Raw genomic sequence first — 144,179 nt, 5'->3', positions numbered from 1 at the left:
GTACTTATTTGTAACCAGTGAAGTTTCTTGAGGCACCACTATCAATGAGCCAAATTCCCATTGAGTCCGAAGGAGCGGAGGTAGATAGAGCAGCTGGTAGATAATATTCAGCCTGCTTATTGTCAATAAGTGTTAAATTCATACCTGGAATTTCTAGCCTTCTTGAATGGTTGCCCTCTTCCTTGATTTCCAGCATTCCTTTTACCTTTGCTATTGAATTTTCCATTCCTTCGATTACCATGAGAGGGATTTTGATTATCGTCACGGTGAGAGTCCTTTCTATCGAGGCATTCACTTGCATAGTGACCTGCTTTATTGCAAATGAAACATCGTCCTTTTCTTCCACCCTTAGATCCAGCCTTTCTTTTCAATTTAGAGCCAGAATTATTTCTTTTCTTAGCATGAGAAGAAAAAGCAGTAGGAGGACCTTTAGGCAAGGGAATTTCTTGCTCTTCTAACCTTGTTTCTTCTTGAATGCATCTAGCCATTAATTCCTCGAAACCAGGAATTACATTATTGTTCAGAAGAGTAGTCATGAACACATACCATTCGGATGGTAATCCTCCAAGAGTTGTGAGTGCTATTTCTCTGTCACTAATAGTCTCCCCAATAGATAGGAGATCGTTCTTGATCTCGGTGATTCTTAAGAAGTATGCTTGCATACTCTCATCTTTACCCTTCTTGATTTCCCTCAGATTATTTCTAAGAAACAAAACTTGATTTGCATCATTAACTTTAAATAAACTCACCAGTCTATCGTAGATTTCCTTGGAGGTGTCTAGATCAGAGATGTAGGCCACCAAGCGCTTGTCGATAGAGTCCCGAATGATCTTCTTCGCTTTAATTTCTCCGTTCTTCCATTTGTTCCTAGTAGCAGGAGGTGCATTTGATGGAGGCTCAACAATATTGCCTCTCACATGATCCAACACTCCTTGATCCTCAAGGGTTAGATCGATAGACATCTTCCATCCGTGATAGTCAGCTTTCTCACGGAGCTTGTCTTCGGCAAGAAAGAGTGTTGAGGACCCCATCATTATTTTAGGATAGCTTTGCCAATCTTCTCTTCGGTGATTGCTCTTGCTCTTGCTTGGGCTTTGTCTTCACCTCAGCTCTGATACCATGTTAAGTTATGGTATGTTCTATGCTTATAACAGTTTACTTCTTTTTCTTATTATATTCCACAGATTAGCAATCACATGTACATAAAGTAAAGTGCAGATAGAACATTAAATGATCGACAGAAAACAAACCAAGACAAGAGACACAAGATGTGGCGGCTAGCCAGGGACAAACCCCACAATGCGTGGGGAAACCCTTTGATCAAATCTTCTTTTATCTTCAATAATTCAGCAAAGAGAAATAGTACAATAAATCTGATTTATATCAGCAGTAGCAAACCGTAGATCAGCAGCATCAGCATTAGCAGCTTCATCATCAAACTAGGGCAGACGATATCTCACAAACCGACCGTTGGATCGGCTTAATTCCACCACCAAAAGTTGCGGCTTCCAGAGGAGGTTCAGATGAACCTACAGCGCAGTTTAGATGAGGAGATCTTCTAGTCCACGCAGGTCAATCTTTACTTCTGCAATTGCAGCTTCAGTTTCGGAAGTTTCCAGCTTCAAACTAGGGCAGTCGATATCTTACAAACCGTCCATCGAATTGACTTCATTCCACCACCAAAAGTTGTGGCTTCCAGAGGAGGTTCAAATAAACCTACAGCGCAGTTCAGATGAGGAGATCTTCTAGTCCATGCTGGTCAATCTTTACTTCTGCAGTTGCAGCTTCAGTTTCGACAGCTTCCGACTTCACATGTGTGAGAGAGAGACCATTTTCTGCGCAGTAGAGAAGAGACTCATTTCTGCGCAGTAGAGAGAGAGATATGTGATGAGATGAGTGAGTCAAATGAGGAAAAGTCCTCTTATATTTATACACAACTTTGGTGTTTGAATAGATGCGACTGTTGGGCTTCTAAGCCTACATGAGTTGTAGGTCGGCTTGATAATAATTCCATAATCAAAATAAATTCATATCTCCATGAATACTTATCGGAATCGGATGATCTTTATATCAATCCTACACCTCTCAACGAGAGGAATCTAATAAAAATATTATCAACCATGAATAAGATGACCCACATGAAGTTTTGCCCTAGTTGCCAATTTTAACACCTCTCGATCGGTGAGGTACTTAACGACGGGGACTCGACCAGTTGAGCTAACCCCTGGGGCTAGCTCAACCCTACAGAAAGTGGTAAAGTTATTCATAAAAAATAAAAATATGCAATAGTACAATTTGAGTTTAATGGTTAAAAATATGTGTTTACTTTTTGGAGGATATATGTTCAAAATCAGCTGGGTAAAGTCTGTATTTGTCCTATTGTGATGAGACTTGATGAGAGATATGCGAATAAGATGTGTTTCCAGAATGTATCAACTTGTGACTAACTCTTGCCAAGACACAAGTTCCTCGTAATATTAATCTACAAACTTGGAGCCAACACTTACCAAGTCACAAGTTTTTAAGAGGACTAAAATGCAAGGGTATGGACCTTTTTGTGTTACCCAATTACATTTCAATATTGGGTTCCTATAATATTGATCTACAATCTTGAAGCCAGTTTTTACCAAGTCACAAGTTCCTAAGAGCACCGAAATGCAAGGGTATAGAATTTTTTGTGTTAGCAAGATTTTGATAAAAATCCTGCAAAAATTTTGGAAAACCTAGATTACAGTTGTCGAGCTTCAGGATTTTGGATTTTGGGTGCCCCAGAATTTTTTATAGTGCTAAATCTATTTCCACCATAAAAAAATATTCAAAAACTCTTATAATTATGCTAAATCCATTTCCACCATAAAAAAAAAAAATGATTCAAAAACTGAAATTAAAACTGAAATTAAAAAAAATGAGCTAACAAATTCCATCAATTGCATTTCCATACGGGAGCCTTCCATTCCCAAGGCTTTCATTTCAATACGGAGCCTTCCATTCCCACGGTTTAATAAGCCTCGGGATGCCTGATGTCCAGCTATTAAAAAAATAGCATATATGCAACAAATATATACAGAAAATCAAAATTTCCAAATGGAAAAATGATCGACCTTTACTCTACCCCTGCACTTACCTCAGATGGGCATTCCAACTGCTCATTAGCTTCGGATTCCGTCGAAATAATCGTGCAAATCCCACTACAATCAAAGCTTTTCCTATGTTCTTTAACTAAAAAATGGCTTATTGCAAATTTATCTGAGTAACAATGCAATTTATCTTTGAAGAGAGTCCAGTGCGAACCCAGAGTAACCAGGCTACTCTCTGTAAATTTTAATGGTTAGGGCAACTAATCTGGCTGTCAAACAGAATAATAACATCAAAATACTATATAAATTATCAACTACTCACTAAAATAACATAGGGTTAACGGGCATAAATTTATAGGGGCATCAATAAGCTGATCAGGTTAAAATTTATTAACGGTATCAGTAAGCTAATCCGGCTAAAATTTATTTAAGCGCAGAGATTTCAGCCGATACATACATACATTACTGCTACTTCTCAGAGCAGGCTTTAAGATCACATTCTGCCACTTTATGCCATGAGGTGAGGGACTTATCTTCAGTATCTGTCGAGTACAAGCACAAGCTGGAGACCTGGAATTCCGTGTTGCGGATAAGGTCATCGAATTTAGCCTGCGCCTTAACCTTGGCCTTCTCCTTCTCGTCGTCAGGCAAATCCCCATACACAAGACTCATATGCGGCATGTAAGACTCGAGAGGGTTTGCGGATAAGCCGAAACAACTCTTGGCCAGCAGATTCGCCTGCATAACCTAGACAATACAGCAACAGAAGACACAATAAGTCGGGGATTCGAACATGTGGTCGTGTAGTGAGGTGTGGGGATTCGAACCTAGTACCTCCGGTGTTGGCTGGACAAGAATATAAACGCACTGGTAGAAGTGGGTGCCGCGGGCCACTTGGTTAAGGCGGCAAGTGTAAGGTGCCACGGCCCTGCATGCGGCTTCCAGATTTGCACAGGCCTGGGACTTTGTCAGCCTCTGGACGCCTACTACGGTCACATGGGGTTCAAACGAGGGCCCTCCGAATTCGCTCCTGAGCTCATTCATCAGCTTAACAAATTCCGCTCTGCGCTCAGGCGGCGGCATTGCCCACACAGAGTACATCCCCACCTCTTCCGTCATGCCTGTAACTCACTCGCTACCTCAATCCAGATGCCACGCCATTATCACAGATTGATGGTAATCTTTGTAATGTCGAATATTCATTTTGGTGCTAATATTCCTAGCGTGAGATTTCAGCTCCAAAATACGCTCTAGCAACCCATGGAGCACGTGAGCATCCTCAAACGTTTGGACTTGGGCTAAAAAAAATTATATTTTAAGGAAAACAAAATCGCTTCAAGGAAACATTGTTGCAAAATATCTATATTTTGATGAAGACAAGGATGCTTCTAGGAAGTAGAGAGGTAGGAGGGTGACCATAACTTTAAGAGTAAGACTTTATTGGATCTCTGAAGCGGACTATTGGCTTGTCCACAACGGACTCAGAAGGTTGGCATATTAATGGAAGAATGGAAACTTTTCATCAAAAGAGATCGATCTCAATGGAATAAGATTAAATAATTATAGATCTCAATGGAGTAAGATTAAATAATTATAGGAATTTTCTTGTTTGGAATTGAGCTAGAAAGATCACAACTAGATTAGTCTATGAAGCATAGTTCATTCACAAATCATATCAGTTGACAAATGTTGGTATAAATTCATCTTGAAATGGTATATCCTAAATAAGTTAAGATGTTTCATGTGGCTAATCCTTCACAATAAAATATTGACCAAAGAAAACCTCCAAAAAAGAGGTTTTTAGGGCCTTTGCGGTTGTGTCCTTTGCAAACAGCACGAAGAGAAAACTGATAATCTTCTAATAAATTGTATAGTTGCATAGGAAATTTGGTCTTTTGTTCTACAAATCTTATACATCAAAGAAGATTTGAAGTGGATCTCCTTTGCAGAAACACTTTACATATGGGCGAGGGAAATGTAATCAACTTTGTACCCTACCTATATTTATCGCCTGGGAATATGGTTGCTAAGAAATAACACTATCTTCATAGATGATCAGTTATGTATTCCGCTCAGGTCTCAAAGATCATCTCCCATTTCAGGGAATATCTTCCTCTCCAGAAAAGAAAATTTCATAGAAGAGCACATTATCCTTCCATTCAACGGGACTTTCCACTGGGCTTCTTTGATGGAGCAACTCAAGAGAAGGTTTGTGGAGACTGTTTTAGAATTGGCCTTGGCTCGGGAACAAATACCAAAGCATAATTGGTTGTTGTTTGGGCACTCATGACACTTGCCAAATTAAAAAACATAAAACATACCCTCATTCTTGGTGATTCAAAATGTGTTATTGATTGGTTGTAAGGAGAGGCTCACCTTGAGGTTTTAAATCTAGCAATGTGGTAACAATGAATTGAGGATCTAAAAGCTCATTTCCAAGATATTAGGTTCCAGCACATATACAAAGAATTCAACAATACCACAAACATACTTCCTAAAAGAGCTTTAGAGTTAGACCTTGGTACAATTATATATGTACACTGGATTGGCAACCAGGTTCAAGGCTTTCACTCTATTCCTATAACACATATGAACTAATTCTTAGTGCCTTGACTCTAGGTCAAATCTAGCAATTTCAACAAATCAGAAGCAAAGCTTTAAGGCCCAACATGGGATCAACCTAAACCAGAGCAGTGTAATTAGTTTTTCTGTAACAGTAGTCTTATTGTTTTTAGCGGGACTCCATTTTCTGTTATTCCAGACCTCACAGGTATAACAGCTCTGGTTTTATTTGAGACCTGTAGATGAAACTTTGTCGTTTTTTCCGAACAACTGAAATGTTCAGCCTTGAACTGTAGCACTGATAGTAATTTCAATCAAAATCTGCAAATATTGTCAACAATCTGTACTTTTTTTTTTCAAAGAACTGACAAAAATGTAATATTTTACAATGAAAAAAAAAACCTTTATGAGTAAGAGCTTAAATTGTAATCATTGATCGATGAGTGGAGGTAGTTTTAATGATGAAATTAAGAGATATTGAGTTTCTTCCATTATGTAGTTTTAGGGTTAATGAGTTTTTTTTTAAGTCGATTTTTTTAAAATCTTAGAATATAATTTAAAATTGCTTCTGATTGTTTAAGAATTTATTTTTTTAAATGTAAAAAAATAAGTTAATGATCCAAGACCTATAAACATTTTATATGTGTAAAAATGTTTTTCTCTACTAATTATTAGTAAATTATTTCAATTGTTGTAATGTTTTTCTTTTGAATAATAATGATGAGTCAAATCACATTCATGGATAGTAGTCATGGTCGTCTTAAATAATAATGATAAGTCAACCCACATTCATGGATAGTATTGATGGTTGTCCTCAAACAAATAAAAAGACGAGGATAAATAGAGGCTTTCACGTTAAATTCACTTGTGTTATAAACTAGATTTCTTTTATGATGTGTATGGCCATTATTTGGAAAAATTAAAGACATAGATGTCATGTGTGATGTTACAATAGATCCACTCGCCCATCAAAAAGGGATACATTGAGAAACGTCTGGTGATGTATATAATGATCATACAACAAAATTGTATGCATAAAAATGCATATCAATGTTTTATGTCTATGTACACATCTCACACACACTAGAAGTGATGCCTCTTATACACATGTAACATACCACTGTAAGATACCGTTAATATAATGTCCTCTCTATATTCAAAATCATTTATCCTAACCAATAGTTTTATATGGTTATGTGATCTAAGTTTCTCAAAATAAAATTGGGATAGTTTAAAAAATGTTTTCACTAGAAAAAATAGGGCATAGGCACAAGCCCTTCATCTATAGCGTGCACAAAAGTACATTAATGTTCTAATTAGAGGGAGCACAATTATGTCAATTTATAAGATATTTATTTAGAATAATAAGGGTTGAAATGATGATAAGAATGAAATTTATGAGAAACTTCAGAAATTAAAGAGATATTTCTTTAAAAAAACACATTATTATTAATTTAAGATTTTACATTGAAAAAAATCAAACAACTTTCGAAACGAAGAAAAATGAATGTTGAAGTGAATAAGGGTAGTTACATTATTCAAACATCAATTGAGGAGGTTTTCGTTGATATTCAGGACATATTTACTTAGACCTAAACAATAATCTAACCAAGCAAAAGTTCTAAAAAATGTTTAATAATTTGAACATTGTTAAAATAACAACAAACTCTCTTATGTAATGAGATGGAACTCCGCAGGTCTGGTTCACTACAGGTAGGGTTTCCCTAATCGCCTTAACCCTCAGCAGTGAGCTTCCATGTTGATTCTTAGTGCACAGGCCAATCTATGAGTAATTATTGTCGAGATCCAGTTGAAGTTCGTTATCATTGTCGTTTGAGTGTTGTTCTTGCATCGTTGTCGTCGCCTCTAGCTCATTGTGCGGCTATGTTTTGTTGGGTCGATGATGCAGGGGCATGGTTATGTTTCATGTTGTTGCAAGGGTAAGCTGAGAAGGCTTTTGTCACTTAGGCTTCCACCTACTGTGGGTGAAGTCTTTGTTGGCCTTGTCTGACATGGTGTGGATTATGTCACCACTAGTGGTGTGTCCTTGCTCTAGGCACCCTCATATTACAATTGATTGGCTCTCTGTCGTTGCTTGTGGAAAACCTTTGAGGGATATCAAGCGGGTGTTGTGTTTGTTGTGCAGTTCAATGCATGCACAATGAGTGCCCCAAACAAATTCGTGAAGAAGGCAGAATCAATCCCTTGTTTGGACCTGAGGTTTTCCTCCTCAACAAAAAAGAATGTGGCAAATTTGAAGGAAAAAAATTATTGGGAAAATTTATTGGCCTATGGATAACTTATGAAGCCATTAAAGATGGGTTTATGTAAATTGGGCAAATCATGAACCCACAAGCCTTTTCTATTATGGAAATGGATATTACACATTTCTTTTTGAAAACCAGGAAGATAAAGACTAGATTTTTAAGTCGGATCCTTATTTCATGGGTACGAGAGGTTTGTTTCTCTCTCATTGGTCTTTGGAATTTCATCTAATTGAACCTGTGTTAATCAGATTTCCATTTATCCATCTTCTTTGTTGGGGTGAATGAATTTTTAAGGCTATAGGAGATAAACTGGGTCGAATTATTACTAGTGACATGGAAAATGAGAGAATTTTTTTGTGTGCTAGAATTTGTGTTGAAATGGGTTTATCAAAAGGCCTCCCTAAGGCAATTCGACTAAATTTGGATTGTTGATCTCACCTCCAGGCTTTGGATTATGAACATGTTCCTTTCAAGTGTAATATGTGTCATGAGTATGGACACTTTGCAAAAATTTGTCCAAAAGCTTCAGTTTCTCGACATTAGGGGAATTGAGGCGTAAAATGGGCCTCCTAAGGAAAATAATAAAGTAATAGTAAAAATAATAAGATAAGAGTTATGAGTTTTAAAAGAAAATAAAGAAAACTAATTTTTTTCGACGTATTTCGACTTATCTCCTTGTAGATTTACTCGAATTTCAAGTGTGTGCACTCGTTGGATGTGAAATTAGATTTCACATCCAACAAGTATCTACTCTGCATACTTTTGAGTAGATCCACATCGAGAAAAATTAAAAATACATGAAAAAACGTGGATCTACTCAAAAGTATGCAAAGTGGGTACTCTTGGAGGTGAAATCTAATTTTGCATCCAACGAGTGTACACACTTGAAGTTTAAGTAAACATACAAGGAGATAAGCCAAAAATATGATGAAAAAAGTATTTTTCCTCTTTTCCCTCCAAAATATTATCCGTTGGGGATGACATCATCATCTTGAATCCTATTGGTTCTTTTAAAGTTGATTTTGTTGGTACATTTTTCATTTTGAGGCCCATTTTTTACCTCAAAATCCCCAAATGAGTTCTCCAAATCCATCACCTCCTCCTAACGAAGCGCAAGGAGAAAATACACAAGGATTCATTTTAGTTAAAAGGAAACATAAGAAGCAACAAACATGTAAGGTTGAATCTCAACATCAATCCCTTTCTAACAATAGTTTTGAAGTCTGGAATCTTTCTGAGTCAGAAGATGAGAATATTGAGGTATAAGTAGATCAACTAGTATTAGATTAGGTCTCTTCAAAGAATACTCTTGCTCCAAAGATCCCTCCTAATTCAAAAGATGAATAAGGCCCAGATCATGACTCTCCAAAGAAAACTTTTACGGTGGGAAAGTTTTCTCCAAAGGTTCCTTCTACATTGAAAGATCAAGAAGTCAGTAAGGTGGCTCAGAAGAAGTTTAAACCCTCCACGTCTTCCCCTTCCTATTCAGATGTGCTTGAAAATCAACATTCTTCCCCACTTTTAACAAGAAGCAATAAATATCACAATAGAAATAAGTCTAGTCATATGGTCTATCTTGCCTCCCATGAGTCCAGTGGTGGGTTGTCTTCTAACAATTTATATAAATTATTTGTTTATGCATTTTCTTGTGCAAGCAATTTCTTAAAATGTATTGTTGTTCTCATGAGGCATTAGGAATAAACATTCAAAGATTTAGTTTTGGACCTTTTCCCCCCTTGTTCTTATTGGGAGGAGGTTGGTTTTTAGCCTTTTTAGAATTTTGTGAGGCAAAAGCAATGCAACTCCCGATGTTATTGTCGCATCCAAGGGCGGATTTTCAATATAATATATATACTCATTTTTGTAAAAACAATGTTTAATAATTAAAGTATCAAGTATATAATATTTGGAAGAAGAAATGTATACTAATGCGCTTCAACATAAATAGAGAGATAATAACACTGGTACATTACAAATATATTATATTCAATAAAAAGACTGGATTTAGTATCTCCTTAGAGCAATATAGTTCTCATTTAAAGGCTCGCATACTTGAAGCATTTTAAATGTGGCACAATAGGAAATATCAACTACAAGAGAGAGGACATTGATTCTATATAGTATAAAAGTAATTTCAAGTCAGTAATATTATTGCATCCAACTTTATCATACACACATGTACCAATATAATTGTGCATAAACAAGAAATACATTTCAATGAATGGAAAGGAGGGTCACATGTAGAATGCAAAATGGTAAATCCATGGGCAAAAGTGCAATAGATCAACCATCTTGTGTATTCCATAATTATAAACTCCCACCATATCCTATGAACAATGTCTAATTTCATACATGTAATTAAATTTAGGGTAGAAATAAGTATATTTACTTGGGAAAAACACATATTAAAAGATTATACTAAATTCATTTGTGCATTAGCCACATCGATTTACTATTATAAAGTTTTATTGTTACCAAAACCACAAAATTGAATGATTGTAAATAGTCAACAATTCCATGATACAATCATAACTATGCTCATTCTTCAACAATTGGAAAGTAACAAAATAATCTCCTATACCTTGATGTTAATAGATGTTTTTGTTGCTATATAAAAGAGGCATAGAAGAAGACCCTCTAAATGTTGAGTTTTTGATTCACTATGATTTTAGTAATTGGTCTTGCAAGAAGGGTATTGGTTAAGAAAACTCCAAGCTATATAGATATGGTGCTCCAGTGCAATTATAAGGAGTTAGAAGTCTTAAATGGATTAGGGGAAAGGGTTTTAATATCGAGCTATCTCACTAAAAGCTAGCTTTTGTGTGAGAAATTAGTCCTTTATCATTGTGAGAAAACAAAGTATAGTGAAAACTTTTGAATTGTTGGAATCTAAGACACCTTGTTATTTAGAAGCTCTTAGCTTATCAATACTTATTAAAATTCCAATTTATCAACGATGGAAAACTCAAAAAAATATCCATATAGATCAAAATACATGTTTAGTGCCACAACAAAAACATGGAAAGTAAGGTTGATGCTTTCCATGGCATACACATTAAATATTGCCCTGAATACAACCATAGATTAAATTAATGCACAAAAGTGAAAATGAAAAAGGAAATTGAAAGGAAATTTAACATGATTAAGCTTACATGTATAAGAGTGTGTCTTAGATAAGAGACACTCTTATACACATGGACCTTCAATGTTTTACACATAATAATATTGACGATTGATTGTGAGAAATATATGGAAGAAGGATACACATGCATGAGAAGGGAAAAGTGTGTATGACCATGGTCCTTTGCCACTAGATTGTCTGCAAATGTGGGATAGATGGGTGTCAGGGTTGGAATCTCTTTTCCTCCTAACTTAGTGGATGGTGACCTAGGGTTTAGCCTTAATGAAAATTATATTTATTTGGATCCACCCAAACACTTTAAGGCCTAAGAAAAATGTAAAAAACAAAAGAAATTTCTTCCTCCCCACACCATTTTGGGAAGGGGAGTTGTGTTTATAAATAGATACCCCCCAATTCTCTATACTACATTAATATCCAAGTAAAGATGCAAACTCTCTCTCTCTCTCTCTCTCTCTCTCTCTCTCTCTCTATATATATATATATATATATATATCTGTGTGTGTGTGTGTGTGTTGAAGAAAAGTGTAACTAGGTTCAGTCTCCATAATGACTTGTAATTATGACGATGTAAATGATGTAATAAAAGAGAATAAATTTATTTCTGTGTGTCTTGCTACATGGGTTTCATGAGCAAGAAGTGTCACAGGTCAAAAGACTTCTTCTTGATGTCTTTAGGATTTATTAATATGTCAAAGAGTCAAGTCATGTATGAAGTAGCTCTTCATGAGCCTATGTAAAATGTATTCAAGCCTAAAGCAGCCCTCCAAGACCAAGCTCAAGCCTCCATTAGCAAGCACAAATAATTATGCAAGCAAAATAATAAAGAGATCATCATGTCGGCCTCAAAAATTGAATTAAATGAATAAAGGAATGTCATGTCGGCTTATATAAAAGACATGTCGGTTCACTTGTAAAAGTCAGCTCAAAATAGGAGGCACAAACCACTATAAATACCCCGTCAAGGTATCCACAAATCTCAAGATCAGAACTCGCATCTTCCTCTCTGAAATTTCGTATGGATATAGGAGCAAAGATCTGCATCAAAGGAGGACCTGCACCCTCAGATGGATATAAGGTGCAGACAGAAAAGACCTCAACTATCTCTAAGTCTCGGTGGTGATTACAATGAGTAATCACAGAAACTCACATTCTTTTCTAAGGTATTCATATGGATATAATATTTGCATTACAGGAGGACATACCTCTGCACTTCGAATGACATAGTAGGTTACAGTCTTGATGACAATGAATCCCTCGCATATATATATCTCTCTATAGTCTCTACATAATAAGAAGGAGCAATAACTATTACAGTCTCGACATAATGGGAAGAAGCTGGAACCATTACAGTCTCGGTATAAATAGGATGGTAAGGATCTCAGTGCAAGGAAAAGCATTATCACAGGCTTAGTGGACCTATTTCCTAGTAGTATATGATGGAAAAGGGCTCAAAACCCTCACTATCTATGTGCAGTCTTGGCCTGACTGTCTCGGCATAAGGAGGATCACAATGATCCCACTGTTGCACTCACAGTCTTAGCATACTTGTCATGAAGTACACTCTCGACATGCTCACAGTCAACATGATGATGATCTCAGCAAGAGTACAGTGATGATCCAAGTACAGATGGAGATATGGTGCAAGAGTCATCATGATGATTGTCATAATGAAGACATAGAATCAAGGTCACAGTGAAGATCTCAATGAAGACAAGATACCTCGTTGACATGATGAAGAAGAAGTAATGAAGATATCAATGATGCAGTAGTGATGACCTCAATGGTGCAGCAGTGATGATGATCTCAACAGTGACATAGAAGAGAGTCGATGTCTTGGTCTTGGAGTGGCATAATGGGTCAAGGGTCATGGTCTTGGTATTCGTCAATTGGAATCTCTATAAGAAGAATTTTGTGCGGGTTTTCCTCTCCAAGAGGGAGAGGTTTTGGCCCTAGAAGAATGCCAAACATCTTGTGTTCTTGTCTCTTTGTTTTTGGTAGCAATTTGATGAAGTAAACACACACACTAATAATGACAAGAAGATAAAGCTAAGATAAAATTGTAAAAAAACTTCACAAATTGTTGTCATGATAAGAAGAATCTCAATTATTCGTTATGCCCTAGATTCTTTAACATGGTATCAGAGGGAAGGTTTAGATGTCAAAGGAAGGGCATAAAAGAGACATTCAAGGATCAAATTTCTAGCAGAGCCTCAAAGCAAGCTGAAGGATATTAAAGAATCATCTTGATTAAACCCTAGATCAAAGGATCAGTTTACAACAACAATATAATAACAAGGTTTGTTGTCTATGCAATCAAGGAGACAATCAACAACAACAAGATCTTTTTGTCTCCACAATCATCATCAAAAGACCACCAAGACTCTCATCAAGATGTCCACAAAGAAATCGAAGACTACATCATCTTGAAGAAGGTCGAAGTCCAAGAAGCAGTCTACAACAACAAGGGTTTTGGAGATCAATAGTCTGAAGATGAAGCATTCAGAACTCTGGTTCATGGCAACAGTTTTGATGCCTCCCACAGTTTTGGTCAATGACATATTAAAGTTGCATACTACAAGATTTGTCATCTCAAATCATTAATGTTGCATACTACAAGTTTAGAGCAATTCAGTCATAAGGATCAGATATACAAGTCAATTAACTTGAAGGCTTGAAGACAAGCTTCAACAAGGATCTTATCTGGAGGAAGCATCAATGTATCTACCTCAATAACAACCAACATGATCAAGGTGAAGACTTCATCTTTACAATAAAGTAAGTGTCTTCTCATTCTATAATCAAGTTTGGTTCTATGACTTCATAATTGCAAGGAGATCTACAGGTTGGATGGGTCATCAAAGGTCCTTGCATGGAATAAGGAGGATGGTCATAATCCTCATAGAATAAGAGAAGTCAGTGAACTGGTCTCCTTTGAATTCATAAGAGGGAACTCTTAAGGTCCTCTCATTCCTATGTAGCAAGAAAGGAGAAATAAAAGAGATATATGAAATGCCATAAATGCAGTAAAGAAGGTCATATCACTTAAACTCGATTGAAGGTATCAAAGAATGAAGAAATATCTTCATGAGACCTCAATTGGGAGATCTGGAAGAGATGATAAGAATATAATCATCACTAACTAATAAGAAAGAAAAGAAAGGGAAGTTTGGTCCTCAAACAAGACATAATAGTATAGCTAAGATTCAATGCTATGGGGATATTATGGAAAGAAGCTCATATCGCCAGAAGGATGGAGGAAGCTAAAGAAAAGGGCCAAGGAAAGAGGGAGTAACAGACCTCTACTATGAGTGAGATGGTGTCCCTCATAAAAAGGGTCCTATAATAAGTCCTTGCAGATATGACCATGATAATAAGGTGCATCGTGACATCATGAATGCATTAGAACAAGAGTTCATGATATCACCATGGGAATCATGAAGGGCGTAATTCGTGGCAGTCTAACATGAAGGATGTAGCTCGTGGGAACCTCATTGGACATTAAAGGAAAGGAAGAAGTCATCCAGGACAAAGGAAACATTTTCCAGATAGGGATATGCAAGATCCTGAAGATTCTCTTATGGAAACCTCAATAGAGGATTCACTGATCTAGAGAGGTAGCAAGTGTTTCATCAGGAAATCTAACTTATGGAATTCATGAGATGATGACATGAGAAATGAAGCAGTTCAAGGGATTGAAGATATTTTCAATCAAGAAAGTTGTTGGAAGAAGCCTAGATGACCTAAAGGTAAAATGAGGTATGTATGCTTGTGTTTAATATTGTAATATCATGTCATATGGTTGCAGGTAACATGGATAAAGCATGATCAAGAGAAAAAGGGTCTCCTCCACTGAAAGGATGCAGGAAGGCATAAGTTGCACTAGATGAAATCAACATAATATGTCCTATGAGGTAGTTGACTACAATTAAATAAACTTCGATTGAAAACTCCCAGGAATGGAAGGTGTGAGGATGAAAGATATCGTGAAATATGCAACCACGATGAAGGCAATCAACATCCAAAGGATCTGGAAGATTTGACTAGGAAATCTCCTAGAAAAATATGAAGACTCTGATGGAAGTCTGAAAAGATGAAGACCCTTGACAACATATATCTTTGGGAGATGTGTCAACATGTATGCAGGGCGTTGATACCTACAAGGAGATGTCATTGGAAAAGGCCATCACCAAAAAGGTAATATGTGATTTGCTTTTAGTTTCTGACCTCTTGGATAAAGTTTGGGTATGTGCAGGGTCAAGGTAAGGAGAGTTGTGAAGGATGTCACAACTATGTACCTTGTGATCTAGAGCAATCATTGTTGAAGGAAAAGTGATAATAGATGGCCCTATGAAGGAAGAGCTAGATGTAAAGCCAAGGAGGATACTTTCTGGGAAAGAAGGAATGCCATAATGAAGGAAAGTGATGGATGGTTGAACCCTACATACGAAGAAATTGATGACATCGAGGTCTTGGATCATCAGTCAACTAGAAGACCCTATAAAGTACTGATGATAGAGTCCATGTTTAAGAGGGAGCTCTGGGAGGTTCCTATGAGTAAAGGAACTCGAGTAAGTTTCTGAGTGAAGAGAAACTTGGAACTCATCCCTGGTTAAGAGGGAGAGTTAGACACGACATTCTTGTCTTCAGTTTGGAAGAAAGAATGGAGGATTGTGTAATCATCTAGCATACAACACTCTTTGAGGATGTGGTAGGGCATCCAAGATAAGAGTGGGCAAGAGGACTGATATTCTTGAGGGCTGGGAACCCAAGATGAGAATAGTCCTAGTAGGGCATACTCGAAGAACACCCAGGTGGGTATGACCCTAAGAGAGATAATGATGAGCGTGTCTATTAGTCTTTGGTCTCGCCAACATTGTGTGCTCTGATCTAAGTGAAAGATAGATCTATTAGTCAAGGCCTTTCTAAATGAAAACAATGTTGGTTGAAATGGTGCTATAACAGATGGATTGCAAATTCGATTCTTCTTATGAGAAATTCTTTAGATTGAGAATGACCAAGTACCATTATGAATACCTCCCTAGTTAAGAGGGAGTGTTGAAGAAAAGGGTAAATAGGTTCGGTCTTCATAATGACTTGTAATTATGACTGATGTAAATGATGTAATAAAAGAGAATAATTTTACTTTTGTATGTCTTGCTCCATGGGTTTCATGAGCAAGAAGTGTCATAGGTCCAAAGACTTCTTCTTGATGTCTTTAGGATTTATTAATATGTCAAAGAGTCAATTCATGTATGAAGGAGCTCTTCATGAGCCTATGTAAAATGTATTTAAGGCTAAAGTAGCCCTCCAAGGCCAAGCTCAAGCCTCCATTAGAAAGCACAAAGAAGTCTACAAGGAAAATGATAAATAGATCATCATGCCAGCCTCAAAAATTGAATTAAATGAATAAAGGAATGTCATGTTGACTTATATAAAAGGCATGTCGGTTCACTTGTAAAAGTTGGCTCAAAATAGGAGCCACAAACCACTATAAATACCCCGTCAAGGTATCTGCAGATCTCAAGATCAGAACTCACATCTTCCTCTCTGAAATTTTGTATGGATATAGGAGCATAGATCCGCATCAAAGGAGGACCTGCACCCTTGGATGGATATAAGGTGCAGACAGAAAAGACCTTGGCTATCTCTAAGTCTCGGTGGTGATTACAATGAGTAATCACAAAAACTCGCATTCTTTTCTAAGGTATTTGGATGGGTATAAGATCCGCATTACAAGAGGACATACCTCTGCACTTCGGATGGCACAGTAAGTTGCAGTCTTGATGACAATGAAGCCCTTGCATATATATATATATATATATATATATATATATAGTCTTGGCATAATAAGAAGGAGCAATAACTATTACCCTCTCGACATAATGGGAAGAATTTTGAACCGTTACGGGCTTAGCATAAATAGGATGGTAAGGATCTCAGTGCAAGGAAAAACATTGTCATAGTCTTGGTGGACCTATCTCCTAGTAGTCTATGTATATTTATATGATGGAAAAGGGCTTGAAACCCTCACTATCTATGTGCAGTCTCGGCCTCACTCTCTTGGCATAAGGAGGATCACAATGATCCCACTATTGCACTCACAGTCTCGACAAACTTGTCATGAAGTACACTCTCGGCATGCTCACAGTCAACATGATGATGATCTCAGTAAGAGTACAATGATGATCCAAGTACAGATGGAGATATGGTGCAATAATAATCATGATGATTGTCATAATGAAGACATAGAATCAAGGTCACAGTGAAGATCTCAATGAAGACAAGAGACATCGTTGACATGATGAATAAGCAGTAATGAAGATCTCAGTGATGCAGTAGTGATGGTCCCAATGGTGCAACAGTGATGATGATCTTAGCAGTGATAGAGAAGAGAATTGGTGTCTTGGTCTTGGAGTGGCATAATGGGTCAAGGGTCATGGTATTGATATTCGTCAATTGGAATCTCTATAAGAAGAATTTTGTGTGGGTTTTCCTCTCTAAGAGGGAGAGCTTTTGGCCCTGGTAGAATGCCAAACATCTTGTGTTCTTGTCTCTTTGTTTTTGGTAGCAATTTGATGAAGTAAACACACACGCTAATAATGACAAGAAGATCAAGCTAAGATAAAATTGTAAAAACACTTCACAAATTGTTATCATGATAACAAGAATCTCAATTATTCTCTATGCCCTAGATTCTTCAACAATATATATATATATATATATATAGAGAGAGAGAGAGAGAGAGAGAGAGAGAGAGAGAGAGAAAGGTCTTGAACTCTCCCTTATGCAAAAGTAGAATTATAAAATTGGTTATCATAAATGACATGACATATGTTATATTTAATACACATTATTTTTTTATTACTTGAAAATATCACTTATCAAAATTGATGACAAACCTCCTTCTCTCTAGATCGATGCTCTTGAAAATCACGAGAGATATTTCAATCTCTCCCTCTTTATTGGCTATAGTATTTGTGTTCATAGTTGTGATCGAAGGTTTAACCCTCTGTTCTGTAATTGTCCGCACTCAATTACATAGTGTTAAAGTTGTTCTCATTAACACTAAGATTATGCACGTGAACCCCAAATTTTATATCCTCAAGCACCAGGGATAAACAAATTTATGCCATGTGACCATATGCTTATGACCTCTTTGATATCTCCCTTGAAAACCCTTTATTTCCCAATCCTTCGGTATAACAAACCTCACAATATGATAGGAATTTTAATAACAAGTGATGTTGGGGAGTTCTATCTTTGGAAAGGGACAAATTCGATAGAGTATATTGAACCAAGTTGTATTGGGATATCGAAATGACATGTGTCACCAATATTGAATGGATGGGTTCAATATTAGTAACAACAGTTGATGGAAAAAGTATATTTCTGATTTACTAATCGACTAGGCTTGGGATGTTAGGTTCTAAAAATGATTTGTATTATAACAGTGGTTTCCTTTGATAGAGCTACTTCTGATATGCAATCATTGCCACTGTGAATTGTGCCTCAATGGGTGGATCCCGTGCAACCATTAACGTTGTAAGTTGGTTTGAAACCAATATTGTTCCCTATAATGTGGTTTGTCTTCTTCCAAATAAAATACCAAAGGTTGAAATGTCCATGTAATCACGCAACAATAATGCTTTAAATTCCCCAAACACAGAGAAATGTAATTCCAATATTAAGAAGAGAGATGAATATAAAGTATACAACATTGGATGCACAATCATCCTCTTGGTCTTCATAGACCTTTCCAATCTACTCTCTCACACACTCTCACACCTATGCAAAAACTATCCAATTTTCTTAATTACATAAGAAAATACTTTCGTATCAATTTTAACAACTCGAAGCTAATAATATTACTCATTTAACTAAGCTATCCTATTACATAGCAACTAAATGACACTCGTCACAACCTCCTAACCATATATATACCTTCTAGATATTACAACTTATAGAAAAAATTAAACATTACAAATTAAATGAGATTTAAGGAAACCGACTTCCTTTAGTAAAGTTATTGGCCTAAGAAGGTCAATCATGGGTTTGGTTGGGATATGCTCTTGCATCAGACTCCTGAAGAATAAATTAATTGTTCATAAGATTTTTAACACTTGTGCTATACTTGGAGATTTGTGTTGTTATCATCCAAGCGACATTTTTTGTTTGTTGATTCTTCCACTTAAATAAATAATAAAAATACTCCTTACCTCTAGTTCTCTTTTCTATCCTTTGATATAACATTGCTTCCACCTCTTTTTGAACTGATTTTAGCAGTTGCTTATTTCATCCAATGTTTTGATTTTCATCATTAACAAGTTCATCTGTTGAAATACTTCATGCCTCCTTGAAGGGATACAATTCTGCAACATTGAACATTGGAGAAATCCCAATGTTACTTGGGATTTTTAATCCATAAGCCTTAGACAAAAAAAATTCTTAAAACAAATTTTACATAGGACAATCTTCTTAAATTTCAATTTATTATATGTCCCTTTAGGAAAAAAAATCCTTTCTAAGATGTGTCATAACTAAGTCACCAAATTCAAAGTCCAGATGTTTTCTTCTCATATCCACTATCTATTTGTAATTACTTTTGTTCTCTTGCAATTGTGACTTTTTCTTGCAACTCATGCATGTTTGTTGCAAAACCTTCACCATCCACACTCCTTAATTCATGCTTTTGTAAATTTCTTAATTCATAAATCCCTCTGGATGCATTCCATACAATATTTGAAATGGACACATCCTTGTAATTATAATAGTTGAATCATTATATGAAAAATCTACTTGAGCAAGTACTTGATCCCATTGCTTGGGGTTCTCACTTAGCAAACTTCTCAAAATATTCCCTAAGATTATGTTTACCAGCTTTGTTTTCCCATCAGTTTGCAGGTGGTATGTTGAACTAAAATTCAAGTTAGTTCCTAGTTTCTTCCACAAAATTCTCCAAAAATGGCCTACAAATCTTATATCTCTACCAGAATTATACTTCTAGGCAATTCATGACATCTCACAATTTCTTTAAAGAATAAATTTGCAATATTGTTTGCATCACTAGTTTTTATACAAGCTGTGAAATGTGTCATTTTGAAAATATATCAGCAACATAGATTGAATCATTACACCTTTGTGTTTGAGGAAACCCCAACACAAAATCCATAATTATAGGGTCCCATGGTTTGCTTGGAATTGGCAATGGATGATACAAGCTTTCATTTTGACTCCTTCCTTTAGCATGGTGACGTACTCTGCACCTTTCAACAAACCTTTTCAAAGCAACTTGCATACCTTGCCAAAAATAAAAAGCATCTAGTTGAGTAAAAAAAGTATATTATCCAAAATGTCTTAATAGTCTTTCACTATGCTTTTCCTTTATCATATTTTCTCTCATTGAACATTTTGGTATGTAGAGTTCACTATTCTTGAACAACAATCCCTTTGTATCATATAATTCAACCATTGAGTTTTATTTATGCTAATTGGATTTTCACAAGCTACATATGCATCTTTAAAATCTACATCATCTTTATAGATGCCATTTAACTCATTAATTCCCAGAATATTAACTTGGAATTCATGTAGAATTAAATTAATTCTACTCAATGCATCAACTATGATGTACCATTTATGTGTTTAATAACAAATGTGAAATTTTGCGAAAATTCTACCCACTTAGCATGTCTTTGGTTCAACGTTGCTTGTCTGTTGATGAATTGTAAAGCATGATTGTCAATAAACAAAATAAACTCCTTGAGAACAAGATAATGTCACCATTTTAATGCTTGAACAATGGCATAGAACTCCTTATCATAAGAATAATATTTTTATTTTACTTCATTCAACTTTTCACTAAAATAGAAAATTTATCTTCTTTCCTGGCTTAACATAGCTTCAATTTCAACTCCACATGCATCTGTCTCAAATTAGAAAATTTTAGTAAAATTTGGAAATGCTCAGACATGTTTTGTAATATTTTACTTCAACAATTTAAAATTTCTACCAGTTGTCATTGTTAACTTAAATGGTTGTTTGCTTTCTTGAATTGTCTCTACAATAGGAGCATAAATGCTACTAAAGTTTTTAATAAATTTCCTATAAAACTTGCTAAGTCATGAAAGATTCTTCCCTCAAAAACATTCCTTGAAACATGCAAATTTATGATTGTTTTAACTTTTTCCTGATCCATCCCTAAACCATCTTTGGAAATCACAAATCCGAAGTATACCAATTCCTTTTTCATAAAACTACATTTCTTCTAATTAATTAATACTTTCTCTTTGCAAGGCATTCAAGACTAACTTGAAATGTCTCAAGTGTTCCTCCCATGTTTGACTATATATCGGGATATCATCTAGATAGACTATACCAAAATTTCCAGTATATTCTTTCAAAACCTCGTTCATTGGTCTCATGAAAGTGCTAAGGCCATTCATGAGAGCAATAGGCATCACCAACCATTCATACAATCCATGGTTTGTTTTTAAAGTTATTTTCCATTCATCTCCCTCTCTAATTCTAGCATGATGATATCCACTATTTAAATCAATCTTGGAGAAATACTTGGCATCGCTCAAAATGTCTACTAAATCATCAATACAGGGAAGTAGAAATTTGTACCTACTTGTAATTTTAATGATGGTTATGGAATCAATACACATTTTCCGTCTCCCATCTTTCTTTGGGCTGAGCACTGTAGGAACAACACATGGACTCAAACTCTCTGTGATGAGACCCTTATCCAACAACTCTTGCACTTGCTTTTTTACTTCCTCACTCTCTTATGGAGTCATCTTGTATGTTGTTATGAAAGCAACTAACAGAAAAGATAGATCAACGACTTAAAAATTATCCTCTTCAAGGGGGAAACCTCCTTTACATTATTGTTATAGTGGCTACAACCACCCTCCAAAATTTTTTCCTTAGCTTCATTTTGGAGCCTCCCTACCAACCATCCTTAGCAGCATGTCTTACATTGTCAAGTACATAGGATTCAGCTAATTTTCAGTGTCTCGCCAGCCTGTGCATGTCAGTTTGATTCACTCCCTTCACAGGCTGCCATCCCGAACCTAGGTTATTTGCTGGCTGGGCAGCTCCCCCAGAAAATTGAGCAATTCTAGAGGGGAACCAACCTTCCCTCCAAAAATTACACAAATCTGTTGGGTTGCCGGCTGACCTCCAGAATTGCGCAGAACAGTCAGACAGGCTTCCCACAGAAAACTGCACAATCTGGCCTGGAACTGGGCCTCAGCCCAGAAATTGTGCAATTCTGGGAGGCAGTCACCTACTAACCCCAGAAATTATGCAATCCCTCAGGGACAGCCAGCCAATCTTAGCCCAGAAACTATGCAAATCCCTCTCCCAGGCTTGCAGGCTGTTGGATGTGCCTTCAGGTTGACTAGTGCCCTCCGGGACCCAACAAACCTGATTTGCATTCATGGGTTGCTTTTCCTGAAATAGCAGAAAACAACATGCAAAAAACATTCCTAGATTTTAGGGATCTATTTTTAGCAGTTGGAGGTTACATGCAAAGATCGTTTTAGAAACTTCCCTCCAAGTGTCTCTTTTTCCAAGATTTGTGGCATGCCCGTTATGAGCCACAAACTTATTTATTCAACGCTGTAGAGCTCATTCTTCACATCAATCTTGGAGGTCTGACATCCCGCATTGCATCTAGGAATCATCGACACGTTCAGCTCAACTTTTTCTAGGTAAGTCTGCTTTACGTGTCTTGTGCAACATTTCTATCACTTTTTGTGTTTTGGCTTGTGTGAGTGATGTCTGCTTGATTTCAATGAACACTTGTTGTCATTTGCATGCAAGTTAGCCTATACAAGCACCATTTCATTTTTCATTTAGATCTCACTGTTTTCACATGCATGACAATGTTTTTGCAGCGTCGGTTGCCGTTGCGACAAATCGTTTCACACGCATGCATGTTTTTCCGAATCTTGCATTCGATGTTTGCATGCATCATCATTCACTCTTACTTACATTCAGTTTCGTCATGCATTCAAAGCTTCACAAGTTTTCAGTCGCTCGTCAGTGGGTTTAGGCAACCTTGGCCTGGGCCTTGCCTTGCTCGGACAACATTGCACATTTCTGAGAGGGAAGGCTCTGCCTTCCTCCTAGAAAATGTGCAAAATTGGCCAGACACTGTCCTCCAGGCCTGATCTGCACAATTCTGAGAGGTAGTGCTCTGTTGGCCCAGAAAATTGCAGAATTCCAGCAGCCAACCAACCTCCCAATAGTCCGAACTATCTTTTGCGTAGTTCGGACAGTCAGTCTCTCGGCCTCTCGTTGAATATTGTGCAATCCTTATTGTCAGTCTCTCGGCCTCCCGGTGAATATTGTGCAATCCTTACTGTCATTCTCCCAGGTCTGTTGCATGTCAGTCCTCAAGTTTGCTTTGGTTTTCAACTGATAGATTTCTTGCCATGAATTTCAACATGTATCCAGGTGTTGCAGGTGTCCATCCATCTCTTAGTAGTTCAGGTTCAATGGCCTCCAAGAGAGCAGGGTCAAAGGACACCATCGGAAGCACAATTGGAGATGCAGTTGAGCAAGTGTCTATGAGTTTGCCAATTTACGAAGACACCAAGTTGCTCGTAGACAAAGACATCAAGTTGAAATCGTAGGACATCAATGATACATTCTCAAGCACATTTGGGAAAGATCCGGAAGATCGCAAGGTCTATGTGAATATTCACAAGTATGGCTTGTGCCAGATTGCATGTAGGTATCCTGCGTTTCCATGCGTGGACATGATACATTGGATCATCTTGCACACTAATCCTGAGATGATGATGTTAAGAACTGTCAGTGATACAGAGATTGCTACCTTCAGGGCGAAGGACTTTCAGCAGATGTACCACTTTCCATAGTCAGTGATAACAATGGAAACACCCTTCAGTAAACCCAACAACACTGCAAACCCCAGAGATATCTTGAATAGCTGCGTGAAAGAGCCAGCCAAGTTCAGGATGACACCCAACTAGGTTTACAAGATGAAGATACCACGGAAGGCATATTAGTACTTGGTCATCTTTGCATGCCGCTTGTACAACCAAGACAGCACAGAGACCTTCTCGCAGAGTTGGGTGATCGCGTTGGACCAACTGGACAGTGAAGGCAGACCATGCAATTGGTCTGACATGTTGGCTCACAGGTTGAAGGAACAAGTAACAAAAGCTCGACAACCACCCAAAGGTCAGCAAGTAGAGATATACATGTTCGCATACATTCTGGATGCAATATGTGCCCGTCAGCAGTTCCTAGGCTTGAGTTGGGCATGGACATCAACGGAAACCTCTGTACACACTTACTGTAGATTGTTTTCTAAATGCAGCTTCCGCGAAGTCATCACACAGTTGTCAGACCATTTTGTCACCCCAGTGTACAAGATGATATTTGAGCAGGATCCACCTTGCATGTCGCAGGCAGCAATGGAGGCATTGATCGACATAGCAGATTGGTATGCCTCACCTCTTGGCACCTTCATACGGATGTACAACACGGAGAAGCCTCCGCATGTTTTACCAAAGTTTGCCATGGACAAGCTCATCATGCAAGAAGTGTCGTACCACATCTCGACAGGACTATCAGCTAGACTACATCGGAAGAAGAAGGCACCCTAGCCCGCTCTTCCTTTGCATATCGGGCGTACGAGATATAGAATCTCAAGCATGCTGATGTCGAGATGGAAGAGTTCAAAAGATATACTTTTGGCACTAGAAGTTTCAATCTATAAGACCTGCATTTCTTTGTAAAGGACCACTGTGTGAGAGTGAAATTTCCTTGGATCCACGGGGCGTCACATTGGCTGAGGAGGACCCACAGAGATATTGTCACAGCTTCTCCAAGTTCAATGAACCAGTTGACATAGTTGTGGAATAGTTAGCGAAACAACGCGAAGAAACATCTAGGAGAGCACCATCATCAATAGCAATAGAGGGTAACATACCTGCATGTGACAAAGGCAAGAGAAACGTTGTTGTCAACAGAGAGGTAGAACAAAGCTGCAAGTTCAAAGCAGACCCACTTGAGGAGAAAACAGCTTTGGAGATAGAGGTGAAAAGGTGACAATGAGACAAGGAGGAACACGCAAAGGCAGTGAGAGAAATAGAGGATGGAGGAAATAGTGAATGATTTGCAAGAGTTGAAGTAGTAACTCCGGGAAGAGCAAGAGATGCACAGACAGGAGAAGGAATCACAACGTAGATAGACACAACAGGAGGTGCAACATGCACAAATTGATGGAAATGCGCCCATACAGGTTGTAGACTCATTCGAACAGCTGGCCCAAAGCAGACAGGGTGAGCAGTCGTAGGATTGGGACTTCACTCAAGAGATTGAACAAATACTTGAGCAGATGGATACAGAGATGGAGTAGCCAAAGTCAGAACAAGATATTGACCTCATGCCTTACAACCAAGAGGTCAACCCACTGACTTCACCAGATCCGGAAGCAGAGCAAGTCTTGAGTGATCAAGGAGATACTGAGATCCTTGAAGACAATCCGAAAGCAGAGATGCACAACATATCATTCGACGAGTCGCAACATAGAGTTGTGCAATCACGCAGAGTGACTACTTCGGATGTCCACACATCTCCTGCTCAGTTTGGAGTACAAGTGATCATATTTGACGTGTGCAAGCATCTAGAAGCATTGGCCGATGCTACCAGAGCATATGCTGAAGCCACCAGCTCGAGTGTTTGCTTCTTGATAGCAGAGAACGAGAGAATGGCTAAGGAGTTACAAACGACCAAGCAGGGAGGAGAATAGGTTACAACATCCGCCAGAGCAGAGTTGAAGAGAGAAATACTGAATGAGGTATCGTCTCTCGAGACAGTCATGTGAATGTTGTATTCCATATTTTTCATTATGCATAAGTCAGTTGTCCATCTCAACGGTTGGCAGCAGCGCTGTGCTAGAAGAGCACGCATCTTGTCAGATTTGCACACTGCCATCGACTACATGCAAACATGGACAATGAGATACAAGGGACCCCCATTACACTTTCCCAAGTTGATGAAGCCCAAGGAGGTAGAGTCGAAGGCACACATCCAGAGTCAGATCCGGAACTATGAAAAACTCCCACAACTCATCACCATTTTGTAGGCTTCACATGCACGGGTGTTCAGAAGCATGGATGTTTTTGTGCGTGCGCATGCGATCCCATCCTTTGGGACACTCACCGAGGCAAAGACAAAGAATCAAGTTCGACTGGAGCTAGACATGTACTTTGACGAGTTGATACACATAGAAACAAGCGCAAACTTGGCTATCAACGTAGACACTATACATCAATATGTCGCTAGTCCAGCCGCACTCAAGATAATGATGCGCATGTTACCAGACGAATTGGATAGAGGAGCCAAATTAGTGTAGCCAGATGCAACAGAGGCAAGAGTTCGTTTCTAGAAAGATGTCACCACAGAGTAAACGGACACCTCACGGACTACCAAGCTTGGCATCAGTTCGCCATTGTCAATCATCATGAGGATGTCGAAGAGTTGGTCTTCCCACAATTGTCTGAGTCTTAGTGATGTCTTTCATGGCTTGCTCAAGCCTATTTTGTCTCACATGGGTACATGTGCAGATTCTATGTAACATCCTGCAAAGTGGAAGTCCAAGTGTCGATATTTGAATGTAACAATCATGTAGTAGTTGAAGAGTCATGAGGGTAGGTGAAGAGTCAAAAGGGGAATGCCAAGGGTCACCCTACCTTTTGTTATTTATAGAACCTCATAACTCATTGTAGAGGCTTTTGGGCAACCAAGCTTCTGATAGGAGTATATTAGAGAAAGCTTGGAGTGTACTGTAACGAGCCTTGACTTCTCCATAGTGCGTAGCTAGTACATCTCTTTAGAGGAGCAGGCGTCAGTGAATGTAATGTTTCATTATCAAGACTAGTGGTTGGTCATGGTTGTATTGTATGATTGGAACTTTCACTTCTTAATATAATAGAGCCAACACTTTTCATGCATATGTTGTTATTGTATTTAAGTTATCTTGGTTAGTCTAATGATATATGTAGTTTTTTGATTACGCATGTATGTATAGACTCTTTTTCTATATGTATGTATGAATCTTACTGAGATGTGTTGTTGGTTTAACTATCACTTTGGATTGTTGGTTCACCTGCCTTCCAGTTTGTGATGCATCTTTGCTCGTGTGTTCCCTTCCAAGATGCGTGTTTCCACAGGTTTCCAAGGGGTGCACTCACCCCACCTTCCGTGTGTTAGGACCATTCATGCACCTTCCTTGGCTTGTTGCACATATCACACCCTTTCTACCAACAAGGACATCCTACTTACCTCTGCGCGCAACCACGGTCAAGGCGATACCATACGACCCACTGTTGGGACTCCTACACCAAATGGTCTGAGGTCTAGTTGGGACTTCTTACCGGGGAGATCCCCTGACATGTTGGTGGGTCCAACACCGTCAACATTTATGGCACTAGAAGGAAGGCCAGATGATACGCTATGTCCTCTCATCCTGTTTGAATTTTTGCACATCTTTCATGGATACTATCAAATTCATCCCTCCGAGATGTTTTTCACATGCTAAACCTCTTAACATCACAAGGGAGTTTTTTTTTTATCCCTTGGCGTAATTCATGTATGATGGTGAAGGTGAGGTAGCCTGGCCTGAGTACTTAGAAGACTTCTATGCATTCCTTGAGGATGCAGACGAGTTCTATGTAGAAGAGGTCAATGAGCTACTTTCACACACACTTCACGAATCCCTGAAACGATGGTGCAATACTCTGCCACCCGACAACGTGCACTCACTTGACCAGTTTTATGATCTCATTGAAGCTACTTTCCATCATTTTGATCCAGAACCTCTTGACAAAAAACTGTTAAAACAACGGAGCTCCACAAGAATTGCCTATGAATTTTTGGGATCACTTCCAAGTATTGCAATTTGAAGCTCCGAAAAGTCAGATGAAATTCCAGTATCTCATTGACAGATTTGAATATTGCCTTACCAAATATGTGAATCCCAAGAATAAGTTGAAGTTCAAACCCCGCTCAACATACTTCGGTGATGAAGCTGTGCATTCGCAGACGAACCGGTCATTGTCACAAGTGACCATCCACCATCCTCTCATCAAAGAACCCCACCACCGCAGAGTGATGTTGGAGAACATGCACACACGTCCATTCAACTATCACATCCTCCCAACATCACTTCTCTCAATTTTTGCGCAGATTTGGTTGCGAAGCCCATGGGTTGTCACATGCATGTCTTACCTCAACCTTCGTCTTCGTGTTCTGTTGATCCTCCGGATTGCACTGTCTTGTGTTCTTCCATTCCAGACTCTACACCTGTTGTGAACGAGGATCAAGCTATCGACGGAGTTGGTGTCACACAACCAACTTGTGTTGTCATTCATGAAGAGTATGACTCGAAGCCTGAACATCAACCCACAACGAAGGATGACTCCCTTCTGACCACGCCTCCTCTATTTTTCCCCGACATCTTTGGTGATTTTGTCATCCCTGATTTCGCATTTGTATCTCCGTCTATGGATGCACCCATTGTTGATCATTCATAGAACACACCGGATGTCAGTTCATCATCCGACAATGGAGAGGACAAATCATTGTTTTAAAATCCACTTGATTTTTCATCTACCTTTTCCGGAAACGCAGCAGGTGAATGTTTTCGCTTCTCATCTACCCGTCTATTTGATTCATCAAATCATGAGGATGTCGATGAAATCATTGATTTTGTTGATCGTAGTTGTCGTGATCTATTTACCCCTGTATTCAATCACGATGATGATTCTATCGCAGTTGATTTTTCAAAGCCACCTGTTTATGATGATCTATCTGTCGATGAAGTCGAAACCCCGCAGACTGTCGAGGCACTTCAGCCCGAGCTGATGGTTATGTCAGGCCCTCACTATCCTGAGGTTGGTTTCACTTTCGATCAGGAAATTGTTGAAATACCTAAGGCTCCTCATCACTCATCTGTATGCATTGAAGATCAATCTCACACACAAATTATACTTCCTCCACTCGAACTACACGATCCCATCGCTCATGCATTGGAGGAATCTTACACAACAAGAACACGTGCGTGACGCAAGTTGTCTTTGTTTCTTTTGTTCACTTGCATGTCACAATCAAGAGTATGTGTATTCTTAACATTTGCACGCAGTGTCGCACACCACCATGGCAAGTCCACGAATTGCATGTCATGCAATTGCACTCACTTATGTTCTATGGACGCATTTAAACTCAGAGTGTGTTTGTCTTCATTGCTATATCTTTCATGTTTGTTGGTTCGTACGACTATGATGTTCACGAACCATGCCTTCACCCACATGGGTCTACAAACGCACTCGTGGCTGCATTGGAAGTATCACTTTATGTGAGGAGGCCCATGCACCATTAGCTTAGGAGTAGTAGTGTTTTCTTTTGGTTTATTTGGTTGCATGCATGTTTACCTCTTACTTTGCATGTTTGTTTATTTCCCTACTTGTTTGCTTACTCACTTTTCTTACGAATTTACTTCTTATTTTGCTTTGTGTTGTTATTTGTTTTCTTGATTACGTTCGTAGGTTAGTTTCGCATGAAACCATGTGCGACTCTTGAAACAAGATGGATAAAGTATAAGAGGACTTGTGCAGCTATCAATACTTGGTTATATGTCATCCTGACTCTGTATAAAGAACTTGTTGTCCTCAGTCCATGATACATCAATGGAAATATATATTTTGTTCGAAGTGAACCTCGGTGAAACACAACGGTTGCGCGCTAACTAGTATCGCCTACTCTAGTGGATTGTTTTGGGTTAATCCTTGTCAGCTCAGTCAAGTAGAGTAAGGTGAGGGGGAAAACATTAACAAGCAGATCAGAGGTATATACAAAATACTTCTCTAAAGGAACAACCTCTTCTTCTCTCAATAATTCTGGATCCCTCTTCCACCTCCAAAATGAATAAGTGCTATGCATAGTTAAAATGAAAATGAAAATATGAAAATATGGAAAATTTCGAAAAAAGAGTAAGACGAAAGTAGAGAAAGGCTTCCTATGCAAAGAGGTGATGCAAGTAACTCCGCCAAGGTACTGACCAAGCTTGCTGGTAGCGAAGCGATGCTTTTGTTCCTACGTGACTCTGCCAGGGTACTATCCAGGCTTGCTGGCAACAGAGCAACACCAAAGATGAAAAATTAAACTATGACTATCATATGGATTGTGCACCAATATACCCCTCATCCCAATCGAGATAACTATGTTGGCTTGGGTTGGAATGTGTGTCGACCGATCAAGAGCATGGCATATGCTACATCTTACAATCAAGCAAGTGTGGAAACCAAGACAAACAAAGAACCGAACAATACTTCTGGAGGTGTTAGACTTGCTTTTCACGAACAAGGTCCATCCAGAGAGCTAGAGTTCTACCAGCGTGTCTCCAAGTGTTGTAGTGGCTACAAAAACCCTCCAAAATTTTTACCTTAGTTTTGTTTCGAAGCCTCCCTACCAACCATCCTTAGCAACATGTTTTGCATTGTCAAGTACATAGGATTCAACTGATTTTCAGTGGCTCGCCAACATGTGCATGTCAGTTTGCTTCACTCCCTTCATAGGCCGCCATCCTGGACCTAGGTTATTTGTTGGTTGAGCAGATCCCCTATAAAATTGCCCAATTCTAAAGGGGAACTAGCCTTCCCTCTAGAAATTGCGTAAATATGTTGGGCTACCTGCTGACCTCTAGAATTGCGCAGAATAGTCAGACATGATTCCCATAGAAAATTGCGCAATCTGGCCTGGCATTGGGCCTCAGCCCAGAATTTGCGCAATTCTAGGAGATAGTCACCTGCTGACCCCATAAATTGCACAATCCCTCAGGGGCAGCCAGCCTAGCTCAACCCAGAAACTGTGCAAATCCCTCTACCAGGACACAACAAACCTGATTTTCATGCATGGGCTGCTTTTCCAAAAATAACAAAAAGCAACATGCAAAAAGCATCACTAGATTTTAGGGATCTATTTTTAGCAACTGGAGGTTACATGCAAATATCGTTTTAGATACTACCCTCCAAGTGTCACTTTTTTCTAGATTTGTGGCATGCGCGTCATGAGCCTCAAACTTATTTATTCAATGCTGCAAAGCTCATTCTTCACATCGATCTTGGGGCTTTGACATCCCATATCGCATCTAGGAGTCGTCGGCATGTTCAACTCAGCCTTTTCCGGGTAAGTCCACTTTACATGTCTTGTGCAACATTTCTGTCGCTTTTTGTGTTTTGGCTTGTGTAAGTGTTGTCTTCTTGATTTCAATGAACGCTTGATGTCCTTTGCATGTCTGTTAGCTTGTACAAGCACCGTTTCAGTTTTCGTTTGCATCTCATTGTTGTCGCATGCATGACACTATTTTTGCACCGACTGTCGCTGTTGCGGTAACCCGTTTCACAGGCATGCATGTTTTCCCGTTTTTTGAATCTTGCATTCGCTATTTGCATGCATGATCATTCACTCTTGTTTACATTTAGTTTCGCCATACATTCAAAGCTTCACATGTTTTCAGTCGGTGGGTCTAGGCAACCTTAGCCCAAGCCTTGCCTTGCCCAGACAACATTGCACATTTCTGAGAGGGAAGGCTTTGCCTTCCTCCCAGAAAATGTGCAAAACTGATCAGACACTCTCCTCCAGGCCTGATCTACGAAATTCCGAGAGCCAACGCTCTGTTGGCCCAAAAAATTGCTCAATGCAGTCTGTTAGCCTCCTACTGCAGCAGGTATTCATTTTTCATGATTGACATTTTTACATGCCAAATATGTCATACTTGGCAAGCTGCAATGTTCCATATTTCCACAATAAGCAATGAAAGTGTGCTGGTCCAAATGCCACTGCTGTATTCCATTTGTGATGAGTTTTTCAGTTAAGGGAAGGCCAAACAGCTAATCTTGGTCTCCCCAGATTTCAATTTCCTGTTATAGAATATAGAGAATGTATCTGTCCAAACAGCTAAATCTTGGCAGAGTTGTAGATAAGTAGAGAATCAAAGGGACCCAACTGTTTAATCTGGGCCCTGGCAGAAATAAGTGTAGATTTAGATAGGAAAAATTGAAAAAAGAAAAATTGTAAAGCTGGGTCTGCAAGTCTAAATGCACCCACCCATAAAAAAAGAAAAAATGTTAGAAAAGTAGGCTGGATAGGTAGCTGTGTGGTTGCAGAATGATAATTTGTGATCAGTTTTGTGGTACAAAGTATTTTATCTTTTCAGATCACAGTACAGGCAATTTTATGCAAAAGGGCTCAAAGGTGAACATCACTAACTCCCCTTTCTTCTAAATTCCCCAAAGCCACTTACTAACTTCCCAAAGAGGTCAAGATTTGCTTGCCTCTTAGTCTCATCATACTCCATATCAGTTGCCTTGGTGAAGATCTGCTTCACTCAAGGAACTCAGTTCTCTACAAGTTCTTTTTCCCAAATTTAGCCTAAGGTCCCTGACCTTAGCGCTTGCTGGTCACCTTCATATTAACTACTAACAATATTATATAAATCCCTATCAGTTTTCCCATTTCCCTATTAAACTATGCATATAAATCTCCCCTGTGTAAATATTCCCTCCCTGGCAATATAGCCATATTTTTATAAGTCCGGGAAAAAATGGTCCATCTGGGGCTGTTTTTAGCCCATCCGAGTCATAGCAGGGATTAATCTGACACCTGGTCAGACTAATAACCTCTTCCTTAACTCTAAAAACCCTCAAAAACCCACTTTTTATCCCTTTACCCCAAGTTTTGGGCATAAATTGCTAACCCGCACTCAAAAAACCCATAAACCCGCCATTTCCTAAGTCTAAACCCACCGCGCGCTATATTTAAATGGGAATATTCCCGCGAATATCCCCGCCCACTAACCCGCCGCCGCCTCGCGTCTACCGCCAACCGTTGGATCTTCCGCCCCGCAGATCGACGGTGGGCGGGCCGTCCCATCTCCAAAACGCCCGAGCTTTAGCGTCCGGGAGATGGGCGGTATTGCCACCGTACCTCCCGCCACGCGTCAAGCGTTGGGCCATGGCGGAGCCCTCTCCCCCGAAACCGCCTTTGTCCATAAGCGGTGCGCCCAAAACCGGAAACCGCCCCTGCCTGCGTCACCCGCCTGCCCAGTGACGTCACCCCCCTGCCCAGTCACTATGTCGAGTCACCTGCCTGCGTGGCCTCCTGCCACGTCACTGCCACGTATCCCTGCCACCGTACCTGCCACATCACCATCCGTACATGATGACGTCATCCTGCCACGTCGTCTTGCTGACGTCATGCTGACATCACCCGCCGTACAATGTCACATCATGCTGACGTCATCAGCACCTTTTTGGCGCGAAGGGCGAAAAGTCGCACTTCGGAGCCCCGTAATCCGATTCTGAGCAATCGCTCATCGCTAGATTTTTTGGGCCTGAATGGGGAATCTTCAGGGAATCTTTTCACTCTGCGGCCCCCAGTAAGCCCGAAAGGCGCCGAATGACCCATTTTTCCTTGCGAAGCTTGCCGGAAGGAGGAGAAAACAGTTTCGAAAGAAACAGAGGCCGAACAACGACCATTTATTTATGAATAAGACCCACAGCACCTCAGAACAACATCAATTTATTGCCAAAGGGTATCAGAGGAAGAAGGAGAGCCAAAGAGTATCAGTCGAAGATTTTTAAAGGGCTCGAAGCACTTAAACATTGATGAGCCCCACAGAAAGTCAAATCAAGAGGAGTAAGCCCATCCTAGCTCTCAAATCACAGTCAGAGGCATTTAAAACCGCCGAGCAGCAAGGGTGCAAAGACCAATGCACAGTTATGACAGATGAAGAGCACAGAGCCACCAGGACAGATATTAACTCATTTTGATACAACTGCCCCCAGCAAAGCTCAAAGATATTTTCTGGCATTTATTTCTAGATAGGATTAGGTTAAAGTAATCAATTTTCTGTCAGACCTGTTAGGTCGGCTATAATAGATAATTTTGGATAAATCTTCCCTATATATACCACCCTCTGTATTGTTTAAAGGGTCGGTTGGTTGATAGTTTTTCAGTGGAGACTCGCACTGTATACCTGATATGTTTTCTGTAATCAAAGACTGCTGAAAAGCTTGGAGGAAAGACTGTCTGCTCTGTGTTCAATGGTTTCAAGGAGTGAATTTGGAATTCATGTGCTGCAACATGACTCAATAAGTTTTCCTATCTCTGTTTTTTCCATTGATATACCGTCTAAATAGCAGAAAGGAAGAATAGTCTAGAATTGGTTTAACTGCCCTCTATGCTCATTTTCTGATGTTTATTTATGTTTTCCTCTGGATCAGTCATGAATATGAATTCCCTTTGGCTCATATTTCCCCTAATCCATCCATCTTTTACAGTTGTCTAGGAATTCTTAACTGCTCCTAGATAGAGCTCATTCACTTTCCCCCTTTAAGCATAGTGAGAGATTCTTTGTTGCCTCTCATTCCTCATCCCTCATTCCATCCTTTTAAGCTTTAAGTGTTGTTTCATGAGCAACTACCTTGCTCCTTATTTCTCTTGTGACCAAGAAAACGCACCAGCAGTCCGACTCCTTGACTCCACGCCCAATGGTTTGAAACTTCCAGACTATGCCTTGCCTCTCTGTCTGAAAACATCAATTTTCCCACCAAAAAACAAAACAAAAAACCCTCTGAACTCGAGACCTAGCCTAAAATCCTTTTTAAAAAACAAAGCTAAATCTAAAAGAGAGAGCCCTCTCTGATTGCAGGTTGGCTAGAACCTGCAGTCCAAAGTTGGTCTGTGGTTACCTCGGCCGTATCCTTTTCCGGAGCTTTAAGGACAACCTGAGTGATAACATAATGGCGACTCCACTGGGGACCTTCCTCAGATAATTTCACAAAGTGTCACAAAGAAAGTTGGAAAGCTCCACTGGGAGGAACCAAACCTTCACAACCATTTTTCAAGTCTAGTTCTGATCTTTGATGGTGGACAGAGATCAGGCACTCAAAGTTAATATATCCACCTGGCGACTCCACATCATCCTCATAATAAAGACTCCACTGGAGAAATGAACCCAAAAGAAATTTATGAGCAGATCAGGCTTTTGACCTGGATTATTATCCAAGAGGTCATGTTCTTTCTCCTCCATAAAATTTTGCTGTACATATTGTTTGAACTTGACTTTTATGTTTTTCCCGTAGAAAATGTTGAAGAAAGCCCTCCTTGCACATTAGAACAACAACCTCTAAATGCTGTTGATGCTCACCTTATAGTCAAGGGGGACACTACTGTCAAATCAAATCATCCTATCCCTGTTCACACCGAACCCAATCATTTAGCCCCTGTACACAATCCCCTGCCTCGTAAGGTTCCTGATAGATATAAGCCACTCATTTTGCCTCCTGTGCTTAATGCTTTGCCCAAAAATCATCCCATGTATCTCCCAAGATTTGATGGAGAGAATGGAGTCACTGCCCAAAAGCATATCCAGGCTTTTGATGATTATTTAAACATTTTTGAAGTAGAAGATGAGGATGTTAGTCTTAGGCTGTTTGCCCTTTCTTTGCAAAGTGAAGTTAGGACTTGGTTTAAAGCAATGCCTGAGGCAAGCATCTCAAATCTCTAGCAGTTATTCAAACTCTTCCTTGATAGATGGATGATCAAAGTCAATTTCCTCGCACTCATAGAAGAATATAATCAATTAAAAAGGATTCCAAATGAATCTGTTCAGCAATTTTCTGACCGATTCAATCAAGTTTATCATTCTATACCATTGAATATAAGACCTCCCCCTGATTTGGCCCTATTACATTATCCAGCAGCATTTGATCCAGAAATAGAATTCCATCTGAGAGAAAGGGGCCCCTCTACTATTCAACAGATGCAGAACATGGCAGTAGATGTAGAGGTTAATTTGAAAGTTAGGGAGGAGAAGCTGAAAGCAGAAAAAGGGGATGGACTTGATATCTTTGTAAAGAAAGCAGAGGAATTAAAGCAGATGTGCACAACAGAAGTTGAACGTTTAGAGCACCGGAACAGGTCTGTTTTGCGAAAGGAAAGTAATGATATACATGCGCAAACCTGCCACAAAACAGATGACATATTCATACCGCCATACATAATGGAGCAGTCTGTTGATATAATGTATGAACATAATAGCTTCTCTTCCTTCAACTGTCTGCCCAAATATGATCGGTATGATGATGACTGTGAGCCTAACGACCAAATCAGCCTTACAGAGGAGTCAGACATTATTCTGGCATAAAGCTCAGTTCAGGTTCAGCTGCCTGAACCCAATGATCGGAATGCCCATCTCAGCCATGAAGAAAAGGAAGAAAGCGCAGAATGTGTTGATTTCAGCGAAGGAGCTTTACCATTTTGTTTCAAGTCTTTTCAGTTTATTAGGGGAAAATATCATGCTGTTAATAATCATGTGTCGCCATGATCTGGTACTGATCAGCTAGAGGAAAGTCCAGGCCCTGATCCTAAAGTATTAACACTAGATTTGCAGCCCCAAAGTGCCAGTGAATGTCAGATTGAGGACGACTCAGAAATGGCAGCATGTGACCAGATAATCCAACTGGATTCCCTGCCATCGGGTTTGCAGCCATCTCAGATATTTGAAGAAGAAAAGGAATAGTCAGCACAAATTTGTCAAGTGCCATCTGAGCCAGCTTTCAAAGAATTACAGGTACCATCCCATGTTTTGCAGAATTCATCTGATGGTAAACTGCTTGATGAGGTAAAACAATGCTCTTTTCCGCTAATAGGCTGCGAACCACGGTATCAAGTGGTTGATGATCCCTCAATTCTAAAGCATGATAGCTCTCCCAAACTTTTGTACAGTTCTTTAGTTCAGTTCAGCAATAATGTATATATGCTACAGGACCCGTTTGTACAGTTTCTTGTTTCAGCAAAGAAGGTCAGCAGCTTCCTGATCTTCTCAAAAATTAATAAAGCCATATCAGATTGCAAGATCTCCATTTCAGGTAACAGCAAGCACAAGCAGCAGGGGCCATTCATATTTATAATGCTCAAGTGGCTGCATTGGCTGTTTCATTTCACCTAATGACAAAGTAAGTATGGTTAGGGTAGGTAGGTAGGATTAATAAGGCAATCGGCCAAGCAAATTTTGCAGAATACAGCAGCAATTGAAAACAAGGCAGTCTGACCTGCTGTTCTTGGCCTTTCACAAGGAAAAGCCATCCCCATGTGCAGCCACTGTTAGCCTCCTGCTACAGCAGGTATTCATTTTTCATGATTGACATTTTTACATGCCAAATATGTCATACTTGGCAAGCTGCAGTGTTCCATATTTCCACAATAAGCAATGAAATTGTGCTGGTCCAAATGCCACTGCTGTATTCCATTTGTGATGAGTTTTTCAGTTAAGGGAAGGCCAAACAGCTAAATCTTGGTCTCCGCAGATTTCAATTTCCTGTTATAGAATATAGAGAATGTATCTGTCCAAACAACTAAATCTTGGCAGATTTGTAGATAAGTAGAGAATCAAAGGGACCCAACTGTTTAATCTTGGCCCTGGCAGAAATAAGTGTAGATTTAGATAGGAAAAATTGAAAAAAGAAAAATTGTAAAGCTGGGTCTGCAAGTCTAAATGCACCCACCCATAAAAAAGGAAAAAATGTTAGAAAAGTAGGCTGGGTAGGTAGCTGTGTGGTTGTAGAATGATAATTTGTGATCAGTTTTGTGGTACAAAGTATTTTATCTTTTCAGATCACAGTACAGGCAATTTTATGCAAAAGGGCTCAAAGGTGAACATCACTAACTCCCCTTTCTTCTAAATTCCCCAAAGCCACTTACTAACTTCCCAAAGAGGTCAAGATTTGCTTGCCTCTTAGTCTCATCATACTCCATATTAGTTACCTTGGTGAAGATCTGCTTCACTCAAGGAACTCAGTTCTCTACAAGTTCTTTGTCCCAAATTTAGCCTAAGGTCCCTGACCTTAGCGCTTGCTGGTCACCTTCATATTAACTACTAACAGTATTATATAAATCCCTATCAGTTTTTCCATTTCCCTATTAAACTATGCATATAAAACTCCCCTATGTAAATATTCCCTCCCTGGCAATATAGCCATATTTTTATAAGTCCGGGAAAAAATGGTCCATCTAGGGTTGTTTTTAGCCCATCCGAGTCATAGCAGGGATTAATCTGACACCTGGTTAGACTAATAACCTCTTCCTTAACTCTAAAAACCCTCAAAAACCCACTTTTTATCCCTTTACCCCAAGTTTTGGGCATAAATTGCAAACCCGCACTCAAAAAACCCATAAACCCGCCATTTCCTAAGTCTAAACCCACCGCGCGCTATATTTAAAAGGGAATATTCCCGCGAATATCCTCGCCCACTAACCCGCCGCCGCCTCGCGTCTACCGCCAACCGTTGGATCTTCCGCCCTGTAGATCGACGGCGGGCGGGCCGTCCCATCTCCAAAACGCCCGAGCTTTAGCGTCCGGGAGATGGGCGGTATTGCCGCCGTACCTCCCGCCACGGGTCAAGCGTTGGGCCGTGGCGGAGCCCTCTCCCCCTAAACCGCCTTTGTCCATAAGCGGTGCGCCCAAAATCGGAAACCACCCCTGCTTGTGTCACCCGCCTGCCCAGTGACGTCACCCTCCTGCCCAGTCACTATGTCGAGTCACCTGCCTGCGTGGCCTCCTGCCACGTCACTGCCACGTATCCTTGCCACCGTACCTACCACGTCACCATCCGTACATGATGACGTCATCCCGCCACGTCGTCCTACTGACGTCATGCTGACGTCACCCGCCGTACAATGTCACATCATGCTGATGTCATCAGCACCTTTTTGGCACGAAGCGTGAAAAGTCGCACTTCGGAGCCACGTCGCCTAGCGCAAATCGCTCATCGCTAGATTTTTTGGGCCTGAATGGGGAATCTTCAGGGAATCTTTTCATTCTGCGGCCCCCAGCAAGCCCGAAAGGCGCCGAATGACCCATTTTTCCTCGCGAAGCTTGCCGGAAGGAGCAGAAAACAGTTTCGAAAGAAACAGAGGCCGAACAGCGGCCATTTATTTGTGAATAAGACCCACAACACCTCAGAACAACATCAATTTATTGCCAAAGGGTATCAGAGGAAGAAGGAGAGCCAAAGAGTATCAGTCGAAGATTTCTAAAGGGCTCGAAGCACTTAAACATTGATGAGCCCCACAGAAAGTCAAATCAAGAGGAGTAAGCCCATCCTAGCTCTCAAATCACAGTCAGAGGCATTTAAAACCGCCGAACAGCAAGGGTGCAAAGACCAATGCACAATTATGACAGATGAAGAGCACAGAGCCACCAGGACAGATATTAACTCATTTTGATACAGCTGCCCCCAGCAAAGCTCAAAGATATTTTCTGGGATTTATTTCTAGATAGGATTAGGTTAAAGTAATCAATTTTCTGTCAGACCTGTTAGGTCGGTTGTAATAGATAATTTTGTATAAATCTTCCCTATATATACCACCCTCTGTATTGTTTAAAGGGTCGGTTGGTTGATAGTTTTTCAGTGGAGTCTCGTACTGTATACCTGATATGTTTTCTGTAATCAAAGACTGCTGAAAAGCTTGGAGGAAAGACTGTCTGCTCTGTGTTCAATGGTTTCAAGAAGTGAATTTGGAATTCATGTGCTGCAACATGACTCAATAAGTTTTCCTATCTCTGTTTTTTCCATTGATATACCGTCTAAATAGCAGAAAGAAAGAATAGTCTAGAATTGGTTTAACTGCCCTCTATGCTCATTTTCTGCTGTTTCTTTATGTTTTCCTCTGGATCAGTCATGAATACGAATTCCCTTCAGCTCATATTTCCCCTAATCCATCCATCTTTGACAGTTGTCTAGGAAATCTTAACTACTCCTAGATAGAGCTCATTCACTTTCCCGCTTTAAGCATAGTGAGAGATTCTTTGTTGCCTCTCATTCCTTATCCCTCATTCCATCCTTTTAAGCTTTAAGTGTTGTTTCATGAGTAGCTACCTTGCTCCTTATTTCTCTTGTGACCAAGAAAATGCACCAGCAGTCCGACTCCTTGACTCCACGCCCAATGATTTGAAACTTCCAGACTATGCCTTTCCTCTCTGTCTGAAAACATCAATTTTCCCACCAAAAAACAAAACAAAAAACCCTCTGAACTCGAGACCTAGCCTAAAATCCTTTTTAAAAAACAAAGCTAAATCTAAAAGAGAGAGCCCTCTCTGATTGCAGGTTGGCTAGAACCTGCAGTCCAAAGTTGGTCTGTGGTTACCTCGGCCGTATCCTTTTCCGGAGCTTTAAGGACAACCTGAGTGATAACATAATGGCGACTCCACTGGGGATCTTCCTCAGATAATTTCACAAAGTGTCACAAAGAAAGTTGGAAAGCTCCACTGGGAGGAACCAAACCTTCACAACCATTTTTCAAGTCTAGTTCTGATCTTTGATGGTGGACAAAGATCAGGCACTCAAAGTTAATATATCCACCTGGCGACTCCACATCATCCTCATAATAAAGACTCCACTAGAGAAATGAACCCAAAAGAAATTTATGAGCAGATCAGGCTTTTGACCTGGATTATTATCCAAGAGGTCATGTTCTTTCTCCTCCATAAAATTTTGTTGTACATATTGTTTGAACTTGACTTTTATGTTTTTCTCACAGAAAATGTTGAAGAAAGCCCTCCTTGCACATTAGAACAACAGCCTCTAAATGCTGCTGATTCTCACCTTATAGTCAAGGGGGACACTACTGTCAAATCAAATCATCCTATCCCTGTTCACACCGAACCCAATCATTTAGCCCCTGTACACAATCCCCTACCTCGTAAGGTTCCTGATAGATATATGCCACTCATTTTGCCTCCTGTGCTTAATCCTTTGCCCAAAAATCATCCCATGTATCTCCCAAGATTTGATGGAGAGGATGGAGTTACTGCCCAAAAGCATATCCAGGCTTTTGATGATTATTTAAACATTTTTGAAGTAGAAGATGAGGATGTTAGTCTTAGGCTGTTTGCCCTTTCTTTGCAAAGTGAAGTTAGGACTTGGTTTAAAGCATTGCCTGAGGCAAGCATCTCAAATCTCCAGCAGTTATTCAAACTCTTCCTTGATAGATGGATGATCAAAGTCAATTTCCTCGCGCTCATAGAAGAATATAATCAGTTAAAAAGGATTCCAAATGAATTTGTTCAGCAATTTTCTGACCGATTCAATCAAGTTTATCATTCTATACCATTGAATATAAGACCTCCCCCTGATTTGGCCCTATTACATTATCCAGCAACATTTGATCCAGAAATAGAATTCCATCTGAGAGAAAGGGGCCCCTCTACTATTCAACAGATGCAGAACATGGCAGTAGATGTAGAGGTTAATCTGAAAGTTAGGGAGGAGAAGCTGAAAGCAGAAAAAGGGGATGGACTTGATATCTTTGTAAAGAAAGCAGAGGAATTAAAGCAGATGTGCACAACAGAAGTTGAACGTTTAGAGCACCGGAACAGGTCTGTTTTGCGAAAGGAAAGTAATGATATACATGCGCAAACCTGCCACAAAACAGATGACATATTCATACCGCCATACATAATGGAGCAGTCTGTTGATATAATGTATGAACATAACAGCTTCTCTTCCTTCAACTGTCTGCCCAAATATGATCGGTATGATGATGACTGTGAGCCTAACAACCAAATCAGCCTTACAGAGGAGTCAGACATTATTCTGGCATAAAGCTCAGTTCAGGTTCAGCTGCCTGAACCTAATGATCGCAATGCCCATCTCAGCCATGAAGAAAAGGAAGAAAGCGGAGAATGTGTTGATTTCAGCGAAGGAGCTTTACCATTTTGTTTCAAGTCTTTTCAATTTATTAGGGGAAAATATCATGCCGTTAATAATCATGTGTCGCCATGTTCTGGTACTGATAAGCTAGAGGAAAGTCCAGGCCCTGCTCCTAAAGTATTAACACTAGATTTGCAGCCCCAAAGTGCCAGTGAATGTCAGATTGAGGACGACTCAGAAATGGCAGCATGTGACCAGATAATCCAACTGGATTCCTTGCCATCGGGTTTGCATCCATCTCAGATATTTGAAGAAGAAAAGGAACAGTCAACACAAATTTGTCAAGTGCCATCTGAGCCAGCTTTCAAAGAATTACAGATACCATCCCATGTTTTGCAGAATTCATCTGATGGTAAACTGCGTGATGAGGTAAAACACTGCTCTTCTCCGCTAATAGGCTGCGAACCACTGTATCAAGTGGTTGATGATCCCTCAATTCTAAAGCATGATAGCTCTCCCAAACTTTTGTACAGTTCTTTAGTTCAGTCCAACAATAATGTATATATGCTACAGGACTCGTTTGTACATTTTCTTGTTTCAGCAAAGAAGGTCAGCAGCTTCCTGATCTTCTCAAAAATTAATAAAGCCATATCAGATTGCAAGATCTCCATTTCAGGTAACAGCAAGCACAAGCAGCAGGGGCCATTCATATTTATAATGCTCAAGTGGCTGCATTGGCTGTTTCATTTCACCTAACGACAAAGTAAGTACTGGTTAGGGTAGGTAGGTAGGATTAATAAGGCAATCGGCCAAGCAAATTTTGCAGAATACAGCAGCAATTGAAAACAAGGCAGTCTGACCTGCTGTTCTTGGCCTTTCACAAGGAAAAGTCATCCCCATGTGCAGCCACTGTTAGCCTCCTGCTGCAGCAGGTATTCATTTTTCATGATTGACATTTTTACATGCCAAATATGTCATACTTGGCAAGCTGCAGTGTTCCATATTTCCACAATAAGCAATGAAAGTGTGCTGGTCCAAATGCCACTGCTGTATTCCATTTGTGATGAGTTTTTCAATTAAGGGAAGGCAAAACAGCTAAATCTTGGTCTCCCCAGATTTCAATTTCCTGTTATAGAATATAGAGAATGTATCTGTCCAAACAGCTAAATCTTGGCAGATTTGTAGATAAGTAGAGAATCAAAGGGACCCAACTGTTTAATCTGGGCCCTGGCAGAAATAAGTGTAGATTTAGATAGGAAAAATTGAAAAAAGAAAAATTGTAAAGCTGGGTCTGCAAGTCTAAATGCACCCACCCATAAAAAAAGAAAAAATGTTAGAAAAGTAGGCTGGGTAGGTAGCTGTGTGGTTGCAGAATGATAATTTGTGATCTGTTTTGTGGTACAAAGTATTTATCTTTTCAGATCACAGTACAGGCAATTTTATGCAAAAGGGCTCAAAGATGAACATCACTAACTCCCCTTTTTCTAAATTCCCCAAAGCCACTTACTAACTTCCCAAAGAGGTCAAGATTTGCTTGCCTCTTAGTCTCATCATACTCCATATTAGTTACCTTGGTGAAGATCTGCTTCACTCAAGGAACTCAGTTCTCTACAAGTTCTTTGTCCCAAATTTAGCCTAAGGTCCCTAACCTTAGCGCTTGCTGGTCACCTTCATATTAACTACTAACAATATTATATAAATCCCTATCAGTTTTCCCATTTCCCTATTAAACTATGCATATAAAACTCCCCTGTGTAAATATTCCCTCCCTGGCAATATAGCCATATTTTTATAAGTCCGGGAAAAAATGGTCCATCTAGGGTTGTTTTTAGCCCATCCGAGTCATAGCAGGGATTAATCTGACACCTGGTCAGACTAATAACCTCTTCCTTAACTCTAAAATCCCTCAAAAACCCACTTTTTATCCCTTTACCCCAAGTTTTGGGCATAAATTGCTAACCCGCACTCAAAAAACCCATAAACCCGCCATTTCCTAAGTCTAAACCCACCGCGCGCTATATTTAAATGGGAATATTCCCGCGAATATCCCCGCCCACTAACCCGCCGCCGCCTCGCGTCTACCGCCAACCGTTGGATCTTCCGCCCCGCAGATCGAAGGTGGGCGGGCCGTCCCATCTCCAAAATGCCCGAGCTTTAGTGTCCGGGAGATGGGCGGTATTTCCGCTGTACCTCCCGCCACGCGTCAAGCGTTGGGCCGTGGTGGAGCCCTCTCCCCCTAAACCGCCTTTGTCCATAAGCAGTGTGCCCAAAACCGGAAATCGCCCTTGCCTGCGTCACCCGCCTGCCCAGTGACGTCACCCTCCTTCCCAGTCACTATGTCGAGTCACCTGCCTGCGTGGCCTCCTGCCACATCACTGCCACGTATCCCTGCCACCGTACCTACCATGTCACCATCCGTACATGATGACGTCATCCCGCCACGTCGTCCTGCTGACGTCACTCGCCGTACAATGTCACATCATGCTGACGTCATCAGCACCTTTTTGGCGCAAAGGGCGAAAAGTCGCACTTCGGAGCCAAGTCGCCTATCGCTAGATTTTTTGGGCCTGAATGGGGAATCTTCAGGGAATCTTTTCATTCTACGGCCCCCAGCAAGCCCGAAAGGCGCCGAATGACCCATTTTTCCTCGCGAAGCTTGCCGGAAGGAGCAGAAAACAGTTTCGAAAGAAACAGAGGCCGAACAACGGCCATTTATTTGTGAATAAGACCCACAGCACCTCAGAACAGCATCAATTTATTGCCAAAGGGTATCAGAGGAAGAAGGAGAGCCAAAGAGTATCAGTCGAAGATTTTTAAAGGGCTCGAAGCACTTAAACATTGATGAGCCCCCCAGAAAGTCAAATCAAGAGGAGTAAGCCCATCCTAGCTCTCAAATCACAGTCAGAGGCATTTAAAACCGCCGAACAGCAAGGGTGCAAAGACCAATGCACAGTTATGACAGATGAAGAGCACAGAGCCACCAGGACAGATATTAACTCATTTTGATACAGCTGCCCCCAGCAAAGCTCAAAGATATTTTCTGGCATTTATTTCTAGATAGGATTAGGTTAAAGTAATCAATTTTCTGTCAGACCTGTTAGGTCGGCTGTAATAGATAATTTTGGATAAATCTTCCCTATATATACCACCCTCTGTATTGTTTAAAGGGTCGGTTGGTTGATAGTTTTTCAGTGGAGACTCGCACTGTATACCTGATATGTTTTCTGTAATAAAAGACTGCTGAAAAGCTTGGAGGAAAGACTGTCTACTCTGTGTTCAATGGTTTCAAGAAGTGAATTTGGAATTCATGTGCTGCAACATGACTCAATAAGTTTTCATATCTCTGTTTTTTCCATTGATATACCGTCTAAATAGCAGAAAGAAAGAATAGTTTAGAATTGGTTTAACTGCCGTCTATGCTCATTTTCTGTTGTTTCTTTATGTTTTCCTCTGGATCAGTCATGAATATGAATTCCCTTCAGCTCATATTTCCCCTAATCCATCCATCTTTGACAGTTGTCTAGGAATTCTTATCTGATCCTAGATAGAGCTCATTCACTTTCCCCCTTTAAGCATAGTGAGAGATTCTTTGTTGCCTCTCATTCCTTATCCCTCATTCCATCCTTTTAAGCTTTAATTGTTGTTTCATGAGCAGCTACCTTGCTCCTTATTTCTCTTGTGACCAAGAAAACGCACCAGCAGTCCGACTCCTTGACTCCACACCCAATGGTTTGAAACTTCCAGACTATGCCTTGCCTCTCTGTCTGAAAACATCAATTTTCCCACCAAAAAACCCTCTGAACTCGAGACCTAGCCTAAAATCCTTTTTAAAAAACAAAGCTAAATCTAAAAGAGAGAGCCCTCTCTGATTGCAGGTTGGCTAGAACCTGCAGTCCAAAGTTGGTCTGTGGTTACCTCGGCCGTATCCTTTTCCGGAGCTTTAAGGACAACTTGAGTGATAACATAATGGCGACTCCACTGGGGACCTTCCTCAGATAATTTCACAAAGTGTCACAAAGAAAGTTGGAAAGCTCCACTGGGAGGAACCAAACTTTCACAACCATTTTTCAAGTCTAGTTCTAATCTTTGATGGTGGACAAAGATCAGGCACTCAAAGTTAATATATCCACCTGGCGCCTCCACATCATCCTCATAATAAAGACTCCACTGGAGAAATGAACCGAAAAGAAATTTATGAGCAGATCAGGCTTTTGACCTGGATTATTATCCAAGAGGTCATGTTCTTTCTCCTCCATAAAATTTTGCTGTACATATTGTTTGAACTTGACTTTTATGTTTTTCCCGTAGAAAATGTTGAAGAAATCCCTCCTTGCACATTAGAACAATAGCCTCTAAATGCTGTTGATGCTCACCTTATAGTCAAGGGGGACACTTCTGTCAAATCAAATCATCCTATCCCTGTTCACACCGGACCCAATCATTTAGCCCTTGTACACAATCCCCTGCCTCGTAAGGTTCCTGATAGATATAAGCCACTCATTTTGCCTCCTGTGCTTAATCCTTTGCCCAAAAATCATCCCATGTATCTCCCAAGATTTGATGGAGAGAATGGAGTTACTGCCCAAAAGCATATACAGGCTTTTGATGATTATTTAAACATTTTTGAAGTAGAAGATGAGGATGTTAGTCTTAGGCTGTTTGCCCTTTCTTTGCAAAGTGAAGTTAGGACTTGGTTTAAAGCATTGCCTGAGGCAAGCATCTCAAATCTCCAGCAGTTATTCAAACTCTTCCTTGATAGATGGATGATCAAAGTCAATTTCCTCGCGCTCATAGAAGAATATAATCAGTTAAAAAGGATTCCAAATGAATCTGTTCAGCAATTTTCTGACCGATTCAATCAAGTTTATCATTCCATACCATTGAATATAAGACCTCCCCCTGATTTGGCCCTATTACATTATCCAACAACATTTGATCCAGAAATAGAATTCCATCTGAGAGAAAGGGGCCCCTCTACTATGCAACAGATGCAGAACATGGCAGTAGATGTAGAGGTTAATCTGAAAGTTAGGGAGGAGAAGCTGAAAGCAGAAAAAGGGGATGGACTTGATATCTTTGTAAAGAAAGCAGAGGAATTAAAGCAGATGTGCACAACAGAAGTAAAAAACGTTTAGAGCACCGGAACAGGTCTGTTTTGTGAAAGGAAAGTAATGATATACATGCGCAAACCTGCCACAAAACAGATGACATATTCATACCGCCATACATAATGGAGCAGTCTGTTGATATAATGTATGAATATAACAACTTCTCTTCCTTCAACTGTCTGCCCAAATATGATCGGTATGATGATGACTGTGAGCCTAACGACCAAATCAGCCTTACAGAGGAGTCATACATTATTCTGGCAGAAAGCTCAGTTCAGGTTCAGCTGCCTGAACCCAATGATCGGAATGCCCATCTCAGCCATGAAGAAAAGGAAGAAAGCGCAGAATGTGTTGATTTCAGCGAAGGAGCTTTACCATTTTGTTTCAAGTCTTTTCAGTTTATTAGGGGAAAATATCATGCCGTTAATAATCATGTGTCGCCATGTTCTAGTACTGATCAGCTAGAGGAAAGTGCAGGCCCTGCTCCTAAAGTATTAACACTAGATTTGCAGCCCCAAAGTGGCAGTGAATGTTAGATTGAGGACGACTCGGAAATGGCAGCATGTGACCAGATAATCCAACTGGATTCCCTGCCATCGAGTTTGTAGCCATCTCAGATATTTGAAGAAGAAAAGGAACAGTCAACACAAATTTGTCAAGTGCCATCTGAGCCAGCTTTCAAAGAATTACAGGTACCATCCCATGTTTTGCAGAATTCATCTGATGGTAAACTACGTGATGAGGTAAAACACTGCTCTTCTCCGCTAATAGGCTGCGAACCACGGTATCAAGTGGTTGATGATCCCTCAATTCTAAAGCATGATAGCTCTCCCAAACTTTTGTACAGTTCTTTAGTTCAGTCCAGCAATAATGTATATATGCTACAGGACCCATTTGTACAGTTTCTTGTTTCAACAAAGAATGTCAGCAGCTTCCTGATCTTCTCAAAAATTAATAAAGCCATATTAGATTGCAAGATCTCCATTTCAGGTAACAGCAAGCACAAGCAGCAGGGGCCATTCATATTTATAATGCTCAAGTGGCTGCATTGGCTGTTTCATTTCACCTAACGGCAAAGTAAGTTCAATAATTCTGGATCCCTCTTCCGCCTCCAAAATGAATAAGTGCTATGCATAGTTAAAATGAAAATGAAAATATGAAAATATGGAAAATTTCGAAAAATGAGTAAGACGAAAGTAGAGAAAGGCTTCCTATGCAAAGAGGTGATGCAAGTAACTTCGCCAAGGTACTGACCAGGCTTGCTGGTAGCAGAGCGATGCTTGTGTTCCTACGTGACTCCGCCACGGTACTATCCAGGCTTGCTGGCAACAGAGCAACACCAAAGATGAAAAATTAAACTATGACTATCATATGGTTCGTGCACCAATATACCCCTCATCCCAATCGAGACAACTATGTTGGCTTGGGTTGGAATGTGTGCCGACCGATCAAGAGCATGGCATATGCTACATCTTACAATCAAGCAAGTGTGGAAACCAAGACAAACAAAGAACCGAACAATACTTCTGGAGGTGTTAGACTTGCTTTTCACGAACAAGGTCCATCCAGAGAGCTAGAGTTCTACCAGCGTATCTCCAAGTGTTGTAGTGGCTACAAAAACCCTCTAAAATTTTCACCTTAGTTTTGTTTCGAAGCCTCCCTACCAACCATCCTTAGCAACATGTTTTGCATTGTCAAGTACATAGGATTCAACTGATTTTTAGTGGCTCGCCAGCATGTGCATGTCAGTTTGCTTCACTCCCTTCATAGGCCGCCATCCTGGACCTAGGTTATTTGTTGGTTGAGCAGATCTCCTATAAAATTGCCCAATTCTAGAGGGGAACTAGCCTTCCCTCTAGAAATTGCGTAAATATGTTGGGCTACCTGCTGACCTCTAGAATTGCGCAGAATAGTCAGACATGATTCCCACAGAAAATTGCGCAATCTGGCCTGGCATTGGGCCTCAGCCCAGAATTTGCGCAATTCTAGGAGATAGTCACCTGCTGATCCCATAAATTGCGCAATCCCTCAGGGGCAGCCAGCCTAGCTCAACCCAGAAACTGTGCAAATCCCTCTACCGGGACACAACAAACCTGATTTTCATGCATGGGCTGCTTTTCCCAAAATAACAAAAAGCAACATGCAAAAAGCATCACTAGATTTTAGGGATCTATTTTTAGCAACTGGAGGTTACATGCAAAGATCATTTTAGATACTACCCTCCAAGTGTCACTTTTTTCTAGATTTGTGGCATGCGCGTCATGAGCCTCAAACTTATTTATTCAATGCTGCAAAGCTCTTTCTTCACATCGATCTTGGGGCTTTGACATCCCATATCGCATCTAGGAGTCGTCGGCATGTTCAACTCAGCCTTTTCCGGGTAAGTCCACTTTACATGTCTTGTGCAACATTTTTGTCGCTTTTTTTTGTTTTGGCTTGTGTAAGTGTTGTCTTCTTGATTTCAATGAACGCTTGATGTCCTTTGCATGTCTGTTAGCTTGTACAAGCACCGTTTCAGTTTTCGTTTGCATCTCATTGCTGTCGCATGCATGACACTGTTTTTGCACCGCCTGTCGCTGTTGCGGTAACCCGTTTCACGGGCATGCATGTTTTCCCGTTTTCTGAATCTTGCATTCGCTATTTGCATGCATGATCATTCACTCTTGTTTACATTTAGTTTCACCATGCATTCAAAGCTTCACATGTTTTCAGTCGGTGGGTCTAGGCAACCTTAGCCCAAGCCTTGCCTTGCCCAGACAACATTGCACATTTCTGAGAGGGAAGGCTTTGCCTTCCTCCCAAAAAATGTGCAAAACTGACCAGACACTCTCCTCCAGGCCTGATCTATGAAATTCTGAGAGCCAACGCTCTGTTGGCCCAAAAAATTGCGCAATGCAGTCCCTGGCCCTGCGTGACTTGCTGATTGAAATTATGAATTGCATAATCTCAGCCCCCAACAGGTCATCTTGGATTACGTATTGCATAATTCCAGCAGCCAACCAGCCTCCCGACAATCCGGGATATCTTTTGTGCAGTTCCAATAGTCAGTCTCATGGCCTCCCGGTGAAAATTGCGCAAACCTTACTGTCAGTCTCCCGGGTATGTTTCATTTTAGTCCTCAAGTTTGCTTTGGTTTTCAACTGATAGATTGCTTGCCATGAATGTCAACATGTCTCCAAGTATTGCAGGTGTTCATCCATCTCTTAGCAGTTCAGGATCAATGGCCTCTAAGAGAGAAGGGTCAAAGGACACCATCGGAAGCGCAACTGGAGATGTAGTTGAGCAAATGTCTATGAGTTTGCCAATTTACGAAGACACCAAGTTTCTCGTAGACAAAGACATCAAGTTGAAATGGTAGGAAATCAATGATACATTCTCAGGCACATTTGGGGAAGATATGGAAGACCGCAGGGTCTATGTGAATATTCACAAGTCTGGCTTGTGCTGGATTGCATGCGGGTATCTCACGTTTCCATATGCAGACATGATACATTGGATCGTCTCGCACACTGGTCCTAAGACGATGGTGTTAAGTAGTTTCAACAAGATAAAGATTGCTACCTTTAGGGCAAAGGACTTTCAATAGATGTACCACTCTCCGCAGCCGGTGATAACAATGGAAACACCCTTCACTAGACCCAACAACACTGCATGCTCCAGAGATATCTTGAAGAGCTGGGTGAAAGAGCCAACCAAGTTCAGGATAACACTCAACTAGGGTTACAAGATGAAAATACTGTGAAAGGCATATCAGTACTTGGTCATCTTTGCATGCCGCTTGTATGGCATAGATAACACAGACACCTTCCCGCAGAGTTGGGTGATTGCGTTGGACAAACTGGCCAGTGAAGGCAGACCATGCAATTGGTCTGACATGTTGGCTCATAGGCTGAAGGAACATGTAACAAAAGGTTGGAAACTACCCAAAGGATAGAAAGTAGAGATATACATGTCTGCATACGTTCTAGATGAATTCTGTGCCCATTAGCATGTTGAAATATGGCAACAAGAATATTCCAATTTAATTTGTCCTTGAACTAAATTGTGAATTAAAATTGAATTTAGTCTTAACAGCTACTTGAAAATAATTAATTAATTTATTTTAAATTAATTAGTTGGAGAAATTCAATTTAGAAGTCTTTCTGAAGTCATTCAAGAGTTATCCCTTAAATTAAGGAGATAAGATTGAGTTGTCTTTGAGTTGTAACTAGTTAACTCAGTTTACTGAGTTAAGTCTAATTAAATTAGTTCCAAACTATTTGAGGAACTAATAGTGAGTTAACAGTCAGTTGATGCATTAGTGCACTCAACTAGTGCTACTCCAGTTAACTGAATATTCCCTCATCAGAAACTCATGCATGTCTATTATGAGAAAGACCCAGTTGAGATTAATGTTCAAGGACAGTGTACTATCAGTTGCATGGGGGGTTGGCTTATCGGGGGGGGCTTGCTCGTTCAACAAACATTCCCCCCGAGAATAACTACGCTACAGGGCCGTGTTTTGTAGCCGAAAAACACCCGCCCACTAAACTAATAGTCTAGTCACGAGAAGACGAAAAAGAAAAAGAATAAGAACCGGAGCTCTTGAACCAATAGCTAGTTGGTAGAATCACTGGGAACGCGCAGACTTGAACTACGAGACTCAATCTTAATGAGTTTAAGGGACTCAATTTGACTGAGTTTAACCTACCATCACTCCCTTTTGTTTGAGCGGTTCGAGGGTAGATGGGGAACCTCTCGTATCTCCCCCTACATCCGCTTTCTCATGGAGAAAACTCATGCATGTAGTCAAGGATTCATCCTTGAGGATTGCGCAATTTTGAAGGCTTGTTTTTCCACTTGGTAATAGGCTAATCATCCACAAGGAACAACAGAAGGAAATAGGAGCTTGGAGGGCAGAGAGGAAGGCTGGAGAGAAGCCAAGATTGCCTGTGAGCATCTGTGAGGATTGTACTAAGAGCTAGATAGCTGCGAGAGCTAAGGCTTTGTATAATTCCTATGTATTTCCACCTTGTATGATAATACAATAGTGTGGGGTTTTTATCTAAGAATTTCCCCAAAGTATTTTCATGTGTATTGTGTCATTGATTCTTCTTCTTCTGGTTATATTGTTCAGCTTGATCTTTAAGCTTTCGCAAATTGATAGTAGAAATAGGTTATAGTATTCTGCTTTGATTTATATTGCATTATCGGGTTAACCTATCTCAGATTTTCTACATGGTATCAGAGCTGTGAACAATATAGTGAGAAGAGAATTCAAAGTTTGAAGTTCAGGGTTGCAGGTGCAAATCGAATTCATATCATACTTCAAGGTTGGCCAATGGTGTTGTATGTCTTGAGACTCGAGTATGCCTTGGAAGGTAGCTCAAATTACATAGCATGGAAAGATAGAATGGAGGCTATATTAGAAGACAATGGCTTGAAGGAATTCATTGATCAAGAAATCCCAAATCCAGCGTCAACTAATGCACAAGAATTGGCTGAGTGGAAGAAGTGTGTGGTGAAGGCAAGCAAGATCATTCTTGAGGGAGTTCGAGACCATATTGTCTCAAGTCTCCATGGGAAGGATACTCCATTTTCAATGTGGAAGACATTGAAGGACCTCTACCATAACAGTAGTGACCAGAGGAAATTGGCACTTAAGGATAAGCTTCGAAGAATCAAGATGGAGAAGGGTGATACTATTTCCACATATCTGAACAAGTTCACCACCTGCAGAGATGAGCTTGGCAGTGTGGGAATAACTACTTCTGATGATGATATGGTGAGCTTCGCTCTCCTTGGCCTTCCAAAGAGTTGGAATAGCTACCAGGACTCTGTGAATGGAAGGGAGAAACTACCGGATTGGGAACGACTGTGGTCGGATCTTATGCAGGAGGAGATCAGGAGGAGCACATAAGATGGTTCTTCATCCAAGAATGATGATGAAGAAAATCTGGCCTTAGCAAGTAAGGCAAGGAAAGGGAAGGGGAAGGCTTCCCATTTCAAATCGAATTCTTCTCATGGAGGGAAGAAGGGTGACATGTCTAAAGTAAGATGCTTTAATTGTCACAAGATGGGACATTATGCGACTAATTTCCCATCGAAGAAGTCCAAGAAGGGATCCTCAGAAGGATTGGAAGGTGAGGCATTAGCCTCTCAGTTCGAAATGGACTTTACCCTCATCGCATGCATGGTGTCATTGATGATGGGTTGTGTATGGTATCTTGACAGTGGAGCCTCATTCCACATGACCAGTGATAAAAATTTATTCAGTGCCTTGGAGGAGAAAGACCTCAAGATGCGCATAGAGATGGGTGACGACGGAAGGTATAGTGTTTTAGGAGTGGGCACGGTTGCTTTTCAGAGGGAGCATGGAGCTCCTCTCACCTTGACAGATGTGATGTATGTGCTTGGACTGAAGAAGAACTTGGTATTGGTCGTGATGTTGGAGGACAAAGGCTACGATGTTGTCTTCAATAAAGGAAAGGTGTTCCTAAGACACATAGCCACGGGTCAGACCAAGAGGATAGGGATTCGGGTGAAGAATCTCTATAAACTAGAGGTAGATGATTGTGTAGCATTGAGTACAAAAGCATAATTGGTGCAAAGCCAAGACATTGGCGAGTTGTGGCATAGGCAGTTGGGCCATTTGCATCATGGGGCTTTGAAGATAATGCAACAGATATCTACAGGGCTTCCCAAAGGTAAACTTGAGCAAGTTGAAACATGCAAAGGTTGTACCTTGGGAAAGTACACCAAGTATTCCTTTCATGATCGAGACAGTCGAGCCGAGGCTATCTTAGAGCGACTTCATACTGATTTGTGTGGACCATTGTCGACGTAATCCACAGTGAAGCAAAGGTATTATGTGATTTTCATTAATGACTATTCTTGTAAATGTTAGACTTATTTCATGCAGAAGAAGGACCAAACTTTCACAAAGTTTTGTGAGTTCAAAGCTTTGGTCGAGAAAGAGTCAGGGAAGAAGATCAAGGCCTTGAGAAGCTACAACGGTGGAGAATATGTCTCTCAAGAGTTTAAGGAATTCCGTGCAGTGGAAGGAATTAAACGAGAGTTGACAGCACCTCATAACCCACAGCAGAATGGGGTGGCCGAGAGGAAGAACAGAACTATTGTAGGGGTAGCATGGGAAATGTTGCATGACCAAGGCCTACCACTTCACTTGTGGGCTGAGGCATGCAACACAATAGTCTATTTACAGAATAGAAGTCCGCATCGCATACTTGGGATGAAGACACCGGAGGAAGCTTTCTCTGGTAAGAGACCAGATGTGGGTCACTTCAGGATCTTTGGCTCATCGGTATATTGCCATGTGACAAAGGATGCACGGAAGAAGCTTGAGCCGATAGCAGAGTTGGGGATATTTTTGGGGTACACTGATACACCTCACAACTATCGGGTGTACTTGCCTACCAGTCGAAGGACAGTGGTTCACAGAGATCTCAATTTTGATGAGCAAAAGGCCATGCGAGTTTCCCTTGAGAGGGAGCTCCAACTACAGGCTGTGGAAGAACTATTTTTTCCTAAGGAGGAGGAGCCTCAGACTAATGTGGAGCAGGCGCATGTAGATGTTCGAGGAGTGGAGCCATCCACTCAAGCAGAGTCTTCCAGAGATGGACGAAAGTGCACAAGAGAAGCTGATATATTGTTGGAGGATGCGAGATAGAATGTGGGAGCACCATCTTCTCAGCGTAGACAGAGGAGGTCACTTGAGAGGTACACTGGATACATGGCCCTTGCTGGGGAATGTGTTGAGACCGAACCATCTTCCTTTGAGGAAGCAGTGCAACAGCCGATTTGGGTTGATGCTATGGTGTAGGAGTATGACTCCATAGTTAGTAACAGTGTTTGGGACGTGGTTCCGAGAGTGGAGAACAAGTCAGTTGTGAGTTCTCATTGGCTTTACAAGGTAAAGCAAGATGTTGATGGTAGTTGGAGAAGCATAAGGCAAGATTTGTTGCCCGTGGCTTTTCATAGGTCAAGGGGATTGACTATGATGAGACTTTTGCTCCTGTAGCAAGGTACTCATCTATTAGATCTATGTTGGCACTATCAACATAGATGGGTTGGAAGATCCACAGATGGATGTGAAGACTGCATTCCTCAATGGCCAGATTGAGGAAGAGGTGTACATAGAGCAACTGGAAGGTTTTGAGACCTTCGATCGTGAGTCGGATGTGTGCAGACTCAAGAGAGCGTTGTAAGGGCTGAGGCAAGCACCTCGTGCTTGGTACACCAGGATAGACAACTACTTCACCGGGTTGGGCTTCACAAACAGTGAAGCGGATGTGAACTTGTACCACGTCGTGGTGAACGATAAGCTGTTGATCATCATACTTTATGTTGTATATGCTTTTGAATTCATTGTTAAATGCTAAACACATATAAAATTATGCTAATTGTAAATGAAAATATTAAAATACGTAAAAATAATTTGAATTTGGTCATTTAAAAGACACAATTATTGATTCACCCCATCGCTCAGTAATTTCCAAGTATTCATTAATTGGTATCAGAGCAAGTTCCTTTTGTATCAACCTAATAACTAGAAGGAAGATCTAGTGCATAAGAAGGGCCAATTAGGAAGGATGTTCAAGAAGTAAAGCACCTTTGTTCAATGGTACTAATTACACCTTCTAGAAATAAGTATGAAGACATATTTGATGTTTCTTTGTGTAGATGTCTGGGCTGCAGTGGAGAGTGGCTATGAAGAGCCACAAGTAATAGGTAACAAAAATACAAGTTTTATTTTACATTCAATGAAAAATCCATGATTTCCATCCTCGGTGGGCCAACTGAATCATAATTTATAAAAGTAATGTATTGTAAGAATGAGAAAGAAATGTTGGCTAAATTGGAAAACATTAATGAAGGAGATGGTAGAGTAAAATTGGCTAAATTATAAGTTTATAAAATGCAATTTGAGTCCTTAACAATGATTGATGATGAAGAAATAACTAAGTTCTTTCTTAGAGTAGATGAAATTGTTAATGTTATGAAGGGTCTAGGTGAAAAAATTAAGGATTCTACAATAGTCGAAAAAGTGCTAAGATCACTACCTCCTAAGCTTAATCCCAAGGTATAAACAATTGAAGAAATGTCTAACATTTCAGAACTACCAATGGATCAATTTCTTGGCCCCCTAACAACATACGAAATGAGGATTAAAAAAGGAAAATCAACCACACGCGACGCAATGTTCAAGGCATATAAGAAATATATAGAAGACTAGGAATGCTTATGCTTAAACTCAGATGACGAAGAAGAGAAGTTTGTAAGAATATTGAAGAAAGGGATAGGTAAGTACAAAGGAGAACTTTCATTTAAATGATTTAATTGTGGAAGAGTGGGGAATTATGCCTCGAAATGTCCAGATAAGAAGGAAGAGAATAAGTTTAAAGGGAAAGATAAGAAAAAATATAACATAATGAAGAATGAGAAAAAAATTAAAAAGAAAAGTTTTTATACACAAGAAGATAACAGTTCCTCTAATGATACAAATGAATCCTCTATTGAAGAAGGAATTGGTGAATTTTTCCTTATGGATTTAGAGTCAGAATCTAAAAAAATTAAGGAATGTGAGTTGAGTGAAGAAGAAGGTGAAGTAGACCTTGAGGGGGAGCTAATTAGTTCCATAGAAGAGATTAACAAAATCATGAAGAATAACAATAAACAAAAGGAAAATATGTTAAAATATGTTAAAGAAGATCCTAAGCCCGAAGAGCTTATTCAGTTGAAAGTTGAATTACAAGAAGCCAAAAAAGTGGAAGACATCCTACTACAATAGTTAAAAGAGAAAATCAAATAGTGTGAGAAGATGGAAGAAGAAGTAGTTACCCTAAAAAAGAAGCTAGAGAAAGGACAAACTAAATTGAATATGAACCTTCAACTCAGAAAGGTGTCTGAAAAACTGGACGTGATACATAATGCACATAGATATTTTCTTATGAATCATGGTTCAGGCTATGAAGGAGAAACCATTGGGAAGAAGATATAAGATAAAAGGACCATCAACTTTGTCAAATCTATCATAAGAGATAATGGCAACCCATAGTAGCCAGACAATAAGGATGTTAGCAACACACTTTAACAAAAATAAGGAAATAATGCACCTAAGGAACATCAAAAGATTCATCTCATTTAGTAGCGAAAAGAAAAAAAAATAAAAAATAAATAAATAAAATCCTATTCAATGATAGTACACAAGAAGATTGGATAAGAAAACAATGAGTTACCAAAGGCATTATTTTTCCAGACTCACAAAATTATCAGATGCCAAGGAGATCTTATTCACAAGTACCATCCTTCTGAGGTATGCAAACTTTTTCAATGGATATTGTTACTTATGTAAATATTTTCGCCACAAGGTTGTAAACTGCAGAGAATATGTCATAAGGAATGAAACAAGAATTCTTGAGAAGAAATGAAGGGAGAAACAGATCTATAAATGCAAGAATAAACACGAGCAAGAACAATAATCCATTTTCTCCACTTTCTCTGACACTAAATGCACAAATATCTCTGCTTATGAAAGTTGGTTTGGGCTATGAAGGAGAAACCAGTGAGAAGAAGACAAAAGATAAAAGGAGCATCAACTTTTTCAAAGCTATCACAAGAGATAATGATAGCCCATAGCAACCAAAGAATAAGGATGAACAATAAGGAAATAATGCACCTAAGGAGCATCAAAAGATTCATCTCATTCAACAACAACAAAGAACTAATCCTATTCAATGACAACATACAAGAAGATTTGATAAGTAGATAATGAGTTATCAGAGGCCTTATTTTTTCAAAAGACATAATTATTAGATGCCAAGGAAACCATATTCACAAGTACCATCCCTCTCGAGGTATGCAATTTTTTTCAATGGATTTTGCTACTTATGTAAACATTTTAGCCACAAGGTTGTAAACTTTAGATAATACATCATAAGGAATGAAACAAGAAGTATGAGAAGAAATGAAGGGAGCAATAGATTTGTAAATGCAAGAATAAACATTAGCAAGAGAAATAATCTATTTTCTCCACTTTCTAATGTCACTAATGTTATTATTATTACAATTTTGTTCATAAGTCTTACGAATTTCAACTCAGAAGTTTCAAATCACAAGCTCAAGACAATCATAGGATAAAGGAATCCATGCAGTGGAGAAAGAAGAATGAAGAGAAGAAAATGAGTGAGTGTGTCCTAGTTCTATATGGTTAGATTCAGAATAGTTAGTGGTATGTGGACAATGGTTGCTCTAGGCATATGATTGAAGACAAAATCAAGTTCTTATCTCTAGATGAAAACAAATATGGTAATGTCAATTTCGGTAATGATGCAACAGGAAAAATAAAAGGAAAGGGTATAGCTAACTTGAATAATGGCATATGAAAGGCACATGATGTATTGTTCATAGTGTTGGCTGATACAGGTGTTGTCCTTGATGGCAACTCACACAGATGAAAGTTCACAGTGCAACAGGTTAACAATAAAGGATTACAGATCAGACTCCAGAGATTGAAGAAAGAGAGGTATATGCTGGTTCATTTTGTGAAAGTATCGTATACACGCTGGTACACAGAACAAAAAGAGTGTATACATATACACGCACTCTCACAAGAGGAAAAGCGCGTACAAGATGGAAAATCAATGTTTTGGTTCAAGGTATTTGGTTTGAGGTATTGTTCCGAGGTATCAGTTCGAGGTATTTGGTCCAAGGTATTGGTCCTAAGTGGTTTTGGTTTGAGGTATTGAGAAAGGCCTAAAAATATATAAGGAGGAGAAGATCATTAGGCCAGTGTGTGTAAGTATTGAATATCTTATGAAGTTTTAGATCAAATATGTAGGTTATGGGTTTCTGATGCTTTGCTTGATATGAACTAAGGATGCACCTATGTGGTTGATGATGGATGATGGATTGGGATCTTAAGGCTGGAAATGAATTATCATTATAAGGTTTGACCATGGATAGTCTAGATTTGAATACTAACACATGTTTTATTCTGTAAATGTTATGATCTGGGTATGACTGAAGTCTAGAATATCTGAGAAGTTTTTAAGATAGTATTTGAAAATCTATAAGCTGGTTCACTTTGGTAAAAGCGCGTATACACGCTGGTTAGTCACATCCAAGTGGCATATACATCATGAAATATGATATTTGAAGTTGCAGTTGGATCTGGTTGTTGTTGCAGAGTTCTAGGTTCTGCTTTGTGTTCTGGTGACAGTGTTCTGAAAGTTCAGATTGATTGATTATGATATGCTTCAATGATGATGGGTTGTCAGTGATTGATTGATTCAGTTGTGGTTGATTCAGAGATTGATGATTGAGTTTCAGTGATTGGTTGATATAGATGCATTTGATGGTTGTATTGCAGTTGTGATTGATTTTTAGCTTCAATGTTGTTGATGGGTCCAGTATGAAAATTTGATGAAACGAGGCCTTCAGATTGTGGTGTTGTGTTCCAGGAGTATCCAGTCTAAAAATTTATGAAACATGGTCCCTGGAGGAAGAGAGAAGGTCATAGCCTTCTATAATTCGGTGCCTACGTACTGGTAAACATATCGACTAGTACAAGAGCTAGGGGGTTGGAGCTCCCTTCTATTAGCAGCTGGAAAACGAGTGAAGGTTGGAGCCTTCTTTAGGCCGATGCCTACGTACTAGTAAATGGATTGGCTAGTACAAGAGCTATGGGGTTGGAGCTCCCTTCCAGTAGCAGCTGGAAAACGAGTGAACGTTGGAGCCTTCTATAAGTCGGCGCCTACATACTAGTAAACGAATCGACTAGTACAAGAGCTAGGGGATTGTAGCTCCCTTCTAGTAGCAGCTAGAAAATGAGAGAAGGTTGTAGCCTTCTAAAGGTGGGTGCCTACGTACTGGTATGAGTTTGCACCAATAAAAGATTGTAAACAGGTTTTTCTTATATTAAAAGAAGATAGCAACAAGTGTTTTTTGTCCCACATTAGGTTTCCATTTTAAATCTTGGTGTTCATGTATGTGGCTTATGTGTGATGATTTATTCTGTTATTACTGCACATGGTTACTGTTTATATGGTTAATGAAGTACTGATGCACTAATTAAAGGTCAACATATGATGAATGAATTGAATCATAAGTTTGATGGATATACGCTGGTTGCTTTAAAGACAATTACGTGTACACACGAGTTACCTTCATTAAAGTAGTGTATATAAATCTGAGTATGAAATGAAAATGTTATTGATTTGATAATACTAATTCACCCCCTTCTCAGTATTATTTCCAACAATTGGTATCAGTGCAGGTCCTTTGGCAGAAGCTTGATCACTTGAAGGAGATCCGTAGAAACAATGGGAAAGAAGCTAAAGTAGAAAGCGCCTCAGAAGAAGAAGACGGCTCAAAGGAACAGTGACAACATGAGAGACAATTGGCCACTAGGTGGAAGCAAGTATTCAAATTTCTATTTCTATGGATCTCCTTGAGACAATTGGCCACTAGGTGGAAGCAAGTAATAATTTCTATTTCAGTCATGTATAAATATTTGGTATATCCCCACTTGGTTTGGTGGATGAGTCAAAATTGGTGTATCTCCACTTGGTTGGGAGATTGATGTATGTATAAGTCATTGGTGATAGGAAGGTCATACTCACTTAGTTGAGTTATAGAGTCATGTTATTCTTTTGAAAAATATTTTTTTGCAGACTCTGCATGTGCTCAGGGGGAGCATGGATGGTTTAGTGCATCTCAGCATGTACAAAGGGGGAGCTTAATTAGAGAATTCAACATGTACTCAGGGGGAGCATGGACTGCATAATGTATATCAAAGGGGGAGAATATCTTGGTCCGCCCTTTGCCCTTGATGTCAAAGGGGGAGAGTGTCTTGGTGTTGTTGTTGCCATCAAGTCCAAAGGGGGAGATTGTTGGCATTATGATACATGTGTTGTACTTGATGGCAACTCACATAGATGATAGTTCACAGTGCAATAGGTTAACAACAAAGGATTACAAATCAGACTCTATATATTGACGAAAGAGAGGTATACGCTGGTTCACTTTGTCAAAGTAGCATATACATGCTGGTACACAGAACAAAAAGAGCGTATATGTATACACGCACTCTCACAAGAGGAAAAGCGCGTACAGGATGGAAAATCAAGGTTTTGGTCCAAGGTATTGTCCAAGGTATTTGGGCCGAGGTATTTGGTTTGAGGTATTGGTTCGAGGTATTTGGTCCGAGGTATTTGGTCCAAGGTATTGGTCCTAAGTGGTTTTGGTTCGAGGTATTGAGAAAGGCCTAAAACTATATAAGGAGGAGAAGATCATTAGGCTAGTGTGTGCAAGTATTGAATATCTTATGAAGTGTTAGATTAAGTATGCAGGTTATGGGTTTATAATGCTTTGCTTGATCTGAACTAAGGATGCACCTATGTGGTTGATGATGGATGATGGATTGGGATCTTAAGGCCTGAAATGAATTATCATTATGTGGTTTGATCATGGATAGTCTATATCTGAATACTAACACATGTTTTATTATGTAAATGTTGTGATATGGGTTTGACTGAAGTCTGGAATATCTAAGAAGTTTTTAAGATAGTATTTGCAGATCTATACGCTGGTTCGCTTTGGTAAAAGCGCGTATACATGTTGGTCAGTGACATCCAAGTAGTGTATACATTATGAAATATGATATTTGAAGTTGCAGTTGGATCTGGTTGTTGTTGCAGAGTTCTAGGTTTTGCTTTGTGTTTTGGTGACTGTGTTATGGTGACAGTGTTCTGAAAGTTCAGATTGATTGATTGTGATCTGCTTCAATGATGATGGGTTGTTAGTGATTGATTGATTCAATTGTGGTTGATTCAGAGATTGATGATTGAGTTTCAGTGATTGGTTGATACAGATGTATTTGATGGTTGTATTGCAGTTGTGATTGATTTTGAGCTTCAATGTTGTTGATGGGTCCAGTATGAAAATTTGATGAAATGAGGCCTTCAGATTGTGGTGTTGTGTTCTAGGAGTATCCAGTCTGAAAATTTATGAAACATGGTCCCTGGAGGAAGAGAGAAGGTCGTAGCCTTCTATAGGTCGGTGCCTACGTACTGGTAAACATATCAGCCAGTACAAGATCTAGGGGGTTGGATCTCCCTTCTAGTAGCAGCTGGAAAACGAGTGAAGGTTGGAGCCTTCTATAGGTCGGCACCTACGTACTAGTAAATGGATCAGCTAGTACAAGAGCTAGGGGGTTGGATCTCCCTTCCAGTAGCAACTGGAAAATGAGTGAAGGTTGGAGCCTTTTGTAGGTTGGCGCCTACATATTAGTAAACAGATTGGCTAGTACAAGCGCTAGGGGGCTGTAGCTCCCTTCTAGTAGCATCTGGAAAACGAGAGAAGGTTGTAGCCTTCTGCAAGTGGGTGCCTGCGTACTGGTATGAGTCTACACCAGTACAAGATTGTAAATAGGTCTTTCTTATATTAAAAGAAGACAACAATAGGTGGTTTTTATCCCGCATTGGGTTTCCACCTTAAATCTTGGTGTTCATGTGTTTTGCTTATATGTGATGATTTATTATGTTATTACTGCACATGGTTATTTTTTATATGGTTAATGAAGTACTGATGCACTAATTAAATGTCAACATATGATGAATTAACTGAATCATAAGTTTGATGGATATACGTTGGTTGCTTTAAAGACAGTTGCGTGTACATGCGAGTTACCTTCATTGATGTAGCGTATATAAATTTGAGTATGAAATGAAAAAGTTATTGATTTGATAATACTGATTCACCCCCCCTCTCAGTATTATTTCCAACACATAGATGGAATGAAACATAACTTGTTGAGTGCAAGTCAGATGTGCAACAAAGGTTGTGATGTCACATTCAAAGCTCATGATTATGAGATAAGGTTAGATACAACAAGAAGATATTGTCCAAAGGAATCCAAACATAAAAAAATGTATATGTTTTGAAGGAAGACAACGAAGAATTCTATTTGGGCAAACAAGATGAGTGTTGGTTGTGACATAGGATAATGGGGCATCTAAATTTTAACCATGTCACCAGACTAGTAAAAAGGGAGTTGTAAGATATTTCCCTAAGATAATGAAGCCTCAAAATCCTATGTGCAAGTCATCCCATATGGGAAAACAAGCTCCTTTTCCATTCAATACCAAGGATCAACTGTCAACTGGCAAGCCACTACAACTAGTACATATGGATCCGTGAGTCTTCTAGAACAGAAGCACCTATAGGTGAATGTTACTTCATGTTTAATGATTGATGATTATTCCAGACTAACATGGGTAGCCTTCTTGAGAAGAAAATTAGAAGCATTTTATAACTTTAAGGTATTCAAGGCACTGACAAAGAACCAAACATGATGCAAGATAAAGTTCATACAATCAGACAGAGAAGGAGATTTCACATCAAATGAATTTGCAGTTTTCTATAATGAACATGGAATAAGAAGGTAGTACACCATTGTAGACACACCCCAGTAGAATGGAGTTGTTGAAAGGAAAAACATGTTAGTACAACAAATGGCTAGAGCTATGATGTAGGAATGGAACATTCCTTAGACCTATTGGGAAGAAGTTATTCACACAACAATTCACATACTGAATAAAGCACATCATAGACCCAACTATGATAAGACACCATGGAAAACTAGCATCAATCAAACATTTCAAAGTATTCGAAAGTAAGTGTTATATTAAAAACAATAACGAGAATTCAAGAAGGTTTGATGTTAAGTCAAATGAAGGAATATTCCTGGGGTATTCAACGAAAAAATAAAGGGTAAAGGTGCTACAATAAAAGGTTGCATAAGATTATTGAATGTATAGACGTGAAGGTTGGTGAAGAAATACCTATTAAGAATAAGAAGACATGTTTGTATCAATCCTCCATATCTATGAATCAGTGAAGAAGAGAAATAACAAGTTGAAGACACAAAGGAAAAATAGACCCATTCAAGATCTCTCTTAAGGTATATACAAAATAACCATCCTAAAGATCAAATTATTGGTGATAAGAATACAGGGTTCAAACAAGAAGGAAACTTGTTGAGACAATAGATCAAGCTTAGATTGTCAGGCTTTCAATGACTGAACTGAAGAAGTTTTTTGAAGCAAGGAAAGATAAAAATTGGATAGACACCATGAAGAAGGATCTGGACCAAATAGAAAAGAACAAGACTAGGGAGTTGACATCAAGACTAACAGGTAAAAACATCAAAGGAAAAAAGTGGGCCTTCAAACATAAATTAAATGAACAAGGGTAGATTGTTAGAAATAAAGCAAGATTGGTATGCAAGGGTTATTCATAGGTAAAATGATTGGAGTATGTAGAAACCATTGCTCCAGTGGCAAGGCTATAAGAAATTAGAGTGTTTCTTTTCTTTTCCTATCACAAAGACTTCAAGGTATACCAGGTGGATGTGAAGTATGCATTTCTTAATGGAGAGCTAGAAGAAGAAGTGTACATAGAACAACATGGGGGATCCCAACTATCAGATAATCGTAATGATGTTTGTATATTAAAGAATGCATTGTATGGACTTAAGCAAGCACCACGAGCATGATACTCTCAGTTAGAGAAGTATCTTTAAAAAAAGGGCTTCAAGATAGGTATAGTTGAAAGTAACTTATAGATAAATTCATATGAAAAGAACTTCTAATTGTAGTTGTGTATGTTGATGATATAATGTTTTAAGAAAAGATACTCTCTAGTTCAATCGTTTGCTAGTGAAATGAAGTCATAGTTTGAAATGTCAATGGTTGGAGAGCTTTATTTCTTCATTGGTTTGCAAATATTACAAAAATTAGAAGGCATAGTTATCTCTCAAGATAAATATCTAAAGGAAATATTGAAGAAGTCCAAAATGAAGGATTGTAAACCTGTCACTACACCCATTGTTGTTGGATGCAACCTGTGTGAAGGTGACAAATCAAGTTATGTAAAGATATGAAGATCTATGATAGGAAACTTATTATATATAACTACTTCTATATCAGACATAATTTTAGTAGTTGGATTAGTAGTAAGATATCAGTCAACACCAAAGCAAAGTCATCTACTAGAAAAAAAAATAATTTTCATATATTTAAAAGGAACAATTGACTGTGGATTGTGGCACCCAAAAGGAAAATACTTCTCACCGATAGCCTACACAAATGTAGATTGGGATAATTGCATAGATGATATAAAAATTATGAGTGGCAATGTACTTTACTTCGGAGAATCATTGGTTGCTTGGCTAAGCAAGAAGCAAACCTTAGTCTTGTTATCCAATTCAAAATCCCAATACATAGTAGTTGTAGTTTGTTGCACACACGTACTTTGGATGAAGCAGACTCTAAAAGACATGAAGGTAACATAAAGTGAAACCATCTCTATTAATTTTGGTAATACAAGTGAAATAAGCATCTCAAAGAATCTAGTGCTACATTCTAAAAGTAAACACATTCCCATAAAGTAACGTTTCCTTAGAGAGAAATTTTTTTAGACAATAGTGAAGTTGGAGTATATATGAACCAAAGAGTAGATAACTCGTATATTCACCACACCTTTAGAAAGAGAACCATTCAAATATCTAAGTCAAAATTTGGGGAAAATCCCTGCTCCTTCTCATTAGTTTAAATTCAAAGAGAAGCATCAAAGGACTTGTTGTAGCGGTTGCAACACCCTCCAAAATTTTGGCTTGCATCCAATTTCAAAGCCTTCCTTGGTATTTTCCTCGATGTTTGCAAACAGTCGGGCTCATCCCATGAGCACCTCGTGTCGAGTATTTACACCCTTTTTGCTTGATCGTTCACCGGACAATTTTTAACATGTTGGTCACAATGTTATGCTTGTAGTCATGTTCTAGCTATGTTCAAGGTCTGTCTTCGTGTGTACAAGTTGTATTCGCTATGTAAGCATTTGTCACACTCACACACGAAGTTGTATGCAATGTAGTGCAAATGTCATCACGGTCGTTCAATGCTCCATCTCAAGTGTTGCACTTGTCGCTCGCATCCATTGGTTAGTCACACTAAGCATATGTTGTCTTGTTGGTTCGAGGTGTCTTATCGTCAAGTCATGATGAGTGTGTGTTCGCGTGGTCATGTATACACAAGTCCAATTACTCACACACTTAGCCATTTTGCCAAAAATCTTTCAACTGGACCGCCCTCGATCGGCCGAACCTCCATTGAGCTGCACTACGTAGTCTCAACCCTTAGTGATCATGTACTGCTACCCAGAATTGTGCAGAGCTTGAGGCTGCCTCCGAAGTAGTTTGCACTGCAAAATCCTAGAACTAACCTAACTGACTGTCACCGAGAATAGCATAAAATTTTCCCAAGAAGCCACCTCAATATGCGCTACCCGCAAGCCAATCTATCAAGCTTCATGTTGGTCAATTGAAGAGTTTGACCGGGCGTTGACCATGGGCTTCACTCCTCCAAACAATTGCATAGAAGTTGTCGGCATGCCCGCCTTTGCTGACTGAAGAAATTGCACAGACATGAGGGACAAGCACCCACTTCCTATCACTACACTGTCCCTGAAAATTGCGTAGTTCTATCAGCTAGTCCCCTTGTCATCCGACCTGCTGCTCCTCTTGAAAACTGCACATTTTTCTTGGACTGTCCTCTAGATGCCCGACACCCTGCTTAGCCCGGAAATTACACAAAGATGTCCAACATGCCATCCTCCTAGTTCTGCGCAGTTTTGGCCAGCAAGCTCCTGCAATCCACTGCCAGCCTCTCCTAAGAATCTACACAGTTTTCATTGCCAGTGTCCTCCCTGCTGCCCGCACTGCCTCCCTAAAAAAATTGCGCAATTCTTCCTCCCAACTGAGCTAGATCCTGCAAAATGTCACTATTGTTTTGGACTGATCATCCCAGCCTCCCAGTGACCTCTGTGCAATTTTCCTTGAAAGTACCCCTGAGCCTTGCATCCTAGCCTAAAATGTGGTCTGTGCAGTTTTAGAGTCTTGTCCTCTCTCCCGATCACCTTCACTCGAAAAACGAAAGACGATGCATCATGGTAGATTAGGAGATTTATGGATTTGATGTCGTCTCGTCATGAGTGATTGCAGATACAAGTACATGGATGAGACATGGCACCATGATGAACGAGATGAACAAGGAGCACATGCCAGGAGACTTGTTCGTGAATGGATGAACACATGAAGCATGCCAAGTACCAGCCAAGGGGGATACATGTACATGCAACATCAAGCGAACTTCAGTACCATTGAAGACTCTACACACCTTGCCATGCAGAGGTGAAGCTATGATACACCAAGAGCACACTCATTACTCAACAACACTGCAGCTCGACATGGACACCAACATTAGCATGAACATACCAGCACTGTCATGTCAAGTCATGTCATGAGTCATCTCGACCACATCACTACTGTGGGCCATATTGTTGTAATCAATGTAATGTAACGTGGAAGTCTAAGAGACCCACATGTAAAGTTGAAGAGTCATGTAAGTCAAACAGTGATGAGGGAAGTCGAAGAGTCACAAGGGTCAAGTTCACCCTTGGCTATATATACCCCTCATTTGTACATGCAAAACAATTTTCACATTGGCTCCTCCCACATAGCCTTGAGAGTCTGTAGTATTTTCTTTGAGAAGCGAGAAGTGGCTCTAACACCCCGCTATCAGGGTTAGTGATGTAATGGTGTACATATGTGTCTTGGAACTTTGGCTTAATTCAGAAGCCTATTAACAGGCCAACACATTTTCACACATATATTGTATTCGTTTGTAAGATTATTCTTTGGATGCTTGTGATGCATGTTGCTTTAACCTGTATTAAGATAGTTGAACTATTTCAGTTGTTTTAGTACATATGCTATTGGAAATATGTTGTATCAGTTGTTAACGTTGTCCCGCTTGTGTGGACTATTCTGCTGGACACTCGACAAGCTCATTCTCGTAAGCTTGTTATAACGACCGTCGCACTCATATGGACTATTCTGCTGGGTGTTGTATGTGCTATTTCTTACCTTGTGTTTGTGACTGTTGCATCCCTGTGGACTACTACGCTGAAAGCTGTGCATGTCATGCTGTGTTGTGTATCTCTAACAAAGTTGGGACTATTCCCTTTCAACTTGAGACTCACTCTCACCCTATCCCTTTGCAGTGAAAGAACCTTGAAACAAGCAACACTGAGCACTCACTAGGCACATGGACCTCGCTGTTCGAAGATAAAGTAGAGCACTCTCATGTGATGACAAGCAAGAGCTAAGGCAAATCTTTAATATAATGGCAACGAGGCCATCATACTGGATGGGACTCCTACACCAAATGATGTGAGGTCTTGTTGGGACTTCATACCAGGGAGATCCCCCGAATGTTGGCTGGTCCAACACCGTCAACATTTCTGGCACTAGAAGGAGGGCTACCAATTATTTATGGTTGAATGACCTCTCACCCCCACTCATCAATCATCTGGTCAAGGTAGTAAGTCACACTCCCTCCCACCTTAGCGCAACTCCGAAGTTGGTTACTCCTCACCTCCTAGAGGTGAACACAAAATTTCGTATCAACACCTCTGCTCTATCTGTCCCATCATTAAGGGATTTTTTAGGTCTAAAATGGGCCTCCTAAGGAAATTATAAAATAGAAATGGAAATAATAATATAAGTTTAGGTTACATCATCAAATTTTAGAGGGAAAAAATAAAAATAAAAAACTATTTTTCAACTCGTATTTTCAACTTATCTCCATATGGGTTACTCAAATTTCGAGCGGAAACATTCGTTGGATGCAAAATTTGATTCCTCATCCAAGGAGTACCCATGTTGCATACTTTCTATGCATCTTGCTACACAAAAAGTGAGAAATACATGAAAAAAGTGATTGCAGTCACCTTTTTTCATTTATTTCTCATTTTTCATGTAATAGGGTCCATTGAAAGTATGCAACATGGGTACTCCTTGGATGAGGAATCAAATTTTGCATCCAACGAGTACTCTCACTCGAAATTTGAGTAAAAACTTAGGGAGATAAGTTGAACATACAAGTTGAAAACGTTGTTTTATTATTTTATCATTTTTTAATCTTTTTACTTTTTTACTCCAAAAATGGTGAATCACCCCATGGTTGACATCATCATCTTTAATGCTATTGGTTCTTCTGAATTTTATTTTGGTTGTACATTTTTCCTAGGAGGCCATTTTAGACCTCAAAATTCCCCTAATGCACCCATCAGTTCACAAAAGCTATCAGACTGATCTTAGGAATATAAGATCTTCCATACACACCAAGGAAGCCAAAGACCACTCCCACAGGAGGTTGTATCATCAGTGGAAGAAGTAGTTCTTACCACACTCGAAGGTCTGGAAAAATCTTTTGAGAATGAAGAGGAACCTCTAGTATTTTGACAGGGAGAACATGAAACTCTCGTAATCTTGGGTTCAAGCTCCAGTACAGGAGGCAGAGGGGAAGACAATGAAGGAGGTGGAGGGAGAGACGAACCAACATACTCAGAGCCAGAATCGTCAAATGCTGAAGAATAGGAGGAAGAAGAAGAAGAAGAAGACATGGTTGACCAAAACTTGGAATGGATGACTCAGGGACCATTGGCTCTCCCGGGTGCTTTGCATAGGATGCCAAAGCGTTCAAAGAGGATGTTGACAAAGTATGACCTTGACAGAATAGTGAAGGCAGAAGATCACTTGGACAACTTCAACCTGCAACTGCAGACACTAGAGGTACGTCATGACGACATTGCATGCATATTGTTTCCATGTACGTTGGATGGCCGCGCAGCGGTATGGTATCACAACCTTCCTGTCATTTCCATCAATAACTGGGGTATGATCAAAAGGATGTTTTTGGAAAGACTTGCTGATGACAAGACCCCGACCATGTTACTCAAAGAGTTGGGCAATCTGAAGATGGAGTCGAAAGAAAAGGTAAAATATTTTAATCAGAGGTTTTTGCGGATGTTGAAAAAGTTTGTAGCATACACAAAACCTCATGACTCCATCATTGTCGATTATTATATGTTTGCATTGCGAACCATTATTGTGCAATTCATTAAGCGAGCTGTGAAACCAACATTACTAGAGAACTAAGAAGAGGTGATTGCTGTGGAAAAAGACCTGTGCGTGATTGGAGTCATCAAGGACTATGAACCAACAAAAGACTCCAGAGATGTGAGTAGGAAGCCCCAGGCTATAGCGAGCAAGGGTAAAGACAAGGAAGCAAGTGAAATTGAAACCCTTACTCGTCTTGTCAATAACTTGACAACAAAGGTCTCTGAACTAAAGAAACAAATGATGGAGACATCTGCGAGCAACCGACCTCCCAAAAAATAGAAAGGAAGCATGTCATCAGGTAGCAATCACTTCCCAACTAAAACTGTGTAGAGCTCCAACTCAGTGTTCCAGACGGAATTGTGTGCGAACAAAGATGTTTGCTCATTCCATGAAGACATTCACCCGGAAGGGACTTGTTCGGAATGGAAACGAGTTGGAGACTCAGTATGCAACCGTATGCTAAACACAGTAAACAATGCGCAGTACCAGCCGAGAGATGTAGATGATGAGGAAGATGCTGCATCTGATGAGGCACGTAACACGGGGCAAGTGATCAACATGTATCAATGCTCGCAAGCAATGCAGAAAAAGAACATTGAGAAATAGCCCCCAAAGAAAAATGGTGGATACAATCGTGTAAGTCAAGGGGCTCCCCCTATGATTGGGGAAATGCGAGAAAGGCTTGAACTGTTGAGGAAGATTGATCCACCAGCCGTCCAAAAGAAGAAAGCACAAATCAAGCCCGGGAAGACAACTACGGACAAGAGTACATCCATGAGAAAAAACAGCAGAACACTTCGCTGGACAATACAAACATGAGTCTAACCCCAGACATATCAGTTAGTCTACCCGCTCTTGATTACAATATTGTGGAAGATATGAAGAAAACTCGCAAACATCTCTTTGTTTGAGTTAGCTAACATCCAAGGTTAGTGGGATATTCTGATGCGCGCATTAGGGAAAACATCCGTAGAAAACACAACCTCTACTAGCAAGGGAGCAAGCACATCTCCCAGTTCACACACAACTATTCTTAACACACTCCGGATGGAAGGAGAAAACTCTATTTTCCTTCCATTCTTTCTTTCATTTGAAATATTTAACTGCAATGTTCACAATTGTTTGGTTGATTCTGGCGCATCAGCCAACGTCATGCCACTCTCCATTGCCAAGCAGATCAATGCGCAATGGAGCAAGACATCTGCGCAGATCATCCAACTTGATCGAACATGCGTACCATCCATTGGTGAACTTTGGGATGTGATCATCCGATTATCTCATGACGATCGAGTTCACTAGTGCATCAACATTGTCATTGTGGAGCATATGGCTGACTGCTTAGCAGAGACTAGTCCAACAAGTTGAATGGGTACTTTGCTACAGACTAGTCACACTTATGGCTTCCGTACCAGGGAAAAAGCAATCATATTTGGGTGTTATTCAAGAGACACATGAGACACAATGTCACTCCCATCAATGGTGAGAACAAAGAGTTGGCTTTTGCAGAACTCATGTTCAACAACTGCCTCTTGGAAACAATGCCGTGGTGTTATCTCACATAGCTAGCTCCAACCCCACTAGAAACACAGTTAGGTCTCCTTCCTTACCTAACTGATGGAAATGAAACTTATATAGTACATTGTAACACTAGTAGCAATAGCAGCATGGTACAAGTGCATCAAGCAGTCCGTGTACAGACGATTTATGGACCATGTATTTTGACGGATCAAAGTCAGGGGATGGATCTGGAGCTGGGTGTGTCTTGACAGACCCGAAGCACATGAAACATTTGATCTCAAGTCGCTTGGAGTTTGAGTGCACGAACAACACTGCTGAATAAGAAGCACTCATATTGGGCTTACACAAAGGTATTAGCCTCAACGTTGCCACACTCAAAGTGGTAGGTGATTCAGAAACTATGGTACGATAGGTACATATCACCATACATTATTTGTAACCTCATCTCAAAATTTACCAATAAGAGGTATGCCGACTAATCTCTAACTTCCAAGCGTTCAATATCATTGTTGTGCCAAGGATGAGTAATGCAGTTGTCGATGCCTTAGCAAATGCAATTGCTAGGATGTCACCGCTTAAGGATAGGTTTATTGTTGAAATTTTGTACAAGCCTTCTATCCTTGATAATATAACTAATTTACATATTTTCGAGGATGATCAAAATAAACTGCATTTCATGGCCAATGCTGATGCCTTCAAGGACGCAGCGATTGTCGAAGATGAGCACGAGCAGTCTTTGTAAGCTGTAGTTGATGACAAGAAAGGCAACCTCATCCCCAAGGATGTGGTATCTCTCGAAAAGATCTATGACTTGCATAACCACTTTTAGGGGCCAAGGAACAACAAAACCCATAGTTCCACCATGATTCATGAACAAATAAACTTGGCAACATAAAAAGATCCGAAGTTCATCAATCTCGGTACGTGTTGCACACAAAAGAAGCAACGAGCCTTTGTCCGCTTGTTCAAACAATATTGGGATGTATACGCATGGACATATGATGATATGAAAACATACCACACGTGAATAATCCAACATGTGATTCCAATTAAAGAAGGGGTCAAGCCATTTCAACAGAAGCTGAGAAAAGTACATCCGTCACTTGAACCCCTCATACAAAAAGAGCTGACTAAGCTGTTGGATGCATGGATCATTTACAGAGTTCATAATTCCACTTGGGTTTCTAACTTATTTCCTGTACATAAGAAGTCAGGGGAGATCTACTTATGCATTGATTTTTGAAACCTCATTCACGCCTCGGAAAAAGACAACTACCTTGTGTCATCAATGGAGCATATTTTACAGATAATATCTGGGGCAAAAATGTTTTCCTTACTTGACGGTTTTTAAGGATATAACCAGGTTCTGGTAGCAGAACCTAATAGAATAATGACTACCTTCCGTACCAAGTAGGGTACGTTCACATACAGGAGAATGCCATTTGGGCTCGTGAATGCATGCACAACTTTTCAATGCGCCATGGACATCGCCTTCCATAGACTCATGGGACAAAGCGTAGTGGTGTACCTTGATGACATGACTCTCTTTTCAAGAAAACGATCAGACCACATACACCATCTGAAGAATATATTCGAGTGATGCCGGAAATAAAGGATTTCCTTGAATCCCAAAAAGAGCGTTTTTGCAGTGTCTGAGGGGAATCTCCTCAGGCACATTATTTCCAGAAGTGGGATCAAGGTTGATCTAGACTAAGTGTGGACCATTACATAGATTCCTCAGCTAGCCAACAAGAAAGCAATGCAGTTCTTCTTGGGAAAGATAAACTTCCTTTGGAAGTTCATCCTAGATTATGTGCAGATAGTGAAACCTATGTAAGACATGATCAAGAAGGATGCATTCTACAACTGGGGTAAGAAGAAAAAGAATGTGTTCGCCCATATCAAGCAAGCTATTGCAGATGCGGCTGCACTTTACAACCCATATTTTAACAAATATTTCTTGCTATACACCTTCGCCTTCGACAACTCGCTTGGTGCAGTACTCACTCAGAAGGATGAGATGAACAATGAATGTCCCATCTCCTTTATGAGCGCAAGCATGCAAGGACCCGAAATCAACTGCCCCACCATTGAAAAATAAGCATATGCATTATAAAAGGCGATGAAACACTTCAGACCCTACTTGTTGAAGAACCATTGCATAGTCTATGTGCCTCACCTGGCAGTCCACTCACTGCTTGTACAACAAGAGCTGGGTGAAAGATGTGCGAACTAGATGACATACTTGCAAGAGTATGATATTGACATCAAACCAATTCACACTATCAAGGGTCATGGTCTCTTCTGACTCATAGTTGAAGCAGTCCAGGCACAGGAGGAAGAAGAAGAGCTCGCTGGTTGGGAGCAAGAAATCAAAATGTATGATGTAGATTGAGATCCACCCACTTCATGCGGAAAATCTTGGTACAAAGGTGTGCGCTAGTACCTTGAGCATGGTACCATACCCTCTCACTTCTCCATGAGATAGAAGAGGGCATTGCGCCTCGAAGCTTTACCTTATCAGTTGGTGCATGGAGTGCTTTATAGAAAGCACAATAACATGATTTTTTCTCAGGTGCTTGGAGGCACATGATTCATAGGAGGTCTTGCATGATCTGCATGACGGACCAGCGCCGGGGCCACTTTGTGGGAAATACCACTGTGCACAAAGTTACGTGAGACAGTTTCTAATGGCCCACATTATTCAAGGATGCACATTCTTACGCCTACAAGTGTCTGGTCTATCAGTGATGTGCCAATAGAACACGAAGGTCAGCAGCCCTGCTGCACCTTGTTGCAGTGACTGAACCATTCCAACAATGGGGCCTGGATATCATTGAGGAAATTTTCCCACATTCGTCGAAATAACACTGCTACATCCTGGAATCTACTGATTACTTCATGTGGTGGATTGAAGCATCTCCTCTTAACCAAGTGAATGACCAGGAAGTCATCAGCTTCCTCCAATAGAACATCATCTCATGCTTTGGCGTTCTGGTATCACTTGTGTTTGACAATGCAACTTACTTTTTGTCTTTAAAGCTTTGTGATTTTATATTGCAATATGGTATCATGCTTAAACACTCATCTAACTACTACCCGCAAGGAAATGATCTCATAGAATCCATAAATAAAAACCTTATCTGCATTATCAAGAAGACTATTTACTCTGAATAGCATAGCTGGCACTCCGCTTTGACGAATGCTTTATGGGATGACCGCGTAACACCCAAACCCTCTTTAAACACATCATCATAATTCCTGGTTTATGGGAAAGAAGCCATCCTTCCGCCAAACATCGACTTGTCTGCACTCCAATTGTTCCAAAAATCCTAAGGCAAGCCTTGTCTGCTAGTTCAACGTAGGATGGATACACTTCACAAGTTGCAGGAAGAAAGGATGAAAGGAAAATAAAAATTCACACTCCACTAGAACCATATCAAGAGATGGTTCGACAAGAAGTCTGCAAGGAACACTAAATTCGATGTGGGTGACTTAGTCTTGAAGTGGGACAAACCCCATGAAGACAAATACAAGCATACAAAGTTCCAGTCCCTGTGGATTGGTCTATATACTGTTAAGGAGAAGCTTGGCCCACACACGTACCATCTGCAATCACTTGATGGGAGGATTGACAACCTTCCTGTCAATGACCAAGATTTGAAACACTACTTCCAGTAAGCCGGGGCTACGGCCCGCGCCGTGCACATAATATGTTTACTTCTTATTTCCTTTTCGCTTTGCTTTACTATATTTGTTTCGTTTTGTTTTGTTTTCTTAGTATAATGCTATTTTTGGCTCTGTTAATAAGTGCTGCCCTCAACTGAGTTCTGTATTTTTAAATGAGTATGTGGCTGAGATCTAAAGAGTCTTATGACATTGCAACACTTGGTCGAGTCCTGCGTCTGTCTTCTCTATGCTTGGTTATAACCTTTGGCCGATGAAGTCTTGATGGAAAATACGAGTTGTCTTTAAGGGAAGATCTGGTCCAAACATGAACCGATGTCCACACTGGGAAACTCCATTCCTGTACTCAACCTTCTGATCTGTGTGTTCAATCTCATCTAACTAGTAGAAATGGAGAAGGGGAAAATCTAAACGAGCAAACCTATGTAAGAGGTCTTACATACTTCTATGAAGGAACAACCTCTTCTACTCTCAATAAGTCGGGATCCCTCTTTCGCCCCAAAAATAAATAAGTGCCTATGCATAGTCCTCTTTTAAAAATACAAAGGTGAAACAAGAGAAAGGCTTCCTATGCAGAATGGTGAAGCATGCAACTCCACCAAGGTACTGACCAGGCTCACTGGTAGTGGAGCAATGCGTGTGTTCCTACGTGACTCCGCTGGGTTACTTTCCAGGCCTGTTGGCAGCAGAGCAACACCAGAGATGAAAACTTATACTCTGAAAATTTTAAACTTGCGAGCCATACTACCCTTCCCGATTTCGAAACACTGTGATCAAGCTGAAACTTGTTATTGTGTTTGACTGAGTTGGGAGAAGGAGAACCATGTCTGTCCATGGGGTAAGTGGGGAAGACGAAGTAACCCGCATAGTGATTCAATACTCCTTGATAGACCAAGGCCCTGTGTTGTCAATGGACCAAAATAGAGAAGCTGGTATTGAACTAGTGTGTCGCCAAGTGTTGTAGCGGCTGCAACACCCTCCAAATTTTTTTCCTGCATCCAATTTCAGAGCCTTGGTTTTTTCATTGATGTTTTCAAACACTTGAGCTCATCCCATGAGCACTGTCATGTTGAGTCTTTACACCCTCTTTGCTTGACCGCTCACCAAACATCTTTTAGCATGTTGGTCGTAATGTTATGCTTGCAGTCATGTTCTGGCTATGTTCAAGGTCTGTCTTCGTGTGTACAAGTTGTATTCACTATGTAAGCATCTGTCACACTCACACACAAATTTGTATGCAATGTCGTACAAGTGTCGTCACGATCGTTCAATGATCTATCTCAAGTGTAACATTTGTCGCTCACACCTGTTGGTCACTCACACTGAGCATATGTTGTCTTGTTGGTTCGAGGTGTCTTGTCATCAAGTCATGATGAGTGTGTATTCGCGAGGTCATGTATACACAAGTACACTTACTCACTTAGTAATTTTTCTTAAATTTTGTCGACCAAACCTCCATTGAGCTGCACTGTGTAGTCTTGGTCCTCAATGATCATGTACTGCTGCCTAGAATTGCACAGAGCTTGAGTCTACTTCCTAGGCAGTTTGCACTGCGCAATCCTAGAACCAACCTGGTTGATTGTCACCTAGAATAGCGTAAAAGTTGCCTAAGAAGCCACCTCAATCTGCGCTTCCTGCAAGCCAATAGATCAAGCTCCCTACTGATCAAATGAAGAGTTTGACTGGGAAGTGACCTTGGTCTTCACTACTCCAAAAAATTGCACAAAATTTGTCAGCATGCCCGCCTCCACTGACTGAGGAAATTGCATAGACATGAGGGGAAAGCAACCGCTGCCTGTCACTGCACTATCCTTGAAAATTGTGCATTTCTGTCAGCGTGTCCCCCTGTCAGTTGGCATGTTGCTCCTCCTGAAAATTGTGTAGTTTTCTTGGACTGTCCACTAGCTTCCCGACACCCCGCTGAGCCTGGAAACTGTGCAAACATGTCCAGAATTCCAACCTCCCATTTCTGCGCAGTTTTGGCAAGCAAGCTCCCGCAGCCCACTACCAGCCTCCCTTGAGAATCTGTGTAGTTTTCATTGCCAGTGTCCTCCCTGCTGCCCACATGACCTCCCTGAAAAAATTGCACAGTTCTACCTCCTAGCTGAGCCAGATCCCGCAGAATGTCACTGTTGTTCTGGACTGATCATCCCATCCTCCCACTGACCTCTGCGCAATTTTCCTTGAAAGTGCCCCAGAGCCCTACATCCTGGCCTGAAATGTGCTATGCGCAGTTTCAAAGCCTTGTCCTCTCTCTCGGTCACCTGCACCCGAAAATGAAAGATGATGCATCATGGTAAACTAGGAGATTTCTGGATTTGATGTCATCTCGTCATGAGTGATTGCAGATACAGGTACATGGATGAGACATGGCGCGATGACAAACGTGATGAATAAGGAGTGCATGCTAGGAGACTTGTTCACGAATGGATGAACACATGAAGCATGCCAAGTACCATCGAAGGGGATACATGTACATGCAACATCAAGCGAACACTAGGACCATCGAAGTCTCCGCACACCTTTCCATGCAAAGGTGAATCTATGATACACCAAGAGCACACTCATCACTCAGCAACACTACAACTCGACATGGACACCACCATCAGCATGAACATACCAACACTGTCATGTCGAGTCATGTCATGAGTCATCTCGGCCACATCACTACTGTGGGCCATACTATTGTAATCAATGTAATGTAACGTGGAAGTCCAAGAGACCCACATGTAAAGTTGAAGAGTCATGTAAGTCAAACAGTCATGAGGGAAGTCAAAGAGTAGCAAGCATCAAGTTCACCCTTAGATATATATACCCTTCATTTGTACATGCAAAATACTTTTCACCTTGGCTCCTCCCACATAGCCTTGAGAGTCTGTAGTATTTTTTTTTTAGGAGAGAGCAGTGGCTCCAACGCCCTGCTATCGGGGTTAGTGATGTAATGGTGTACAAATGTGTCTTGGAACTTTGGCTTAATTTAGAATCCTGTTAACATGCCAACACATTTTCACACATGTATTGTATTTGTTTGTAAGACTATTCTATGGATGCTTGTAATGCATTTTGCTTTAACCTATATTAAGACAGTTGAACTATTTCAGTTGTTTTAGTACATATGCTATTGGAAATGTGTTTTATCAGTTGTTAACGTTGTCTTGCTCATGTGGACTATTTCACCAGACACTCAACAGACTCATTCTCCTAAACTTGTTATAACGACCATCGCACTCGTGTGGACTATTCTGCTAGGTGTTGTACTTGTTATATGCTCACCCTGTGTTTGTGACTGCCGCATCCTTGTGGACCACTTTGCCAGAAGTTGCGCATGTCCTATTGTGTTGTGTGTCTCTAGCATACTTGGGACTATTCCCTTTCGACTTGAGACTCACTCTCACCCTCTCCCTCTACAGTGAAAGAATATTGACACAAGAAACACTAAGCACTCACCAGGCACACAAACCTCATTGCTCGAAGACAAAGTAAACCACTCTGATGTGTTGACAAGAAGAGCTAAGGAAAATCTTTAAAATAATGGAAACCAGGCCATCATACCGGATGGGACTCCTACACCAAACGGTGTGAGGTCTAGTTGGGACTTCATACGGGGGGATCCCTTGAATTTTGGCGGGTCCAGCACCATCAACAAGACTATAGAAAATTTGAAAAGTATGAATAATATAAGGGGGAGCCTTAACAATCATATGAACAACAACAACAAGAATAATGAAGCATTGAATTAGACATTAAGACCTTGAGGAAACTAGATTAGCAGTATGAATAAAGATTATTTTGTACATGCATAACCATAGAGGTCATACCACCTTCATCACGAAGACAACCATCAAATTGATTCAACTTTAAGAATGTATATCTATATATACAAAATATTTAACAAATGAGAGATATGTTGGTCATAGGGGGAGCCACAACATCATGAATATGGCAAAGCAACATTTTATCCATGACCTTAAGTTTAATGTGTCTTGGAATTAGTTCCAAATTTGAACAATTTACAGATAACTAAGGTATCATTGGTATTTGAAAAAGCTTTGTGTGAACATTCACACGAGCATTAATAGAACCATTTATATGGATTGCAGGTGGAGATTTAACCAAGACTACAAATAATGAATATCCAAAGCAAAAACATCAAAGGATAGTCCCAATGCAAATATTGGAAGGCACATGGGATACAAATGCAAAGATACATATATAAATATTGAAGAGCACATACATACAGACTATATGTCTAGCGCAGAGATATTTGAAGCTCTGTGATGAGGCCAAAGAAACTAATCAATGACATTCGATGCCATCACCAATAAATCCACATTTGATTTGCAGAGTTGCAGTCAACATGAAGACAAGCACTTGACTAAGAGAAGATCTTTAATGATAGCATTATGTCAAGAAAACAATGCCTAAAGAGACCTAAATGACCAGGAGTTTGGATATTTGAATTGGATCGAGACCTATGTGAAATAAATTGGAATGAAAGGAATTTGAAGTGTAACGATTAGGTTATATGTGGATAGAGACTCATAGGTATACTAGCGAACAGACCCATGGAAGATGGATATGCAAAAAACATTACAAATACTCATGCAGATATATGCCATAGACACATAGGTATGATATGGACCTAAGATGGATAGAAATACATTGAATTTGACTAGAGGAGAGGACATACTACATACTTAATGAATAGAATTGGCGTTATACAAATTTAATAACATCCACGAATGTTACAATTCCAAAGGTGCATTATGAACGGCCCAACCAAGAAAGTTGAAGGGTGCCAAAGATATTTCATTTAAGATGTTAGAACATAAAATGACAAAGTATACGTTGAGGATGTTGGAGGATGACAATGAATTAGTTGCAAAATAGGATGCGTTGAGGCCAGAGAAGATCCTATACATTGAGGGTTCCACAGAGATATGAGTTGAGGGTATGATACTAGAAAATAAAGGTCATGAAGGGTTCGAGTTAGAACAAGTGATGTTGAGGTTTATAGTTATGTAGTTTAGGAGGTGAATGCCCATGGAAGGCCAATATGAAGTCTTCAAATCCAAATTTTAATTAGTGCCAAAATTCCAACCATTGTAAGAAAGATTTGAGATGATGTAGGTCTTCGTGAAGAACTCCAATTTGTTATATTAACACAATGGGATCTTTATGTCTATCATTTTGCAAGACAATTCTTGATCTCATAGTATGCATAGGATTTTCGAAGTTGAAGGGTACAAATTGGTGTTTTCATAATCAATGTACATACATACTCACCCTTATGCATTATGCAATAAATTTAGAACTAGTATAGTCAATTTTCTTTGCTTACTTCCACATAGTATGTGAATGATGGTTGGTTCTTCCACAAGAAACTGATTAAAGAAATATAATGTGATTTTCTAGTGATCATGAACTCGATATGATTAATCTTGTTTGATTAAGAATGAAAAAGGGAGGAATGAATTTATGCCCAGATCAAAAACAAAGAATTAAGGAAAGTCAAACTTATCTGGCACTAATTTTGAAACCTGATTCAGCAATTTGTATTATGGTATGGTATAAAATCAATGTTGAATGTTGAATGGTTAATAAATGTTGAAATTTTTACATTATTCAGAGTTTATAATCAAGAAGAATGTTCCCTTACTACTTGAAATTATGAACCAAACCCCTTTCCGTTGATGTTAAAGGGGAAGGTTAAGAAAGGAGAACAAAAAGGGAAGGACCTTCAGTGTTGCCATCAATGCCAAAGGGGGAGATTGTTGGCAGAATTTTCACTAATGGAAAATGTGTTGATGAGCAAGATGAACCATTTGATGAGGAAGCATAAAATATTGATAAGGAAGCATAAAGTGCTAATGGAAAAGGTATTGGTAGGATTCCTGCTCACACATAATAATTCCTATTCACACAATTTAGTTCCAGTTCACACAGTTCAGTTCCTGTTTAGATGTTCATTGTTTATCATACTTCCATAGATCATGGAGCAAAACATGCACCTGAGTTTTGAAAACCAAAGGCTTGAGATGGATGTGTGTTTCTTTGATCATGCCTAGGTTGTTATGAGGTAGCATGAATCATAGGTCAAATATTTGGTTAAACCATCTTGTGTGCAAGCAGTAGTCTAATAATTTTGACAACTAACAATGAGAATATAGGAGACATATAGTGGTTCATTTTTTGTGATCATAGGAGCATGTTCTAGTGGTTCATCTCTGTTACAACATAAATGTGTAGTCTCATATTACAACACAAAATAATATGAGTGACATAATTTTTTGTAGTGCATGTCAAACCATATATCAGTAGAATTGAATATGTTTTTAGTTACCTTATATGGAGTTCTGGAAGCTAGCGGAATAGAGGAAACACACATAACAAAGGAGGTTAGTAGAATAGGTCTTGGATTGCACCATAGAGAAAATTAAATAATGCATTTCTAGTGAGATTCCAAAATCAATGACCTACATACTCAGTTATCAATCCTGAATTAAACCCGAGAGTGCTAATGAGACTATTGATTAGAAAAATAGTTGCATACCTAGTTAAATCACATGAGAAAGCTACTCGATGAATATGATCTCGGTGTTAAGACCTAGACAAAAGGCCTACAAGTTTCTCGAGTTGATTAAATATATGTACCTTTAGTATAAAAACTTAATCTATGTATACATATTGTTGGTCTCTCATCCTTTATATAACTTATAATTTGAATATGGTGTTAATTGAACAATATAGAGCTCGATTATGTCTTCAATGTTTCATACCTTGGTTATATAGGAATTATATTATCTTCTCTCATTGATTTTGAGACAATGGAAGAAAGAAGACTCTGTAAGAAAGTTATGTTGTTTGATTTTTTGTTACATTTACTTTCTAAAGAAATAAGTCCATGAAATGCTATGTGATCAACAAGTGTCTAAAAAGAATAAATGAAGCTAGGTTTTCACATTGTACCTTAATGACCATAAACATATGTAAATGAAAATATGAGAACTTGAATAAAACAAAATTGTGGACTCTTGTACCTTAGAAAATGACAAGTAATTAGTTCTGCACCTGTAATGTCCCCATTTTTATTTTTCTCCATAGTACAACCAGGGTGGATTTCCAGGGTAGGGGATGGCTAGGTCAGTGGAGTAGGTCTATGTCATCATGGATTTCGATGGAGTTTTGAGGAGTTTTCATGGAGTTTGATGGAATTTTCTTGGAATATTAATCATCATGAGAGTTCTGCACATCTTGTTTTTGGTTCTGTGACTTTCTGATCCTGTAAAATGAGGTTATTATTGGCATAACTTAATTAATTATGCTCAAGGTGGCATTCCAGGGAGATTAATTGATGGAACACCTCAGTGTAATAGCTTGTTGGAACCAGAATGAGAAGATCTATAGGATGGGATGCTAATAAGTGACTTCCAGTGGCCGAAGAGAGTATGGTGGTCGATTTACCCTTTTCCTTAGCTAAAAATTACTTTAAGTAGTCATTTAATTACGGAAAAATAATTAATTAGAGGAAAAAGGGCCAAAAGTGACTTAAGTAAAATAAAATAAAATAAAAGGGTAACTTAAGATAAAGTAAATGGAGGAGCTTCTAGAATAATAATAAAATAATAAAATAAGATGCTTCTAGAGGCTTGGAGATCTATGCATCAGATCTATAAAAAGAGGAGGAGAAGGTCATTTGCAGACATCTCGGATTTGATATTATTTTTTGTATGAGAGGTTGAGAACCCAGTTCTCTACTCCATTGGTAGCCCCAGGACGGAAACCCTCGGTGATTCAGTGAGATTGGGCGAGTACCCATCTCCCCTTGGTGAATTAATCCAAAATTCAAAGGAGAGCTTAGTGGTACAGTTCAGTTCAGATTAGAGGGCCAACATAGTGGTGTAGTAGATTATCTTGGAGGCTAGATTTTCATCTCATCTCTTTTGGTCGTATGTGCATGTAACCACATTTTATATATTATGAATAAAGTTGAGATTATTTCTGCTCATTATTTTTATTTGCAGTTCTATGGTGTTGAATTCTATATGGCAATCTTCTGTTTATGAATGAGAATTTTATGTGATATATTTCTGAGTTAGAATTTCAAGAAAACCCCAAATTGTTCCATTTGAGACATTATAGTGGTATCAGAACTTCGAACTTGGCTCAGCTTATGGGTTTTTAGTTTTTGATTGAGGATGTTTGAGGGTTTCTCTAGTAAATCACGAGTCAGTCAGATTCATTAGTCTTAGAACCAATATTATGGCTAAAATCTAGAACCAAATTATTGACGCCGAGTTGATATTTATAGTTGTTGGAAGTACCATTACTTAGAGAGGCCGAAAGTTTAATTGTTGAAAAGAGCCCACTTTCATTTTTTTTTAAAGAAGTAAAATTTCTATTATGTGGCTGCTTGTTTTATGGTGGGGGTCATAAGCCTAATGATTTAAAAAAAGGCCTGCTTTATAAAATCGTTGATTAAAGTGTTAGGTTGTGAAGGTATTACTTGCGCTGTGAAAATTTCATGTGGGGCTGTGAAAAGGTATCGACTTCCGCTTGGGATGGTGAGCGTTTAAAGGAGGATACACTTGTACAAAGGAAGTATGATCGAAATCATATACATCATTGAAGAAATATCTGCATTTGAGTAACACTCAGATTGGTGTGTGCTTGGAAATGCGATGACAACAGTGAAGAGTATATGGAAACAGAGGTCGAAAAGGCAGATCGACGATCGTTGTCTGCAAAGTTGATGAAGCAATTGCTTAATTGGTCTCTGGGCTCATGGATGCACTGTTGACTTGATTGACCTGTAGCAGCGCAACAACCATTATTGGTGATCGATTTGCTGATAAAGGCACCACCTTATCATGTTTTCATCTCAGTATCAATTCTTATTTCTTTTATTTTCCGGTTAACATTTTAGAACCCGAGTTTCAGTGTGGGTTTATAATTTTGATTTCCAGTTATTTCATGGAATTATGAATTAAAATATTCAAACTCCAAAGGTCTCGGAAAATTAAAGGGTTATTTAAGTGCTTGTGGGGGAGTATCTGCTTATATCAGCTTTGAGAAGGATCAATGGTTGTAGTTACAAGAATGATTGGGGTTATTATCTTGTATGTAATTTCCATTTCCATGTTGCTGCACATTATAATGAGTCTAAGTTTGTAATATAGGTTGAGATTGTGTGAATGAACTGATATTTCTGCTAGAGTATCACATATAAATGTATATTTAAGTAGAGGCCTTACATTCAGTCATGAGTTATCTTAATAAGTAAGAGTTAGTCAAAGAGTTGATTACAAGGTTTAGTGGCTGTTAGTATAACAGAACCTCCTATGTGATAGAGTTTATTTTTGGTAGGGTTTGTATATGAGTGAGTGTGTTGCTGTCCATATAGCTGAATATGTGGGATGATTTGTGGTAATGTTGCTGTCATGATGTGTATGCTGGTAAGTGAGGAGTCCGATGTATGAGGTGGTTTTGAGAATAAAGATTGGTCGAGTCAATTTGTCATATTAGTGTGTACTTCTAGTTTTATATGAGTTAGTTGATGTACTTGTCATTATTAAGCTAAACATGGATCAAACCTTTATAAACTCCCTTGATAAACTAGTAACGATAAACAACAGACCCTTCTCAAAGGGGGTCTATGCCATTTTTCAGAGAGAACAACCAAAGGAAGTGCAGTAGGGGCAGGAAATAGGACACACAATTTTTGCTCTTGGAACATATTTGAAGCACATGAGAGTCACATGGAAATTTCTCTTCAAACTTGATGAGATAGATGCCCTCCTTTCCAAAGTGATCTAGTTAGAAGGGATGAAACTAATTTGGGCTCTAAAACCAGCCTTGCTTTCTCTCATGCAACACAAGTTCTTGGAGGAACCTTGCGAAGGGGTTAGATTTTCAGTTTCATCTTGTCTCAGTAACATCATGAGACTAACCGCCCCTATAGCTCCTTACAATGATGATGTCATGAGGATAGTTTTCAGACCGATAATAGAAACTTTTCGAGACTTGGACAACAATGCAAACTCTACCTTTGGGAAGAAGCTTGAGATTTTAGGAGTTATGGCCATGACTAGGACTTATGAAATCATGTTTAATCTAGATGTGATGGTTTGATCTTGCATATGTTCCAATGATTCTTCAACATTAGGAAACATCATCCTCACACAGTGATGACACACATTCAGTCCATCTTGTCATCATGTATGAGAGGCCATGATGCCATTTGTCAGGAGTTACAGTCTTGATTGTTGACTATTTGGAGGAGAGAGAAGTTGGTCTCGCCTGCTGCTTATGAGCTAGCTGAAAGGTTGTTTGAGCATAACATTGGGCTTTTCAGGAGACAGTTGACCAGGGAGGAGCTGCTGAGGTTTGGTGGATCATGCAACAAGAATGAGCTGAGGAGGAAGGGATTTTTCTTCATCTGCAAGGGACCTTGGGGACCTGACCACTCATGCTTGAGTGACACCGAGGAGATGATAGAGGTAGAGCAGATGGAGATTCCTTCTGACCATCAAGGTGAGGATTCTTCTTTGGACAAGTCCATGGGTTCATACGATGATACCTCTGAGGAGCATGAGCAGTCATGTGGAGTTGATGACAGTAGCCTAGATATGCATCCATGTGTGGTAGAGGAGTATGATGAGCAACTGATTGTTCCCATGAGGGAAGGAGATCCTAGAGAATATGAGCTACTAGTGATTCAACATAGAGAAAACATAGAGGAGCATGAGACAGATGAAACACACAACATGTGGGATGGGCCAGTGTTGGAGAGTCAGCTAGTGTCTCATGTTGAGCCCAAGATGGAGGATGACTAGACACCCTTGGGGCCAACCATTGGAGTGGAGCAGATAGATGTGCAGGAAGCCTCTAGGGAGGTAGTATTTGTAGACACATGGCTTCAGGATATGCTGGAGTATGATAGGAAAATTTTGTAGGAGATTGGTGGACTAGAGGAGTGTGGAGTTTCCTATTAGTCGAGGGAGGTGGTAGTGCATCCATATTTTGGTCTACCCATTGATGGGGTGCAAACAAATGTAGTGGAAACTAGAAAGATGCAACATTTTCAGGTAGCAGGCCTCTCCAAGAGTTCATAGATAGAGCTTGCAACATAATTTGGCCAGTTGTACCCATTACAGGGAGAGAGGTAGGGTTTTCTCGATGGATATTGCTGACCAACCAGGAAGAGCAACATGATTTGAGCATGGACTAGCATCAGTACAATAGAATTGTTCCTTACAGTGGAGTCCATACATTGGATTGGTGAGAGGTCATGAGCTGGTACCTTATTGATGGAGTATCACTTTTAGTTAGGTGCAGTGTATTGTAGGAGCCCTTATAGGTGAGGGATGTTACATGCTTCAGTTGGCAGCAGGATGTAGGCTGGTCACTTATATGTATTTTAGCAAAACACCAGTATGATGAGATTGACCTTGGTTTATGCCAAGGGTTGGATTGGAGAGAGGTGATGAGTTGGTATGTAGTGGATGGAGCAACATTCATGGTTGGAGTTATAGCAAAGCAAGAGCCTTGGAGCCTTGATACTTGTTCTTGGTGGTATTGGGATCCAGGAGGATTTGTTGATGACAAGTTCAATCAGAGATTTGTCTAGGATTCGGGCATTGAGGGGTCCATTCATGGTGGATTGACAAAGGAGTAGGGCATCACCCAATGGTTCGTATGGGATCTGGGCATTGGGTCTCAGTTGCGTTGGGCCACCAGATTGGTCCACATATTTGGATTGCTTGAGGGAAAGCAATCTTGGGGCAGGAGGACTGTAATGTCTCCATTTTTATTTTTCTCCATAGTACAACTAGGGTGGATTTCCAGGGTAGGGGATGGCTAAGTTAGTGGAGCTATTGAGAAATGACAACAAGAAATTCCAATTTAATTTGTCCTTGAATTAAACAGTGAATTAAAATCGAATTCTACTCTCATAGCAACTTGTAATAATTAATTAAGTTTAATTAGCTTAGGAATTTCAAGTTGGAAGTCTTTCTGTAGTCATGTATATGTTCTACCTAAATTTTAGGTGTCCAAGATTGAGTTTATTTGAGTTGTAATTAGATAACTCAGTTTGACTGAGTTATAGATAGTTAAACTAGTTCTAACTATTGGTGGAAGTAGTAGAGGTCTAGTACTGAGTTGGTGCACTAGTGCATCCTCAGTGCTACTCCATCTAACTAGAGATTCACTCAAGAGAAACTCATGCATGTCAGTTCATAGGAAGACCCAATTGATATTAGAGTGTAGGGACAATGTACTATCAGTTGTATGATGATCCGAGTTGTACAGGTCATGCATGCAATCAGAGAAGGACCTAGTTTGGATTGCACAGTTATGGAGGAAGGAAATCCAAATTAAATATGGGCTGATCCTCACAGGAATTGCGTAAGGAAATATAGGCTTGGCAGGCAACATAATTGGCTAAGTGTTGGCTAGAGCAGGCTTGTGAGGCAAAGAATTGATCATACTTGTGCAAGAATTGTTGTAGTGAGAACAAGCTTTGTATTTTCACTCAGATTTTTTATTAATGCAATATAGATAGTAGGGGTTTTGAACAGTGGCTTTCCCCAGATAAATATTGTGTTATGTGTCTTTGATTATCTTCCTCTTGTCGATTATTATTTACATTGATCTATTTTTCGTTATTTAAAGAGTAGAGTAGATTCTTGTCTTGTGTTTTAGTACATTACATGAGTTGTGAATCTATAGGAAAATCTACATGGTATTGGAGCTGAAGACAATATAATAGAGGATATTTTGAGTTTGGGGTTACAGGTGAAATTCGAATTTGCAGTTCATACTTTAGGGTCGGAAAATGGCTTTCTATGGTTTGAGACTCGAGTCTGCCTTGGATGGAAGCTCGAATTACATAGCCTAAAAGGATAGGATGGAGGCAGTACTGGAAGATAATGGCCTCAAGGAATTCATTGATCAAGAAATTCCTAAGCCTCTAGCATCAGAAGCCAAATAGTTGGCTGAATGTAAGATCAGTGTGGCAAGGTCGAGGTGAATTATCCTTGAGGGATTTCGAGACCACATTGTTTCGAGTCTCCATGGCAAGGAAGCTCCGTGTGCTATGTGGAAAGCATTGAAAAACCTATTCTAGAACAAAAATGACCATAGGAGGTTGGAAATGAAAGACAAACTTCGAAAAATAAATATGGAGAAAGGTGAGGCCATCCAAAAATACTTGACCAAGTTCACTCACTGTTGTGATGAGCTTGGAAGTGTTGGAATAAATTTTGGCGAGGATGATATGGTGAGCCTATCTCTCCTAGGCCTTCCTAAGAGTTGGAAAAGATATCAAGACTCTGTCAATGGGAGGAAGAAGTTGGTAGATTGGGATCAACTATGGTCAGATTTGATGCAAGAGGATATTAGAAGGAACACCAGAGATGGTACCACATCCAAGACTGATGATGAGGAAAACTATGCCTTAGTGGGTAAGGCAAGGAAGGGGAAAGGGAAGGCATCCCATTTCAAATCAGATTCTTGTCATGGAGGCAAGAAGAAAGATATGTCAAAAGTTAAGTGATTTCATTGCCATGAGCTAGGACATTTTTCTACAAACTGTCTGCTTAAGAAGTCCTCAAGAGGAACGGCGGGTGAGGCTTTCGCCTCTCAATTCAAATTGGACTTTACTCTTATTGCATGCATGGTGTCATCAAATATGGGTAGTGTATGGTACCTTGGCAGTGGAGCTTCATTCCACATGATTGGTGACAAGGAGTTGTTCTGTGACTTGGAGGAGAAGGATCTCTAGATGCGTGTCGAGATGTGCGACGATGGGAGGTATAATGCTATTGGATTGGGCATGGGGAGAGATGTTATTTATGTGCTTAGGTTGAAGAAGAACTTAGTATCGGTCGCCATGTTGGAGGATAGAGGCTATGATGTGGTCTTTAGCAAAGGAAAGGTGTTCCTTCAACACATAGCCACGGGTCAGGTAAAGAAGATAGGGATTCGAGTTAAGAATATCTATATGTTGGAGGTGTTATCACCTAGATTGAAGCTCGGGCTGAAGGAAGGCAATGCCAGGGTAACCACAAACCACGCTTAGCCAAGTAGATAGCTATACTAGGCCAGGAGAGGGCTCTCTCCATAAGGATCTCAGCCAAGATGACTGGATCAATAAAATGATATTAGGCTAGGTATAGTAGCACAAGGTTTGATTTGATTTTGAAGGGTTTTGCTAGATCAGGAGGAGCCAAACAGTTAGGGCAAGGAAATTAGGTCAAAATTGCAGGGTATTCGATGGGGCAAGGTAGGCACAAGGCTCAACACTCTAGGGTTTGATGGTTGAGGTGATTCAAGACAGGTGAGGAGCTAGAAAGAGCATGCAAGCAAGCATGGATTCTTCCTAAACTGAAGAAAACATAGACAATGAATATTTTCCCAAAACAGAGCATAAATATTATGGGTTCTGCCTATCAACTTGAAAACATCCACTTAAAGAGTATGAAATGATTGATGAAGTACAATTTTTTTTTTAACATATGATCACAATAGAGAAAAATTAACTGAACATCATACCACATGGATCCCAAAGAAATAGCTGCAACTTTTCATTAATCTCCCGCTGAAAACTGATACAAAATGATGTTTACTGAAAGCATAAGCATCCAACTAAGTCCAACCCTTTACAATGAGAAAGAAGAAGAATATATAGACATTGATTCAACCTCCTCCCATCCTTAGGGGTCGAATTCCTAAGGATGAGGAACTAATCCATCAAAAACTGAACAAGAAACTGGAATCTAGGCAACCTAACAACTTGCCTCTAAAAGTGAGGAAACTAATTCATTTGTCCTCAAGATAACTTTTAATCTAATGAATCTACCTTCTAGTACTTATTATCCATCCTATTTACATGCCTAGTCACCATTTACATCAGTAAAACACCATCCATGAGAGGAAACCCAAAATTACAGTCAAGGCATAGTGAAGTGGAAACCCAACATTATTTTTGTCCTATGCGCAGCGCCCAAGCTCTATGCACAACACTTTTTTCAGGGCCATTTTGGAGGCCTTAATTGTGTCCAAATTGAGCTGAAGATAGCTCATTGGAAATCTCTTCAAGTATTCTTTCCAGAACATCTTGAATTTTTTCATTTGAAGTTCATTTGACCCCTCAAAAACTGATTCTCCCAAGACTGCTTCTGTGTGTCCAAAAGAGGGCAGAAAGGTCATTTTTGGGTGTTTTTTGACCTTTTGGTTGACCAGTTTTGCTCTAAAAGCTTAGCAAATGCACAGGGTGCATGTACTCATCATTGTGAATCCAAAAATTCTGACCATTTCCTCATTGGATTCCCCTAGGAAAAGCGCAGCGCCAATGGCACTGCGCATAGAGCCAAAATTTCTATGTCAAAAATTGCCAAATTCTTCAAAAGGAAAAAATTCTTCAAAACTTGCTCAAAATTTGTGGAAACACCACCATCAAGTATCTTGGTTAGCCAAGGAAGCTTCAGCAAGCAACCTAAGCCTATCACCCTCCTTTTTTCCTTTGAGTGCTTGTTTTAGCCTTATTTTCATTTGCTTGACCCTTATGTTGCAAATCTTTTTCTGGGTCTTGTAATGGCGAGCCATGTGCCTAACGATTTGATTGTCCCTGTTGGCCTTCTGTAGCAGCTTCTCCAAATGCAAATTGACCTTGTCAAGCCAAGTTTCTCTATCCTCCTCAATCTCCTTCTCAAGTCTTTGTTTTGTAGTCAAGGTGGCTGGGGTTTCTTCTTCTTGCATTACTGACTTGCCTTTGTCACCTTGCCTCTTTGCTTTGAGAAGTTCCAGCTCCATGAGGACTTGTTTGTCACTTAGCTGCTTGTTCTCTTGCTCAAGGTATGAAATGAAATACTTAGCTCTCACCAAGTTGTCCATCAGTGCTTGGATCTGTGCATCTTTTTCCCTTATGGTTATATTTTCATTTGTTGCCTCATCTTGAGCCTCCAAGTCAACTATCTCAATGCCATGATGGATGTGTGGCTGTTTTGGTTCATCATCTTCCATCAAATCAAATTCCCTTTCCTCCTCATCATCAAGGCTTTCCTCCAACATATTTTCCTTCCCTTTATGCAGCTGCTGCACCTGTTGTACCTGTTGTGTCGATGAAGAAGGCAAAGCCCCTTCCACATTTTGTGGAGCAAGCATTTGCCTATGAGATGATGAAGAAGGCAAGGCCCCTTCCACATCAAGTGGAGTAAACACTTGCCTATCTGCTACAAACAACTTTCTAGCCCCTCTCTGATATGTCTTGTAGGCTTCTGGCTCCTCAACAACTTTAGTCTCTTTAACCTTCTCATCTTTCTTTACTTTGGCACTGCTGGAAGGCCTTTCTGCTTCTTGAGGCACCAGTGGAGGAATTTGAGGACCATTGAAGATGTCATTGGAAATAAATGTATCCCAGGAGATGTTGAGGAGGTTGAGATGATGTAGTACAATCATCTTAATCAGGGAATAGTGATAGATACTACTCATCTGTTGGGGGTAAGGCTTTTTCTGTACAATGTAGGCCATCTTCTCAATGTTCTTGAATAAGAAATATGGGATGTTCAACATTTTCACTCTTGTGAAATGCATAAGAAGCCTAATGTGATAGGTGTACAATCTAGAAAATCTGCCCTCACATGTAAAATACTTCATAATGATCCTCATCATAGGGGCAAACTTGTCTTCAAGGAACCTGAAAGGAAAGGTCCTCTTCTTTTCATTTCTGTACCTGGATTTGATGTATGGCTCATAGTAGTGCTCATCCAAATCTTGTGCCTTATACCATTTTTACCCCACATTTGGAATCCTTGTGGCATCAACAATGATGGAGGATGAAACTATAAATGTCACCCCGACAAGAGTTACCTTGTTATCACGAAGATTGGCTACAAAAAGCCTGGTCAGCTCAGGATGATGTTGAACTCTTTCCACCTGCTCACAAAACTCATAACACCCTAGATGCCTGAAACAAGAGGCAATCATATGAGAAGCCTATAACTCTCTGATGTTTGATGGTTCCTCTCTGATGATTCTGCCTCCCTTATGTGGTTTTCTTTGATGCTGAGGTTCATCTCCCATGCTTTCACTGCCACTGTTTTCCTCCTCCTCATAATCTCTATCCTCTTTGTCCATGTTTGTTGAATTTTGAAGCTTTGTAACCCTAGAGAAGGTAATCAAGGAGTGAGTTATGGTGAATAGGGATAGGGGAAGGGGAGATGAGCTTATGCAATGTAGGATGGAATATATATGATATGAGAGTGAGAAGGAGGGTATTTTTTCTTTGGTAGGGACTGTTTAGTAAATAGGGTTTTAGGATTTTGTTTTGGGGATTAGGGTATAAGGGATAAGTGGAGGGATTTGTATGAGGGAATTAGGATAGGTGGAGGGATTTGTTTGAGGGAATTAGGGTATAAGGGATAGGTGGAGGGATTTATAGGAAATCTAGGGTTTGAAATTTGAAATAGCAAACTAACTTCAAAATGATGAACTTAATGCCGGGAGGATAGCTCAAGGATTGAACTTACTTGTTTAGAAGTCCTAGATGGCAAAAAACATGATTTGGATGGTTGAGATGATGTTTTGGTGCTTGCTGGTCCTATGCGCAGCGCCTTGTACAGGTGCACAGCGCTCCGGGTCTGTGCACAATGCTCTGGTTCTATGCGCAATGTCGTGCAAAATTTCACTGGAAAAATTGCCCTATGTGCAGCGCTTCGACCTCTGTGTGCAGTGCTCCGTCTCCTATGCACAGCGCCTCCTGCTTTATGCGCAACGCCTCCATTTTTCCTTAGCCACCAATTGGCCTCAATTCCCCTCTCTCCTTCAATGCTCTTCTTTCTCTTTGTCAAATGAAAGTGATGAATTTGGAAAAGGAATTTGACATCTTATATAGAGGTTGATTTTGATTTTTCTTTAGAAAAACCCACTTTCTAATGTTTTGGAACTTTTTCTTTGTCTTCAAATCTTTGTTTAATGATTTTCCTTCTTTGTCTCTTTTCAGGTGGATGGATGCTTTGATTGACTTGATTTCTTCAATGGTTTCATTTTCTTGCAGCAAGGAGAAATGCTTGAGGCAACTGGGAACACTTATTACATGAAATGACTTAACTTACATCAAGAAATATAAATCAACTAAAATACTCTGTTTTCATCTCAAAAACATGTTTTTTGAGATGAAAATTACATTTGTTAAATAATATCTTTGTACAATAATCATGACTTATTAACAATCACTCTTTGTTTATTGGTAATCCTTATACCTTTGCTGCCCTTTATTTACACTTGAAACCATGCTTTTGACCTTGGAAATGAACCCTAAGACCTAATGAAAAGATGATTGCCTTGACACTAAAAATGACATATTTGAAACCATAAATGAATACAACATGGAGATGGGTCAGCAAATATACCTTATGAGGGAAAATTTGATTTTCTGAGAAGGAGACAACCATCAGAGGATCATTTTGACATGACCTAATGGAATGATCCAAAAATTTAGTATGAGACACCTGAAATGAAAATGCAAAGAGCAGATTTGATCCCTGATGGAAGTATGCAGATACTGACACTAACAGGAGGTAGAGGATTTTGTTGCTTTGAGCATGAAAGAAGAGATGGTGCAGAGCTGAGACATTGTTGAGTTGCGGCATAGGTGATTGGGTCACTTGCATCATGGGGCGTTGAAAATCATGCAATAGATCTCTACTGGTCTTCCCAAAGTTACGCTAGAGCAACTTGATACATGCAAGGGGTGTACTTTTGGAAAATACACCAAGGATTCCTTTCACAATAGAGACAGTCGAGCAAAGGTGATTCTAGAGCGAGTCCATTCAGATGTGTGTGGAAAATTCTCAACAACATCCATGGCCAAACATAGGTATTATGTTATATTTGTTGACAACTTTTCTCGTAAATGTTGGATATTTTTCATGCAGAAGAAGGATCAAACTTTCACAAAGTTTTGTGAATTTAAAGAATTGGTCGAGAAAGAGTCTGGAAAGAATATTAAAGCTATGAGGAGTGATAACATTGGTGAGTATGTCTCAAATGAGTTTAAGAACTTCTGTGCAGCAGAAGGGATTAAATGAGAGTTGATGACACCCCATAACCCACAACAAAATGGGGTGGCCGAAAGGAAGAACATAAGCATTGTAGGGGCAGCACGAGCGATGTTGCATGATCATGGCCTACCACTACACTTGTGGGTTGAGGCCTACAACATAACTTCTTATTTTTAGAACAAAATCCCACATCAGATACTTGGGATGAATACCAGAGGAGGCTTTCTCCAGTGAAAGGCCATATGTTGGTCACTTCAGGATTTTTGGGTCATTGGTATATTTCCATGTGACCAAAGATACACAGAAGAAGCTTGAGCCAACAACAAATTTGGGGATATCTGTGGGGAACACTGATACAACTCAGAACTATCGGGGGTACTGGCTGACCAACAGGATGATAGTGGTTCATAGGGATGCCAAATTTGATGAGGAGAAGGCCATGCGAGTTTCCCTTGAGAGGGAGATTTATCTACATGTGGTTGAGGAGCCTCAGATTGATATGGAGCAACCACATGTAGAGGATCCGGGAGTGAAAACATCCACTCAGGAATAGTCTTCCAGAGAGGGGAGAAAGCACACTAGAGAGGATGATAGGTTATTGCATGATGCATGGGAGAATGTGGGAGCACCCACATCTCAGTGTAGGCAGAGGAGGTCACATGAGAGGTACACTGGATAAATGGATCTTATGAGCGGATGCGTTGAGACAAATCCATCTTCCTTTGAGGAGGTAGTGCAAAAACCGGTTTGGGTTGATGCCATGGTGGAGTAGGACTCCATAGTTCGTAACAATGTTTGGGATGTGGTTATGAGACCGAGGGAAAAGTCAATGATGAGCTCCCGATGGTTTTAAAAGGTAAATCAAGCTTCATATGCTAGTGTGGAGAAGCATAAGCCTAGGTTTGTGGGCCGTGGCTTTTCACATGTAGAGGGAATTGACTATGATGAGACCTTTGCTCCTGTTTCAAGGTACTCTAGTGGGATGGTTGCAGGTGTTAAGGATAATCGTTCAAAACTAGAAACTATTCCTTCAAGTTCGGGTGGAACTTCTTCTCAGGGTTCCTTTGGAGTATCAGTCATCAACCTCCAATTTAAGTTATTTTGCTAAAATAACAGACTCATTAAATTTATCTAGTATATGGAAAAACTTCTAATTTTCCAACCAAAAGGAATTAAAACCCCAATTCATAACCTTATCATGTCCGAAATTTAAATTAACTCACCTACATCTTCCGACGCGACCACCGTCAGATCTGACCCGTCTAATCGAATGGCTATCGCGTCACCCGCTCGCCAACTAGCTTGGCCGATCTCCACAGTCGATCAATCCTGCTTGATCCAACGACTATCGTGTAATCTCGCGTGAAATCTTACACGATGCATAACAAGTTGAGAGAACACGAGAAAAGTGCTTTTCCCGTGCTATGTGTCAACCTCTCAGGTTAATCGCGTGAATTTGCAAAATACCATTTACCACTTTGAGACCGCGCGAGATACTTCTTACACCTACGAAGACCACTCTTCTATTCTGATTAACATCTGCGCTTGTTGGCACACGATGACCATTAGATCTATTGGATCTGTCAATTGGATGATTCAGATCTTCTCCTGGGTTTCTCACGAATTTGTCAGGGTTTCCTCGTTCCACCAAGACTAGCACTTCCGCCAAGTTTAGTCTGTCTCTAAATTATATTCTGTGATTTCGAATACATCCAGGTTATTTCAATGCATAGTGAGTGAAGATTTAGATGCGACAACACAAGATTATATAAAATCTAATTCTAAAGGGTTCAAACTGGAAATCAACAAAACTCAGAATTATTTCGAAGGAAATTAAGACCTCTAGGATTTGACCATTCATTCATAGTATTCATGAGATACAGAGAGATTCCAAATTTTACATTCCAACCCTCCTCAGCCAAAATCCAGCCAAAATCCCCTTCTACTAATTCAAAACTTACATAAATACCTGTACAAACAACAATCAGATCCTAAATCAATGAATCGAATCTACCTAATCCTAGATAATATCTAATTTGCATGATATTCTCCTCAAGAATCTCAACTAAGCCTACATACTTGAACTAATTACAAGATAATTCAAATCCCTGAATTCTAGCTCAAATCCTATCTAGAAAGCTTTGTAAAGTGACAGCTAAAGGATCCCACTCCTTTGCTTGTAAACTTTTTTTTTATTTTTGGAATAAAATTCGAAGTCGTTTTCTTCAAGCTTCATGCTCCTGCATCAGACTCCTGAGGACAAAATTCTTCATGGGCTCATGTCCATGAGATCTTCTACAGAACTGCCCAACTTCTGTAGCATGGCATCTGTCATCCAGGTAGCATCAGCAATTGGTTGATCCTTCCACTTGATCAAATATTGAAAATACTCCTATCCTCTTGTCTTTTTAAACAATCTCTTATCTAAAATATTTTCTGGATGCAATGCCTTTGCTGTAGGTAACTGTTGTACCCAATCAACCTCTTGTTCTTCTTTATGTTCTGTTGTGTCATCTGCATTTCTTTTTTCATACCTGTACAAATTAGCAACATTGAAAATTGGACATATTCCAATGTCAAAGGGTAATTCGATCTCATATGCATTTGTAGAAAATTTCCTCAAGACTCTGCATGGTCCAATTTTCTTAAATTTTAACTTGTTATACTCCCTTTTTGGAAATATTTCCTTCCTTAGGTGTGCTAAAACCAAATCTCCAACCTCAAAATTAACTTCTCTCTTCTTCAAATCTGCTCTGCTCTTGTACTTTATGTTGCTATCCTGTAACTGTTGTTTTACCTGTTCATGTATTGCTTGAATCTTTGAAGCAAAATCTTGTCCTTTAGCACTTCTCATTTTAGATTTTCCCAAGTATCTTAATTTAGACACTCCTCTTGGGTGCATTCCATAAACTATATGGAATGGACTCTGCCCTATACTCCTGTTAGGAGAATCATTATAATCATATTCAGTCTGTGCCAAAATTTGATCCCACTGTTTTGGATGTTCACCTGCAAGACTTCTCAGAAGATTACCCAATCTTCTGTTTACAACTTTAGTCTGTCCATCAGTTTGAGGATGATAAGCTGAACTGAAACGCAGTTTAGTACCAAGTTTCTTCCACAAGGTCCTCCAGAAATGACCAAAAAATCTTGTGTCCCTTTTTGAAACAATGCTCTTAGGTAACCCATGCAACCTTACAATCTCCTTAAAAAATAGATTAGCAATGTGACTAGCATCACTGGTTTTATAACATGGAATAAAATGTGCCATTTTAGAAAATTTGTCAACCAAAACATAAATTGAATCATTTTATCTTTGAGCTTTTGGTAAACCCAAAACAAAATCCATACTTACCATAGCCTAAGGTCTATCTGGAATAGGTAATGGAACATACAAACCTGTGTTTTGGCTCCTTCCCTTTGCATACTGACAGCCTTTACATTTTTTTACATACTTCTTCCACTTCTAATCTCATTTTTGGCCGTAAATAAAACCGATTCAACTACTCATAAGTATTATTTGCACCAAAATTTCCTCCAAGTCCACCACTATGTTTCTCCTTGATTAAATTTTCCCTCATAGAGAAATTTGGTATGCAGAACTGATTTCTTTTAAACAACAATCCTTCTTGCAAGAAAAAATCCAGCCACTTTCTTCTGTCTAACAAAACAAGATTTTTACAAGCTTCAAATGCTTCTTTAAAATCTAAATCTTCCTCATATAATTCCTTAAAAAAATCAAAACCCAACACTTGAATTTGACTTTCTTGAACTAAGATACTTTTTCTGCTTAAGGCATTTGTTACTTTGTTTGATTGGCCATTTATATGTTTTAATACAAAATTAAAAATTTGAAGATATTCTACCCATTTTGCATGTTTTTGACTAAGCTTTGGCTGTTGCATAATGTACAATGCATGATTTTCTGAATAAAGTATAATGTCCTTAGACATCAAGTAATATCTCCACTTTTTCAATGACTGCACAATTGCATAAAATTCCTTATCATAAGAAGAATATTTCTTCTTTGATTCATTCAATTTTTCCCTGAAATAAGCTACAGGTCTGTCCTCCTGACTTAAAACAATGCCAATAGCTTCTCCACTAGCATCACATTTCACTTGAAAAGGCTTATTAAAATCAGGCAAAATTAAAATAGGTTTTTCAGTGATCTTTCTTTTCAACAACTGGAAGTTCTTTTCTGCATCAAAAACCCATTTAAATGGATGTTTATCCTTCTTTATAGTGTCAATAATAGAAGCATTGATCTTACTAAAATTCCTTATGAATTTTCTATAAAAACTAGCAAGACCTTGAAAACTTCTTACCTCAAAAACACTTTTTGGTGAAGGACACTATATGATTGCCTTTATCTTCTTTGGATCCAACTTTAACTCATCAGCAGAAACAACAAAGCCCAAATATCTCAACTCTTCCTCCATGAATGAACATTTATTTAAATTTAGCAGTAACTTTTCTTGTTGCAACTTTTGTAAGACATAATTCAGATGTCTCATATGTTCCTCTTTAGATCCGCTGTAAACTAATATATCATCCAGATATACTATTACAAATTTACCAATAAATTCTTTCATCACTTCATACATAAGCCTCATAAATGTACTAGGAGCATTTGATAACCCAAAAGGCATTACCATCCATTCATACAGTCCTTCATTTGTTTTAAAAGAAGTTTTCCTTTCATCTCCTTCTCTAATCCTTATTTGATGATAACCACTTTTTAAATCCAGCTTTGTAAAATATCTTGTTCCACTTAAACAATCCATCAAAGCTTAAATTCTAGGTAAAGGAAATATGTACCTGATTGCTATTTTGTTGATTTCTCTTGAACCAATGCACATTCTCTAGCCTCCATATTTCTTTGGATTCAACACTGTTGGCACTGCACAAGGACTCAAACTCTCTCTAATCAGTCCTTTATCTAACAATTCCTGAACCTATTTTCTGATTTCTTCATTTTCTGTGGGAGTCATCCTGTAAGATGCTTTATTTGGAAGATTTGCCCCTGGAATTAAATATATATGATGGCTAATTTTTCTAATGGGTGGTAACTCATTAGGCAAATCATCTACAATGATATCACACTAATTTTCCAGCATCTCCTGAATTTCAATTGGCAAATCAAAAATTTTAGTGGAAGTAATTATTACCTTGGGTTTGCAAATCAATGAAAAATTTACCTCATCATCTTCAATCTGCTGCAAGTGTTCTTTTCCACTCATCAATAGAGTCTTTGGATCAGATTTTCTTGATGATCATCTTCTTCCATAGGCAACAATGTATGATTAACACCATCTTTACCAAATTTGTATGTGTTCTTTTTCCCATCATGCATAACTCCTCTGTCATACTGCCAAGGTCTTCCCAGCAATATGTGACACACATCCATAGGCATCACATCACACAAAATTTTGTCTTTGTATCTGCCCAACTACAACTCCACTTCACACTGTTCATTCACTAACAACTGATGTCCTTTTTGAAGCCATGACACCTTGTAAGGTGTTGGATGTTTCTTTGTCTTTAATTTCAACTTTTCCACCACTTCTGTAGAGACCAAATTATTGGTGCTGCCACTATCAATTATCATTTGACAACATTTTCCTTGAACCTTGCACACAGTCCTAAACAAAGTCTTTCTCTGCGCTGGTTCAACAACTTCCTTTGCTGGCTTTAACAAAACTTTGTTAACTACCAAATATTCCCCTTTCTCTGGTACATTTTCTTCTTCTGGCACCTTTGCTGCTTCCTCTTTAGTCTGAGCAACAATTACATTTCTCTGATTTGTTCCTGCATTTTCTGGGCACTCATAGGCTCTGTGTCCCAGCTTGTTACATCTATAACATCTGATTTCTCTTCCTCTGCCTCTGCCTCCTCTTCCTCTGGAAAAAATCCTTCTGCCACTTGCATCACCTTTTGTGGGTGTATGCTGATTCGAGATGCTGCTAGCTCCATCTCTAGGTGCTGTAGGTCTTCCTCTACCACCTTGACTTCCTCTTCCTCAGAAAGTACCTCTACTTTTGGCATATTGCTTCCTCATGAGTTTTTCTTCAGCCTTCAATACCATCTGATAAGCCTCTTCTATTGTTTTAGGAAACATCACACTTATCTCATCTTGGATCTCCATTCTGAGACCATTTATATATCTTGCAACCTTCTCATCTGTATCTTGAATTTATCCAGCTCTTATGATCACTTTGTAAAATTCCTTTGTGTATTCTTTCACTGTCAAAGACCTTTGTCTAAGATTCTGCATCTGTGTAAATAATGAAAGTTGATAATCACTTGAAAAAAACTTACCTCTCAACTTTGCCACTATCCTATTCTAATTTTTAATTGGATGCTTACCAAGTCTCCTTCTTTCCGCCTGACTCCATCCCACCAAGGTGCTGCATGTCCTTTCAATTTTGTGACAACAAATTTCACTCTCTTTCCTTCTTCCATTTCTTCATAATCAAAAAATTTATCCATGTCATTAATCCAGTCTATCAACTCCTCAGGGTTTAAACCTCCTGTATAAACTGAAACCTTAAGTCTGGGTTGAGATGTGGATCCCAACGCTGATTTAAAGAATCTCATTTTAGGAGTAACTTCTGTAGGTTCCTCTTCTTTTGCAGCTTCAACTTCAAGCTCACTGACATCTCCAACACCTGCATCTCTTTGATTTCCCATTTCCACTGCTTCTAATCTAGCTTGCATCTGTTGCATAGCTTCCAACACTTTAGCATTTGCAACTAGTCTTCCTCTTATTTGACCACCACCACGTCTTCCTCCAACTCTGAAAGCCATGTTGGATTTATTTTTGTGATCTTTGAGATCCTTCTCAGTGTCAATAAGCTGCTCTGATACCACTAATGGTGGGCTAGTTGCAGGTGTTAAGGATAATCATTCAAAACTAGAAACTATTCCTTCAAGTTCGGGTGGAACTTCCTCTCGAGTTTCCTTTGGAGTATAAGTCATCAACCTCCAATTTAAGTTATTATGCTAAAATAGCAGAATTATTAAATTTACCCGGTATATGGCAAAAATTCAAATTTTCCATGGAACCAAAAGGAATTAAAACCCCAGTTCATAACCTTATCACGTCTGAAATTTAAATTAACTCACCTGCATCTTCCAACGCGATCACTGTTAGATCTGACCCGTCTAATCGAATGACTATCGCGTCACTCGCTCGCCAGCTAGTTTGGTCGATCTCCATCATCGATCAATCCTGCTTGATCCAATGACTATTGTGTAATCTCGAGTGAAATCTTCAAGGAAAATTTTAAGGATGGAAAATTTTCTTGAAGTTTAAAACATTGGCGAATCTCACTGATCCCTAATATGCAAATTATAAATGTTTATTGATATATTTGTAAAATTATTCAAATTTATAATTATTTTATATATAGTTTCTATATAATGTTGGCGATTTTTAAGGTAAAATAATTTTATATTCTAAAATTTGGGCGAATCGTCTTTTATAAAATTGGAAATTGGCGAATCTTTTTTGTGGCAAAATCATGGAAAATTAGCCCACTGGGCGAACATTAGCCCCTAAAATTTTCCATGGAAATCTTACACGATGCATAACAAGTCGAGAGCACGCAAGAAAAGTGGTTTTCCTGTGCTACGTGTCAACCCCTCAGGTTAATCGTGTGAATTTGCAAAATACCATTTACCACTTTGAGACCGTGCGAGATACTGCTTACACCTACGAAGACCGCTCTTCTATTCTGATTAACATTTGCACTTGTTGGCACGTGATGACCATTAGATCCATTGGATCTGTCAATCAGACGATTCAGATCTTCTCTTGGTTTTCTCATGAATTTATTAGGGCTTCCTCGTTCCGCCAAGACTAGCACTTCCTCCAAGTTTAGTCTGTCTCTAAATTATATTGTGTGATTTCGAATACATATAGGTTATTTAAATGCACAGTGAGTGAAGATTTAAATGTGACAACACAAGATTATATAAAATCTGATTCTAAAGTGTTCAAACTGGAAATCAACAAAACTCAGAATTATTTCAAAGGAAATTAAGACCTCTAGGATTTTACCATTCATTCACAGTATTCACGAGATACAGAGAGATTCCAAATTTTACATTCCAATCCTCCTCACCCAAAATCCAGCCAAAATCCCCTTCTACTAATTCAAAACTTACATAAATACCTATACATACAACAATCAGATCCTAAATCAATGGATCGAATCTGCCTAATCCTAGATAATATATAATCTGCATGATATTCTCCTCAATAATCTCAACTAAGCCTACATATTTGAATTAATTACAAGATAATTCAAATCCCCGAATTCTAGATCAAATCCTATCTAGAAAGCTTTGTAAAGTGATAGCTAAAGGATCCCACTCCTTTGCTTGTAAACTTCTTTTGTATTTTTGGAATAAAATTCGAAGCCTTTGTCTTCAAACCTCATGCTCCTGCATATTACTCATCGATCATATCTATATTGGAACTATTAGCGCAGATGGGTTGGAAGATACATCAGATGGATGTAAAGACAACCTTCCTTAATGGCATGATTGAGGAAGAGGTGTACATAGAGCAACCTGAAGGTTTTTAGACCTTTGACCGTGAGTCGCATGTGTGTCGGATCAAGAGAGTGTTATGTGGGCTAAAGCAAGCACCTCGTGCTTGGTATACCAAGATTGATAACTACTTCACCGGGTTGGGCTTCACCAAGAGTGAAGCAGATGCAAACCTATACCACATAGTGATGGAAGGTAAATTGTGTTAGTTTAATATTAGCCCTTTGATTAAATGTGATTAAAACTAACTTTCAATTATTTATATATATATATTTTGAATATAATATTAAATATTTAATATTAGCCCCCTTGAGTAAATACTATTATAACTAACTTATAATTATTTAACTATATATTTAATTATATGACTTTAATATAATATTGATTATTTATTAAACTTTTTTATATTAATATTTCCCCCTTTTAATTCATATTAATTAAATTCATTACATTTTTATATATTAAACTAACTTACAATTAACTAACTATATATTTAATTATATAACTTTAAAGTCCTTTCGGTATTTAATTGATTCCTATTGATTAAACATATACATATAATAATAGATATATAACTGACTTACTAACTATTTAACTTATTTTATTTACCTGTCCCTATCCCTTGGTCCAGTCCAATTAGTTGTTTCCTTGTCAAATATAGCAGTTAGCAGGTTTATGTACCTAGTCCAATATAACCGTTGCCTGGTCAAATATAGCTGTTGGATGATCTGTTCTATATATTTAACATGTAGCCAGGATCTGGTCTTCAACTTGTTCTAACAATGAACCACACTCATTGGTTTGAAACGCACCAACAAATGTATTCTAATGTGATTTACGCCAAAAAATCTTCTCAAAAAACTTGATATGGATCACAGAAGCCTTAATTCAACCATTGTGATATATGTCGATGATTTGATTTTGACAGGTGATGATCAACTGATGAAGTCTTGCAAGGAGGATCTTGTAAGAGAGTTTGAGATGAAGGACATGGGGCTCATGCATTACTTTCTGGGCATGTAATTATGGTAGGGTGATGGGGAACTGTTTGTGTCTCAGGGCAAGTATGCGAACGAGATCCTCAGGAGGTTCCGCATGGAGAGCAACAAATCCATGGAGACTCCTCTAGCAGGTAACTAGAGGAAGGAGGATGCTACTTCAGGGGAAGTAGTGGAAGCTACTATTTACAAGCAACTTGTGGGTTCACTAATGTAATTGGTGAACATATGATCAGATATGTGCTATGTAGTTAACCAAGTTAGTCAAGAGATGGTTAGGCCTACCAAGTTGTATTGGAAGGTGACAAAGAATGTGTTGAGATACCTCAGAGGCACTACTCAGTATGGATTGAGGTATAAACAGATAGAGGTAGTGAAAATTCAAGGTTTCACCGATGCAGGTTGGGTAGGGAGTCCATATGACAAGAAGAGCACACCAGGAGGGATCTTCAGTATTGGGTCAACAATAGTTTCTTGGAACAATAGGAAACAAAGATCAGTTGCACTTAGTTCGACAGAGGCAGAGTGCATGGCTATAAGTCAGGCAACATGTGAGGCCATCTAGATCAGGAATATTCTTGTTGGTTTGTTTGGTTAGTGGATGGATCCAACTGTGATTTACTGTGATAATCAGAGTCGTACCAAAATATCTGAAAATCCAGTTTTTTATGATTGGTCCAAGCATATAGATATTCGATATCAACATCTTCGATATTTTGTATTGAGGCAGATTATGTTGTTGGAGTACATTCTCACAGAGGAGAAAGATGATGAGTTTTTGACAAAGGCATTGTCAAGATGTAAATTTGAGTTTCATAGAGACAGGATTGAGGTAGCTGATAATCCCTTTCTTGTTGAGAGGGAGTGTTGAGAAATGGAAACAAGAAATTCCAGTTTAATTTGTCCTTGAATTAAACTGTGAATTATAATTAAATTCTATTCTCATATCAACTTGTAAATAGTTAACTAAGTTTAATTAACTTAATTAGATTAGGAATTTCAAGTTGGAAGTCTTTCTGTAGGTTGGAATATGTTATTCCTAAATTTTAGGGGTCCAAGATAGAGTTTATTTGAGTTGTAATCAGATAACTCAGTTTGACTAAGTTATAGACAATTAAACTAGTTCTAACTATTGGTGGAACTAGTAGAGGTCTAGTAGTGAGTTGGTGCACTGGTGCATCCTCAGTGCTACTCCAAATAACTGGAGATTCACTCAAGAGAAACTCATGCATGTCAGTTCAAAAGGAGACCCAGTTGAGATTAGAGTGCAAAGATAGTGTACTATCAGTGGTATGATGATCCGAGTTGTACAGGTCATGCATGCAATCAGAGAAGGACCTAGTTTTGGATTGCACAATTATGGAGGAAGGATTTCCTAATTAAATATGGGTTGATCCTCACAGGAATTGCACAAGGAAATAGGGGCTTGGCAGGTAGAAAAATTGGCTAAGTGTTGGCCAGAGCGGGCTTGTGAGGTAGAGGGTTGATCATACTTGTGCAAGAATTTTTCTAGTGAGAACAAGTTTTGTATTTTCACTCGGATTTCTGATTAATGCAATATAGATATGTTGTATCTGCTAAAACACCACCCAAATTTTTGGGCATATTCAAAATTTTGGGTACCCCACCACTCACCCCAAGATACTAGGGTTTCGATAAGGCCTCCAATCAGTTACTCTCCCCGCGACCTTGGCTATCTAGCCCCTTTAGTGCACCCACTCATGTTTCATGCATTGCATCCGCACATCATGTTTTATCTCAGAAATATGCCTTAGGATCACATTAGGGTTTTGAAGGTTAATCGATTCATTGATGATTTAAGAGTCTCTCATGATTTTGAAGCTCATCTTCATATGATATGCATCACGATCAGTAGATGTCCTATATTTGAACAAGCATGCGTTCAAGTTGGCTTCCCTTACGATCGAAAATATTAGGGTCTGGGAGAAACCCTAGGTTGTCAAAAAAGTGATCCCACTCTTGTTTTAACCTAATTCACATCCCTCTGAGAGTGAATTCCCAATGACATTGTTTAGCATCATGGGAGAAATTATTGCATGTCATATGAACCTAGGTTCATGATTGGTTCCTCATCCCAGAGTGTGCATTGGGCTTTATAACAAGGCTCTCGTTCCCATGTATATTCAAAGCCCTACAACGTGGTAATGAATATTCTAACTGTCATAAATGGTTCAAGGAACTCGATCTATGAGTGCATCATCCCCTTGGGCATTATGTAATATCAAAATCAACTACAATTTATAGATCCATGAAAGTACCTGAATGTTGAGTTGGCCTCCAAACTTAAGAATGCTTTTATCAACCAATACAATTTATAACATCTTAGTTTGGATCATTTATTGTTTACGTTCCCCAAATGAATTATTTTATTTACTCATTTGTTTTCACACAAAAATATCAGTGTTGTAGGCTAACTTATTTTCATCCCGTCTTCTTTTCAGGAAGTCAGTTGAAGATTCCATGGAGATACAGTGAACTATGCTACAGTTGCATAAGTAGTCCCTTGACATGACACTGCTAAGATGTTCTGATACCAGAGAGCACACACCTTCAGAAGGATTACAAATGTCACACCTGCAAGATGTTCTACGACCATACATGCTTTTATGTCATCAACTAGTTCCACAGACCCTTCATCTAATCCAACTGCTGCAAAGTCTTATAATGCTAGACAAATTCAGGTTTTGGGAGGTCTAGAACCAGTACGAAAGTGGCCAGGGATGTACATTGGAAGCACTAGATCTCGTGGTCTCCATCATTTGGTTTATGAAGTTTTGGATAATGCCATAGATGAGGCCCAAGCTGGGTTTGCAACATGCATAGATGTTATTCTCTTCCTTGATGGCTCTATTAGAATCACAGATAATGGTCAAGGGATTCCCATAGATTTACATCATGTTACACAAAAGTCTTCTTTAGAGACTATTTTGATGGTGTTTCATGCTAGAGGCAATTTCGGTGGGGAAAGTAGTGGCTATAATGTTTCTGGAGGATTGCATGGCATTGGTGTTTCTATAGTGGATGCTTTGTATGAAAAATTGAAAGTAATAGTTTGGTGTGATGGAAAGGAATGGGATCACACCTTTGTGCGTGGAAAGCGAGTGACTAAACTCACCTCTCATGACATTTCAGATGAATCCAAATTTCGTCAGGGAACATGTGTAAGGTTTTGGCCAGATCAAGAAGTCTTCACAACCATGACAAATTTTGACTATAACACAGTAGCTGGATGTGTTAGAGAGCTTTCGTTTCTAAACCCACAGGTAAACATAACCTTGATGAAGAAGAATTTGGATGCAACAAATATAACCTATAACGAATATCACTATGCGGGAGGCTTAGTTGAATACATTTGTTGGCTAAATTGTGACAATGCACCTATTTGTGAACCGATCTCCTTTAAGATAAAAGGATATGGAGTCATTGTTGACTTAGCCCTTCAGTGGTGCTCTGATGCATATACAAACACCTTGTTGGGATATGCAAACAATATCCAAACAAGTGATCGAGGTTCTCATATGGATGGTGTGAAATCTGCATTGACCAGTACAATGAATAACCTTGGAAGGAAGTCAAATATTATCAAGGAGGAGGATGAGAACCTCAGTGGTGAACATGTGAGGGAAGGGTTGACATGTGTAGTTTCAGTTAAAGTTTCAAGACCAGAGTTTGAGGGGCAAACAAAGACAAGGTTAGGAAATCCAGAGGTGAGGAGGATTGTGAACCAATCTGTTCAGGGATATCTTACAGAGTATTTAGAATGTAATCCTCAAGTTCTAGAATCCATTCTCTGCAAGGCTTTAGTTGCGTACAAGGTATCCATGACAGGAAAAGGGGCGAGAGAATTGGTAAAGAGAAAAAGCATTTTAAGGTCCTCTGCAATTCCTAGAAAGTTGGGTGACTTCTCTGCTTCAGATCCTCATGAATTTGAGATTTTTTTTATTGTTGAAGGAGACTCCGTAGGTGGTAGTGCAAAACAAGGGTGAGATAGGTGATTTCAGGCTATCTCACTTATGCATGGTAAGATATGGAACATTGAATGTAAATATGAAGCAGCTATGTATAAAAATGAAGAAATTCAAGATCTTATCATTGGGTTAGGACTTGGGGTGAAGGGTGAGGATTTCAAGAAAATGCTTTACGATATCATAAGATCATCATACTTACAGATGTTGATGTAGATAGTGCTCATATTCACACTCTTCTATTAACATTCTTTTTCAGATATTAGTAAACTCTTTTTTAGGAAGGTTCCATATATGTAGGATTTCCACCACTATACAAGGTTGAGAGGGGTATGAAAGCTCATTACTGCTTCGATGATGATGATTTAAAGGAATTAAAAAATAATTTTCCTTCAAATGCATCATACAACGTTCAACGTTTCAAAGGATTAGGAGAGATGATGCCTTTACAATTTTGGGATACAACCTTGGATCGAGCAACAAGGAAGCTGAAACAACTAACAGTGGAAGATGTTGCAGAAGCAAATGAGGTTCTCTCTTTATTAATGGGAAATCGGGTGGAACCACGAAAGGAACTTATTGAGAAATTTTCATCTAAAATCAACATGTTGAACCTTGATATTTAATAGAATTCCCAAGCAGAGATGATCTTGCGAAGTATATTCTCAACCATGTTGTGGCTATGCAAAGTCAAGGTCTTAGAATCCATGTGTGTTGTTGATTTTTATGTAAAATTCAAATGTGAGAGTATATTTTTCTGGTGATATTTCTTTTGTGTTTGTATTATCACGTAGTAAGTTCAAAGGGTATAATTAAAGGAATTTTTTTGGGAAGTGAGGGGCAAGCATACTGTATTCCAGCAGTAAATGATAAACTTCGTAAGAGTTTGCAAATGTATGGATATCATTTGTGGCAAGCCTTCTGAAAGTACCATAACAAGTGTGGAGCTACCAACCCCAAAGTTCCAACGGGTCGCATTATTTTTGGAAAGCCTGTAAGTCGTGAAGTCGCATCTTAAGAGTCTTAGCTGGAAGTGTGACCAACTTCATTGTGACTAAGTGACCTCCAGGCTGTTGCACTTCTAGCCAAGTCGCTAGGTCACGTTCCAATGCCTCAGGAAATATTGTAGGTGGATGCGACCAACCCTTCCATATGCCTATGCGAGCTTCAGCGAGTTGCACTCCCACCTAGGTCGCACGATCACATTTTTATGCCTTAGGAGAGCATCCAATTAATGCGACTATGTGAAAATGTGACTATGCGACTTTTCGTAAGTCATGAACTACTTCACTGGTCGCTACTTTGGTGGAGTGGTCACTTGAAAATGTTCTTCTTCTCCGTGGTCGTACTACATTTCCAGATCGATCAAATTGTTTGGTTGATCAAGAAATTAATATAAATTCAAGGATCAAAACCTAGAGTGGCTCATGACATGAAAAATGGGATGCTCGCATTCCAATCATAGAGATGAAATAATTCACTACTGGCTAGTCAACTTGTACAGAACACTATGTCGAGGATGGGTGAAAGTTATTGTGTTTTCTACGAGTGGAGAATATATTGTAGTCTCTTTCAACCATGAGATTATGATTTTGAGAAAAGATGACAACTCCACAAAAGAATTTTAATCATTTGTGGATTTCCCTGAGTTCAAGGTTTCAATTTGGGTGGTTATTAGAATATCCTTAACTTGAATACCATTTATTTTCTCAAATCAAATGACTTCAAAGTGTCATTTACAAGTAGCAGGGAGACTTGTTGGAGTGTTCGTTTGGGAGGAAAAGGAAGCACATATATTCGATAGGTGTAGTATCATAGTTATTACATCACATTACAGTCAATCACTTGGACAGGAGGGAAACCCACCAACCGAAACTAAGGAGACAACATCCATTCATAATATCTTATGTTTGTTTCCACAAGGAGATTTCTATTCTAGTGGTGGCTGGGCATGTTAAGAGAGAAGTTAGGGTTTTGATTTTATATGATTAAACTCATGAAGAATGACATGGGATATGGGATACCATTGAAGGAATTATAGCACAAAGGAGAGGGCTACTCCTCTATGGATCTCTTAAAAGGAGCTATATTGGTGCATCCTCTTGAATTGAATATGTTTGAAACCACATTCATCACTAGTCTCATAGATGAGAACAAGCCCATGGATGAGAATATATATGAGAAGGTCCAAAAGGGCCCTCCAAGGCCACATGCATTGACAATGTTGGGGCACAACAATTGACCACACAGGGGTCTAGATTAATTATTTATTAACGTCATTCTTTCAAATAGATGGTTGTATTTCCATTATCACTCTTTGATTAAAATTATGTTTGATCAATGTTATTTGCCTGCAGGTGGAAGGAAGGGCACATAATGTTGGTCTACACAAAGGGATTAGGGTTTCTCATGGAGCTTGCATAACTAGGGTTTCCTTTAGCAAGACAGATGGGCCCTCCCAAGTTCCAAGAACCTTTTAGTAAACTCGAAGGCACGTCACTAGAAGATTAATGAATGTGAGTGAAGCACAATGGCAAGAAAACAAGTCAGTTTCAGGACCAAGCATTCACATCGTTGTGAGATATGGGCAACAAGAATTCTAGGGTTTCCAATAACCATCTACATCCCTCCCCCCTCTCTCTTTCATCATAATGTAAATATCACACACCATTATATTAGCTGCTATGTTGGGACTGATGTGGGCATGTAACAATCATTTTTGGCTCGATAAAGAAGTGGGAAGCTCAAGAGTCAAGAGGGTAGCCGAAAGGGCATGAGGGAACGTCAAGGGTCACGGTAAGTGAACAATCACCTGACCTTTATAAATGTGTCCTCATGCCTCTAGTCAAGGGAATTTATCAGTTGAGTTGAGGCCAAGTTAGATAGTTGATTTATGCTTGACAGCTAGAGCCACTCATCTCTTCGCAGCGAGTAAACTGGATTTGCAGTGGCGCTAGGGTTTTGGTATCGGGCAACGGTATGAACAACCCATGTTCCACTATTGGGTATTGACCAATTGCATGATATCTATTTGAAGTTGTGATGATATTAATAAGATGTTCTTTATCTTTGGCACTGATTCCCATGCTTACTCATGGTGGTTGTATTAGTTGTCTAGTACTTCATCGTATTTGTATGTGTGCTTTCATATACACAATATGTTATGGACTGATACATAGTGGTTGCATGTATGTTTTTCTTTCAAATTTGTGTTTACTTGTTCCTTTCCATGTCAGTGACCTATTGTGAACTACTTTGCAATTTCCTTTTGGAATGTTCCTATTTATTATGTCTGATGGGGTTTTAGCTCATTAATCCATATCATGGTATTTCTCTTCTTATTGTTGCTGAAACTTGTTTGTACCTCTTTCTGTAATTTGTCAATCTTGGGCTGATTTTGTTTCATTTCCTAAGAATTTCATTCTTGTCCCACTCTGACACCTTCTCATTTCATAACCAAGAGCAGAAGCATCCATGGTGGCAACCGAGCCCACATACCATATGGGGTTCCCATCCCAAATGGTGTGAGGTCTAATTGGGACTTTACACTGGGGAGACCCTTTAATTGTTGGCGAAACATTTCGAAACGTCGAAAAATTGGCGTTAGAAGGAGGGAAAGATGACAAGTTAAGCCCTTGGAGCCTGTAGTTTAGTCTCATATGTGTAAATGGCTTCGACCCAAATTTTTCTCCTGAGGTGTTTATAGGTTTGTCCATTTTTCAATTTTCAATCCCCAAGGAGCAACTCCATCACTTGTCTCAATTGAAATTTGATGGTGAGGATGGAACATCCATAATCGAGCACATTTCTGATTTCCTCGATTTTTGCGAATATTTTGAGATCGAAGATGAAGAGTTTTCTTGTGTGCTCTTCTCCCTCACCCTTGAAGGTCGCAACAAGCAATGATGCCACACGTTTCCAACGATGTCCATTCATTCATTCGAGCAACTCATCGGTAAGCTCCAACAAGCATTTCACAGGTATGATTTTCAAGATGTGTTAAAGAGGATAAATGAGCTTAGGATGAAACCTGAAGAATCTTAAGAGGGTTTTTCTTTCAAATTTGTACATCTTTGTTTTTTGTTTCCTGAAAGAGATGTGGACTGGGTATATTTGAAAATAAATTTTCAATGGTTGGTTCTCATTTCTTTACAACATTTTCAATTAGAAACAAATCTTGTTTTGCATGAGTATCATCATAATTTGTAGATTACAAAGTGTCCAAATTTTACCCCTAATATTGTTTTGCCTATCTCTCTAAATCTAGAATAACCTCAAGACCCTGAGGAAGAGATTACTGCTTGTGGGATTTCACATCCTCCTCTTAACTTGTTACATAATAAGATTTTGGCCGTAAATGGTTCAAACAATGAACAATACTTTTTGGGAAATTAATCTGATGGTCTCAGCTCTAAATCCCTCATAGAGTCTTTTGATCTTGAATCTAAAAATTATATAACATCTCTTCCTGCTGATTGAACCCAGATTGAGTCCATTCAGCATATGTCTCACTATATTCCTAGATGTCATTCACCTACCCATGATGGCCTTGATCTTGTCTCAGGTAAAATTGTCTGTCCTATTAAATCCATGGACCACATCATGCCTACAAATCCATCTCCCTAATTAGTGAACATAAATGGGAAGGATGTGACTCTGGGTCTAATTGGTGCCCCTTCATCTGACCCTGTGCATCCATTCTACCTTGATTTAGTCCATGGGTCTACTACACCGACGATTCCTTTAGATCATGCACATCTTTGTCTTGCTCGTGTTGATCGCAATCATGGACATGGGGGTGATGTTTCACAGTTAAGGGAGGCGGACCTTGAACCTCTTGTGCCTAATATTTTCAACCTGTAGTCTTTAACAAGTGAAGAAGAGGGCCTTACATCTTGCCCATCTCAAGCTGGTTCTCTCATTAATCCCTCTTCACTCTCAATCCAAGAACAACCTTATGTGTCAGATACCCAACTTGATCAAACTGGTGGTTTCAGTGATTCCCATTATATCAAAAATACATTCACTGACGCCTCTGGTGATTATCCTATGTATCCATCTTTTGGTCCTACGAAGCCACCATAATTTGATGGTCCACCTTTCAAATGTTTGGGGACTCATAAGGAAGTTTAGGCACTTCAACTTCCGCTAACGGTTATGTCAGATTCTCACGTTCCTGATGAGACCCCTAAACCAAGTCGAATTAGGGTTTCTGAAATTAGGATTTCTACAAACCACGCTCCTCTCAACATCATCTTGCCGGATGCAAGCTCGTCTTCTATATCCTCTATTCTAGTGATGTCTCTTTGAGAAAATCTTTCCATCACCTTTCAACTGATGTGCAACAACCTCTATACCCTAATTTGTTTGCTAAAGGGAGTGCTCTGGCCATTGTCTCAAATATTTTTTTATTGTTGCCAAGCCAGTAAAGTCTGTCAACATACACTATCAAATGATGTCTTACAATATCCTATATGGGAAGGTACTACCTAACCTCCCCTCTGCCTAAGACTCTTTCGGTTGATTCATTTCATTCTTGGGAATCTAAAGAATCTGATCTGTTGAGTTTCCAATCTATCAATATTCAGACATCAGATCTAATCAACAATATTTTCACTGATAGTTGTTCTGCCACAACTAGTGATAACCATATACATCCACCTACAAACCTGGAGAAGTTACCGATATTTGATGGCTTGTTGTTTGAAGGTTCAAAGATTTGTTAGGACGATGAGGCACTTCAGCTTCTATTGATGGTTATTTTAGGTCCTCACACCCTTGAAGAAGTTCATGAACAAATTCAAACTAGGGTTTATGAAATTAGGATTTCTGTGTTTGAATCCTTAGGGATCTTAGTTACACCCGATAGAAGCTCCTCTTTTAAGAGTCATCAAGTTGATCACCCTCTACATCATGATAGGGTTGCTGATCAGATTAATCTGGCGGATTCCTTTGCTAGCCGACATCATCTTGCCTTACTTGCATTGGATTTAGGGTTAAGCATGAACGGATGTATGTCATGGCTGAAGGACTATAAACTTCACACTTTTGATTCAGTTTACCAGGATTGGGTTTCAATTTGCCTTGGAAGGTCTTTTTTGTCACGTTTCCTTATAAGTGGAAGAGGTTTTCTTTATGTTGTGTATGCTTAATAGGTAAGAATTTTATTTTTTGCACAACTCTTTTCACAAATTCTAATTGCTATCATCTTTGTTTTTGCAGGCCAAGAACTGCCGCGGTGGCTACATTGGAAGTTTGATTTCACATGAACCAACCTCCTCTTTGGTTAAATTAGGATTTAGGGTTTAGACTAGTTAGGTTTCAGGTTTTTGTTATTCATTTTCTAATTAGAAGTTGCTTTATGGTTTAAATTTGTTATGTTTTATTTCCCTTACTGTAGGTGGTTAGTTTCTTGCTTTTCAATTCCTACTGGCTTGCATTCACATTCTTGCACTTCTCATTGCTGTATAACATGCATAACATCTTTGCATAGTTTTTCTTATCTATCGTTAGTCAATCTCTTCTGCATCATAAACCCTGTCTACGGCATTGCCTCATGCACCTTCCTTCTCGCCTGACAGACACACACCTTTGACCTAGCCTGGAAATTCCCTCTAGGTTGCATACCGCTGCATGAGCCTTCATGAACCTGAAAGATTTCGAACCTTGGGTATTGTGGATAGCTTTCTCACAACTTTTGCACTTACTCAAACCTTAAAGTGATGTCTTCAACCTCCTCACACATGTTGAAACCATAGGAGAGTTCCATGGTCACCTAACCCCAGAACTAAAACCCTAACCCTAATGATTGTGTGAAGTTGTGATGGTTATGCCTATGGGTAGCCTCTCTTGGAACCAATCATCAAAGTTACCTCCTGGATATCTCTCCTACAAGTCTAATTTATTAACAAGGAAGATAAAAAAAGATTGCTTATGGGGAACCCTAATCAGTTCGAATGACCTATACCCATAACCTAAAACTTGTGCTCAACATGGTCTCAATTGTTTCGATGAATCATGTTCTTCGTTCACATGTTAACTAGAGGTGAGACGTGGAGGCTTGGCATGAGGGAAAAATGGAATCAGGATATCTCTCAGTTTTTGTCAAACAAGAAACAACCTCTCTCGCTTGCAAAATAAGTCGGGATCCCTCATCCACCCTGGTGCAATGAACGCCCAGTAATAAGTGAAAATCCACACATAGAAGAAAATTAAATCAAATAAAGGGTAAAGGATCAATAAAGGCTTCCTACGCAGAGAGGTAATGCAACGCCTCTGCTGGAGTACTGACCAGGCTCACTAGCAGTGGATCAACGTTTGTGATTTCTTGGAGTGACTCCACCGGGGTACTGTCCAGGCCCACTGGTGGTGGAGCAACACCAGAAACTTACTTTTAAAATTATGAATAAAATAAGCCCTCTTCCCTGTTCTTTACATCATCATCAACCATCAGAATGTGTGCTCTTTTAATTGGGTGTTTACTGACTAGCAAGACGTAATTGAGACATAAAGGGAAGGAATATTTGCAAAGGTTGAGTCAACACAAGAGGTGCCCATAGCATCTGTTCAATATTCCCTTGCATCATTATCTGCACTCAAACTACTATAGGAGTATTGATAGAGATAACCAGATTCTACCAGTGGTTTGCCAATTGTTGTAGCCGCTACATCACCACCCAAAATTTTGGGTACCCCACCACTCGCCCCAAGCTACTAGGGTTTCGATAAGGCCTCCAATCAGATACTCTTCCTGCGACCTTACCTATCCAGACCCTTTGGTGCACCCACTCAAGTTTCATTCATTTCATCCACACATCATGTTTTATCTCAGACATATGCCTTAGTATCACATTAGGGTGTCAAAGGTTAATGGATTCATTGATGCGTTAAGAGTCTCTCATGATTTTGAAGCTCATCTTCACATGATATGCATCACGATTAGTAGATGTCCTATATTTGAACAAGCATGCGTTCAAGTTGGCTCCCCTTATGATTGACAATATTAGGGTCTGGGAGAAACCCTAGGTTGTCAAAAAAGTGATCCCCCTCCTGTGGTGAAGTAAAATTATAAGTGCGGACACAAACAAATTCCTCTAGCCTGATAATGGGTCTAGCCACAATTGATACATTCTATGGAAGATTTCCTTAGGTTAGAATCAATTAATAAGGCCTACCTCTTAGTACGCTTATCCCGTTTGATGATGTACTTTCTTGCTTGCTCCAACTATCTCTTGCTTCCTTCTTCAAACACTTGAAACAAGTAAACAACAACAAACAACAACCGTGATAAGAGAAAAATTGTAATTCAACCTACTTAACAAGTCAAGAAACATTAAGCCATGAACATGTAAGATGAAAAATTATGTAGGAAATCAATTGATAGTTGCATATATATTGAATCAGGAAGAGACTACAATCATTGTCTTGACATTGCCGTTCTCCTCTGACAAGACCAAGTTCCCACACACTTCTGCTAGCATTCCATGATGGCCTCAACAATAGTAGTTTTAAGGCTCTTCCCTTTAGGCTTCACTCCAAACCAAATTCACACTTCTCCCTCACACAACTAGAGAGCTACAACTATGAATAGCTTGCTGTTTAGTCCAAACTTAATTAGCACTAGCACACCCACATTAACACTTCAACCCTAACACTAGCTTGTGCTTGGGAAAAAGGGAGGTTTATATAGGATGAATGGATGGGAGATGGAACCTCTTCTCATGGGAGAAGGTCTTATCTCTTGAGGTAGTTCCATCATTATAGGGGAAATGAGCCCAAACTGACATCCTCGACCAAATCCGACCAAACCATTTACCAGACTTCCATTACAGAGCTTTTAGAGCTGGAAGCTTCGACTGTTTATTTAAAATTTTTTCCATAAGAGGACAGATGTGATTGGAACAAAGCTGAGTCGCTCTAGTCGGTGCTAGGGACAATGTTAATCCCTGCATATCAGTGTGAGGAATACAATGGCCATTAGCACCGGTCTTGTAAATTGGGCAAAACAGAAGTTTCAGGGGAAATGGTGAGAAAGGGAATTGTTCTGCTCATGAAGAGGGACACAATGGGAGTTTCTTCATGAAGGGAAAGCATGTAGGGTTCATTGTAGAGGTACTCCAGGATCAAGAAACAGGGAGTACAGGGACAGTGACAAAATTATGTGTAACATATGCCCCCTAAAGCGTGAAGGCCGAACTAGAGTGAGGGATGAAACACTTTATGAATCAGTGCGGGGAACCGTAGTCTGCCGTTGGAAAACCTGCAAGAAAGTACAGATACATATACATAACTGAAAACTCTATCAAATGATACATGAATTATGGCATGGACGTAGCCATCCAGAGAATGATCATGTAAATGGATCCAGGTATGGGCGCAACCATCTGTTAAAGAGGATCATAATGAAACCAAGGTATGGTCGCAGCCATCCAATAATGAGAAGGATCACATATGATAACTCATGGTATGGTCACAACCATCCATCTGAAAGAGACATGCATATCAACATAACCATGTCACATCACTTCGCAACCTGGAATTTTGTGATCTGAGCCCAGGGTCTTGCGCTCCAACACGACTTGATCAAAGTACAAATTCTAACATGTGAATATATGTGTTGTCGACAAACATGCTAGAAAGTCACTTGATTACCAGTCAATGATGTAAACTGTTAACAAGTGTGAGAGAAACCACCAATAATGACAATGATTCTCAAGGTACTATCAGCACAATCCATGGAATGTGAACAGAGGAGCTGAAGTCAAACACCCGTGAAATCACTTGATCGAAAGTCAATGATGTGAACTTGTCATCGAGTGTGAAGAACTTGCCATTAGGGCATGCAAGCTCTAATGTACTGGAAGGGAGTCTCTCGGTCAACTTCCCGGATAATGAGTTGAAGTCGATGGAAAGCGACTATGTCAAAGGAGGGCCATAATGTTTCCCACATCATCGACATGAGACGAAATGATGCAAAATGATTTTGGATGATACAGAGAATCAGAGGTAAGTGTAACTGCATAAGGACAACTCTTGAACATATCGACGACACGAGTGGAAGTTTGGAAACTTTTGGATGCATAGGATTGGTGGTCATGATGACGTGGAAGAGATCAAACAGAAGGAAAAATTGAACGAACCAACCCAGGAAGGTCAACAATACAAAGGAGGATATCCCAACCCGACATGAAACAGAAAGTGTCATGTTCAAGAGTGAGCTGCCAACACAACTGATTATATTTCCAAATTTTCCCCCACCATTTCTGGCAGGTACCCCAATTATTTTTTAATCACAAGCTTGAACGGGATAACATATGCTTGCACTATAAGTTCATCCTTCAGATGAACCTGACCTAGTAAGTTTAACAAGCCCTAGGAAGGAGAAGTTCATGTTCATCATGATGACGAATCCGATGTCGTTTAATATTTTAACATGTCCAACAAAGGTGTAACTCAGTATCTTTTACATGTTTAGAGAGTTTGAAAAAGACACGGAAAAGAAAACTCCACATAGTCCCTTTTCGTACATTTGTGTCTCTCGAGCTTGAAAAGGTAGAAAATGATACTTGAGAGAACCGCTTGACCATTTTAGTCAAGGAGTACCTTTTTCGTAAATAGTGCATCCCAGCCCAAAAAAGGGGTAAAATTATATTGGGCACATGACATTTCACATCCGTTAACGAGTTTGAAACGACAAGGGCTCAACTATATTTTCGCTTTTAAAGGGCCGGAAAAGAGCTTGAAAGCGGACCACCCATTTTATTCTCTTTTACGAGTCAAAAGGGAAAAAATACTCGACAATCTTTTCATATGAGTTTAACAATTCGAGAAAACAACTGAAATGTGACTCGTCATCATCGTTGAACATTTGTCACCTGTCACTGTGAAAAAAGGTAAAAGTGCATTATCTAGTTCTTGAGGCAAAATAGGTTAACATATTTACAAAAACCTAATATTTTCATGAAAAAATCGAATAAAAAGGAGAAAAGTAAATATATTTTTACCATTTACCATTTTACCTTGATGTGAAGACTTTTTATTCACTTTTGCCCTAATTATTCTCGAGTAGATTGCAGGAGATCCAGGAGGTCATTCACTGAGCTGCCAGTTACAGGTAAGATCCAAAGCCCTGAGCTCCATTTTCATGTCTTTTATTCTTGTTTTTAACCATTTTAAGTTTTTTTGAGGGAGGTTTTGTAAAAAGTGTTTCGCCCTCGGTCGGTGCGACTTCCGGGCATGAAATTGCGCTGGCCAAGGGTAATTAACAAGGGCTATCGCGCCATCGGTGCCACTGTTTTTAAAACATACACGCCAATGTCGTGAATAGGGTGAAACCTATTTCCTCACAAAATCACTGTTAAAACTTAAATTTTATGGGCCAAGCATGATTATTGACTCAAATTAATGGCTTTTGCAGGAAAGAATTGGAAAATGGTGGATTGGAAAGAATGGGAACATGACGATGTGGAAACCTAGGCACTGAATGATCCAAGTTACCTGGAAGCTTTGAGGGTTTGTGGGCTCCTCAAATTCTTTGTCATGCTAGGGATGCGGGCCCAACTCGAGTTGCTTCAGTACTTGATTAGTCTTTGGGACATAAATTGGTACTTTAGATATATATTTCATCGCTGGACTGTCCCGAAGAGGGGAACCAATCATCTTGTATGGGTCAAGATTGATTGGGGCGAGCATATCCTCATTGCTTGCTAAACACTGCCCTGAGGCCCTAAAATCTAAGAGTGGGAAGATTGAGATTTCCACTATTCAAGATCTGAAACTGAAAGTGCTTCTGTTGACCATCAACATAGTGGCAAGGTCCTAGGCAGTACATGAGACCAATAAGTTGAAGTTCCTGTATGCTATCAACTGTACAACACCTATGATCTTCAACTAGGAAGAGGCCATGAAGATCAACATAAAGCACCAGTTGACCAAAGTTAAGGCGGGGAATATGAAGCAATTTTTCTTTGGATCTATACTCGTGACCTTTTTCTTGGAACGGGTGCCACTGTTCCAGTATCAGTTGACTGAGGTAGATCCTCCCATGCCACGCGACCCGCGGATGGCCTGCTAGAGTCGTTTGATGCCTAGGATCACTGGGGGCCCGCACATGTCGTACAAATCGACATTCTTTTCATGGCTATGACAACATAAGATTGTCATGGAGGACTGGCCATACAGTGGCACTGAATTCTGTGGAGATCCGGACATGCCGTTATCAGATGGAGAGGATTTTGATGATGAAGGTAAAAAATCAATTTTTTAATTTTGAGATTTTTTTAATTGTTTTTGGTATATATGTGCTTATAACATTTCTCTTGTTAAGGCAGATGTTGGACCAGAGCGGCCTACTAGGATGTCCCCAATAGCCAGGCGCGTCCCCTGCCCAATTGATGTTGTTTCTCCTTATCAGGAGGGGAGTGACAACGAAGAGGAGATCGCGAGGAACCTTGAGGGGTTGACTCATGGTATCCCAGAGTATGCTCAGGTAGGAGAAATTCCTCGCCAATACCAGAGACACACGGTGGGAGTCTCATATCATATCTGTCGATTGCTGACTCATGTTGCACGAGCTGTACCATTGTACCACGATCACCATGCTGATTAGTTCCTAGGTCCAACACTTACATTTTTTGAGGCCTGCGAGCCACGAATATATGAGGCCTACGAGCTGCTGATGTTATTTTGGACACACATATTATTTTTTTGGGGTTTTGATGTATCAAACATTATCACCAGATATATATATATATATATATATATATATATATATATATATATATATATATATATATATATATATATATATATATATATATATATATGCTATATTTTCTTTCTTACTGTGATACAAATGGTTTGTTTTATCTTTTCACATGTCTCGTAAATGTCTATCCAACACATAATTTTCTAATGCATTTGTCAATGTATTCATGCATCTAGGAATATGATGATATGTAATGTAATCAAAATGACTTTCCAGTAGATGAATACGGAGATACATTCTCAATATTTGAGGGTTTCTGACGGAATATTGCCCCTTGAGTTGAAGGATGACAAGTTGTGAATCCAGGTTGACAGCCAACTCCTGAATGTCAAGAGAGCTGGCTTCTGACAACAGTTTGATGACCACACTGTACTCAGCAATGTTGTTAGTTGTACGACCTAAAATTACACCTTGAAGGTCAATTAACTCACTGTTAGGGTCATAAATAGCCCATGCATGGATGATAGGTTACGGGTACTACAACAAGCACCATCAGCGAAACCGATGTGAGGAATCACAGACATATGCAAAGCAAGAAAAGCATAGTAAACAGGAAAGCTGTTTGAAAACTAACACACCAAACCACACTGTACAAAAATGAATGACACACTAATGTACACAAGTAACCATGCAAGATGACCTAAGCATAGTACTTCTTGAGGGAGTCCATGCTGGGACTCAGGTAATTGATGAACATAGATGAACACCGGAGTTTTACCATTGACATGACGAGTAAGCATCGACTCAGCCAAATAATAGAGTAGAACTCATAGAAGGCTTTGCCCCCATGCTCCCTAGGTGAGGGAGGGTTACGAGTTGGATGGCAACCCCATTGCAAGGATGAGAAATCGGTAAGTACTCGGGGAGGGTGAAAAATCCTAAATCCATGAAAGGATAAAGGTACCTTCAGTTGAAATATCTTGACCATGTCAGGATAAATTGACACGTCAATAAGCAGTTGAGAAGAGAACTCTTCGAGATTGGTAGACGTGACCGTCGGGCGAGGGAGGAAAGAGGAGCGATGATGAGTATCGGTCCAAGGTGGTTCCTCGAGAGACATGAATTCCATGATGCCTTCATCAACAAGGAACGTCTCGACTAAGGGATCAAGTGATTCCAAAGCGCCAAGCCACGGGGATTAAGAGTACGTATCGAGAGAGGTCTTCGAAACAGAAGAATCAGAGGATGCGAAACTCGAAGCCGAAACAATTTCCACGTAATTGATTTCGGTAGGACTAAGCGGCATAACCTCACCCTAGGTATCAACAAGATCTGGTGAAGGTATGACCCAAGGATCAGATTTAACCGAGACCATGTTGATAGAGGCAACATGAGGAGGTGGGAGTGGAAAAATTCCCATTAAGGCAGAATCTTTAAAAAGACCTGCCCCCACACTCTCATAGGGAGAACCAGTGTTCTTGACGTACATAACATTTCCATTCGAGGAGGAAGAGGCAAAGAAAGATAGTTGGTTGACAATGACAATATTCCCTTGATGGGGAAAACGAAATACGCGGAATAGGGAGGAGGCTACAACATGCATAGCATGGGTCCAGCTCTGGCTGAGTAGAAGATTGTAATTAAGATTGGTGCCAACAATCTCTACCTCCACTTGGACTGTCTTGCCTTCCAGAGTAATGGCAAGGTTAGGTAAGACACCGAAGGGTAGCGAATTGCGCCCATCGAAAGCTTCCAAAGTGTTAGGAGATTGGTTCAAAGCAGGAGAACCAATAGCCTTCCAGCATGCGGTTGACATGATGCAGGTGGAAGCACCTTCATCGATGACAGTCCTGTGGATGGTATTCTCATTGATGATTGAATGAGAAAGGAAACCTGATGAGGGAGATGTAGAAAATGGTTCTCTAGATCGAAACATATCAAATTGGAGTCCGTGGGATCGATACTCCCGATAGCTGACATCAAATATTTCCACTGCGATGGGAAGCTTTGGAGCACCTTGAGAGCTGACATAGCTGATGATGCCTGAGCCAGATCCTCAACAATATTATAGTGCTGAGCGGCTCAAGCATTAGGATTGTATGAGGATTTCCGTAGCACACCTCGAAAGGGTGGCCATATAGCGGAATCAGGGTTAGGGTGCTCGATATGAAGAGGGCTAGAACTCGGTGCAGAAGAAGAAGGGGTGGCTTCTTTCTCTTTCCTAGCTATCGGAGGAGGAGTTTGATAATCATTCGATCTAGTAGCCACATTAATAGGCGTACTCATCATGATTACTTGAGATCCTGAGAAAGCAAATGATTAGGATTAATCGACCATTTGGGTTTGCTGAGACGTATATGGCTCTTTAAGGACAACAGGGGCCCCTTTGAGCAAAAAACTAACTTTGGATCATCAGGGACAATCCTTAGTGTAGTGATCTTCCTCACAAATGAGGCAGGGATACTTAAGTTTCCGTTGCAAAGATTCAACAACAGACGATTTGGGAGGACCCTATTTTGGGGCATTGTCTTTACCCTTGCCTTTGCCTTTCTTATTACCTTTCGAGGATTTGTCCACTATGGTAGAATGGAAAACGTGGATCTCAGAGGTTTTACCAGGGCCAGGAGGATTCTGGGAAGAACCACTAGGAACAGTATTCGAGACTGACTTCTATTTGGAAGAAGATTTAGTAAGGGTTTGGGATACTGAACCAATAACTCCATCGATAGGAGGTACAACTTGCGACTTTGATGTCGCGGGATTGGATGATGGCTGTAGAGCATCGGGTAATAACTCATACAAAGTGTGAGATTGAGAGTAAACTAGATCCAAGTATTCGGCACGAGCAATGGCTTGATCTTCAGTAACGCATCCACCCATAGCTATATCACGAGCAATTGGGGCCACAAATGATTTAGTGAACCATTCAGTGAGAAGTTGATAAAAAATATCAAATTTGATCAGGCGACATCTATGTCTCCATTCATGGATGTGATTGGAGATGTGTGTTGTAGTATCTTGCTTAAGCGATGTGAGCAAATAGGTGCCAGTTTCATAGTGAACCAACAGCTGAAAAAGCGTGAGGAAATCCATGGCTAAAGAGTTAAACTCATGGTAAGTACTTCGAGGAAGCTTGATGTACCACTTGGCTACAGTGCCTATGAGGGTTCGTTGGAAAAGACGAAGATGAATGGAATCGTCAACGTAAGAGTTCGAAGAGCACTAGATGTGATATGTCATCACATGGGCCTCAAGATCTTCTTTTGCTTTCCCATCGAACTTTGGACAATCACTTGGTATCTTGGATGGCACCAGAGGCCAGTATGGCGAATGAAGGATTGGATCATTCGTAAGGCGAGATACATCTAGCAACTCGAGTGTGGCCAAGAATGGAAATTGAGTATTAAAAGGCATAGGAGGTCGGTAAGTGGGTCCAAATGGAGGAGCCCATCCCTGCTGGTAAGGATTTTGGCCCCACAGTGGGGGATTTTTGCCATATGGCATCTGATGTTGCCCCCATTGCGGGTTACCTTGACCATAGGGAGGATTTTGACCTTGAATACCTTGGAACTGTCCGACCATAGGTTGCTGATAAGCAACGTATGGTTAAAAGGCTGTTGAGCCTGTTGACCTTGGACATATGGATATTGGACCTGTTGTCCTTGAACATATGGGTGATGAACCTATTGTCCCTGAACAAGAGGATTTTGGACCTGATTTCCTTGGGCATAAGGTTGATACACTTGTTGCCCTTGGACATAGGGATTCTGTACCTGCTGCCCTTGACCAAAAGGATTTTGAACCTGTTGACCTAGGGCATTAGGGTTTTGCACCTGATGCCCTTGGCCAGAAGGATTCTGAACCTGTTGACCTAGGACATTAGGATTTTGGGCCTGCTGCTGTAGGACTTGACCCTAGCCTTGCCCTTGCAAGGGTTGACCCTGCTGATATGTATACAAGGGTTGCTGCTATCTGGGTTGGTTTTGCTGTTACAAGAGTTGAACTTGTGGTTGTAAAATTTGTCCCTGGGGCTACAGAGGTTGGCCCTATGAGGACATGGACTGGGAGGTGTGCGAAGCATATTTCATCTGTTGCTGCACAGTTTTCTGTAACTGTTGCAAGGGTTGACCCTGCAGTTGTTGCAGCTGACCTTGCTGTGGGATCATTTGCCCTTGCTGTTGCGCAGATAGCCCTGGCGGCAACAAAGGTTTCCCTTGTCGTAACAAAGGTTTCCCTTGTTGTTGTAGAGGCTATCCTTTTTGTTTTAAGGGTACTTGAATAGTGCCCAGAAAATTTCTGAACTGAATCTGGCTGTAGCCACCTTGGAAGGTGGATGAGCCAGGTTGAATGTACTGCCTAGACTGAAGGGTGTAAAGTTGATTAACCATTCCTTGAGAATGATATCGAACACAAGGAGTTTGGTATTGGACCTAAGCCTCATAGGGTTGCTGATACTGGACATTTCTCGACCTAAACAGACCAACATGATTTTGAACTTGTTGGTATTAGACATTGCTTGATCCAGTAGGATCACTAGGGTTGTGAATAACACCAAAAGAAGGCTGGTTCATACCAAGCATGTGAGCTTGTGAGCCACTCACGTTGGTAGTGCCTAACACCATAGAAAAATTTAGGTTTTTCTCCCCAGGTGGTGGCACAACTTGGCCACTGACTAAAGGGATGGAGGAACTAATAAAGACATTCCTTGAAACCGCTGACTGAACTGGAGGGGTGACTGGGACTGATGATACAAGGGGGTTTAGAACAGTGGGTTGCACCGGCATTGAGGTAACAACATGTTGGGAGGTCGTGTTCGCAATGAATGGGCCTGAAGTAGGCATGGCGCCTGATGCCCAAATAGGGTTATGGTAAAGTGATGAAGCACAAGGTGTACTCGAAACCAACTATGCCAAAGACACATAGTTAGGTGGCAAACTGGAAGGGATACCCCCTGTATAGGGGAAACCCTCAGGAAGAAAATGATGTTCTTCCTCCTCAACAGTGTGTGGAGTAGAGACTTCTGACTCCTTCAGAGAGGTGAATGGAGAATCTCCTTCAGGTTCCATATCTGGGAACAAATGGCGATGAATGGCCGAAGAAGTACGAGGGGATAGTTCCAAAGGAACACCTGGCTAGATGTACGAACTGTAAGGATGTTATGGTGATATCACAACAAGGTCAAAAAAAGGATTCGAAGGGTAGATAACCAGTCCAAGTTGATCGTCAGTGGTCGACGAGTTCTTAGGAGTTTGAACATGATTGTCTAGAGATTCCAGGCCAAGATCAGCAGATGACCCAGTATCAAAAGTAGGTGGAGGATGAGATGACAAAGGTTGAATGCTTAGAACAATTTCAATTTCAACACCTTGGTCCTCAAGTGACTCTGGTAACTCACGAAACGACTCCTCAGACAATCTTTCAGATGGAGTAGAGGAAGAGGAACTAGGTGAACTAGATGGTTCAGCCATGAAGACCTTGTCTTAGTCGACAGAAAAATAAACTTAAGGGATTTAAAATGTTATTTAAAGGAAACTAACTATTTGGTCTAGAAAAGACTAATAGGATGTTAATGGATCATGGGAAATCAATTATTAAGATGCATAAAAATACTGGTGCTCTTTCATTTTTTAAGAGTCGAGAAAGAAAAAAAGATGACTCTATTGCTTTCGATTGGAAACGAGCTTGAAAGGACAAGTGCTCAAATTATCTTTTAAGTTTAATGAGTCAAAAAGATTGAATGAATGCTTTGGATGATCTAGGTAAACAAGATTACCAGGCAACTGTGAACTGCAGAATACCTACTAGCGAACCGAGCAGTACGAGCAGGAAATCTCCCCGAATGTTATGTTCGGTGTATCATGTTTGCAAGGCGACTGATTGGGCTTCCTAAGGATAAAGGATTGCATCCTAGAGGGGTCTCCCATTATATACTCAACGGTATGGGGAGCACAAATCTGTATTAGCGTTGTCTAATGCTGAAGCTAACGACAACTGCTAGGTTTAAAGACGTCAGAACACGTCTCTAGCCTATACCTTCTAGATATGATCGTTATGTGTCAAATGTGCCTTAGGTTAATTGAATTCATTTTAAAGTTTATCTTGAGTTGTGTTTCAGTTTCCAGGTCTTAGCAATGCAACTCGAAAAACCTTAAATGCAACTAAATGAGATAAGACCCTTTCAATTCAATGAATTGCTTACACTAGAGAGGGTAGAAACTACACAATCAAATGAAAACAATCAAGCAACTGAAAGAAAAAATGATCTTTCACTACTTCACTTTTCGAAAAAAAATAAACTAATGAAAAATGCATTCCAATTCCTAATTTCTTGACAAGCACATTTATAACAGTCCTTTCAAAAGGAAAAGAGTTCTTTTCTTTTTCAAATGCCAATGCAATCCTAGTATTTCATGATGTAGGCTATCATAGCACAATGATGCAACAAACTAGAATTTCATACTTTTCATGAAACAACGACATAAACTTTTCGCATACAACACTTCAATGAAAAAGTTTCGAGACAATTAACTCTTCAAGCAATTGAAAACATGAAAAGAGAGACTCATTCAGACTAATGAAGCATCGACTTTACCAACAACAAGACAAGCAATATAATCCATGCTGGAAAGGAAACGTTTCGACAAGCAAATGAAAAATTTTCAAACTTGCGTAATGGAGGTCAAAGTCGTGAAACGACCGCAAACGTAATGCAAGGAGTAAACGAACCTACAACTCGAATCACTGAGTTCACAATCAGTTGAATGGACGATAATCTAGATGCATTAGTGTCACTGATCATCCAATGACTCAAGAAATCAAGCAGAAAGATGATAAGCGAATAAGCAAACAAAACCAAATGAAGAGAAACTTTCTAGTCAGGGAGAAAATAGTCTAAAAGGCTTACGGGGTCGAAATCATGAGAGAAAAACACATTGGCCAAGATTGGGGACAAACCCTAATCTTCACTTACAGGCATCGGCGTGACTGCCTAACTGACAACAAGCACTAGAGGCTGGTCGATGCGACTGTTTCTCAGCATATCGCGTTGATTGGCGCGACTGTCAGCGGATTAAGCACGCTGATCGAGGGAGCCAAGAAAAAAATATATATTTTTTTAAGCAGGGACCAGATCTGCTATTATGAATTTCAAACTCAGGCTAGTAAGCAGGAGAAAAGAAATGGAACCAAAGGGAAAAAGTGGAACTAGAAAAGTTCACACGAAATCATGAAATCTAAGACAAGCAAAAGGATGGGTTCCCTAGTATGGTCGCCAATTTGTGGTGAAGTAAAATTATAAGTGCGGACACAAACGAATTCCTCTAGCCTGATAATGGGTCTAGCGACAACTGACACATTCTATGGCAGATTTCCTTAGGTTATAACCAATTAAGAGGGCCTACCTCTTAGTACGCTTATCTCGTTTGATGATGTCCTTGCTTGCTTGCTCCAGCTATCTCTCGCTTCCTTCTTCAAACACCTGAAACAAGAAAACAACAGAAAACAACTGATCCGGATTTAAACAGGAACGCAACAAATTACAGAGATAACCATATACACAAAGATGCAGCGGAAATAATACTTCATTTCATTAATGGAAAATACTGAAATATGCTTACAACTAGAAATAGAAATAAACCAGCTAGGGCGATGGTAGCTTATCTCTGAGAAGAGATGTGATGGCTACATGCCTCTGAACTGTGTTACAATGAGGCTCGAAGGCCTATTTATTGTTGAGACACAATGGAAAACCCTTAACATTCCAAAACCTAACCCTAGGAGATGAAACGCCAAATTGTGGGCCCCGTTTGGGGGTAAGTTGGTACATCAACTTCCCGGGGTCGTAACTTTGGCATATGATCTCCGTTTGACGCGTACAATAGCTCATTAGAAAGATCTATCCGAGCACTATCATTGTTGGAACGGGCAACATCAATCCATTCCATGGACCCATGTTGCCCTCGGATTCCCCAAAAAACGTCGTTTAGGGCCTCAAAACGGCTCCGGAAGTTCAGGACCCGAAAAACTGCTAAAAATAGTAAGTTGTGCTACAATTAAGGAAACTGAAAATGCTGAGAAAGACAATGGTGGGGGTCCAGGTGGACTTGGCAGGTGGCCACCAATATCCACCTGGATCATTCCTCCCCCCTTAGGAAGCAATGGTCCCCATTGCGTTGAGCTCCTCCATGAGATGAGGAAACTTCTGCTGAACTTGTTCCCTGGTGAGCCACTTGCCCTGCTGAAGGAGTTGGCCTGCTTTGACAACTCGATACAGTTGGATATTTTGTTGGCGAGTGTTCTTGATCTGTGTGTCCATGATCTGATCAGTTGCAGCTTGTTCCATGCAATCTGGATTTAATTCTGTGGGTTGGAGCTGTTCTGCAATGTCGGATGTGTCGAGCAATGGTGGAAAGTATGGCCGAAGGCGGTCCACATTGAACACTGGGTGCAGGCCAAGGAATGGGGGAATGCTGAGCTCAAATGCATTGTCTCCCATAGCCTTAGTAATGGTGTAAGGACCATATCGGAGTGGTCTCAATTTCCGATAGGCTCCAGTAAGGCGTTCCTTTTGCAAATGCAACCAGACTTTGTCGCCCACCTGAAACTTGTGTGGCACCCGATGTTGATCATGTCGCTGCTTGTACTTGGCATTTGATTTCTCAAGAATGTCATGGACCTGCTGGCGAATATGTTGGATGCGCTCAATGAAGCTGGTGGCCTTATCTGTTTCGGACTGGACATGAGCTGAATTCATGTGAGTAGCTGCAAGTGGCATGGCCACATCAATGGGGCATAGTGGCTGGAATCCCAAACCCACCTGAAAAGGGCTATGGCCAGTGGAGCTGTGAAGAGCTCGGTTGTAGCTGTGCTGAACATAGGGGAGGCTCTCGTCCCATGTGCGTGGATGCTTTGAGTTATACATGCGCAAAATGTGCACAATCATCCTATTGACAACCTCTGTCTGGCCATCAGTTTGAGGATGGAAGGCTGTGGACTTCGTGAGTTTGGTGTCCAGCATTGACCAGAGACTGGACCAAAATGTGCTGAGAAAACGACTGTCCCGATCTGAGATGATAGACTGTGGGATCCCAAAGTGCACCCACACTCGTTCAAAGAAGAGCTTAGCAGTGGCTTCTGCGGTGATATTCTTCTTGCAGGCCACCATAATGGCCATCTTCAAGAACCTGTCGACGACCACAAAAACACAGTCATTTCCATGCTTAGTGGAAGGAAGGCCTGACATGTAATCCATGGAGATGGATTCCCAAGGTCGGCTAGGGGTAGGCAGCGGGGTATAGAGGCCGTGCTTCTTAATGGTCGGTTTGGTGATGGCACAGGCAGTACATGATCGGATGTACTTCCCAACATCCTGTCGAAGATTCGGCCAATAGAAATAATTTTGCAGTACTGCCACTGTTTTCTCGACCCTGAAATGCCCAGCAGCCCGACTGTAGTGTGCTTCCCAAATCATCTTGGCACGCTCGCTTGAAGGAACACAAAGGTGACCGAGGTGGCATAATAGGGCATCCTGGAGGTGAAAATCTGCAACCTGCCGACCCTCCAAGAGTGTCTGGTATGTGTGGCCGAATTCTGGGTCGCTTTTGTAGAGAAGTGGCCAATCAGAAGTCTCGTGCCCACAAGAGTTGAGCACGGTGGTTAGCGCCATGATTGGTGGTTGACTGAGGCAATCTGCAACATTATTGGTGCTACCCTTTTTATACTTGATATTCAAATGAAACTGTTGCAGGTATGTAGACCACTTCTGATGGCGATCATTCTGCAATTTCCCTTGGGTCTGTATGAACTGCAGAGGTCGGTGGTCTGTGTGGATGACCGTTTCCTTCCCCAAAATGTAATGCTTCCATTTTCGGCAGGCCTGTACAATGGAATACATCTCTTTATCATAAGTGGGGTACTTCCGGACTGTGTCTGAAAGTGTTTCACTGTGATATGCCACTGGATGTCCATGTTGAGTAAGGACTGCCCCAATAGCATAGTCAGAGGCATCTGTCTCGACCTCAAATGGTTGTTGTAGATCTGGTAACGCGAGCACTGGTGCCGTGCAGAGGCGATCCTTCAACTCCCTGAATGCCTTCTGTTGAGATTCAGACCAAAAGAATTTTGCTTTCGCCCCGCCCTTGGTGACTTGACTCAAGGGCCAAGAAATATGAGAAAACCCCAACACAAACCTGCGGTAGAAGTTGGCAAGACCTAGAAAGCTGCAGAGCTCTGTTAGAGTGGTTGGAGAGGGCCAATCCCGAATGACTTGGATCTTGGCTGGATCGACATGCACCCCCTGTTCATCAATGATGTATCCCAGATATTGAACCTGGGTCATGCCAAAAGTGCATTTCTCCAAATTGGCACATAGCTTGTGTTGCCGCAATGTTTGGAGAACCTGTCGGATGTGGTGGAGGTGCTCTTCCCAACTCTGGCTGAAGATCAGAATGTCATCCAAGTATACTACTACAAAGGAGTTGGTGAATGGCCGCAAGATGTCATCCATTAGCCTCATAAAGGTTGCAGGAGCATTCGTCAATCCGAAAGGCATGACCAACCATTCGAAGAGGCCCTCCTTGGATTTGAAGGCAGTCTTCCACACATCGGAGGGTTCGATTGGTACCTGGTGATATCCCGACTTCAGGTCGATCTTGCTGAAATATTTCGCCCCCTTTAGTTGGTCTAGGAGGTCATCAATCCGCGGGATCGGGTACCTATTACGGACAGTGATCTTGTTCAGCGCCCGATAGTCAATACAGAGTCTCCACATCCCATCCTTCTTCTGTACCAACACGATCGGGCTCCCACAGGGCGATGAACTCGGACGGATGTGACCTTTCTGCAGGAGCTCCTGAATCTGCCTCTTGATTTCATCGTTCTCCAGAATGGAGCGCCGATAAATTGGTCCATTGGGTAGCGGCGCACCTGGGGTCAGATCGATGGAGTGCTTGACTTGACAGTGCAGAGGAACCCCTGCCGGGGAGGTGAAGATGTCCTCGTATTCCTCCACAATCTTGTCCATCTGTAGTTGTCGTGCAGAGGGGCCCCGTTTGGAGGCCGCGGCCACTGTCTTCTTCTTTCCTTGAGGGCGTATCATCAGGAAAACAAATTTCCTGGTTTTGGAAATGATCTTGCTGCATTGTTTTGCAGTAATCAAAGAGAGGGCGGCAGGTGGTGCTACCTCTGGTATCCTGAACAACTTATTTCCCAATGTAATAATAACAGCACGGGGCCTTGATTCATACACAGCATGTCGCTTCCACAAGTATGGTTGTCCTAGTAATACATCACAAACTTCAAGGGGAGCAATGTCACACAATACCTCATCCGTGAAGGGCTTGATGTTGTATGGAAGGCGACACTGCTGGCTCACGCGAAGATCTCGTCCTTGGTGAAGCCACCCAATGGTGTATGGTTGTGGATGTGCTGTGGTCGGTAAGCCCAACCGCTTCACGACCTCTGCCGAAATGAGGTTCTTTTGACTCCCGCTATCAACAATGAACTGTATTGGGGAGCCCTTTACCCACATCTGGGAGTGGAAGAGACGCTCCTCCTCCTCTGGATCTTCGGGTTCATTTTTCTGGATCTTTGCGGTAGCAACAGTGGCGCTGGGGTCTGCATCAATGATCTGCTTCCCTTTTTCATACCCCTTATCGGGTTCTGACTCAGAGTCAGAACATGCATCTGATTCTGAAACCTTTAGCTCAGCCACCAGTGACTGCTTGGCCCGACACTCACTTGTGTTGTGAGTGGAGCTCTTATGGAACTCACACCATTTTCCAGTGTCCTTTCTCGGCTTCGCGGCGCTGTTCTTTGCTTGCAGCTTCGGCTGGTTGTATTGGGCAGTCCCGCCTTGGCTTTGTCCTTTGTTCTGTGGTTTAGGGGCACCTTTACCCTGCTTTGGATTCGCAGATCCAAAGTCTCGCTTCTTTTGTTTAAACTTCTGCTCGACCTTGACGGCATACCGGTATGCTGCGCCGAGCGAGGGGATGTTTAGGAATTGTATTTCTTCCTGGATGTATTTGTGCAGGCAGCCACGGTATTTGAGTATCAAATGTTGCTCCGAATCCTTGATACCCAACTTTGTGCGCAGGGTATGGAAAAGATTGGTGAACTCCGGCACGTCTTTGTCCCTTCCCTACCGAAGCGTGGTCCACTTTATGTATTCATCCTCATAGCTCCCGACAGGGTAGTACTGCTCCTTGATGGCATCCCGGAATGAATCCCAGGTGGGTGCGGCTGAAAATAGTGAGCCAGTACTTTCATCCTTCTGCTCGCAGTAGGTTTCCCACCAGTCCTTGACGTGGGGGGCTGCTTTGAGGAGAGCAAAAACAATCTTTTCCCGACTCGAAAATTCATGAACAGAAAAATAACCCTCTAGCAGATTTAACCATTTATCTACGGCATCTGCGTCTATCTGACCCTCGAATATGGGGATTTCAAAATTAACTTGTACCTTAAAGGGTGTGGCGTTTCCAGAGTAGCTGCTGGAAGCCGATGCGTTGCTTCTGGGTAGCCGCTGAAGGATCTGGGCAAAACTGTCCATCATCGCGTTCCGTTGTCGCTCGAGGGCTTCTTCGAGCAAGATTTTGATGGGATCTCCTGCCCCCTCGTCTTTCTTCTCGTCCGCCATGGGAGGCCGTCGGGATTTGCGAGGCTGGTCTTGCAAAGGTTCAACCAGTTCAAGCCCTAACTCCTTATATCCCGACCTTGTTGGGGACATGCAAAGAAAAACAGAGAAAAAGCAGACCGCTCTGATACCACTAATTCGGATTTAAACAGGAACGCAACAAATTACAGAGATAACCATATACACAAAGATGCAGCAGAAATAATACTTCATTTCATTAATGGAAAATACTGAAATATGCTTACAACCAGAAATAGAAATAAACCAGCTAGGGCGATGGTAGCTTATCTCTGAGAAGAGATGTGATGGCTACATGCCTCTGAACTGTGTTACAATGAGGCTCGAAGGCCTATTTATTGTTGAGACACAATGGAAAACCCTTAACATTCCAAAACCTAACCCTAGGAGATGAAACGCCAAATTGTGGGCCCCGTTTGGGGGTAAGTTGGTACATCAACTTCCCGGGGTCGTAACTTTGGCATATGATCTCCGTTTGACGCGTACAATAGCTCATTAGAAAGATCTATCCGAGCACTATCATTGTTGGAACGGGCAACATCAGTCCATTCCATGGACCCATGTTGCCATCGGATTCCCCAAAAAACGTCGTTTAGGGCCTCAAAACGGCTCCGGAAGTTCAGGACCCGAAAAACTGCTAAAAATAGTAAGTTGTGCTACAATTAAGGAAACTGAAAATGTTGAGAAAGACAATGGTGGGGGTCCAGGTGGACTTGGCAGGTGGCCACCAATATCCACCTGGATCAACAACAACCGTGATAATAGACAAATTGTAATTCAACCTACTTAACAAGTCAAGAAACATTAAGCCATGAACATGTAAGATGACAAATCATGTAGGAAATCAATCAATAGTTGCATGTATATTGAATCAAGAAGAGATTACAACCATTATCTCGACGTTGTTGTTCTCCTCTTACAAGACCAGGTTCCCACACACTTCTACTAGCATTTCATGATGGCCTCAACAATAGTAGTTTTAAGGCTCTTCCCTTTAGGCTTCACTCCAAACCAAATTCACACTTTTCCCTCACACAACTAGAGAGCTACAACTATGAATAGCTTATTGTTTACTCCAAACTTAATTAGCACTAGCACACCAACATTAACACTTCAACCCTAACACTAGCTTGTGCTTGGGAAAAAGGGAGGTTTATATAGGATGAATGGATGGGAGATGGAACCTCTTCTCATGGGAGAAGGTCTTATCTCTTGAGGTAGTTCCATCATTATAGGGGAAATGAGCCCAAACTGACATCCTTGACCCCATCTAGCCAAACCATTTACCAGACTTTCGTTAAGAAGCTTCTAGCGCTGGAAGCTTTGGTTCTTTATTTAAAAAAATTTCCATAAGAGGGCCAGCACGACTGGAACAAAGCTAAGTCGCTCCGGTCGGCACTAGGGACATTGTTAATCCCTGCATATTAGTGCGAGGAAGACAAGGGCCATTAGCGCCGGTCTTGTAAACTAGGAAAAACAGAAGTTTCAGGGGAAATGGTGCAAAAGGGAATTGTTCTGCTCATGAAGAGGGACACAATGGGAGTTTCTTCATGAAGGGAAAGCATGTAGGGTTCACTGTAGAGGTCCTCCAGGATCAAGGAACGGGGAGTACAGGGACAATGACAAAATGACGTGTAACACCTCCCGTTTTAGCCTAATGCGCATCCCTCTGAGAGTGCATTCACATCGACATTGTTTGGCATCATGGAAGAAATTATTACATGTTATATGACCCTAGGTTCATGATTGGTTCGTCATCCCAGAGTGTGCATTGGGCTTTATAACAAGGCTCTCGTTCCCGTGTATATTCAAAGCCCTAGAATGTGGTAATAAATAGTCCAACTATCATAAATGGTTCAAGGAAATCGCTCTATGAGTGCATCACCCCCTTGGGCATTATGTAATATCAAAATCAACTGCAATTGATATATCCATGAAAGCAGTTGAATGTTAAATTGGCCTCCAAGATTAAGAATGATTTTATCAACCAATACAAGTTATAACATCTTAGTTTGTATCATTTATTGTTTAGGCTCCCCAAATGAATTATTTTGTTTACTCATTTGTTTTCACACGAAAATATCATTGTTGTAGACTAACTTATTTTCATCCCGTCTTCTTTTCAGGAATTCAATTGAAGATGCCATGGAGATACAATGAACTATGTTACAATTGCATAAGTAGTCCCTTGACATGACACCACTAAGATGCTCTGATGCTAGAGAGAACGCACCTTGAGAAGGATTACAATTGTCACACCTACAAGATGTTCTACAACCATACATGATTTTATGTCATCAACTAGTTCCATAGACCCTTCATCTGATCCAACTGCGGCAAAGTCTTATAATGCTAGATAAATTCATGTTTTTGGATGTCTAGACCCAGTACGAAAGCGACCAGGGATGCACCTTGGAAGCACTGGATCTTGTGGTCTCCATCATTTGGTTTATGAAGTTTTGGACAATGCCATAGATGAGGCCCAAGCTGGGTTTGCAACATGCATAGATGTTATGCTCTTCCATGATGGCTCTGAACTTAGCATCATGGATAATGGTCGAGGGATTCCCACATATTTACATCATGTTACAAAGAAGTTTGCTTTAGATACTGTTTTGACTATGTTGCATGTAGGAGGCAATTTTGGTGGGGAAAGAAATGGCTATAATGTTTATGGAGGATTGCATGGCATTGGTGTTTCTGTAGTGGATGCTTTGTCTGAGAAATTGGAAGTGACAGTTTGGCGTGATGGAAAGGAATGGGATCAAACCTTTGTGCATGGAAAGCGAGTGACTGAACTCACCTCTCATGACGTTTTAGATGAATCCAAATTTCATCAGGGAACATGTGTAAGGTTTTGGCCAGATTAGGAAGTCTTCACAACCATGACAAAGTTTGACTATAACACAGTAGCTGGATGTGTTAGAGAGCTTGAATTTCTAAACCCACAGGTAAAGATAACCTTGATGGAGAAGAATTTGGATGCAACAAATATAACCTATAATGAATATCACTATGCTGGAGGCTTAGTTGAATATGTTTGTTGGATAAACTGTGACAAGGCACCTATTCGTGAACCAATCTCCTTTAAGAGGGAAAGAGATGGAGTCATTGTTGACTTAGCCCTTCAGTGGTGCTTTGATGCATATACAGACACCTTGTTGGGATATGCAAACAACATCCGAACAAGTGATCGAGGTTCTCATATGGATGGCATGAAATCTGTATTGACCAACACAATGAATAACCCTGGAAGGAAGTCAAATCTTATCAAGGAGGAGGATGAGAACCTCAGTGGTGAACATATGAGGGAAGGGTTGACATGTGCAGTTTTAGTTAAAGTTCCAAGACCAGAGTTTGAGGGGAAAACAAAGGAAAGGTTAGGAAATCCAGAGGTGAGGGGGATTGTGAGCCAATCTATTTAGGGATATATTACAAAGCATTTAGAATGTAATCCTCAAGTTATAGAATCCATTCCCTCAAAGGATTTAATTACGTACAAGGCATCCATTGCAGGAAAAGGGGTGAGAGAATTAGTAAAGAGAAAAAACAATTTTAAGGTCCTCTGCACTTCCTGGAAAGTTGGCTGACTGCTCTGCTTCATATCCTCATGAATCTAAGATTTTTTATAGTTGAAGGAAAGTCCATAGGTGGTAGCGCAAAACAAGGGTGAGATAGGCGATTTCAGGCTATCTTACCTCTATGTGGTAAGATATGGAACATGAACGTAAAGATGAAGCAACTATGTATAAAAATGAAGAAATTCAAGATCTTATCATTGGGATAGGACTTGGGGTGAAGGGTGAGGATTTCAAGAAAATTCTTTACAATATCATAAGATCATCATACTTACAAATGCTGATGTAGATAGTGCTCATATTCGCACTCTTCTATTAACATTCTTTTTCAGATATCAATAAACTCTTTTTGAGGAAGGTTCCATATATGTAGGAGTTCCACCATAATAGAAGGTTGAGAGGGGTATGCAAGCTCATTATTGTTTCGATGATGATGATTTAAAGGAATTACAAACGAATTTTCCGTCAAATTCATCATATAACGTTCAATGTTTCAAAGGATTAGGAGAGATGATGCCTTTCAATTTTAGGAGACGACCTTGGATCCAACAACAAGGAAGTTGAAACAACTAATAGTGGAAGATGGTGCAAAAGAAAATGAGGTTCTCTCTTTATTAATGGGAAATTGGGTGGAACCACGAAAGGAACTTATTGAGAACTTTGCATGTGAAACCAACATGATGAACCTTGATTTTTAAGAGCATTTCCAAGCAGAGATGATCTTCTGAAGTATATTCTCAACCATGTTGTGGCTATGCAAAGTCAAGGTCTTAGAAGCCATGTGTGCTGTTGATTTTGTTGTAAAATTCGAATATGAGAGTAGATTTTTCTGGTGATGTTTCTTTTGTGTTTGTATTATCACATAGTAAGTTCAAAGGGTAGCATTAAAGGAAATTTTTTGGGAAGTGAGGGGAAAGCATATTGTATTCCAATAGTAAATGCCAAACTTTGTAAGAGTTTGCAAATGTATGACTATCATTTGTGGCGAGCCTTCTGAAAGTACCCCAACGAGTGCGGAGCTACGAACCCCAAAGTTCCAATGGGTCACATTCTTTTTGGAAAGCTCGTAAGTCGTGAATTCACGTGTTAAGAGTCTTAATTGGAAGTGTGACCAGTTTCACTGCGACTGAGCGACGTCTAGGAGGTCACACTTCTAGCCAAGTCATTTGGTCACGTTCCAATGCCTCAAGCAAGATTGCAGGTGGATGCGACCAACCCTTCCTTGTGAATATGCGACCTTTAGTGAGGTGCAGTGCCACCTAGGTCACGAGATCACATTCTTATGCCTCAAGGGAGCATCCAAGTAATGTGACTTTGCGAAAATGTGACTATGCGACCTTTTGTAAGTCGTGAACTACTTTACTGGTCACTTCTTTGGTGGAGTGGTCCCTTAAAAAGGTTCTTCTTCTGTGTGGTTACACTACATTGCCAGATCGATCAAATTGTTCAGATGATCAAGCAGTTAATATAAATTCTAGGATCAAAATCTAGAGTGGCTCATGACACGAAAAAGGGGATTCTCGCATTCCAATCATAGAGATGAAATAATTCACTACTTGTACAGAACACTATGTCGAGGATGGGTGAAAGTTATTGTGTTTTTTGCGAGTGAAGAATATATTGCAGTCTCTTTCAGCCATGAGATTACGATTTTGAGAAAAGATGACAAATCCACAAAAATAATTTTAATCTTTTGCAGATTTCCCTGAGTTCAAGGTTTCAATTTAGTTGGTTATTAGAATATCCTTAACTTGAATACCATTTATTTTTTCAAATCAAATGACTTCAAAGTGTCATTTACAAGTAGCAGGGAGATTTGTTGGAATGTTCGTTTGGGAGGACATGGAAGCACATATATTCGATATGTGTAGTATCATAGTTATTACGTTAGATTACAATGAATCACTTGCATAGGAGGGAAACCAACCAACTGAAACTAAGGAGACAACATCCATTCAGAATAACTTATGTTTCTTTCCACGAGGAGATTTATTTTCTAGTGGTGGCTGGGCATGTTAAAAGAGAATTTAGGGTTTTGGTTTTATATGATTAAACTCATGAAGAACAGAATGGGATATAGGATACCATTGAAGGAATTGCAGCACAATGGAGAGGGCTACTCCTCTATGGATATCTTAAAAGGATCTATTTTGGTGCATCCTCTCGAATTGAATATGTTTGAAACCATATTCATCACTAGTCTCCTAGATGAGAACAAGATCATGGATGAGAATCTATATGAGAAGGTCCAAAAGGGCCCTCCAAGGCCACATGCATTGACAATGCTGGGGCACAACAATTAACCATGCAGGGGTCTAGATTAATTATTTATTAACGTTATTCTTTCAAATAGATGGTTGTATTTCCATTATCACTCTGTTATCACTCAGGTTGTTCCCCAAAAGCTGTGAGAAAAGGGAATACGACCGAGGTAACCACTAACCAGTATTTAGATGCAGATTCTAGCCAATCTGCAACCAGAGAGGGCTCTCTCTTTATGATTTAGCTTTGTTTTGCTATATGTGAGGCCAGTTATGAAGTACAAGTATTTGTTTGAGTTTTGGATGGTGACATTCGATAAAACAGGGCTGCAAAATATGAGAAGTTCAGACCATTGGGTTAATGGAGTTAATGAAAATAAACTTCTGGGTATGGTTTCTTTGGCAAAACGAGGACCTACAGAGCAAGATAATTAGTCATGGAACAATTTTCAAGCTGGAATCAGGTGAAATGGAGTCAGGAAATGAAAGGCAATTAAGGATCTTTCATCATGCTAACAGAGGGACAGTGGGTAAATATTACCAAGGAGCAGTTAAGAATTCCTTAATTATATTCAGTGTGTAAGAACCAGGGAAACAGGAGCAGTCAAGAATTCCTGCCTATGCTAGTCCTGAAGAAAACATAAAAAATGACAGGAATTGAACACAGAGTACAGTTAAGTAAGTTCTGAGCTATTCTTTTTCCCTGCAATTTAGAACATGATATATATATGATATAAAAAACACATAAATATTAAAACAAGAGTTAAAAGACTTATTGATCCATGAGATAATTCAAGAATTCTGCAACATGGGCTTCTGCCATCAATTCCATAACCAGAGAGTTCATCAGCAAAGCATTCCAGCAATCTTTATTCAGAAGAGTTCTTAAATTTACAACACAATTCCAGAATGATATTCACCAACTCCTAATACTTAGATTCGGGAGGTATTTGTACAAAAATGTTTCCAAAATATCTCAAAGAGATAATATCTTGCAATAACTTCTTTCACCTACTCTACAGAAGTAGTAAATGCTCTTGGGAACAGAGAGAAATGAATGCAAAGTAAGAAAATGTTGTGTTGGCCGTTTTAGTGGTGAGATGCATTGATTGTTTGCCCAGTAAGTCAGCCGATGGATATTTAGTGAAATCCCGCACTGCTGGCGTTGCTTTTCTGGATGCTTTTCCCTGCGCTTTCAATTAACTGTTGTCCAGCGTGATTTTATTTGCTCTCTTTTACACTTTATGGCATCTGTTATGTTCTGGAAAAATAAACAAAACTTTGAAATCCTCTTACAGGATTTCCAGCATACTCTGCCACCATTCATCATCTGGTAATTGGTGCCTGCGCATTTTAATTAGAGTTTCATCTGCATCTGTGTACCTGAAAAAAGTGGGCTGGACTGTGAAAAGGTGCCTTACTTCATGTTCAATAAAAAACAAATTCTCCAAATTGTCATATAGGCTCTGTGCAGATGGGAGTGCTTTCTCTCCTGTAGAACTTGATGATGTTGTAGCTTGACTATCCACATATGTGTTCAATTTGTGTACATAGGCTGCATGTGACATTAGTCTGTAGTCATCAGTTAACAAACTGGGTAGGCCCTTTTCCTCCAAAACTCTAAATTTCTGTGTGAAAGCATTTATTTCCATTTTCATTTCTTGGCACCTCCTTTCCAGATTTTGTATGAAATTCCTCATGGTCAGGACCCTTTTAATTATTAAAATAGTGCTTGTCCTGTTCCTGATATACAGTTTTTCCAGATCTTCTTTGGTGTGGGTGTTCAAGAAATGTATTAGCCTATTGGCCTGTTCGGGCATGTTTCCCAATGAATCCCTGGCCTTTTGAATTTCTTCTTGAGCTGCTGCCACCAAATCAATCTGCTCATGAATTATCTGTATTGATTTCCACATATCAATGATGGATTGGCAAATGTTGGCCCACAGAATGCTCCTGATTTCTACCAGAGGTTTGTCTAATAAGAGGTCCTTTTCCAATGGCTTTACTTTGTTTTCCAATGCTTTCACCTCCCTTGTTTTTTCTGCTACAATCATCTTGGATTTATCATAGCTTACTTCCAATTTTGCCAATTGCTCTTTGGCACCTTTTAACTCTGACACCTGGAGTCTTAGATCCTCCATGGCCTTTATTAGTTCTTCAGTAGACATGGTAGTGCTGCTGCCTACTACTGTTGTTGTTGAAGTGCTTGGCGCTGTTAATGCCGGGTCAATAGGAGGGACTGCTGTTGTGACTGTAGAAGGAGAAGTTGTAACAATTGGAGCTATTTGAGATGGTTGAGAGGCCAACTCTCCCTGTTTTCCTTGCAGTGCTTCCTCCAATGCCTTCTCTGTTTCTGCCAATCTTTCATTCATTTTTATCAGCAGTTCCATTGCATCTTCCTGTGATTTTTGTTCAACAATCTCTGTAGTTTTGGGATGCATGGTAATGAGCAGCTTGAGCTACTTCCTGAGAGCTGCAATGTCTTCTTCTTTCTTTCTTATTAATGCTTGGATGCCCTTGGGATCCTTGGGATCATGTCCCAGCTCTATGATAATTTCTTCTAAGGATTTAATTCTGTTATCCTTAGCCAAAGAGGAAGCCTTTTCCAATTCCAATTGGGTAGAAGTATTATTTAAAGAATTCTGCAATTTGTGGGCCAACAATGCCTTGTTTTCCAATGTGGAGTATACCATTTCTCCGGTTTGCTTATGTAATTCAATTTGGTCCATTGGCTGGATATCCTTGGCCAATACTTCTAGATTGGTTCTGTTGTAATCAACAACTGACTGTGGCTGCAACATTTTGGGCTCGAAGTGACTTAGGATCATCTTCCCTTCTTGGATGTCATATGCTGACATTAACCTTTGTTGATTTGTGGGGGCCATCCTCAGCAAGTGATTATAGAGTTGAATCCTTATTGGCTCATTCTTTGCTTTTATTTCAGTGAATGTTTTCTTAATGTCTGAGCCTTGCTTTCTTTGTTGCCTGGCAGAAGAGAATTCCACACTATGTTGTCTTTCAATCTCTTGTCTGTGTGAACTGGCTGATGTTTCTGTGACTGGAGATGTATCCTAGCTAACTGCTCTTTCTTACGTTGGATTGTCTGTAATCTCCTGAATGAATTCCTCCTCTAATAGGGGGTTCAATCTCTACCTTTCCTCCCCTGGTTTCTCTTCAGGACCGCTGATCGGTGTGTCTTCTTGCCTGTCCCTTTTCTTGCCTCTCTCCTCATTTAGAGGAGTTTTTAGTATAGGGATTTATGGTGCCTTTGTTTGTGCTGGAGGCACCTGCCCTTGACCTTGTTCCTTTGATGTAGCTGGCTGGTCTATCATTATATTTTTCTCTAAACCTATTACCTCTTTGCCTTTTGTTGATCCTGCGCTGGCCTTTTATGTGGGCTGCTGAGAAGTCCTGGCAAAAGATGTATCACCTTCTGTGTTCTGGGGCAGATTGAAGGATACCTGTCCAAAAGAGTCCAGGTCAAGCATTTTTTCAAGCTCTTTCATGGCTTTTTCCAATTTTTCTTCTTCAGTAATATCTTCAATTAATGTGCCTTCTACCCATTCTTGTTGATTAGCATATTGTTGAATTTCAGGGATTTGGTGGTGAACATATCCTGTAAGCTTGTTTTTCACTTTTCTATAACTTATGAAATGTTCAGGGTCATATGGTGCCCAATAAAAGCTTTGTTTCAGCTTAAGTTGCTCCCCCAAAATCTTATCGGCCTCTTCCCAGGCTTCCCTTTTGTTGAAGATAAAAGGGCCCAATTGATTTCTTATCTTGAGCTGTGCCTTTTTCCTAGCACCATAGAAATGAGTCGAATCTGAACTAATAAATTGCCTGAAGTATTCCAAGGCAAATAGTCTCATAGGTACATACTTTGGCAGCTTGTAGGGGAATAATTCACAGCCATATATCTGGATCTCTGTGTGATTCTGGTAGAAGTACCAGTCACCTACACTGTAGTCTTTTGAGAGATGTAAAATTTTCTGCATTTCAGCAGAGAGCCTGACAGGAGGAGTTGTAATCAATAAAGAAGTGGCTGGATATATGAACAGGTCAATGAACTCACAATAAGTGTAAGGGGAGTTATAAACTATATGGAATACTAAGGTCCAGAATATGACAGACCTCCTTTCTCCCTTGAGGTCCAACTTTCTAAGAGGAATTTGAAAACTATTAGGTTGATTGTACAGTAGCAAATGATATATGTATGATGTGTATTTGAACACTCTTTCTCTGTCCAGGCTCATGAATTGCTCATGGATCTTATTGGCTATGAAGGTGGCATAATCATATTAGACATCAGGGGGCTGTCCTGGAGTAAATATAGACATCAAAACTAAGGTAGTCTCATCAATATACTCACTGGTTTTAAATCCTAAGATGTAGGATATCATGTCTACAATGAATCTCCCTGCTTCATTGAACCAAGAATGCAGATAAGGAGGAGGTTGCTGGGGCTAGCAATTTGGTTTCATGAATAACTGAGCAATTCTGGTTATCTCTGAACTGGTCGGTTTGGCACCTTGGTCAAGCAAGAATCCCATGGAGAGAGGAGCCAGAGGCTGAGTTGGCTTAAAGTGCAGCATCTCATTTATGGATTGAGGGGTAATATAGAAGATGACAGTCCTAGATGGAGCCATAACTGCTCTTTGAGTGGGGTCATAATTGGCACAGCATAAATGGATGAGATCAGGAAGCACATTTACTGAGGGGAGGTAGTAGATGGGCATGTTGGACTCCCAAATTCCATAGACATCAGCATTGCTACGGTAGCTATTCCTAATTTCACAAAAAGCTTGAAGGTGAGGCTTGTCACCAATCATATCATTAATTTGGAAATATCTGTCAGCAAGGGGCAACCATTCCAATTCTTTATGTGGTGCATTCAAGGGGGCAACATTTAGGGCCACTGGAGCCTCCATTATATAGTCTTTGGTGATTTTTGAATTGGAATTTAGGCTTGGTGTAACAACAATAGGTAAAATAACAGTTTGGGTCTTTTCTGTGAAAATTGCAGGCAAAAACAAGCTTAAATTCAGCTTAATGGGCGAATTTGCAGAGGGGAAAAAGTTCATGGGATTTCTTTGGAAAAAATGGTAAAACAGTGGCTATGATGCAGAGGTTTGAAGGTAACACTGTGATTTTAATTCGGATTTTGGTTCTCGGGGCAATTTTATAGAGAAATCTAGAAAAACAGGGATTACGAGCAGGATTCGGGTAAATAACTGTTTTATGG

At 40.0% G+C, this 144,179-nt stretch overlaps 1 protein-coding gene and 2 pseudogenes across 1 annotated transcript; 2 read left to right on the top strand and 1 right to left on the bottom strand.

The window, feature by feature from the left end:
* Positions 1–3,362: 3,362 nt before the first annotated feature.
* Positions 3,363–4,364, bottom strand: LOC149205871 (cyclic phosphodiesterase-like). The gene is made up of 2 exons (XM_089395198.1): positions 3,912–4,364; positions 3,363–3,824 (listed from the first exon to the last, which is right to left on the bottom strand). The coding sequence occupies exons 1-2, from the start codon at positions 4,194–4,196 to the stop codon at positions 3,546–3,548; spliced, it is 564 nt and encodes a 187-aa protein (XP_089251324.1). The 5' UTR covers positions 4,197–4,364; the 3' UTR covers positions 3,363–3,545.
* Positions 4,365–35,922: 31,558 nt separating this feature from the next.
* Positions 35,923–108,372, top strand: LOC149205870 (DNA gyrase subunit B, chloroplastic/mitochondrial-like; annotated as a pseudogene).
* Positions 108,373–135,389: 27,017 nt separating this feature from the next.
* Positions 135,390–137,374, top strand: LOC149205869 (DNA gyrase subunit B, chloroplastic/mitochondrial pseudogene; annotated as a pseudogene).
* Positions 137,375–144,179: the final 6,805 nt, after the last annotated feature.

The sequence above is a fragment of the Pinus tabuliformis genome, chromosome 1_2 (genome assembly GCF_031772625.1).
Source record: "Pinus tabuliformis cultivar Carrire ecotype Pingquan chromosome 1_2, CPIR1, whole genome shotgun sequence".
Classification (NCBI taxonomy): domain Eukaryota; kingdom Viridiplantae; phylum Streptophyta; class Pinopsida; order Pinales; family Pinaceae; genus Pinus; species Pinus tabuliformis.
This window is presented reverse-complemented; position numbering and strand designations above follow the sequence as displayed.

What these genes read in the sequence shown, in the direction of transcription:
- LOC149205871 (XM_089395198.1), bottom strand. Translation starts at nt 4,196, where the DNA reads ATGACGGAAGAGGTGGGGATGTACTCTGTGTGGGCAATGCCGCCGCCT. An exon ending in TTGTCCAGCCAACACCGGAG is followed by an intron (nt 3,825 to 3,911) that starts GTACTAGGTTCG and finishes TGTATTGTCTAG; the next exon opens with GTTATGCAGGCGAATCTGCT.